At 36.2% G+C, this 115,920-nt stretch overlaps 8 protein-coding genes across 11 annotated transcripts; 3 read left to right on the top strand and 5 right to left on the bottom strand.

The window, feature by feature from the left end:
- Positions 1-1,217: 1,217 nt before the first annotated feature.
- On the bottom strand, positions 1,218-2,017 carry LOC122314456. Its single transcript, XM_043130072.1, has one exon. The coding sequence runs from the start codon at positions 1,677-1,679 to the stop codon at positions 1,410-1,412; it is 270 nt and encodes an 89-aa protein (XP_042986006.1). The 5' UTR covers positions 1,680-2,017; the 3' UTR covers positions 1,218-1,409.
- A 144-nt stretch (positions 2,018-2,161) lies between these two features.
- Positions 2,162-3,073, bottom strand: LOC122314455 (thymocyte nuclear protein 1). The gene has a single exon (XM_043130071.1). It carries the CDS (start codon positions 2,850-2,852, stop codon positions 2,376-2,378), a length of 477 nt encoding a protein of 158 aa, XP_042986005.1. The 5' UTR covers positions 2,853-3,073; the 3' UTR covers positions 2,162-2,375.
- Positions 3,074-9,801: 6,728 nt separating this feature from the next.
- Positions 9,802-11,983, top strand: LOC122314454. Its single transcript, XM_043130070.1, has 3 exons — positions 9,802-10,831; positions 10,954-11,047; positions 11,173-11,983. Exons 1-3 carry the CDS (start codon positions 10,391-10,393, stop codon positions 11,712-11,714), a joined length of 1,077 nt encoding a protein of 358 aa, XP_042986004.1. The 5' UTR covers positions 9,802-10,390; the 3' UTR covers positions 11,715-11,983.
- Positions 11,984-12,827: 844 nt separating this feature from the next.
- Positions 12,828-14,804, top strand: LOC122314452 (F-box protein SKIP22-like). Its single transcript, XM_043130068.1, has one exon. It carries the CDS (start codon positions 12,969-12,971, stop codon positions 14,538-14,540), a length of 1,572 nt encoding a protein of 523 aa, XP_042986002.1. The 5' UTR covers positions 12,828-12,968; the 3' UTR covers positions 14,541-14,804.
- Positions 14,805-15,106: 302 nt separating this feature from the next.
- Positions 15,107-17,981, bottom strand: LOC122314453 (tubulin alpha chain). Its single transcript, XM_043130069.1, has 4 exons — positions 17,758-17,981; positions 16,631-16,865; positions 16,172-16,542; positions 15,107-15,931 (listed from the first exon to the last, which is right to left on the bottom strand). The coding sequence occupies exons 1-4, from the start codon at positions 17,848-17,850 to the stop codon at positions 15,278-15,280; spliced, it is 1,353 nt and encodes a 450-aa protein (XP_042986003.1). The 5' UTR covers positions 17,851-17,981; the 3' UTR covers positions 15,107-15,277.
- A 1,443-nt stretch (positions 17,982-19,424) lies between these two features.
- On the bottom strand, positions 19,425-23,609 carry LOC122314451 (pyruvate kinase isozyme A, chloroplastic-like). The gene is made up of 7 exons (XM_043130067.1): positions 22,665-23,609; positions 22,411-22,498; positions 21,995-22,185; positions 21,724-21,842; positions 20,974-21,217; positions 20,569-20,803; positions 19,425-20,068 (listed from the first exon to the last, which is right to left on the bottom strand). The coding sequence occupies exons 1-7, from the start codon at positions 23,199-23,201 to the stop codon at positions 19,740-19,742; spliced, it is 1,743 nt and encodes a 580-aa protein (XP_042986001.1). The 5' UTR covers positions 23,202-23,609; the 3' UTR covers positions 19,425-19,739.
- Positions 23,610-31,816: 8,207 nt separating this feature from the next.
- Positions 31,817-37,729, top strand: LOC122312842 (inositol-tetrakisphosphate 1-kinase 3-like). 2 transcript variants are annotated; one of them, XM_043127487.1, is made up of 11 exons: positions 31,819-32,552; positions 34,460-34,541; positions 34,793-34,825; positions 35,118-35,238; positions 35,380-35,472; positions 35,770-35,889; positions 35,985-36,161; positions 36,540-36,595; positions 36,695-36,779; positions 37,128-37,270; positions 37,373-37,729. In XM_043127487.1, the coding sequence occupies exons 1-10, from the start codon at positions 32,365-32,367 to the stop codon at positions 37,202-37,204; spliced, it is 1,032 nt and encodes a 343-aa protein (XP_042983421.1). In that variant the 5' UTR covers positions 31,819-32,364; the 3' UTR covers positions 37,205-37,270; positions 37,373-37,729. The 2 variants fall into 2 exon arrangements, with proteins under 2 accessions (XP_042983422.1, XP_042983421.1); XM_043127488.1 differs by lacking the exon at positions 34,793-34,825 and having other exon boundaries at positions 31,817-32,552.
- A 1,461-nt stretch (positions 37,730-39,190) lies between these two features.
- LOC122313575 (serine/threonine-protein kinase TOR-like) lies at positions 39,191-99,718 on the bottom strand. 3 transcript variants are annotated; one of them, XM_043128685.1, is made up of 57 exons: positions 99,352-99,717; positions 97,437-97,775; positions 97,286-97,357; positions 96,186-96,358; positions 90,955-91,053; positions 89,439-89,598; positions 89,144-89,287; positions 88,825-88,994; positions 88,377-88,581; positions 88,106-88,300; positions 86,944-87,096; positions 78,833-78,954; positions 78,612-78,714; positions 78,417-78,512; positions 77,745-77,875; positions 76,989-77,091; positions 76,730-76,909; positions 76,569-76,661; positions 76,442-76,477; positions 75,306-75,404; positions 75,116-75,214; positions 74,849-75,011; positions 64,244-64,368; positions 64,006-64,058; positions 63,142-63,265; positions 62,842-63,027; positions 61,691-61,843; positions 61,459-61,611; positions 60,615-60,686; positions 60,341-60,475; positions 60,151-60,212; positions 59,903-60,000; positions 59,587-59,696; positions 59,333-59,506; positions 59,195-59,260; positions 58,404-58,472; positions 57,798-57,908; positions 56,546-56,686; positions 56,323-56,451; positions 56,047-56,212; positions 55,742-55,956; positions 54,906-55,112; positions 53,738-53,851; positions 53,438-53,641; positions 52,631-52,711; positions 49,840-49,914; positions 49,688-49,754; positions 49,440-49,600; positions 41,810-41,983; positions 41,487-41,615; positions 41,319-41,402; positions 40,969-41,030; positions 40,816-40,888; positions 40,597-40,731; positions 40,020-40,193; positions 39,683-39,939; positions 39,191-39,347 (listed from the first exon to the last, which is right to left on the bottom strand). In XM_043128685.1, the coding sequence occupies exons 1-57, from the start codon at positions 99,481-99,483 to the stop codon at positions 39,329-39,331; spliced, it is 7,425 nt and encodes a 2,474-aa protein (XP_042984619.1). In that variant the 5' UTR covers positions 99,484-99,717; the 3' UTR covers positions 39,191-39,328. The 3 variants fall into 3 exon arrangements, with proteins under 3 accessions (XP_042984619.1, XP_042984620.1, XP_042984621.1); XM_043128686.1 differs by having other exon boundaries at positions 78,612-78,711; XM_043128687.1 differs by lacking the exons at positions 39,191-39,347; positions 39,683-39,939; positions 40,020-40,193 and adding an exon at positions 40,205-40,331 and having other exon boundaries at positions 99,352-99,718.
- Between the last annotated feature and the right edge of the window lie 16,202 nt (positions 99,719-115,920).

The following is a 115,920-nucleotide window of genomic DNA, read 5'->3' as shown; positions in this document are numbered from 1 at the left end:
AAATTAAAACTTGAAATTTAAAATCTAGCTTCAATTGCTGTATGAACATGTGTGATCCATGGGTACTTAAAGCTTGAGCCACCACATCCACAAGCAAACGTTGACCCCATTCCAACACTCTCGAAGATCATTTAAGCATTTATCAAAACCTCTTAATTGGACCATAAACAATGATTTGACAAATTTTTAAAATCTAAACAAATATTCGTACAACTACATTGACTTAGATTTTAGTTAATCATTAAATATATTGTTAAGGTCGTATTCTACCACCCGTAATCGTCAACCTGCAACTCATTATAGGGGTGGTATGTGCTTGTGACAATTTTGATGTTTTTTCTAACAAGTAATATATCACAATTCAAGAATATGTAATCAGATAATTCAAAAGTTACATGTTACTCATGTATATATGCATAGAGGTCAATTGGATAAATGTCATAACTAGATTAGGTTCACACTATACTTAGCCATGAGGAGGTTTATCTTTAAGATACCGAAATTATCCATCGCCATATTCATAGACTGAAGATTTATTCCTCTTAATAATCAGGGTAGGTTTATCTTAAATCACATTACTTTTTTGGATAGCTATCCTTTAAGGATAGTGGGCCCTTGGGCTGAAATTTGGGCCTTGCGATATTGATCCCTCCACATGTTTCTCATGCACAATCAATCAATAATTATAAGTAACAGCATTGCTACTCATAAGTCTCATACACCACACATCTAACTTTTTTTTATTTTATTTTTAAATTTGGATTTATTTTTTTAACTAATTAATTTTTTTCCTTATTATTCATATACTAAACATTTTTCATAATAAAAAAATAAAAAAAAAATATGATATATGGTGTAGAGGCTTATGTTTAGAATTTTTCTATAAGTAAAACTATTCCATAACTTTCGATAGTTTCCTCTATTAATCATCATGTGACGACGACTCCAATATCTTCAAACGATATTTTTCAAACTGATAGGAAGATACCCATACAGCGAAAAGCAAAACAATTAATCAGATGTCGCCATAAGAATAAGAATAATGATGTCATTTATTTTTGCATTTGTTATTTTCAATCACGTCAAAAAGCTTTTAATGTCAACAGCTTAGAATGTAAGAACACTGTTTGATTGTTCCGATACGGATTCAAATCCCTTTTCTTTTCTTTTTTCTTCTTCTTCTTCATCTTTTTTTTTTTTTTTTTGGTGTGGTTCTTTTTTAATGCTTTGAAACCTTAGGACGTAAGAATATAAACCCAGAATCTGTAGGCACAACAGGGAACTCCAACAACCAATTTAAAGCACAGATAAAAAGATCAAAACCCAAGAAACACGGATAGAGAGAGGGCAGATATATCTATCCATTATCCAATACAATATCATATTTTGTCCAAAACAGAATGGCAGAATTATGAAGAAGAAGCAATACTGCCCTTGCCGGGACGGTCGGCTACCTTAAGGGTCTTGTCAATGAGCTTGCGGGCCTTTCTGCTGCGGATCTCGACCTTGACGCTGGAGCTCGTGTCCATCTTCACGTACGGCTTCTTCGACTTCTTCAGCGCCCGCAATTTCGACTTTATCGACTCCACCACGCTCTGGTTCTCCATCATCACTAATGGGCGCAAAGAAAGAGTGAGATATCCGTGAGAAACTGTTTGAGCTTCCCGATATGTGTACATGAAGACGCAGGCCGACTTCCGAGGCTTTTGGGATTCTCAATGGTTGGTTTGGTGTGCAGCAGTGCAATGGCTATTGCTATCGCGTTCACTTGGCCTTGTGAATTGTGACGTTCTTTGGTCACTGGTAGAGGAGGTATACTATTTTATTTATTATTATTATTATTATTATTATTATTATTTATGGATTCTGTTTTCTTTTTTCAAAAAGATTATTTAAGAAATTTTATTGTAATGACAGCATCTAATAAATTTCTCACAGAAGACGGTACTCTATCTAGCGAGACAAAAAGTGGATATTGTATTTGTCCCTTTTTTAGAATATAACTCTTTAGGACAACTTACAAAGAGCTACTGTATTTGCCACTTGTTTTGGACCATTGCAAGAGCCAGTGAGCCACGCTGAATGATTAAACAAACAGCCAATATAGCAACAAATGTAGACAGAAGATTCAAGCAAAAAAACTTGGGTTACTCGCATGATCTGGACTTTCAGAACTTACTTGGCATACTTGCATAACCCCCAATATCATTTTCTCTTTCCACTTACAAACCACGGACTGAAAAGAGTATCAAGCAAAACAAGTTAGATATATACTACTACACTTCTCAGTCCCCCACTACTTTTGTTACAAAAAAGACGGAAGTTAGCATACTGGGGAAAATTTACAAACACCCTTCAAGCAACGATTTCTAGGCCTAATCTCCCCCTCCCTCATCTTGGTCTTGAATACGATCATCTTTACCATCCCCTTCATACCCACCTCCCAAATCACAAACCCTTTCCCACACGTCCTCTGAAACTGGCACAACCGATAGCCTCGGCTGCCTAAACAGAGCAAAACCCTTTAACCCACTATCCCCCTTCATCTCTTTCAAGTCCACCTGCCTCCTCATCTCCCCCACTGCCTTCACATCCACGGCACCACCATTACCGTCACCATCGCCATACCACTCTTTCACAACGGTCACCACGCCGACGACGCGGCGAGACTTGGCGCCGGAGTGGTAGAAGAAGCAGAGGTCGGCGAGCTTCATGGACTTGAGGTATTTCTGGGCTTGTTTGTTCTTGACACCGTCCCACTCGGTCACGCCCCCGTTGGCTGCTTGGTCATCCCACGACCACTCTCCCGGCTCTGTCTTCAGAAGCCAGTACTTCCTTTCTTCTTTGCCCATTGCTAAAACTTCGAAGCCTGTTGTGTGAATAGAATTTTGGTGGCTTTTATGCTGTGCATTCTTTTGGCGGGAGACTACCGAGTTTGGCGCCAAGGGGGTTGTGCTGATCTGTAATCCGTACGGCCCATTGGCTTACTTGTCAGCGTCGGGCCTCAAATGGTTATCAGCGACAGAATCTGGACTAGAAAGTAAAGGCCCTCTCAGTTTTAATTGGCCCGTATAACTTAAACATGGAAAGCTTGAGCGTTTGTTTGGAAAAAAACTCATCTCTTTCACAAACTGTCACCCAATAGAGTTTGGAGGAATGAATGTGAGTGAAGCGGCACGAAAAATTCACGTACGACATAAGCAATACGTGAGTCCGAACTGTAGACCTTTTGATGATGCTTCTAAGTAGGTCTTGCAAATTGGTGGTTAATTGGTAAGCATGATGATGTGGCACGTACAATATTTTGGTAGTTGGAAGATAGTAGACCGAGCATATTGCCATATACTGTGGTCTGGTGGGCCTTTAATGCTTTTTATTTTTATTTTTATTAGTACTATTTGTAAATTAATCAATAAAAAAGCAAAATTGATTTTGTAAATATATTAGATGGTCAGCCAACAGACAACAACCAGTCTGCATTGTCAAATATCAGGGTGTCGTGATCTGCTGGCTGCTGACATAGTCATCCAGTCTCCAGATGCCGCCAAGTGAAGAAAATACAAAATCTAGTACCAATGCCGCTCATTTTCTGGGTCAAAGAGCCGAATGCTATTTATATAGTCCACGTGTATCGATATATAACCAAGCTAGCTGTTGCCTTGTTTCTCTCTAGAGAGATTAACCACCTCCATCACGAGCAGTCCTAGCTGCAGCTCACCCCAATGTCATCGAGTTTTTAAGCTTTTGGCATAATTTTATAGAAAAATTCTATTTATAAATTGAGTTTTACTATATAAAAGTACAGTTACACATTAATCTGTATATTAATATTGATTTATTCATACTTAAAATTTAAATTAACATTGTTTTAAATAAAATTTACTTTTTAACCAATCACATTATATTAGTGCACAGATTAGTGCATAATTATACTTGTAACTATATTTTTCCTTATAAATTTCATACACCACACATTATTATTTTTACTATTTTTTTAATTTTTTTATTAAATATGTGATATATAGATGATTAGTAGAATAATTCAATTATTTTAAAAAGAATAAAACTAAATAAAATTTTTTTAAAAATTTTAAAAAATCAAAAAATAAAAATTTATATAATATATGGTATATAGAACTTATGAATAGTAAAATTTAATCTTATATATGTAATGGGCAAAGGGGAAACAAAAGGAATTACGTATGCTCAAATCTGATGAGGTGTAACAAAACATTAATTGTTTTATTTAGCTGTTGCGCAAAGCTCAAGGCACATGGATGATAATCCTCGGTGACACCATCAAACCTTCACGGCTTTTATGCTGGTTGGTCCCATTTATTTGTTTAAATTGAAAGCAATAATTTTTCAATTTATTAAAAAATGTTTTTTCATTTTGGAATAATAGGAGGGGCTCAATGCGGACAATGAAATTACGGATTATTAGGTAGTTTTGACTATTTTGTAAGACATTAGGTTTGGATTTTTTTGAACAGGTGCTTGGAATCGGAAAGATTTAAAAAAAAAAAAAAAAAAAAGAAAAATTGTAGGTGCCACGTGTCCTTGTAAGTGGTAGATAAGTTGGTCAGACTATGTGGTATGATGAAACTCCTTCATATATGCATAAATCATGCGAAAATGCTTAAGACCCAAAGCTTTTTACACGTATTAAACAAGAACTAAAAAAAACTATAAAATGGAGGGTAAAAGCCTACGTATTATAACGTATATATGCATGGAATGCTTGTTTACAAGATTCCGTACGTTGATCAACTACTTCTCATGTGTAAGGAAATCATACCAAATTATATATATAAATTAATTTTCCACGACAAAAAATAATGTTTCCAACTTGCTAATAATTATATCTTCAGCACAATTGATTCACGCTATGATGTTGTCGTCATGATGGTAAATCCATATGCACTTCTCTCTCCTTCTCTCCACTGATTCGTTCTTTCTGAGTTTTTTCTGCATCCAACCTTTTTCAGTTCTTGGAAAACCAATCATTTTTGCAGTAACATGCACGATGCTTGATTTCAAAGAAGTTTAAAATTGTGGAAATGGAAATTTCAACATGGAAATCATAATATAGAAGAATTGCTCTTTTATTTTCAGCCTTTTCTACCTATTTGCTGCGTTTATAAAACTCTAACACTGAAATATAATGAATAAACTGTACATAATATTATCTCCATCAACACAAACTACTCTTTCCAACAAGAAAAGAAAACTTGGTACGTAATGGATGGTATAATACAATGATTAACTAAAGATCCTGAAACAGAACCTGTGGCAGCTGTGATTTACATAGGAAATTACTGCTACATCCATATAAAATATAACCCAGAAATAATATAAGAATACAGAGCAAAATCTCATGGCTCATTCTTCTGGGTGTAGATGTAATCGATGTGAGCCGCAAGTGTTCTTCTCTCCAAGCAATCTTCTTGCCCAGCTCCTTCACATCTCTCCTCCATAACCTTCTCTAGCTGATCATCCTTCAGAAAAAAGATGTCAAAGACAAGTATTAAGCAAAACCCATGAAATATTGATTGAAAAGCTACTGGTTAAAAAAGTTGCCTTCGATGCTGAGAATTTGTATAAGTTGAGGAGATTTACGTACTCTATGTTGAGTTTTCATTGGAGTGATGTCGGAAAATGTGGGCTCTGGCCGGGCAGTGGCGAAGTTTAGCGAGTAGGAGAGGAGGAGGGTCATCACCCAGAGGGTACCCAATTTGGTCAACATGTTGATCTTGATCTATAGAACTGAGGGACTGTGGTTGGGAAATTTATAGAGATTGAAGAACGAGGGGCGTAGATGGAATTACCAACATGATTTTTACTTTACTTATTTAATGAGAAAAAATGTACGGATACAAGTAATAGGTGGGATCTCCATGTACCAATAAATAAACGAAGGAAGATGGAAAAGTAATAGATGGGTTAAAATTCAAGATTAGAAATTCAAATTAAGAAATAAATACTAATAAAATGGAGCTATCACTCAGTATGTATAATATTGTATGTACATGTAACACTACTCAAAAGTTTATTAACACAAGTTATTTTTTGACAATTGATAGGAGCCAGGCAGATCTATATGAGTAGTGTTTAAAAGAGTATTAAATGATGAGATTGAATTCATTTAATCTGTATTGGAACTCAAACTTATGGTGGAATTTTCAAGAATTTATAAATCGGTTGTACAATGCTTGATTGACCTGGCTGTTTACACTGTTGAATCTCCATACTGTTGAAAAATGCTCCCCTGCATCACATGAAACAGAGGAGGGACCTCCTTTTGGCAATGTCATCTTCTATCAATTGAGATGCAGATAAATGAAGTCTTCAATTAGGAGTTGTCTATGCCTTTGTAACCTTATCTCTTTGATTATTGTAATTGGTTTAGACAGATTACACAGATTGTGTTCATTCCTAGCTACCCATTTTGGAGATAGAATATGAGAATGATATTGATGGCGATTAGAAGAGATTTGAATGAATCATTTGGGTCACAAATTTTAGTTTAATTAAGCGACCATTTATATATTTTAAAGAATTTCAGAATAATAAAAAAAAATACTTAAAAGAATAAAAGGTATGCGATTTATTAAAGGCTTTCACATTATGAATTGGAATTCCCTATAGTTTGTCTACACGAGTTCTAAGAACAGGACATATATTAAATGTTGCAGGACAAACATAATGTTTTTCTTTTTCTTTTTCTTTTTAAATCTCTCTAACACAAGGTTTTAAGATCTTTAGGAAATATTGATCTGTCTCTTTGACTTGGATCCTTCATTTTTATAACAAAAAAGGGGCCTTAGAAACTGGCTAGTTTAATTGCAAGCTCGCAACTTGTCTAGATACTGCTTTTAAATACTAGTTATTGTATTGGAGTAGTGCTACGAATAATGTTATATATAATTGTGGAGTGCGCAAGTACTTTATAGTCACTTTAAAAAAAAGTAGAGTCTATTATTAAAAATTTAATTTTTTTTTATATAAATCTTATATTTATTTTTTTTTCAAAATAATTAAATGGCGCTTGCATAACTGCAACTTTCTAAGTAATTCAACAAAAAATCAGAAGGTGCATCAACTTCAAGGTACTGAATTGTAATGCTCAAAGTAAAACATTTTTTGGGTTAACCCAGATAAAGAATAAAATAAAAGATCTTGAACTCCGGCCTTGATACGGGATTGGTTCCCTTAAGTTGATAGAGTTTTTGCTCATAATTTATGTTCATTCTATTTGAAGGTGTGAAAGGCCCAAAATCAGTAGCTCAAAGCAATGAATTAAGAGCATGAAGGGTTAGATGTTTCTGTATGCTTTAATTAACGGTTGAAAGTTTGGTGGCTCAAAAGTTCAAAGATAAAAGTATGAACCTATTGCCCCAGAATATGAATGACAATTGCCAAATCAAAGAAACTTCCATGCTCTCTCTCTCTCTCTCTCTCTCTCTCTCTCTCTCTCTCTCTCAAACTATGACCCTTTTGCAGTCTTTTAAAAAGAAATAAATGATAGGTCATTATCAGATTAAGCGTGTATGCTAGAAGATTATTGACCCCCAATAGCAAGTTGACAAACTTTACTCTTCTAGATTCAAATTGCTGCAATTACTAAAAACCTTTTTTTTTTTATTTTTTATGTATGAAAACAATACTTGTCTATCCGTTTGTTTGTTGGTTTTCTAGAACATATACAAATAATTTTGTTTTTGTTTTTGTTTTTGACAAAAGCCACAAGATGGATTCAAACGTAAGTGTTCTTTGTCGACATTTCATTATTACGTTCTCATGTTGGAATTTGACAAAACTACGCTTCACACCCCCTAATTATCACCTATTTTTTATATATAGGCCTTCAAATTTCCAGAGTTTTAAGTTTGTTATTCTCGGACGATGTTAGAGTTTCAATTTACACCTTCAAGAGTCTGAATGGATCATTCCCCAAAAGAAAAGAAACTTAAAAACTTTCAAGTCTTATAACACTCTCACCGGACTATTTAAATATAAAAAATTATACTTTTTAACTATTAAATAAACTAATAATTAAAAAAATTAAATTTTTTTAATTTTTAATTATTTATTACTATATAATGAATAAATAAAAAATTTAATGTGAGAATTTGATATGAATATTCAAAACTAAATTCATCTTATATTATTTTTTTATTATATAAAGAAAAAACAGTTATTCCAATGTGAAGATTTATGTGAATGGGAAATAACTAAAGTCAAATTCATCTCATATTTATAAAAAAAATATCCTTTAACTTTAACTTCGGAGATACATATTGTAATTCATTAGTTGTTTGAAGATGACAAATACCAAAATTGAAAATTTGAAGGTAACGTTGCAAATATCTTATAAATTATAATTTACATAGAAACCAATCTCCTGTATGGAGAGTTGACATCAGCAGTTGCGTGTCTTCCCTAAAAATCTTTATAATTTTTGTGTGGTATGAGATGCAATTAGCCTAAAGATTACAAGGAATACAATGACCATTCAGTTTCTAGAAGAAGACAATTCGTTTTTAGACATAGTTTCTGCTTATTCTCTTTGACTATAAATGATGTCTTTGGTAACTTCCTGGAAACCAATCTTACACAAAAATATCTGTTTGGCATGGATTCTTTTCATGGAATTACTGTTATTATTATTATTATTATTTTAAAAAAGAACTGCAAAGGTGGCATAACGGATAATAAAAGAGGGCCCAATATAAAATTTCTAAAAAGGAAGGCCCACGCACTAGTTGCTTCACCAGCCTGGAGAAGAACCGCATGCTTCCAACGGGCTTGAGTAGGCCCACCAAAGGGCGACGTATAAACTTAGTCTTTTAAAAAAAATTAAAAAAAAATTATAATTAACCTATTAAATTAAAATACATCATGAATATGAAGCCTGTCACATAATTGACATAAAAATTATAATTCATTTCACTATTTTATAATTATAATTGGTTTTAAAGTACTTATTGATAGCAAAAATAAAATATAATAAAAATTGAGATGAGAAAGAAAATGAGAGAGAAAAACTTTGAGTGATTGAATAAAAAATATCAATTTTTATTTATAGGAAAATTACATATAGATGAAATAAGATAAATATCTTTGTCATAATAAAAATCAAATGTTTTGATCGGATAATTATGAAAATGTATAAAATCAAATTCTCTAACACTTACTTGTAAATAGAAGAAATCTAATCAAACAATTGCCCACCGTTAAGATAACAATGTAAGAAAAGAGTTAAAAGTCTGATGGCCTGATAGTATATGACTCAGTTCTCTAAATAAAAAATTTGTGTTGAAAACCCCCACTCTTTTAAAAAATAATAATAATAATAATAATAAAAATGGTGGGGAAGAAGAAAACAATGTAGGAAAAGAGTACCGGTCCAAATAAACCGTGGCTTTATCAAAGTCACTAACTTTTGGCGATTCCGAAACAGGGCTAATTGGCTTTTTCCTTCTTATCCAGAAGGTGCTTGATGCTTGATGCTCATAGAAGTCTATCCAATTCCTGGCAGGGTGAGGGTGCTAGTACATAAGGTTTATGGAGAATAATGACCATTTGGGATCCGATGGACCTACATTATGAGACACTTTGCTTGCCTTCAAGGCAAAGTGCTTTCCTTTACAAGTCATGGACACATCAAATTTCATCCCAGAAACATGAGGACTGAGGTCTCTCTCTCATTGTTTCCCAGACTGTTGCATAGTGGGACCCCTCCAACATGATATGTCCTATTAGAATATATCAGTCCAAGAATCTAATGTCCAAGAAAGAGGGACATGGGAAATTGATTTGGGGTCTTATAGACTCGAGTGCTATATATATTTCTTCTACGAAAATGGTCGTGTGTATAAATGATTGATACATGAACTTATAAAGGGTGGTATATTTCAACAACCATCGTGAAGATCAGATACATTCAATTCTTCTCTGCTCCTATTCAATACACGACAACGAACAATATCTTGCAGGAAATAATATTGCACATCTCTCATCATTTGTCATATGAGAGAGAGAGAGAGAGAGAGAGAGAGAGAGAGATGTTAGCAATCATTAGATTCTACAGTTCTAACGTGTTGGTGCCAATAATCAATTACAAGATTGTCTAGTTTTAACTTTTGGGTGTCAACAATCAATTTGCAGGAATGCTGACACTAGTGTAGTGTGGGCCTTTTCCCCCGCTCTTGCCTCCCCCATCATCGTTCTTTGTTCCTCCCACTATATCAGATTCTTCTGTTCAACAAATATCCTGACCTCTAGATCTCTTCTTCATTGTTATGCCACACCTCTCATCTTTACTCAACTTCTTAAAACTTGCACCTTTATTCTCTTCCACTCCCACCCTTCCAAGTTTGCAGGTTTAATGGCTTCCTATGCATCCAAACCAGCACCTGCAAAAAAGCTCAGACAACATCTCCAAGACCAACAAGATCCTTCCAACCTAGACATTTACCTTTCTGAACGAAGCTGGTATATGAAGAGCTGGAGATCACTTGGTTGTGACTGCAACAAGGGAATAAAAGGGATCTCTTATGTTACAAGGATTTTGGCATCTGCAATATACAAGTTCATTCCCACTAACAATAGCCAGGAGCTTTCAAATGAAATCGTTTCTCCCGCTCGCAGAAAGACCCATCTAATCGCAGAAAAAAGGGTCATATTCTCAACAAAATGTTTAAATGCATGTATTTCGGCTGATTATAGCAACATTGAAGAAAATTGTTTACGTTCTAAAAGAAATCGAGGCGGTACTCATGCAAGCCCTGCAACGGCCTTCGAATTTGGGAAATCAAACAGAGTGGAGGTACGAAGCCTTAGAATTATAAACCATGGTTGCAACTTGCAAGGACGCGTTTCAGATTTCAATTTCTTTATCCCAGCATTACTTGGTTATAGTTTCATCGATTTAGGCTCACTAATCAACAGGCTACTGCAGATACAATACTTCAGTGGATAAGCATGGAAGAGAGCATGCAGCTCAGCACTACATCAGTACTGAGGGAAGCACCATCCAACGAAGGTTCATCGATCGGTTTCATAAACACTGTATTTTTTTATTTATTAGAAAAACAAGGAAAACATAACAATGCATCTCCTGGTCTACAATTATTAACATGCATATTTCATTCTTTGTGCAACAAACAGAGGGTGACTTCAAAACCAAAAAAGCCCTATCAAGTTACACATCCATTCCGAGCATAAGAGACGTAGGAGACTCCATTGTCTCCGTTTCTCTATTACAATTATTGAAAAACTCATCGATTGAGAAGAGGAGCCATGTCAGTTTCGCCAAACCCAAGGGGTTAACTTCGAAGGGTTCTTCCGAGTCTTCTCAGTGCCTACGATGCAAAAGGCTCTTGCAGCAAAGGAAGCAGCTTCTATTTGATTCTGAGAAGGAAGCCCTGGAAACCCATGGAAGGAATGAAAAAAAGGAGCATACTCAAGGAATATCAGACACAGAAGATATGGAGATAATGATCTGTGAGCATATCTGCTCATGGGGGAAACAAGCTGGAGGCTTTACAAACAAATTAACCCACCAGATGAATTTTGATTTCTCCAAAACATTAGAAGAATGGTGTGATTTTCATCAACTGAAAAGGGAGATAGGCATGAAGATAGGAGATGCTATCATGGAAGAAATTGTCAGAGAAATGATTGACTTTTTCTATTTTTGCAGTAAATAAGGTGTTCAATTTCCATCCACGGGAACAGATACTTGAGCAAACACCTAGGGCTGGGCTTCTTGAATTCCGGCAAGTGAACAGGCTGGTTCCATGAAAGCCAGGAATGAACATGAAGAAAGCATACCTCGAACAAATCTTGAGGAAGAGAAAATCAATCAAATTATCCTCGATTGATAAGTTACAAGCTACTCATGTTTACTTCTTTCTTTCTCTACAGCTAATAAAAGGAAATGCTATTTCTTCCAAGTTCAAATATATACAAGCTAACAGATCTCCGATTCATGTGTCACACAAATTATATTCATAAAATATAATATAAAAACACTAATACTATTTCAAGTAAGATGATAATGGCAAGTTTTTTTATATGTCATACGTAAGTTTGCAAATATATTCATTTATTCCAGCAACTACGACAAATGAAAATTGAGCCACGTTATTATAAACGAGTAAGGTTAGATATAATTATGGAGTCTGTAAGTATCTCGCAATCTTTTTAAAAAAGAGTAAAATTTATTATTTATGTAAGTCTTATATTTAATTCTTTTCTTAAAAAATAAAGAATTATACAGCACTTACGCATTTTACGATTATAAATATCATTTTTACTTACATATTAGAATGTAGAAATTCACTTAATATGATACCTATCCAATTAAACATGGCTCGAACTTCAAATATATTTTATATTAGCAGGGATATTAGGAACAAAAACTCAACTAATTTCGAAGAAATTACTAATTCTTTATTTTATTTATAATTTGATTGTGGTGCTTTTTATATATAATTATTTTTTTTCAAATGTGGTGCATTTCTTCCGTGCATGCGGGCCATGCGGCCCTGTAGAGGACTCCTTTTTTTTTTTTTTTTTTTTTTATTACTAACATTAACAAATTAGATAAGAAAGAAAAACAGAATATGAAGTGCATTAATTTTCAATATTCTAATATTTATCGACATGCTATTTTATAATATTTTAATTTATGATGCTTTAATATGATTTTGTAATTATAATTGTATTTATTTATAATTCCTACTTGACGAGAAAAAAAAGTTATTAAAAAAAAAAGATATAAATAATAATTTTTTATTTTTTAAATGATTTTACTTCAGTTTGAGACCGCATAAAACGCTTGCTCATCTTCATCCCTTCCAAAGGTTTCGTTCAATCGTTTTCCGAAATCTCAAATTTCCCTTTGGGCTTCGGCAACAAACCCCCGTGAATTTAGACTTAATCCTGATGCAACTGCAACCATGAAACTGAGACTTAGATCCGTCGAATCCAAGCAAACCCTCAGAATCGAAGTTCCCACACCTTCTACTCTCCAACAACTTCAAGAAACCCTCTCTCAATCAATCTCCTCTTCCTCTTCCTCTTCTCTTCATATCTCTCTCAATCGCAAGGACGAGCTCCAGGCCTCCTCACCCGAGGCGTCCCTGCACTCCCTCGGAATTACCTCAGGTGACCTTCTCTACTTCACCTTCGATCCCGCCGGCTTCTCCTCTTCTCCAATCCAAACCCGGGTCCGAGATTCCGTACAAAACTCTCAAGCCCTAGCCCCTAGATTCTCTAATCGAGACACCGGGTCTGAAATTACTCGAGAACCTAAGACCCTAGGAGAAATGTCCTCGAATCCAGAAACTCTAATTCCTGATCCGTCCGTACAAGGGCTGCCAGAATGGCCTGATGTTGCTGACTCCGACATGAGTGATTCAACTATTCTTCAGGAACAGGGCGGGTCCCTGGTGTCGGATTCAGATTACGAAGAAACCCTAGAAATTTCGAGTGCTGAAACCGTGGAAGTGGCTGATGGGTCGGTTTCATCATCGGGGAAGAAGTTTTACGAGCGGTGTTTTCTGAGAAGGATACTGGGGGAGGAATTGGGCGATTACGGCGGGGACCACAAGCTCTTGGTGATTGCGGTTCACGCGGTTCTTTTGGAGTCCGGTTTCGTCGGATTCGATTCCATCTCCGGTATTCGGATCGACCGTTTTCATCTTGCGGATGAGTGGCCTTCGAACGCGTTCACGATGTCGCTTTGTTACACTCTGCCAGAGCTCCTAGGTAATGATGATGGATATGCTGCTAAGGTGCCTGAAAGTGTTGTTTTGAAGTTTCAGAGTTTGGGGCACTTTATCAATATTTACGGGTCTCTGGCTGGGGGCAAGTCGGGGTTGTACAGGGTGTGTTTGAATGAGAATAGGTTTGCGCCGGCGATAGGTTTGGCGAACGGCGATTCTAGTGATAGGACTAACGACGAAGATGGGTACCCAGAAAGTGAGGTTTTTGAGTTTTGGAAGATTGTGAAGGATGGGCTTGCATTGCCACTCTTGATTGATCTCTGTGAAAGGGCTGGGCTAGTGCCTCCCCCGTGCTTCATGCGCCTCCATGCGGAGCTTAAGCTTAAGATTTTGGAGTCTCTTCCCGGAGTCGATCTGGCAAAGGTGGGATGTGTGTGTTCGGAATTGCGATATTTGTCTTCCAACAATGAGCTGTGGAAACGCAAGTTTGAGGAGGCATTCGGAGGGGGAGGAGGAGGGATTGCAGCGCGGGAATCGATTCCATGGAAGGATAAGTTTGTGTCGGAGAGCAACAAGAAGAGGAAGAGGGAAGCTTGGTCATGCCGAGGGGTTTTACTACCAGTAAGAAGGGACCCTAATCCAATCGGGTTTCCTCCTCCAATGGTGGGGGGAGATTATGACCGCCTGCCGGGTCTTGGCGTCCCGCTTCACATTGGACGACATACCGTGGTATTTCCGCGGTTACAACTAAGGCGGAACTTCACACCACGTTGTATTCTGGGACCAGGAGGTACCGATGTCTAGTTTGGTGGCTCATTGTTCGTGTTCTGTTATCATGCATCTATCTCTCTCTCTATAGTCTATATATATAAGTACGATGTTCAGACGTATTACTAGAATGTCAAGCTTAGTTTGCTTTGAGAGTTTATGTGGAGGAACTTGGATTCTTCTCTCTTTTTTTATTTTTTGAATAAGTAATTTTCTTCTAATTGTTAGTAGTGTGGATGACGTTTGCAAGGGAAAATGAATGATGTTCTCTTCTTAATAATGGTATTTCTACTTCACTAAGTCGGTTCTCTTGTTTTCTTACGATTTTTTAGTTCATAAGCATGTTGGTGGTGAGCAGAGGGTGGTGTTTTGCCTTTAGAGAAGGATTGAGAGCACTATGGTTATTAAACTTTCGAAGTAAGATGGGGACGCTGCAGCAGACAAGTTGCTTAAGTAGCGGCAGTCATTTGATCCATCCCGGTCCCTTGTTTCACACGGCTATAACCTGCCAGGCTTTTTCCACGAGGAAATCGATTTTTCCATGGGAGATAAAAGAAAAAGGTCAAGAATTCAAGACCAGTAAGGACAAGAAAAACCAAACGTAAAACGCACCAAATATAGTCTGGCTATAGAAATTAGGAATGGAACTTGGGTTTTGTGACACATGTTACACAACCCTTGAAAAGACAAGAAAAATACTAAAAGCACGCAGGCCAGCCAGCCAAAATATGACATCATTCCGCCGAAATCACACAGGATAAATTTTAGATTTCTTAGTACTCATCGCCTTCATCATCCTCCCCCTCTGCTGACTCAGCACCAACCTCCTCGTAATCCTTCTCCAGGGCAGCAAGATCCTCACGAGCTTCAGAAAATTCTCCTTCTTCCATGCCCTCACCCACATACCAGTGCACAAAGGCACGCTTTGCATACATGAGATCAAACTTGTGGTCAATGCGCGAGAACACCTCGGCCACACTAGTTGAGTTTGAAATCATGCAAACAGCCCTCTGCACCTTGGCCAGGTCCCCTCCTGGAACAACGGTGGGAGGTTGGTAATTAATGCCGCACTTGAATCCTGTGGGGCACCAGTCAACAAACTGAATGGTGCGCTTTGTCTTGATGGTAGCAACAGCTGCATTGACGTCCTTAGGCACAACATCACCACGGTACATGAGGCAGCATGCCATATACTTGCCATGGCGAGGGTCACATTTGGCCATCATAGACGACGGCTCAAAAGCACTGTTGGTGATTTCGGCAACAGAGAGTTGTTCGTGATATGCTTTCTCTGCAGAGATGACTGGTGCATAAGAAGAAAGCATGAAGTGGATTCTTGGGTAAGGGACCAAGTTGGTTTGGAATTCAGTCACATCCACATTCAGGGCACCATCAAACCTTAGAGAGGCAGTCAAAGAGGAGATCACCTGAATTCCAAAAATAAAAAATAAAAATACAAATAAACAAATGTGATACTATATTTTGTGATGCTAGAGAATTTTTCCTCCACTGAGATTCATTTTATACGAGTAAAAAACACGAATATGCCAGTGAGGAAAAAAAGGGGGTACTTCCCCGATTTTTATCACAATTTGAGGTAAAACAATTGACAAATATCAAATACATCAGAATACAGATTCCAACATTATAACCGTGCAGCTGCTTACCTGAGAGACGAGGCGGTTGAGATTGGTGTAAGTAGGTCGCTCAATATCAAGGGAGCGCCTGCAAATATCATAGATGGCCTCATTGTCCAAAAGTACAGCCACATCAGTGTGTTCCAGGAGGGAGTGGGTCGAGAGCACGCTATTGTATGGCTCAACAACAGATGTGGACACCTGAGGAGAAGGGTAGACTGTAAAACCCAGCTTTGACTTCTTGCCGTAGTCGACAGACAATCGCTCCAAGAGAAGGGAGCCAAGCCCAGAACCAGTGCCTCCACCAACGGCATTGAATACCAGGAATCCTTGGAGGCCAGTGCAGTTGTCAGCAAGCTTTCTGATTCGATCCAAGCACAGATCAACAATCTCCTTGCCAACTGAAACCGGAAATTGACTTTTCATACTCTGCAATTGACATACTACAGAAAGAAAAAGAAAACGCAGAGGTAAGTGCGACATGCTTACTGGTATAGTGGCCACGGGCAAAGTTGTTAGCAGCATCTTCCTTGCCACTTATAAGCTGTTCAGGGTGGAAGAGCTGGCGATAAGTTCCGGTCCTCACTTCATCAATGACAGTAGGCTCTAGGTCAACAAACACGGCTCGAGGGACATGCTTCCCAGCACCGGTTTCACTGAAAAAAGTATTGAAGGCATCATCACCTCCACCAACGGTCTTGTCACCAGGCATTTGGCCATCAGGCTGCAAAAATTTTAAAAAGAAGTTAGCAACTTACCAATCAAACCAGATACTTGAACATGGACTAAAAAAGGGCGCATGAAATGTTCATCCCACCTATTTTAATGGCTTCAAAATACCACCAAAAATTGAGGTACAAATTAAATCACCAGTTCTCATGCAGACAAGTATCCACAATTTTCAAAACGATCTATTAGAGATTTCCGTCTCTGATGAGTAAGCTAATTAAATGAGGGAGCATCTTACTCTTTTTCAGATGTAAAAAAGCATATCCCTATAATCTGAGCATAGATTACTTTGAAAAAGAAATTCAAATAAGCTCCAAGTCATGTCAAACCAATACGACAAACATGTGATTCTTAAAAGAAAAGGCAAGTTACACAATCAACAGGTAGCAGCATGCAGCCAAACCAATCAGCGATTAGTAATATTCAACTAACAGAAATTACGTGAGAAGCTTGGAAATGAAACGTATTGGCGAGCGATCGTTAACATTGGTCTCCCTTTCAATTTTATGATAATCATTTTATCAGATCGAAACAGAGCCTTGAAAAATAAAAACGTTCAGTCTTAACATAGGTACATTAGGCAGATCCGATTCCAAAACAGGCAGATCTAACGAACTAAAAACATGCACCAACGAAAGAAAAGGTACTACATATCAAGAATCAAATTAACTAGTCGGTGAGAAAATGATATTGAAGAAACACAGATCTACGAATAAAAATGGTCTAGCGAAAAGAAAACGACCAAAATGAGGTGCGGAACTTGCAGATCTGACCAAACGTAAACGCAGTCAGCGGAGAAAACCACAGATATTACCAAACAAAAGCATCTTAGAGATATTTCTATATCCGTACTAAAACAATGGAAAGAGAAGGAAGAAGAAGAAGACCTGGATGCCATGCTCAAGGCAGTAAAGCTCCCAGCAGGCGTTGCCGACCTGAATACCAGCCTGACCAATGTGGATTGAGATGCACTCTCTCATTTTCTCTAGTAAGTGAAGTACAAACTACGTGAGGATGATTTAGCGAGGGAGGGAAGAGCACAAATAAAGATCGAAGGCGTTTATCAAGACGCCCTCTGGTGAAAACTGGTGGTGATAGATCTGGAAGAGCACGGGGTTGGGTGTGATATATAGCAGGTGGGGAGGAGCGAGAGAGAGATTTAACCATAGGCGTTGGTTGAGCCAGTGCGAATTGAGTTGGCAGTCTGTGAGTGGCGGTTTGCCTAACCAACCTACTAACTATGGTTATTCATTTTTTGGATTTTTGAATTACTAAATTTTGCCGCCCGAGGCTCCGAGCGGCCTAGTGGCCTGCAGGCAGCTGGTGATCAACAACGTTCTGTTTGGCTATGAGGCTGGGCTTTTCCTCAATCCAGTTTTTATATTTTACAATGCACCATTCTACTTCGTTGCTTGGTTGTTTCTTTGGCAACTAGGGTCTAGTCAGCCCCATTCTATCTAATGTTTTTATATTTTTTAAAACAAAGTCGGTATATACTGATTTTAAAATTTTGTGAACCAATACTGAATCAATTTACTATCAAAATCGAAACTTTTAATTTTTTTCAATTTTGATCCGGTCCAGTCTAATTTTTTAGATTTTATGGATTATTTATATTAGTAAGAATATATTTACATATACTAAATTTTGATCCGGTCCAGTCTAATTTTTTGGATTTTATGGATAATTTATGTTAGTAAGAATATATTTACATGTACTAAACTATTAGTATATTTATATTATAGTATAAATACATTATTTTCAAATGATTAACATATAGTAGTATAATATTGAATTTAATTATAGTCTATAAAAGTTCTATACTTTTATACGAGTATATATGATCAAATGTGTAAAAATATATTTATAAAAAATATATATTATAATAATTTATTATGCTAAAAATGTATTTATCCTTAATATATATATCAAAAGTAAGTTTATATTAATAACTTAATATTAATATCTATGTTTAAGATTAAAATTTTATGTTATATTAATTAATAATTTAGTATATAATATAATATAAGAAATTATAAATATATATTGGTCATGTTTGATTTAACCGGTTTTCATATTTTCATAAATATTAAAACCGGTACCACACCGGTCCAACCGGTTTTTTGATTTTTTTTTTTTTTTTTTTTTTTTTCTTTACATCCCTTTTGGCAACTTTTTTTGACAGGGCGAGAGAGAGGGTACCAAAGCCAATTGAAATTATGTGATGGGAAGTTATATTCTTTGTTCTGAAAATTGTATCATTTTCCGTTAATATAATTAATTTAAATACTTTTATATCTTAACCATTTAAATGAACAATTACTAAACTATATTAAGTAAATAAATATAATTGAAAATACAAGAAATTTCAATGAAAATTGACGTGGAAACTTCTTTATTAATTTTAGGGTGGGAAAAAATGAATTAGAGCAAAGACTTAAAGAAGCCTAATAAGATAATGAGAATTTGATCCAAAACACTGACAGAAAAGATGAAGAAACTCAAATTTAGATTCTGTAAAATGCCAAGCATGATGCGTTGTAATGCAATAAGATAATGAGAAGAGGCTTCGGCTTTATTTGAATGTTAACAATATCTCAAATCATATATGAAGTGAGCTGTTTGTAAATAATAATAAAGTAGTCTGAGAATAGCTATGTTTCCAAACATACCCTTCATCTTTTTCTTGCTCTCCTTCATGTGTTCACTAATGGTGGAGTAAGACAAAGGCAGGAAACTGTTCTTAATTCCCTCCCAATTTTTAATAGATAATAAAATCGTCAAAATTGCAATCCCAAGTATGATCCAATACTCACATTGAGGATCGAGTTACACAGCATTGTCCATATGTCCTGGTAAAAATGCCTCCCTAATGGATGGTCTTGACCTGGATTGATTGGAAAGCCATTGGGGTTGCACGGGTTGAGGCGACATCTGAGACGACCAACACAGCATCCCCCTCCCTAAACATCCCTCTCAATTTTATTAGATCAATGCTTTTCGAGATGTTAGCTTCCATGTCATCTGATAGATCAAGGAGGAGGGGAATCACTCCCCACTGCAGATTCAGAGCCATTCGGGTGCTATCCTTATTCGTGAATGCAATTATTGGAGGGTTTGGACGGTTCCGTGATAAGAGTGATGCCATGTGTCCATGCTTTGTGTACACAAAGATTGCATCCACACCAAGTTTGTTAGCTGCAGGCAGAGCACACGGTTGTGAGGTACAAAAAATATGAACACAACTGAAACTTGCATTTAAGCATCACAGGCCAAGTCATTGGTGTGCGGACATAGTTTTTTTTTTGTGCGCGTGCGCACTTGAGATGGTGAGAGCGAGAGACAGATTATTGTTCTCAAAGTGCAATTTACTTTTTTGTGACCGAAGGTAGACTGAAGCCACTTCAGAAAGCAGTTATGTACCGCAGCTTGGAAGTCAGCCTCTCAGAGCAAAAGTTTGTGTATTAACCTATACTTTCATAGAATGACACACCATAAACTAATTCTCACTTTCCTCATACCGTCAGAATCTGAGCAAAACAATTGTGTTTGAACTTTGAACGCAGTGACAAATGAGACAATGACTTGATATATGAACACTTTTTAGTAACAAACTCCAGCAAGAGCTAACAGCTGCTATTTAGATGGTTTTTGAACTCGGAATAGAATGAATTTAGACAGTGGAGAAGTGAGATTACCCATTTCTGCAGCACAATTGCATATCTGTTCAGCAATGCGATCAGGCAATGATGCTCCCAGTTGATACGAATGGACAAGACTTTGTTGATTGTCCTCACGACCCTGAGTTTCCATTCGACTGCTGGACATCCTCAAGACAGAGAGAGCTTTCTGTCCATATAAACCAATGGCTGACTCACCAGACAACATCAATGCATCTGCATACTGCCGAACTGCTTCAGAAACATCAGCAACCTAATGGCACCAAATTATATATATAGTCAAATAATATACATTTGAAACGCCAAGACTTTTTTATACATTATTTCCCAAGCATCCCCCCCCCCCCCCCCCCCCCAAACCAAAAAAAAAAAAACAAAAAACAGAATTCCTCACTACCAAAATAATGATAGTGGTGGAGGTACCTCAGCACGTGTTGGGATTGGATATTCAACCATGGACTCGAGAAGCTGAGAAGCTACAATCACTGGTTTGTTTAGCTTCCTGCAAACATTAATTATCTCTTCTTGCACAGTAGGAATCTGTTCGAGTGGGATTTCGACTCCAAGGTCACCTCGAGCCACCATGATTCCGTCAGACGCCTCTATGATTTCTTCCAACTTCTGAAGAGACTCCAAGCTCTCTATCTTTGCCAATACCCTTGTGGATCTGAAAAGCAAGCAAATTGATTCAAAGCAAAAACAGCAAACTAGAATAAAATCTGCATTCCTACTTATAACAAAAAGTTAAAAAAGGAGCAAACTAGTAAGCCTAAATATCCCAAGTTCCAAGTGCTAAATAAAGCATAATTACTACCTACAATTTTTTTTTTTTTTTTATCAGTAGAGCATACTAACTTCTTAATAACTAGAGCATGATATCTATCAATACTTTTAACACCACATCACAAGCATGACAACCAGTTCATCTTCACCAGGAATAACTAAGACAGAAAACATGGTAAGGAGAGACTTGATGTGAAAGATAAATATTTGGGCTCTGTTTGATACAAGCGAGTATTAAGATTGGTCAGATCCAAGCTCTGAGACACTAGTGTTAATATCATAGTATTTTTGAAGAAATCAGGTTGCTCAAGAGGAGGAAAAATAAGTAATAATATGTAACCACAGGAAAAGGAGATTAAAATAAATTTTTTGTGATAGCCTAATCCTTACTTGGATGATTTGGTGGAGAGGTAGTTCTTAAGATGCCTGACGGGACCAGAATCGTTTACAAATGACATGGCAATGAAATCGACACCTTCAGAAACTCCAAATTCAATGTCAGCCCAATCCTGTGGATATGAATAGTGAATTTAGGAGCATCAAAAGATATTGCTTAAATTACGGGTTTTGCAGTTTCCTCTGCAGACTGAATAGCATGTCAGCATTAATGATGTTTTGATCAGGAAAACAAATTTCAAGAACAAAAGCATGTCAGCTCGACCTTAGTTGATAGAGTAGGAAGCCCATAATTCCTTCCCACAAGCTTCCCATCTCTCCAAAAGCTCAATTTAGCCCGAGGTAGGAATAAACCAGGGTCTCTACACTTACAACGTAAATCACTCCCAATCTTTTCTATTACTTCAAACCCTGCCATTCCACCATCAATAACAAGTTCATCTCCCACCTCGATACCTGGACAAGTAGTAAATTTAATTTTTTTTTATAGGTGCAAGTAGTAAATTTAATTGAGAACATAAATCTCAAAAAATTGAATATCACTGAGGTTATTGAGAGAGAGAGAGAGAGAGAGAGAGAGAGAGAGAGAGGGAGAGAGAGAGAGAGAGAGAGAGATCAGAGATTGGGCAGGTTGGTTGGGGGAGCTGGTTTTTTATTCTATTAACAGCGATATGCGACTACCTTCTGAAAAACCTTCGTAGTTGGCTTGAACCGTGAATGGACGCGAACCGTCAAACTTTTGTGCAGTAAACAGCCAGATTGAACCATCCTGATCATCCAAGTAAAAGAAAAACTCATCAAAATTGCATCTTTCCTATAATAGATCATCATTAGAGAACTAGACATAAAAAGATGCTGTACACATATTTTTCCAAATTGATAGCTATATCTAAGACATAAAAACCAGAAGAAATTAGTGATTTCAATGTAGTTACCTCTGCTTTGACAGAGGAAGGAGCCCCGTGATCCACGACATGAATCTGAGTACCTTCAGTATCAATCATCACCGAAACACAAAACCCCTTTGCATCATTCAACCTCTTAATCTTCCTAATCACATCTCGGTGCCAGGCCCTCGCATTATGACACATATTAAGCCTAGCCACGTTCATCCCTCCCAATGCCAACTTTTCCAATTCCTCCGACGAGCAACACGCGGGCCCAATCGTGCACACGAGCTTGGTCTTCCTCATCCTCGAGAACTCCTTCTCCCTCAAGTCACCCTCCGACACCACATCAAACTCCAAAACCCCACTTGAGCTCTTCAACTCACGCAAACCTTCCGATCCCTCCACGCCCACTTGTACCGCTGCCCGTACTCCAAACCCAACCTTTCCCTTAAACTTCCCCTCGTCACAACGAGATCCGCCACCAAAAAGCGGCGCTCCAAAAACCCGATTCTTCGAATCCAAACACGAGTTTTTAGTGATGATTCGACCGCACATTAGGCTTAAATCCCGGACGATCTCCATGGATCGAAAACCAGTGCTCTCAAAATGAACTCCTCGATGAAAAGATCAAGCTAAAAGATATTACTTGGGATTGAAAGCACTTGGATTGGTAAAGAAACCAGTGCTCTCGATAAGTTTTAGCACCCGGTATCGAAAACTCCGCAGGGTTTTGGGTATTGGAGAATACAAGGCAACTAGAAGGGGGCCCTGGGGATTTTCTGTTAAAAAAGTCAAGGAAGAAACCCTAGTTTAATTGGTATGCAACACCAAAGTGCCTCACTATATTAGGTTGTTTGCATTAAATAATTTGAAAAATTGACGACAAGTGAAAGGGCGGTAGTAGACAGTACTAGCTGGGCAAGGCTGCCAAGGCAGCTGTCCAAGTTTAACGGTCAACTTCTGTTTCAGGGTTTAGATTTTGCTCTGCTTGGTGTCGGCTGTGGTGTCACTTTCCCTGCAGTTTTGCATTAGTGTTGTGGGCTCATTTATAGCGTCTGTTTGGTTGGGTTTCAGACTCGTCAGGCGCACATAGGTTTTTAATTTTGAGTAATGTTAAGTACAGTCATTTTTACATATTTTCTGTGCACTCTATTGATATGATTGGTTGGATTAATTTCTTTTTAATACACAACTAATCATATCACTGGACTGTACAAAGAAGTCCACAAAAATGACAGCACATAAAATTTTCTTTTAATTTTTAAGGTCGTGTTTAGTCGTTGGGATGAATTTTTTTATTTTTTTAAAAATTAAACTCCTCTTACTTTATTATATATATTTAAATATATATTTCGATTTATTTATATTTAAATATATCTTAATAAAATTTATAAAATATTATTATTTATATATCAACTTAAATTATTTAAAATTATCTCAATATCTAAACATATTCTTAAATTTTATTGATCAAACAGACATTTAAGGAAGGGTATAGAAGAGAGATAAACGAGAAGGTGATCAAAAGTTTAGAATTCAATAAATACTCCAAATGAATCTAAATATAATAGTAAAAAAATAGAGTGAGACCATGAGAGGAAAGTGGGGTAAAAGCATTCCTATCCCATTTCCCGTATCTATAATTTGAGGTTCATTTTAAGATTTTGGTTAAAATTCTTCCTACATCTAAATCTTTATTTTAAGAAAAAGATTTAAGAGATAAACAGTGATTCTTTAAATATAGTGAATCACTATTCATCTCCAAAATTATCTTTTATCAATATTTTATTTTAATAAATAGAATAAATTATTCTTCCAATCATCTACACTTTTTCTTATACTCATATTTATTATAGTTTTAAATAATAATTTTAAAAATAATTTAAATAATTACAAAAATCTATAATAAAAAATTAATTTTAAAATTATTATCATGTCCTCAAAAAAAATTAATTTTTGTTTAAAATATTTACTAGAGTAATAATTCAAAATATAAGAAAAAATATTGAGTACTTAGGTTTGTAAATGAAAGTGAGAGAAAAAAGTAATAGATAAATAATAGAGAAAAAATAAGAAATAAGATGTAGGAAGTTTTTAAAAGATAAATAAAATTTAATAAAAAATTTTAAAAATATAATTTTTAACTAAATTATAAATTTTTTTTTATAAAAAATAGAATGGGGAATGCTATCACAAAGTATTCGGCGTTGTGGGCAGGGCATGAGATTGCAATGTAATGGAGGAAAGAGGAATACAACATTGATTTCCACATGAAAAATTTGTACGGAATAGGGACACTGAACAAGTGGGTTGCGTGCTGTCATTGTGTCGCACTCCCTATTTTAATGGAGTGTCAAATCGTATTAACGAATCGTGTCGTGTTAAAGCATGTATATTCTATTATATAGGTCAATTATAACTCAACATGTTAAGTTTATCGTGTCAAAATCTCAAATTTTAACACGACCCGTTAACATAAATGGTCATATCATGTCAACCCGTTTTGACCCATTAGTAAATATTACGAAATAGGTTAACACGGCACAATATGATCCATTTCAAACTGTTTTATATAAATGGATTGAATATACCCGAAATTAATTCGTTTGACCTGATTAAATTTAATAAAATTTTATATAAATGTTAAAATCACAATATAAAAAAAACTATAAAACTAACTAAAAGTCCAAAATTACAATCTAGATAATAAAAATATTGAAATTGAAATTCTAACAATTTTAGTTTTAGGTATAATAGTATAATTGTAACTTTAACTTTCATAATATGTTAAAACTGGTTGATCCGTTATTAACTTGTTAAGCAATCGTATATTAACGAGTCAACTCGTTTTGATCCGAACCCGTTAAGACCAAACTCTAACCCGTTATTATTGTATTGTGTTCGTATTAGGTTAACGGGTCGTGTAACATATTGCCACTCCTATATCTCATCGCTAAGCTTGTCTCTCGTTGAAAGAGAAAAATCATGCAAGTCTTCCGTTTAATGTGCCATATGAATCTCGTGCTGTATTTGTAAAAATTATTATTATTTTTTGAAATAGATTTCAATTCAATTTATGAATAAAGAAAGTTATAGCTGTAATCAATAAATCTAGGTACAAGTTCTCATTACAAGCCAACTACTCATCAGTTATACACTCTCCGCACACAACTTTCATTGTCTTAGACACTATCTAAAAAAATTAAAAAAAACTATCTAATGACACAGTCATTCTGAGATGTAAGACTCTATAAAAATAGAGGTGTCCATCTCAAATTATCAACTTGTCTACGAGAAAAACAAGTCGATGAATTTATTAGCATGTTATTTAATTAAAGTAATATTACATATAGATATTTATTATAAAAGTGTTATATATTTTTTTAAAATAATAATAAAATTTTTATTTGAAAAATGAAATTTTTATATTTACTTACTTTTAAAAGAATAAATATACGATACTTAAGCGTTCTATAAATATAAATATAATTTTTCTCAGCAAAATTTGGGCTTGGACATAAACTTGTTCCTACTTTGTAGGGCTTTTTCTTTTTTCTTTTTTAATTTTTAATTTTGGCTTGTGTACGAATTGCTTTTGCGTCCGAATTGTTTTTCTGTTATTTTTTGTATTACGAAACAAAAAAATAAAAAAGAAAAATATTAGGCTCAAGAAAAGAATTGTAGAAAATTATTTTATAATTTTAAAATAATTAATTTGTATAACTTGATACGATTAAATAGATTATAAAATCTTTTTTTTTTTTTTATAAATATAATGTAAATTTGTATAACTTTCCATTTTACAATTCTCTACAATTTCAGCTCCATTCCTCTGAAATAGAGTATTAAAGAGTTTAGCCAAGAAAAGATAAAGTACGAAAGAATTTGACATTTTGGTTTGGACATACATGCAGCTTCTCTTCCCGGTGCTATCTTGTTTCCAAATTTTATCGTATTTTATACGCAGCAGAGTCGTTCTTCTAAATATTTTAGTTGGATGATGCTTATTTTTTATTTTTATTTTTTAATTTTATTGGTATCCGATGTTCTAGAATTAGGGGTCCACAAGTATTCGGAATTAGGGGTGTACAAAAAACCGAGAAGCCGACCTAAACCGACCGGAACCGACCTCAGGACGCCGGAACCGGCCGAAACCGGCAAAGAACCGGTCGGCGGTCGGTAGAAAAATCTATGAACCGATTTCGGTCGGTTCGGCGTGCGGTTTGGTTCTTCATGAACCGACACGCCGACCGACCGAACCTGATATATTTTTTTTGCTTTTTATATAAATAAAACGACGCCGTTTCACTTAAGTGAGTGAAACGGCATCGTCCCTTGATATATATGTTTCGAATACATAGAGTAAACGGTGCCGTTTGGCCTAATGCCAAACGGCGCCGTTTTGTATTAGGGCAAAACTGAGCCTCTTCCCCTCTCGGCCTCTCCCAGCTCCCTCAGAATTTCAGACTTCACTTTGACACTTCAGAGTTCAGTCCTCTCGGCCTCTCCCAGCTCCCTGTCTCCCAAGTCCCACGCCCGCACTGCCGCACGCCGTCTGACCTCTCGGTCCTCTCTCCCGACCTCCAGACCTCTCGGCTGTCGGTTCTCCAGCCCAGCAGCCGGCCGTCTTCCCCGATTCTCTCCTCCGGACCTCTCGGCTCTCGGTCCTCTCCCTCTCTCTCCGATTCTCTCCTCCGGACATCTCGAGTAAAAATATGTTGCATATTCAGCCAAACCGCTGAACCGACCGGAATCGGTTCCGGCCGGTTGCAGCCCCTTGAACGGTCGGTTCTCGGTCGGCAAAATTAGGTGAGGCAGGCTGGTCGGTCGGCGTCGGTTCGTCCCTTTACCGAACCGAAAGTGTCGGTTTTCAGGCCTCTTCGGAATGGAATTTTTTGCAAATACATGTTGGATAATTTATTGAAAAAATCTCTCAATTCAATGACTTATAGAAATTATTTACACCTAAAAGAATTCCAATCTTAGTTATAAAGAGAGCATACCACCAAAACTAAGGCCCGGTTTAGTTATCCGATATAAATGAAAACATTTCATTTGGAATTGTACAGTATAGTATAGTTTTGACTATCCAAACGTAATATTTTATTTTTTAAAAATATCTACTTAAATAAATAATAAATAAAAAGTATAAAACAGTTAAAATTGACATGAACAGTATATAAACAGTGCAAAACTAACGTGAATATTGCATGAACAGTGTAAAAATTGACATGAATAGTGCACAATTTGGATAATTTATAAAACAATGGGATCCACACATTTTTCAAATATAAAAAATTAAAAAGTACTATCTCATCTCATTTTATTATTTAAACACACTTTTTTCAGAAATTATTTCATCTCATTTTAATTCAAAAATTTCATTACAATTTAAAATATCTCATCTCATTTCATCTCAACTGTATACCACTTGAGATAACCCCTATAGATCAGTAGCATGCCTACCTGTTTGGCAGAGATGCTTGCATTTCTTTGGTCCTACGCCAACCTACATCATACCTTTTGTCAATCTTTTTCCCCAATATTTCCTACCTTATAACTAAAAGCTAGGCCCTGTAAAATTAACAAACACGTTTCAATATCGTTCCTCAAATCGAGTAGATTCACAGGAATCATATTATTTTTCCCATATTCTCTCCCAAATCCAATTTGATCAGTACCCCAAAGCTCTGATGGCATGCAGAGCTCTTCTCGTTCGTACTATTTATTTGGCCCATGAAACCTAATATACTTTTGAGGTTTTGAATTTTGCCCGAAAAGAGAGGAAGTTGGCATCTCCGGAGAAAGGGTCTTGAAATGATCTGAGCATAGGACAAAGGATATTAGGTGAAGGAAAATTGTACATGCAATGCAACTTGGACTGACTAGCTAGCAACAGAATGCAACTTGCCAGGAAAAGAATACCTATATATGCCTTTTTTGGATTTTCAGCTAGAAAATAACGTTAGTCAGACCAATCGTAGATCTAAACCATGCATGCAATGTTCTGAATAATTTGTCCTTTTACTTGGTTGTAAACTTTTTCCAGTACTGCCAAATCTTTGTCATAATTAAGTCGGTTCTTTTTCCTTTGTGTTTGGGCTCATAATCGTCGTTGATTCACTTGAAGTATTCTACATGCAATGCATCATTTTTTTTTTTTTTTGTCGGGGGAATAAGTGTTTTTTAGCCTATCTATTTGTCTCGTGATGAAAGAAAGATATAAAATATATACAAAATTGCTATCGATATAAATAGATTATATAAAATATATAAAATTCATAAATTGATATATATTCATAATCACTTCAATTTATGAATTCGTTAGATTTATTTTATAATAAAAATAAATTTTACAATCTGACGTGTCATATAAAACTATTTTAGTTTATAAATTTATTTTTATGTAATCCTTTTATAGTTAAAATATTTTTCAAATATATATATATACTATTTAATCACTCAACCTATAGTCATAGCTATTTGTCTACCTAGCTATGACTAATTTACGTTAAGAAATATTTAGTCATAAAAAAATTATATAAAAATAAACTCACAGACTAATATATTTTGATATGGTATGTTATATTATAAAATTATTTTTATTATAAAATAATTATTATGAATCACATAAAATCACGTAATCAGTTTATAAATTTATTTTTATGTAATATTTTTGTGTCTCAATGTAATACTTGAAATGTATGTTTATAACAAGGTGTATACGTATTCTATGGATTATATTTAGAGTGGTTCAACAGCTTTGGGTAGCGTGTGCATGCAATATTAATGCAGTTAACTATGGCCATAAACCAAGGATTAATCTTGGCACCTCTCTCAGTATTAGGCATAGCATATTCTCTAGTACTGCTCTTGGCAAAAGGCATATTCTCCAAGCCCAACAACAACATTTTCTGACATGATGCTTCGATAACTTGAATGAGCTGCCTGCACGTACGCCCAAGCTATCGAATTCCAAGTGACAAAGGAAAAGAACGAGAACCTACTTCCTACCGACAGGCTCTTAAAAGATGATGACGTGCTGTATGAATGTTTGTAGAAATATTATTTGTCATCTAACGGGGTTGCATATAATTGAAGTTGTATTTGGGTATAAAAAAAATTTTGGATGTGCTTTATAAATATTTATAGGAGTATCATTTATTTTTTTATTGATATGTTATATGAATGTTTACGAAAATATCGTTTATCTTAATTAGAGTTTACATCCAAGAGGATCTATGCATATTATTATTTTTATATTCTTATCTTAAAATTGTATATAATTTTAATTCACTTATTATTTTAATATTGATGTTTCTGCTTATTTATGACACTAATATTACCACAAATTAAAGATGGGACGTATTTTCATTTTTTTCTTAATCGACTTCTTTAATAAAGAAGAGTTAATACAGGAAGTTAACAGTTAGGGAGGATCGTTCTTGCCATGAAAGTCTAACAAGTAAGGCTAGATTTTTTTGAGAGGATTTTTTTCAAATTTATTTTTGAAAGTGTCCATTGCACAATAAAATGCATGCATTAATTTTAGAATCGATTTATCTTTATTGCTCTCCATTCTTCGAGATCTTTTAGCAAGAATCTGGTGTACGCGCGTCTCTTGCTATTTCTTCTGCTTTCCAATTGTTTATTTTATGTGATTGGTTTATACTATTAATGACATTTGAAGAGTCTCCTTTTATGATGATTTTTTTAATCTGTCTCAAGCATGCTTATTGCACTCCTATGTAAACTGCCATTGTCTCATCTTGATTGGGACGTATTTGGAGGTGCATCATCAATATTAACATTGTCTACTTCCTTTACTTATTTGATGTCTGAGTTTTGTTGACATTTTAGTTTTGTTGGGAATGCACTTTTTTAAGAGAGTTTCGATCGTAGTAAGCATACCAATTAGCTAGGAACCCCATAATTCCAAAGGCTTTCACATGATTTTGGTACGTACTATGTATTCGCTTTTTGGGGTGATTTGGAAGTTGACGACAGAGATGATGTTTTAATTTAGATGCATGCAGATGATGCATAAGTTGCAAGTTTTGCAAATTCAACGCGCAACTTGACGACCTGTATAACATGAATTAGCAGCTAAAAAAAGATAAGAGAATCCGCTCACGGGGATCGATCAAGCTCGTTCGTTTATCAGTTTTTGATTCTACAACCCTAGCTGCATATATACGGCAAATTAGATGCTGCCCGCAGGTTGTCCACTTCCATGCATTTTGATACCGAAACCTTTATACCCATGATCTATAAAAGATGCCTGCCCTGCATGTAGCAGGCAGCTGTCCATTCACCAATTTTGATACCAAAAGGTGTTCACCACGAGGATCATCATGCATGCCGACATGATTTTTAAAGAAATACAGGCCAGGCATGCAGATTAAGTTGAGTAATTAATGGGGGAATGAAATCTTCCTGCCTACATTTAAATAGATAATGGGATTTGATTCGATGAGAATATTATCATGTAAATTCAAGCTTCTTCATGTTAATTTGGTGAATTCGAAGTTCTCAAAATCTCACGTTAATCTATGATATACTTCAATGATTAATTAATGCTGCTTTTGGGTGTTAAAAATATTTCAAATCATTTGTAAATAATAATAACTAGTATTATATTATTTTTATATAATAATAAAATATTTATGAATAACAATAAAATAATTTAAAAATAATTTTATTTCCACAGCAAACTCCATATCGACGTAAACGGGCTTGCATGGGGCCGGCGTTCACTTTCGAAAAAAAACATGCATCTGTGGTTATATATAAACCTCTGCTTGTTAAACCGTCCCAGCTGCCAACTTTTCCGGCCAACACGATAACAATAGTTTTAAAATAAAAATGAGAGGATTCCCATGTGAAATTCATGAAATCCTTGCTAGCGAGAATCTATACGTAACCTACGTACGTATCTTGGACAAGAAAATGTTCTCCATTTCACTTCCTAAACAGTCTATTTCAAAATAAGCCAACGTGTTGGTTATTATTCGATGTGTTATGGGGAATTTAGAATTTTAAAATTTAAAATAAAGGAGAAATAGACATAAACTGAGACATTTTGCATTAAAAATGTTTTTTTAAAAAAAAAAAATTATGATAAGAAATTTCATTGTAATGGCCTGGGGTAGCATGAGAATGAGAAGGGATATATACAAGGAAAATCAATGAAAAATATCCCAGCGAAGCTTCCAAACATTGCTTCCTCATGAATCAAATCATAGTTATCTGTATTATGTATCTGAAGCTTGCCGTATTCAGTGTGCAAGTCTCTTCGGCAACCCAACCCTCCCCAGGGCTCTCTCTCTCTCTGTGCAAACTGAATATTCTGTTTCATATATAAATACCCGCACCTACTTTCTCTCTTTTAAGTACATATACATGGAAAGAGGGTCTCTCTGTAGGTGATTGTCAAGAAGAGGCACTAGGGAGAGAGAGTGAAACCCAGCCGCACCTCTCTAGTCTCTACGCTGAGAGAGAGGGGGTGACAGGAAGAGAACAAGATGAAAAGATTCCATCTTTCCCAGGTTGAGTCGGTTCATTTCATTAACATTCCGCTCCCAACTCCATTCTAAATTTTTCATAACAAACCATCCCAGTCTTTCTGAACAAAACAAACACCAGCGACACGAAAATAACAGGAAAAAAAGAGAGAGCAAGAAAACGAATTCCAATCCCCTGTTTGATCTCTGCAATTAGAGTTCTTTTTTTATTTCCCGTGGGCATGAGGTTGAACGGTGAAATCGAAGAAGATGAGGAAGAGGAGAAGGTGGCCGAGAGCTTGAATTCGCAGACGTATTCAACCGGCATCGGGTTCCCTCAGTTACAGTCGCAAAACCTCCTCGTCGGATACGCCTTGACATCTAAAAAGAAGAAGAGCTTCTTGCAGCCAAAGCTTATAGGCCTCGCTCGGTATTATTCCACTCGTACCAATTCGTTTCCTGACAAATTCTTCCATTGTTTCCATCTATTCCAATTAAATTTCCAAGATTTGTACAATTGATAATTAGCTTTTATCGCATTGAAATTGGCCCTTTTATCATATAGAAATATGTATGTCTTTATTTGTTTGGAGTCGATACTTTTCGGCAGAAGCGGCTTTTGCAACGGTGGTTGTCTTTGTCGATAGTGGCGAGAGACGATCACTCTCGCGAACCAATTTTGGCAACTGTTTGGATTGACTCATCGGTTCCCTTCTGGGTATCTTAAGTCCACCGGTACTGTTTATTGAGTTTATGTTCTTTTTATAAAACGAGAATATTCTACCATATATGCCGTTTGACGGCTGTGTTCCGATATCGAAATTAGCTCCACACTTCTTAATATATTTTACTATTATTTATTATTTTATTATTATTTAATATTTTATTATTATTTTTTACATATTTTTTAATTACTATTCACAATATTAATTCTTCTTTCTCAATACTCAAACCTAACTTAAATTCACAAATGAGGAATCCCAAGCCAAATCCTGTTGCCTTGTCCTGTAGTTTCTATGCTTAGGCCCCATTTAGTGGATAAAAATATTTCATTTTATTTCATTTTATTATTATAATTTTTTTAAAATTTTTATTTAAAATATAATAAATAATATAACTTTTTAAAATATTAAAATAATAATAATATTAAAAAATAATATTTTAATAATATTTTATTCAATTTTTAATTTTTATTTAAAATTATTTTATCTCATCTCAACCACACTTTAATTTATTATAAAATCGATGTTTTACTGTAGAATATTGGGTTTTTCCTGTCTAGCGTGGTTATTTACCAATGTGTCCAAAGATTTCCTGCAATTTGTGTTTTGTGATAGGGAAATGCTTGGGCCACCGACAATGGTGCGTTCCAAAAGTGACGGATTTTTTTGTTTACTTAGGTTAAGAAAGAGATTTTCATGAATTTGCAATTGTTTTTCGAATGTTTAAAGGCTTTATACTTTATATTAATAAAATATCTTCTTATTTATTAAAAAAATGTTTAAAGAAATTTAAAGTTTTAAAATTTAATATATATAATTTGCACTATTGTACAATGGAGGGTTCACTTTTTCGGTGGCTTTAGCATTGTTCTTTGTGGTATATTAACTGCTTGGTCTATCGGCTTGTGCTCCCAGCCAACGGAACTAGTACATCTGTATGAGAACATTTTATATATTTTATCGGGAGGAAGGCTACACGTCATCCCACACCACACACTTTATATATTAAAATATTATTTTTTATATTTTTATTTCATTTTATTCTTATTAAACTAATTGAATTATTCTATTTATCATCCACATACTACATATTTATTATAAAAAAATTAAAAAAATTAAAATAAATATAAACTGTGAGGATGACCAGAAGAATTTTCCTTTTATCATATACTAATTTTTGTACACTGTCCCCGATAACTTTTGTTGTTCACAGTGATATGTGTCAGCAGTTTGGAGCCTCAACTGGCATTATTTGGAACCTTTTATTTTGACATAAATATATTGTTCCTGGTTGTTCCTTTCATACTGCATGGAAATTAGCATTGATATACATCACTTATGAGATCATTGCTATCCATAATGTTTAAGTAGCTTAATTGTAGGTTGTTGCTTTTAAGTTTGGCATAAATAAATGGAAACAGTTTGCTGGCCATTTGACCTGAAATGCTTTGTTGAGTGTTTAGTTGAATGTATTCTCTCTTAGCTGGGAAGAAGCGAAAACTATTATTTAACTTTCTTTGTTGAGTGTGCCATGAATGAAGGAAGCTTTATCCTTCGATGACTGAAGTTCCTGGACTGTTGCCTGACCTACAAAATGTTGGATTTTGTGCTGTAGGAATAAGGGGATATTCTTTGTAGCCATTGATTTAAACAGGCCTCTGTCAGATCAAGGTCCTTTTGATGTTGTTTTGCATAAGGTTAGAGAATATTTCTTCTTTGCAAGCCTCTTATTATTCCACTTGTAGAATGACCATTTTATTGTTAAGCTACTTTTGTGATTGGTCGTGTATGGTGTTTTGACCATAAACTGGTCATCATGCCATTGCTTGACCTTCCTTTTTCTTTCTTTCTTTCTTTGTTTTTTTTTTTCTATATCTTTTCCATTTTATGTTGATAATACATATTTAATACTCAACTAAATGACTCATAAGCCTTATGTTCTTTCCAGTTGTCAGGAAAGGATTGGTGCAACATCATTGAGGTTTATCCATCTATACTCTTCGATACTTGTGTTTTTCCATCTAACATTGTACTAGAAGCCGAACTCGTGATACTGCACTTTCTTGACATACAGCTTGTAGTATGATATATACGGATGCAATCTACTCATGATTTCTTTCAATTCATTGATAGAGCGCAGTAACTTTAGTCATCATTACCACCATAATCATGATGATCATAATAAGTTCATCATGATCGTCATCTTAACATTTGTTGTGCCCTTAGAGTGGTACTTACTTTTCTCTTTTCTGTTTTTCCTTTCCCTTTGGAAGGATTACAGGCAAAAACATCCTGAAGTGACAGTCCTTGATCCTCCAGATGCCATAGAACATCTGCACAATCGTCAGTCCATGCTTCAGGATGTGGCAGATTTAAACTTGTCTGACTGCCATGGTAATCCTCTACTGTTCTAGTGAACTGTGAGAATTATCTATTTTGTTTCCTTTTCATTTTATTTTATTTTTGGAAGTAGTGCTCTAGTGCTCATAGTTAGTAAGGGCTAAGTTTTGCACTGATCGTTAACTGTTCTTTCAGGCAAGGTTGGTGTTCCAAGGCAGCTGGTCATTTCAAAAGATCCATCGTCTATTCCTCATGAAGTTAATAAAGCTGGGTTAAAGTTGCCACTGGGTATGTTTTGCTGTTTTTTTCCTCACTTTGAATTGGGGCTGGGGTGGGGGGAACCACCGGTATCTGATTTAGTGTTTAGATCCTCTAAGCTCAATTTTCTTATTGGGTTTTGTCTTGGTAGCTGGTGGATCTGTCTTGTTTGACCATAAACCACTTAAAATTGAGACAACCAGTTGGTGGGTGGGTAATATATATATATATATATATAGGATTTGTATACTTGCTATAATCATTATGGTATGGGGGTGTCCTAACTTCATATTTTTTTAATGCATCCCGTGTCTAATTATATTTCAGTTGTAAAGCCTTTGGTTGTGGATGGAAGTACCAAGTCACATGAACTGTTTCTTGCTTATGATCAGTTCTCCCTTGCTGAACTTGAACCTCCTCTGGTTCTTCAGGAGTTTGTTAACCATGGTATATGTTTGCATGAATGCCTTCATTTTCAATTAACCCACTATTGAAGTTTTATTTTATTTTATTTATTTATTTTCCATTTGCCTTACTGTTAGGTGGCATTCTCTTCAAAGTTTACATTGTTGGGGAAATCATAAAGGTTGTAAGGCGTTTCTCTCTACCTAATTTCAGTAAGCATGAGCTAGAAAAAGTTGCTGGCGTGTTCCCTTTCCCAAGGGTTTCATCCGCTTCAGCTTCTGCAGATGATGCAGATCTGGAACCTAGTGTTGCTGGTGAGATAATTGTGTCTGATTGTTTCGTTCCCAAATTTCTTGTCATAAAAAACTCAGTTAATACATATTTAGAGTACACTTTGTTATTTTGATATGTGACACATTTCTAAATTCTCTTTTATTAATTATAGCTCAATTAATAGGGTAGTTCTAACATACAAGAAATGAGAATTCAATGGGTAAGTGATACAGTGGTTGATCCACTCTTTTTTTTTTTTTTTTTTTTTGTTCATTTGTAAAGCAGTCTGATATTATTTCATCAATCTTATGATCCAATTAAGTGATTTTTAAGTGTCTGAGGCATGCAATGAGCTCTCTCATAAGTTGGCTGGCCCTAACAGCTCTCATCACTCTACTTCATGTAATATTATAATGCAGAACATCCTCCACGACTTCTGCTGGAGAAGCTTGCAAGGGAGCTCCGTCCCCGATTGGTAATTGTTCCTTGTTCAACCTATTGTTATTTGTGGTGATATATACCATAAATAGGTCATTCTTTGTTCCTATTGACTTTGTTATGCTCTATTTTCTAGGGTCTTCGGTTGTTCAATATGGATATAATTCGAGAGCATGGGACCAGAGATGTATTTTATGTCATTGACATCAACTACTTTCCTGGCAAGTATAACCTATTTGGATTGAAGTCAAATTTACTCTATGTTCTCAATTCAATTTAGGTTGATACCGTTGTTTCATTTCTGGATTCTGCAAGACTGTAACCGTTGAATTGCAATGCTCTCCAACATGTTTACAGTTCATATCTATTGTGGGAGTGGTATTGACATCTTTTGTTTTGCTGTAAAATGGGAATGGGCATAGATTAGGAGGATGCTTGAATGGTAAAACTTGCTTAAGACTAATGCAAAATGACTTCAGAACGGTTTTAAAATCTATGAAAGCATTAGTTTATATGCCAGGATTGCATTCAGACTGTGGTGGTTGAACAACTTTTTGAAACCACTGCAGGGTACGGGAAAATGCCGGACTACGAGCACATATTTACAGATTTCCTTCTGAGCTTTGCTGGAAGCAAAATGTTATGATGCTTCTTGCAGGGGTTGGCCTAACTGGGAAATTGAAGAACAGTCAAATCTAATATTTACTGACTGGTATGAAATGCCCTCTGCTCAAGCCACTACCATGTACACATAGGTTCTCAGCGAAACCATTATGCTATATTTATATTTCTGATACTCCCTTACTGTTTCTAGGCCAAAATGAGCGAGTATGTGGTGTTCGTGTGTCCACATAAACTTCCATTTGAGACAAAAGTTGGGGCAGTCACCGATTCTTTTCTCGTAATGGATTGAATTCTACCTGCCTTCCTTCCCCAACAGAATTTCTTGACATGGTGAATCCAGTAATCAATGAACAGGCGAAGCTTTTCAATATAACTAGTCCTTTGCTTTTTATCTTTTTTTTACCTGTCTTTTGTACTTCTTTCTTTCCTTAGTCTTTTTCGCTTATGTTAGTGTTATTAGCTTTTTTGGGTTATACAATTTCAAATCGTTATATGTCGCATTTATTCTTGATGATATAAACTGTGGGTGGTGCCGATTTCCTGTGTATATTTTTCTCTTGGTATTTCCTAGTATTTATCTGAAGCCTGGCCTTTTTCATAACCTCGAGTTCAAAAACCGGAGCCTGCAATTAGGGCTATAATCGAGTTTAATCAAGCCGTTTTTTGACTTGTCGAGCTTGGCTCGACTCAAAATACTCGACCTCGAGCTCGATCTCGAGCTTGAGATTTTTTTTTTTTAATTCTTTGTTCAAACTCGATTCGATAAGATAAACTCTCAACTCGAGCTCGTCCCATAAATGAGTTTGAGTCGAGTCAAGTTCAAGCTCGAGCTCGAATTATTTTTTTTTTAATAAGATTTAATAATTAATAAATTAAATAAATAAATAAAAAGAACTAATATTAAATTTATATAACTAACAAGTAGAACTTCTATTAAATTATAAAATTTTAAAAAGTTTATAAATAATTAATATCTAACTAGTTGATATTTATCCATAATAATAATATATTATATGCCTACATATATTATTAATACACACACTTAATAATAACATATATCTATTTCATATATAGTTCCCACATACTAGTATATAAAATTATTAAATTTTATCGACTAATTATTATACAAATTATAAAATATACCCATGAAGTATATTTACTATATAGACATAAGTAATTAGAATACATATTATATATTTACATATATAAATATATGTATATATTTATCAATATATGAATGTGTTTTAATCGAGTCGAACTAACAAGTCAACTCAAGTATAAACGAGTGAGCCTAAACAAGCCTTAGTTGAATTAAATTTTGTCAGGTATGTGTCATTTACAAATCGAGATAGTATCTATTTTCACAAATAAGTTTTTTTTTTTTTTACGAGTCAAATTTGATTCGAATTTAACCGAACGAATACCGAATAGGCTATTGAACAGACTGATTCACTTACAGCCCTGCCTACAATTATGAAACCGAGCTGTTGATTACCAGTCATTCAGGATTTCGAATCCTTGGGAAGTTTGAGAAGTGATTTACGAGTCTTCCATGGTCTGCAAAACTCATTATATTGAAGGGGGAACTCATCCTTTAGTCTTCTCAAGTTCTCCCCACAAAGTTCCTTTTTTTTTTTTTTTTTTTCTTAAATGAGTTTCTCTTCTCCCATTCAAAACTATCCCATGGATCATTAGACGGGATTATCTGTACTCAGAATGTTGCATCCACTGCTTACTGTAATTGGTCACTTGAAGGCTCACAAACCTTCAAATGCTGCATGCATGATCATATTTTTCCCACGACCAGGAAAGAGGGGACAAAAATAGTTGACCTTTGGTCGCTAATGAACTTCAATTCTAACTGGGAAATTGATCTAAAGCTTTGCTACGTTTAATTTCCTTCCCAAAAATTGGGAATTTTTGACCATTTTAGCCTCCAACTCGAGCCAGTTTGAATATTTACAAGGAGCATAAACTTCTGGAGCAAATCAAATCTTGAGAGCAAAGATGAGATGAAAAATGATGCAGGTTTTCTTGATTGGAATTGCGTCTATACAATAATAAAATAATTGAGTAGTAGCAAAAGGTTTCATCAAAAGGTCCAGGTCTGTACAAAATATATACAATATTTACAACAGTTTTCCGCTTACCAAAAAGGACACCACCTGAAATAGGCAAATAAGTAGCGATTATTAGATAGCAGAATTTCCTAAATTCATAGTTGATTAAACGCTATTCAACATGTAGTCAGTTGCAGGTAATTCAAGGAGTTTCAATGGACAGAACAACCAGTTCAACATCTTTTGCATCATTAGCCCTGTGAATATTTGAAAAACTAATGGCTGACACAGGTATGATCCCCAACTGCAAATTGGTAACTGTATTTACCTTGCTTCGGCAATAATAGATCAAAGGTTCATGGTGAAGAAATATATTAAAGGGAAAGAGAGCACTGAATGAGTATAAAATAAGAGCAGAGAAAAAAAATGCAACATCATACCCGACATAATTTTGGCACAAATTTTCATGTGATGTAGCTTGGATAATCAACTTTTGAACTTGCAGTTTAACAGACAATCCGTGATCAACTTCACGGGTATCTCCAGAAATTAAGGTGGCCTGGTCAACACCGTGTTGAATAGAACTGGTGGATACTGGAGAAAAGTCACGTCCAGTAAGTTTATTACTCATACGGTCCATTACAACTACAGCACGCTCATTCAAGACTTCATTAGCATCACCGAGTTGATTAACAGCCTGGCACAAGAAACTGATAATTATGAGAACAATTCAGTAAAAGCATTTAACAGTATTTTACAATTAAGATTCAAAATTACCTGAAGGATTTCCCTTTCAAAAGCGCTCCGTTGAGGTTGAGGAAGTTCTTTATTTGCAGCAGAGTCTTCAGCATTCACAACAGTGGGGGCATTAGTGCTCGCAAACACTGCAATTTGTGGGACTTCATTGAAGTTGAAAAGACGCCAATTGATAAGAGGATCGTGAACAAAGGCCTGAATTGTACCTTAGAATCAGCTTCCTTATTCTATCATTTCAAATAAGCAATATTTGCTATTTCTTTGAGGATTCAAACCACACTCAAGCTCCCCCCTCACAAACAGCTAACTGCAGGATGTATAACTCTTTTGTACCTAATTATTATCCATATATCAGCAAATTATTTATACCCCACAACCATTGCTCCTTTAAACTAAATGATATTTACCCATACAATAGTTTATCCTTCTAACTTCTTGTACGTAGATAGGTGTCTCTTGTTTATATCCTGTGTACTTGAGACAAGCCTTTTGCAAATCTGTATTTGGGAGCGCATCCCACACTCCCTTCCAGTAATTTGATTTGGAAAATGAACTTGTTCTAGGAGCAAAGCTTACAGAAGCAAAAACAGGAATCTACCTCCATCATAGCCATGACACTATCTTTATTTGTTCGGAGAACTTGCATCACATTTTCACAAGTTGAACGGAAGTTGCCCTCAATGCCACTAACCTCCATAGCTTTCACAAGCATTCTAGTCAAGCGGAAGGGTACCTATATGGTGAATTCCAAGATATAAGAACTGCAAACTAGAAAAATCCACAAAACTTGAGGCATTATACCAAAAAATGACAATACCTTCTCAGGAAACTTCTCCCGGTTCATTGAAGCTTCAAAGCAGTCTCCAAAATCAATGTGCAAGATCTTGCCACTGCATCAGAGCACTAAAATGTAGGATGCTGGAAAAATTAAATAAAAGCACACCAAATTTTTTTCTTTACTATATGGTACCTAGAGCGGTGTAGCATAAGATTACTTGGATGACGATCACCTAAGCCAAGAAGGTAACCAACCTGAAATAAGAGAAACTATATTTAGCTCACTTCAAAACTTAAAAAAAACGAGCATATACATATATATAAACTTGCTGCCATCCTGGTGAAAAAGTTGTGAAGCCTCAATATATATAAGCACTCTAGAGATGCAAATTTTAAAAAAAAAATGGACTGAGCTTCTCTCTCAGGGGGAGGGGGAAGGTGTTAAGGGAGGATACATAGATTAGGCACAACGCAAAAGCATGGGAAGCATGCAAGAGAGAAGAAGAATCAGAACATGAAAGATGGTACAAGGTAAACACATACCATGCTCATGACTGCTAAACTTCTAGTATAATTTGTCCTCCTCTCAAGCCATACCTCAGAAGTCCGACTTTTCAACCAAAGAACCTGTCAAAAGCCAGTTCTATGCAGCTTGTGGACTATAGTAACAGCAGAACAAAAGATATAAACACAGAGAGGAAGAATAAATACCCTGGCTAAGTCATTTCCTTCAGTAGTTTCGAGGGCATACTCGAACACTTCCACTTTAGCAACGAGTGGCAAATGATCATAATCTGGGGCAAAACTCAACATATTTCTGTGCTCTTGATTCAGAGCAATCTGAAACCATGGAATGTTATTTCAAAAACGACGCAGCAACTCTAAAACCAATGCATTCATGATCCATGCACTAGGACTCAAAATTATAAAGCCAGTTAATAGCACCTGTCCCCAAAGCCCATGCAATCACACTATAACATTGGCAAATACAAATCACACCCAAAGGAAGGGAGGGAGGCAAAGCTTCAACTGACCTTTCTGGCTTCTCTGTACTCTCGAATGAGCTGGTGAAGGGTGTCACAATTTGGGACCCACTCAATCAATCCACTGTTTGGAGATAAGGGAATGACATCATATCGTTGAATAGATAGATCCTTTTCTCCAGTTTTCCAAGAATTCTCCAACAGAGTATTCACCAAACCGAAAAGCTGGCAAGATCAAATATGTCAGGATATGTTTGTGCATGACAAAAGTAGAAAATAGGGATATTTATGTAGACACGGGTTTAGTACTAAATCAGTTGCTGGTTTTACACTGTTATCTTTTTACTTCTTGGGTTTTTGATTTTATCACTTTTCTCCTTGAGTTTTACAGTCTTACCAATTAGGTTGCTTCCTAAGATTTCCATTCAATAAAGAAACGAAAATCTAACAGAGGGGCTTAATTGATAAAATTATAAAACTCAAGGAGTAAAATCATAAAGTTGAAGAATGTAGGAGTAAAATCAACTAATGCCCAAAAGTCGTCTCTCTTCCCTCCTTCTCTATGACCATTCATCTTCTATTCCCGATGCTTCTTGTTGGGAATAATTTCTAATCTCTCCACGCTTGTCTTTCTCATTTCTATTCCTTTCTCTTTTGCTTTATACTGTTTAATCTTTGCTGGAGGATGATGTCGATTGAGAGTAGTTTTTGGATTGAAGCCAAGCTTTTTGTGATCAGAAGAATCGAGGGGAAACTCTTCAGTATTGTCGAAAAATGCAATAAGTTTACGAAGGCCCTTTACCTCAGTAGGGAGGTGGTGATCTGGTTGGCCAAGGTGGTTGAGGGAAGTCTGGAGTTTTCAAGTAATAGGGGCCCTGTATCAGACGAAAAGGGATGGTAATAGAGTCTTTTTGATCCAAGTCTGTCAAAATTCGTTTGGCAGGTTTGTGAAATTGTTGGAGTTCGGCAGTGGTATGGGAAATAAAATTATTGTTATTCCTGAAGGGAGGATTGGAAGTGGGTGGGAAAGGTTTGCTAGGAAAACAATGGAGATTGTCGGTTCAAATTCCTCTGTTTCTGCCCCTGGAAACAGAGATGTTATTAACAAGGGTACTGCTAAGATGGATGCTAAAGGTAAAGAGATGAATACGGTTAATCCTCAAAGAGGAGTTTCTTCCTCGCGAACAGTTCCTAATTTGTCTGCCTTCATGGAAAAGGTTTTAACAATAAAGATGTGGTAGTGTCCAGGGAGAGGATTATGAATGTTGGGTTGAAGGAAGGAAACTGGAGAAATTCTGGTGATGAAGGAGACAGTTGGCATCCCGTGATGTTGCAGAAACTTGGTGAAGTCGAAGGATCTTTTTGGCATGTGCGGGGAGAACTCCTTGGTTGGACGGACAGGCTGGAATCGATGTTGAAGACAACCAATGAGGGACTGGGCCTGGCTTCTTCTAGTATTTCAAATGGGCTTGTTGAGGAAAAGGGGAGGCAGATGGGATCTAAGGTTCCTAAGGATCCGGGCTTGTGCAAGGCCCATCCAAGAAGCCCGTTGCTCGACAGAAGCAGTCTGGAGTTGGGTTTCAATGTTCTTCCAGCCCGGGAAGTGAGCTACGCTAGCCCAAGCCCATGGTGGATCTGCGACCTGGACCAACTTCACAGCATGGGTCACCGGCGGCGTGTGCACCTCTTCACAGAAAACATTGACAGGTTTGGGAGTTTCCCAACAATTTTCCGACAGGTTTGGAGTGTAACATACGAACCTAGAATTTAGGTTAATTCAGTTAGAAATTATTTAGTTATGTTATGATTATATTTATTCTTTTTATTAATTACTTATTTATTAAATTATCTCTATGGTAAGATTTTAAGTAATTAGATTGTTACGACACGTTTTCTAGAAAGATTAGTAACGTCTAGTGCCTCGTATATGTCACGAGCTACGACGTGAGATTTCGGAAGCAGCGCTAAGAGGTAAATAGTATGATTATACAAATGTACGCGTAATGTAAATATTATAATTGGGTATGATAATATGATATGGTTTTGATGGTTATCTACGTTGCGCTAAGAGCCAAGTCAAGGTTAGATCGCTTTCACGAACTTCTATGAATTACGATGATTTACATGAAAGTAAGCCTATATATATGTTATGCTTTTATGGATTGTTGATTGATGGATTGAATGTTACTAAAATCACATGGAAGTCATGATATGATCATATAATAATTTAAGATAGGTATTCTATGAATTAAAATAGCCAGATCATGCATGCTTCATTCATGTAGTACTTAGACCATATATGCCATGTATTGTTCATGCAATAACTTAAGTCAAGTATGCCATGTAATAAATAGCCAGATCATGTATGACATGTTCATTAGTTCTCAGATCATGCATGCCATGAAATGTCATAAAATGATTAAATCATGTTAGACCATGTCATACTATACTATACCATGTACAAGAATATATCATGTTATGCCATGCCATGTACAAGAATATGCCATGCTAGAAAAGTCTAAGAAGTCCAAGAAAATTATCATGCATCAAGAAAGATAAACATTTTAAGGTAACACGGACCCAAGCGTGTTTACCACAGTTATGCTAAGACGGTACCACGGACTCAAGCATAGTTACCACAAGTTAAGTGAAACACGGACTCAAGCGTCTTTCACTCCATGTCATGCAAGTTAAGTGAACATGGACCCAAGCATGTTTCACTCCATGTCAAGCAGGGTAAGTGAAACACGGACCCAAGCGTGTTTCACTCCACGTCAAGTAGGATAAGTGAAATACGGATTTAAGCATATTTCACTTCATGTTATGCAAGTTAAGTGAAACACGGACTCAAGCGTGTTTCACTACATGAAAAGTTATGTGGTGCCATGGACTCAAGTGTGGTTCACCATGAAATAAGTACAATTCAAGATAAACAAGTTACTCATGCATTCACGCTTCATGTTTGCCATGATTATGAATGTTTCCGCACATGTTAATCCATGAATGTTATATGAAAGTTATGATAAGGCTTTAAAAACCAAATTTATGCTAAGCTAGATAGTATTTTACGGTATGATGTATTATTTACTGAGTATTCGACTCATTTTTGTTGTTTGTCTTTTTGTTTTCTTCTATGTTGATTGCCACAGATGGTGATTATGATGATGCAGAGCTAGATGACCAGGAGTAGATTTAGTATAAGGACTTAGAGATGAATAAGTGTCATTTACACAAGGATTAAGTTTTTTTTCCAATAAATGAGGTATTTCAGAGTAATGAGTCTCTTTACCGGGTATTTTATCATGTTTGTTAGTAGCGTCTCTATCCTACGGGAACGGGGTGTTACATGGAGGCTGAGGTGACTAATTCTACAGAGCTGTTAGGTGATCCTATTGTTCAGCAAGTTGCGATGGACGTTGGAGGCTCTTCAGGGAATCCTCTGGAGTCGAGTTTTGCGCTTGATGTGGGGGTTGTAATCTCCTCCTTTGTTCCCGCAGTTGGAGAAGTTGTTGAGGTTGAAGATGAAGGTAGTGAGGGGGCAAAGGGGCCTGAGCAGTCAACCTCACAGGTTCCTTGTACTCAGTTCATTAATTCTGACTTGCAATTGATGATAGGTGGAGGTGAAAGTTCTGAATCATGTGAATCTGGAGAGTTTTTTTTAATCTGACGAAGACCTTGATCCTGTTCCTTAATGCTTTTTTAACCAGGCATCAATTGGTCTAGCAATTCTTCTAACTGGGTATTGAGGAAGGTGGAAGAAATTAGAAACTGTGTTGGCATCTCTTGAGAGGGATTTGAAGAGCAATTTAGAGCTCTACTTGTTGCTATTGAGGTTGGGCATCCTGCTTTGGCTAGATCTGCTGCTAAAAAGGAGAGGGAGCTAAAAAGATTGGAATGAACAATTAATTATAAATCCAAGGATGGGAGCGCCTTTAGAGAAAAAGGCAAAGGGAGAGCTGTCAATGGTTTCTCATGAAGCCTAAGATTATTTCTTGGAATAGTTGGGGGCTGAATGATTATAGAAAGCGTCTCCGAGTGAAAATATGTTAAGGCAGTGGAAGGCTGAAATTATCTGTTTCCAAGAAACTAAATTGAAGGTCGTTAGCCAATCGGTGGTTCATAGTTTATGGAGCTGTAATTACGTGGGTTGGGTTGAGTTATTCTCTAATGGAGCTTTGGGAGGCATTCTTGTTATGTGGAATAGGAGGGCTGTAGAAGTAGTAGATCATTATGTGGGAGAATTCTTGGTGGCTTGCCACTTTAAGAATGTGGTTGATGGCGTCGAATGGGCTTTAGCTGGTGTCTATGGGCCAAATTTAGATTCTAGTAGGAGTTTATTGTGGGAAGAAATCGCGGGTCTTTGCAGTTGGTGGGATCTTCCGTGGTGTTTTGGAGGCGACTTTAATATGAGCGAGTAGGGGACTCGGCAATTACTAAAGCTATGTCTGAATTTTCAGAACTCATTTCTGAGTTGCAGGTGATTGATTTACCTATGGCGGGAGGAGATTACATGTGGTCAAATGGGAGAGTATGGTCACATTTGGACAGATTCTTGGTTTCAGTCTCTTAAGAATAGTTTCTGACCATTATCCTGTTATGTTGTACTGTGGGGGCATTATTAGTGGGAAAAAACCCTTTAAATTTGAAAATAGGTGGTTGGAGGAAGGTTTTGTTGAAAGAGTAAGAAGGTGGTGGGCCTCTTATCATTTTACTGGCGCTACCAGTTTTATCTTGGTTGGAAAATTTAAGGAGCTCAAAAAAGATTTGAAGAGATGGAATGCGGAGACTTTTGGCAATGTTAAAACCAATAGATTACTTCTTATGGAACAGTTGCACAGTTCGGAGGAAAGGGAGTTGATGGATACAATATCCTTTGAAGAAAAGGAGAGGAAGAAAGGAGTGCTGGCAGATGTTGAAAAATTTACGCTTATGGAAGAAATTTCATGGAGGCAAAAGTCCAGAATTCTATGGCTAAAGGAAGGAGATAAATGTCCAAAATTCTTTCATAAAATGGCAAATTCTCATCGAAGAAATAATGCCATTGAAGTTCTTCATGTAGGTGACAATGTGACTTGTGACAAGAAGGAGATTGAAGATCATATTGTGAATTTTTATGATAAGTTTTTTCGGGAAGAATTTTCATGGAGAGCTAAGTTAGATGGGCTGGCTTTTGATACCATTGATCATCTTTCTGCAGTTTGGTTAGAGAGACCCTTTGAGGAAGATGAAGTTCTTGATTTAGTTAGATGAATGTCCAAGGATAAGGCTCCGGGCCCGGATGGTTTTTCCATGGCATTTTTCCAAGCTTGCTGGGATATTGTGAAGGATGATATTATGAAAGTATTTGATGAATTCCATTCCTTCCTGAAATTTGAAAAGAGTTTTAACACAACTTTCATTGCTTTTATTCCTAAGAAGGCGGTGCTGTAGAAATGAAGGATTTTTGCCCTATTAGCTTGGTAAATGGGGTGTATAAGATCATCTCAAAGGTTTTAGCTAACTGCCTAAGTGTGGTTATGGATAAGATTATAACAAAGTCTCAAAATGCATTCGTGAGGGGAAGAAAATTTTTTGACTCGATCTTAAATTGCTCATGAGTGTTTGGAAAGTAGAAAAAGGATGGGGTAATTTGGAATTTTAGTCAAATTGGATATGGAAAAGGCTTTTGACCATGTCAATTGGGATTTTCTTCCTTCCTTGCTTGGGAGATTTAGTTTTGGGGAGAAGTGGTGCTTGTGGATAAGACATTGCATTTCGACGGCCAAATTCTCTATTTTGGTGTATAGTTCTCCGGTTGGATTCTTCAGCAACTCCCATGGTTTAAGGCAAGGAGACCTTTTATCTCCTTTCCTATTTGTCTTAGTTATAGATGCCTTGAGTCGTATGATTGAAGCAGCCATGGAAGGGGGGTTTTGTGTCGGGCTTCAAGGTGGGTGATAGCATCACTATTTCTCATTTACTCTTAGCAGATGATACTTTAATCTTCAGTGATACTAACCAGGATCATCTTCGAGCTTTAAGAGCCTTATTGTAATGTTTTGAAACTGTCTCCGGGCTTAGAATCAATTTAACTAAGTCTAAAATTGTTTCAGTGGGTACAGTCAGAAATATTTTCAATCTGGCCAATATTTTGGGCTGTAAGGTAACTTCTTTACCTATGAAATATCTTGGAAAATCAGTGTCTATTTGGGATGGGGTGATTGAGAAGATTGAGAGGAGACTAGCTGGTTGGAAAAAGGTCTATTTGTCAAAAGGGAGCAGAGTTACATTGATTAAAACCACATTGTCTAATTTACCGACTTATTCCTCTCTTTTTCCTATACCTATGGGGGTAGTAAAAAGAATTGAGAGAATTTTTAGGAATTTCTTATAGGATGGTATTGGGGAGGAAAAAAAATATTACTTGGTGAGCTGGAATAAGGTTTGTACCCTGGTGTCTTGTGGAGGATTGGGCATACGGAATTTAAAGCTTTTTAATAAAGCCCTTCTTGAGAAGTGGCTTTGGAGGTACAACAAAGAGAGTATTGCATTGTGGAAGCAGATTGTGGATGCTAAATATGGAAGGATGTGGGGGAATTGGTGTAAAACGGGTGTTTGGGGTGGAATTATGGAAGTCTATTCGGTTGGGATGGGGGGACTTTGTCAAAAACATTAATTTCAAAGTGGGGAACGGGACAAATATTTTTTTCTGGCATGATGTTTGGTGCTGGGATTTAGCTCTTAAATTTGCATATCCTAACCTTTTCATGATTGCTAGAAACAAAGGGGCTGACTTTTATATGTTTTCTAATAATATGATGCATTGAAATGTGGAATTTACTAGAGAATTACAGGACTGGGAAGTGAATGAAGCTACTGAATTCTTTGTAAAATTATATGATATGAAGATTGATCAGAACAGGGAGGATAGGAAGCTGTGAATACATGATCATAATTCCAGATTCTCATTGAGATCTTTTTACAAGGTGTTAAATAGTCATGGTGATAAAATATACCCCTAGAAATGTATCTGGAGAGCAAGGGTGCCTAGTAAAGTTGCATTTTTTTGCTGGTTGGTGTCGCTTGAGAAAATATTAACCACAGATAATTTGAGGAAAAGAGGTTTATTTGTAATTGATTGGTGTTTTATGTGTAAAAAAGATGACGAATATATTAACCACCTTTTCCTTCTTTGTGAGGTGGTGACGGTCTTGTGGAATGAGATATTTGCAAGGATAGGCATTGCTTGGGTGATGCCTTTGCATGTGGTGGACTTCTTGGCTAGCTGGCAAGGTTCAGTGGGATGTGGAGGCAGTGCAGCAGCGTGGAAGATCATTCCCTTGTGTTTGTTTTGGTGTTTATGGCTAGAGAGAAATGAGAGGTGTTTCGAAGATTGTGAACGTACTATGGAGGAATTCAGGGATTTTTTCTTTAGTACTTTAAATTTTTGGGTGAAAAACCTTGTAAGGGACGGGAATATTTGTAATGCTTTGTCTTAGTTTTGTTTTACTTTAACTTATATTTGGGTGTATTCTCTTGTCTACTTCCTGTGTACTTGGGCTATGCCTATTTACTTGGAATAAAATCTCTTATTACCTATAAAAAAAAAAAAAGTAAAACCAAAGGATTATTTTTATACTCAACTCTGTAGAGTACAGACAACAGAAGCAAGATATGCTTAACCCCAGAAACCTGAACTTACCTGCATGACACGTTCATCTTGCCGTAAATCTTCATGTCCCTTTAGCAAGAAGGCATAATCATCACCATCACTCCCATGAATTGTCAATTTCCGAGGCCGCTGTTTAGATGGTATAATACCGAGCTGAGGTGCGAACGACGCAATTGTCACCACTGGTGAATCTGAAATATAAAAAGGTGTATATATTGGACATTAACTTAAAGGTCTAATACCAATACGTCTTAATGAAAATATACTCTTAAACTTACCAGCTCGATATGTCCCAGGAACAGCTAGCTCCAAATCGCGACATTCTAACAACTCCGGGGAGACAGACTATTTTGCATTTGTTGAAAAAAATTGTAAATGCAATTATAATGGTGGGAAAAAAACAGCTAATGAAAATAGAGATTCCGCTTACCCGCAGGTCCAGGGTGGTAAGACTTTGAAGCTGCTTATCTATCCGTCTGAATACGTGATAATAGAGATCCCATGCCTGACAAAGGCATAACTTACAAATTTTACAACCCAGGTTGTTCATGACATTGAAAAGGAAGAAAACCAGAATGACCCCCTTAAGTTCAGATTGCTGTCCCATAAGTTATGTCTGGGTAAAAGAGCAGAGAACACGTTTTTTTTTTTTTTAGGTGAGAAATCTTTATTAAAAAGCACAAACGACACAACCAAAGTACATCAGAAGTATACAAGAGAAATGCCTATTTAGAAGTGGAAAAGATACAAGAAATCATGTAAGTTTAGCCCATTAAAGGCTATAAGAGCAGTGCAAAGGAAAAGTGGCCCAGAGAACAAGCTTATAACCCATGCAGAAAAGATGATTCAACCTCTAGGTATTTGCAGAATGTCCAAATACAATGACAGTGCTGACTATCAACATTGTGATTGTTAAGGTTGAAAACATATTCAGCCCCTACCAAAGCTGAATATGTTAGGGGCTGAATATTGGGGTCAAAGGAAAATATTATATTGGTGAAGAGAAAAATAAGTCTCTAGAGCTAGGGGTGTACAGGAACCGATCAAACCGGCCGTGAACTAATTAGACCGACCGCCAAAGCACAGAATTGGCAAAGAACCGGTTGATGGGCGAGAGGAATCGAAGGAAAACCGACATTGGCAGTTTGGCACCGGTTTGAACCTCCGGGAAACCGCTGAACCGACCGATCCGGTCTATTTATATTTTTTTGGAATATATGTATATAAAACTGCGTCGTTTCACTTAAATAAGTGAAACGGCGTCATTTAGGGCCTGGATGTTAAAAAAAAAATATAATAGAACGGCACCGTTTCAAAAAGAATTAATAACCCCACCCCTCTTCCCCGCATCGTCTTCTTCCTCTCTGTAACTTTCTTCTTCTTCCATGGCAGACGACGGCACGACGCTTCTTCCTTCTTCCTTAGTTCCTCCTCCTTCACCTAAGACGCTGATGGTAGAACGAAGATCGCACTGACACACGTCAAAACCAATATGATCGGTTTTCTCTCCCCAAACCCTTGGTTTCGGTTGGTTTAATAGACTCATGGCAGATGTTAGTGGTGTCTTGGTTTGGCGCCGAAACTAACGCCGAACCCATCGGTGTACAGCCCTATCTAGAGCATTAAATGAATTTACCGTTGATCACTCACTACTTTACTGTGAGGTTGCCATGATTCTATGGAATGAATTTTTTGCTAGAGTGGGGCTAGTTTGAGTGATGCTCGGAAGGGTGGTTGACTTCCTAGCAAGTTGAAAAGGCCTGCATGGTAATGCTCTGATCATGGCAATATAGAAGATGGTCCCAATTTGCCTATTGTTGTCTTTGGAGGGAGAGGAATGAAAGAAGTTTCGAAGATCATGAGCAATCAATGAATGCTTTTTTTTTTTTTTTTAATGTTGGGGAACCTCTCCAAGCCAAAGCCCTTCGGATCCACCGCTACAGAGTAAACACCAATCTCGTACGCCACACCCTCGAAAGTTTCCCTACACCGAACTAATTAAATTGCTAGCTTTTCACCAGGGAGTGTGGCCCCAAAGGATTGTTTGTACCCATGAAGTATTGTAATTTGAACCTTGAAGGGAGTGATACCTCAAGACCAAGGCTTTCACCACTTGGGCCAACCCCTTGGGGTTAATGAATGAGCTTATAGTTATAACTCTTCTTTTAATACCTTACTCCATCGGTTGATTGTAATCGATTTTAATGGCTTGAATATCCATGATTTTGTTGTATCGCTAGACACTCATGCTTAGTGTCATTCTTGTAAATGTCTCGTGTACTTGGCTATGCCTATCTATATCAATGATAAAATTCTCGTTTACTGATCTAGAAAAAGGAGGCATAAACCCTTTTCCAGGCCATCTCCTTTCTTCTCCCCACTCATGAGTCCTACAACCAAGCTTGTCATGTCTTTGTCTTGTCACAACCATCCCCTTGTCATGAAATTTAAGTCCACTACTTGTTGTCCTCATCCACCTTTTCCCGCTTCTCAGACTCCACACTCCACCCAGTGTCACCAGCCTCGACTCCCCACCCTGCCCCAAAAAAATAAATAAATAAATAAAAAGAAACAAAAAAAGTGCCCCACCTTAATTGAGAATGGGGGTTTGGGACTTGACCGATAATTTTGTGAGTGAACTTAGAATGGTTCCCATGTGATGCCACTTGTGTAGGGTTTCAAAATTGTGACTGCAATGAACATAAGCGCATTGGCTGTGGACCTGATGGATCTAGAAACCACAAGTTCCATCATTTATCTTGTTCTCACGAAGAAAATTTTCCATTCGCGCTATTCACTTATTCAAATTCAGTCAACCCATTCTTTTGCAACGATAAATGCATAAGTCTTAGTCACATATCAAGTGATAAGAAGGTGGCGGAAAGGGTAGGTTTTCATAGGCAATGACCGTTACAGATATGCCAATAAAACAGACACCAAAAAGTTACAAGAAAGGACCAATTCCACAAGCCATCAATGTATTTAGGAAATGGCCTCTCCTTTCAACCCTGTCCAAGGATCCAACATAATGTTTGGAACCATTCTGGTCTGTCTGATTTTTCACACAGACAGGAAGCAATTAACTGTCACTAACTACAGCCCTGTAAAAGCCTATGCAACAAGCTATTATAGTATCCATTACCTTTCATACAAATTCTCATAAATAGACAGGAAACAGCTCAGTAAATAATGAACCAAGTTACTCTGGAAAGATTTTATACCTGAGTTAGCTCAGCATCTTTTCCTGTTCTCTTATATTTCATGCAACATTCATAGGCCTCTTGTAATTCATGACGATATGCCTAAAAATCACATTAGGTAGAAGAACAAACCATTAAAAATAGAAAGTGGATTTTATCTTTATACTTTAGGGGTCCAAAGCAGAAGAATTTAAAGATTTCTGAAAAAATTTTGTAACGCCCCAATGGAAGGCCCAAACCACATGGCCTATACTCCAAAAGGACTAATACAATTGGAGGCCCATTGGAACTTTATAAAAAAGCAAGAACTTCTCCTTCCCAATCAATGTGGGATCTCATATACCACCCACCCTTATCATATGGAGTATCATAATCTACTCCTCTTAAATTCCCGACGTTCTGGTCAGAGGTAGGTGGCGCAGCTCAAGTCCTACATTTCTGGTTAGGATAGGCTCTGATACTATTGTAACGCCCCAATGGAAGGTCCAAACCACATCGCCTATACTCCAAAAGGACTAGTCAATGATACAATTGGAGCCCCATTAGAACCTTATAAAGTACAAGAACTTCTCCTTCCCAAGCAATGAGGGATCCCATACACCACCAACCCTTATCCTTATCATATAAGGTATCACATATTTCCAAGCTATGGTTTGATCTGTTATTCCAGGAAAAAAGTTTAGAAGGTTTAGAAGGTTCGTTTAGCTAAACCTAAGATATATACAGTGAGAGATTATGATAATAATATATACTAAGATGAAACATGAGCAAAACCTATTAATTACGAAAAATAAAGAGGACAAAAGCACCCAGAAATTATGTTAAAACCTCAATGAAAGCTCTCTCTTTTATGGTGGTACTATTCTTCAAAACGCCTTCTTCGAGCATGTCATGCAATGGCTCTAACACCTTTAGCATCCCCTCAATATTATGTTCACCGAAATACAAGCGACTAGCTTCTTCTAATGCCTCATGCCACATTTCGTGCCAAAGTATTGCAACCCGAATTAGTTCTTCTGATACAAGTTTTGCCTGTAGACAAGAACCAACTTATAATTTCTTTATTTTAATAACAAGAAAAGGAAAAAAAAATAGAAAATTTGAAATTAAAGTGATAAATCATTTCACCTGTTCCACGAGTACACCGCTATGCTGTCGAACTTTTTCAACCACTTCTTCGGCTGCAGCTTTACGTAAATTACTTATTGATTTACAAGCTACCAGAAGAGGATACATAAGAGCCTGTGAAAGGAACCCAGATACTGTAATTTTATGTGGAAGAGAAAAAAATAAAATGAAAGGAATCTATACCAATGATATGACCGGAAACACAACAGTTGAGTGCAACCAAAGCCAAACTATAAGAGGTAACTTGAGGAAGGATTTCCCATTTGTGCAAATACAAAAGTTGACAATTCAAACACTGATAACTCAGAGCCAGATGTGCAACTCAACCACATACATTGACAAATAGACATACATACAATCTCCACCAAGACTCAAGGATTTTTCCCAGATATTAAAAATATGTTATTTACTTCAAATGTATTTGTTCATCTCAGGAACTAGATTCCATGACCATCTAATATGTCAATTCTAGGTTCAAACTGACTAACTAATTGAGATTTTTCTTCTTGGAAACAATTATTGTTTCAAATAAAATTAGGATCAAGGCTTAGATGAGTTGAGTTTTCGTAATAGGAAATATTCTGGTTTCATCACTAAATTTGTTAAAATATGAGTAATGAACATGAAAACATGACCAAATAAATGAGAATAACTTTCCTTCTTGTGGGTGAACGGGAGAGGGAGAGAATTGAGAAATAACGAACTGAAACAAGTAAAAGGGTTTCTGAGAAAATGAAACACCAAAAAGGTAGAACCACTCATTGAATTTGCTAGCTTCCTATATCTAATAAAATAAGTGTGACATAGATAAAAAGAATACAAAATTAGCGGGAAGCTTTGGTAGTAGATCTAACGTAGATCATCCTCAACCCTTTATTCTTGAATAATAGCTCATGATACTGTGATTTTTTCTAGCATTTCAGAGTTCCTAAATTGCTGTTTATTTGTATTCTGATTACGGATTCTCTTGTATACTTCCTGCAGAAGCTTTCAACTCTCTGGACTTTTTTCATGAGATTATATTACTTATAAAATAAAAAAATTAAAATGACTAGCATGGACACAATATCAACAACTTCCTAATTATCGATTAACTAATCCAATCACTAACACTTACATTCCAATCTTAGGAAAATTCAAATTTGGATAGAAGCCATGAAAGGCAAACCTGTGGATGACTTTTTCCGATTCGCACCAAAAGGGATTGTATCAGTTCTCTCACAGCATGGTTATATGAATGGATACGAGCAATTATTTGGGGTAAAACCACAAGCCATGTGTTAATATTCACAAGTTCAAACCCTTTCTGTAGTGCCATTTGAACTTCAGCCGTATCTCCATGGTTGAACCACAATGTGAGAAGGCGAAGTATATCCTGAGCAGATAGTACAATCGAAAAAAGCTTTTAATCAGAATCAGAGTATTGAAGCCCCATGGCAAGGCATGTTCCATAAATTGCATGGAGAAAATACTTGAAGCAGGGCACAATTGACAGCTGTGATGTAGAAATGCAGCTCGTGATATGGAAATATATGTACACAAATAAATAGCCGTTCATACATGGATATAGAGATACAAGCAATTTCAGCATTGTTTCAGAATGAAAATAAAAGAAAAAAAATAAACAAGCTCAAGCCTTACCAGCATTCATTAACATTACAACTTCTTTTATAATGGGAAAATAGCTACTGTAAGCTGCATATACACTCACTTAAGCAAATCAGTTTCCACACCTAAGGTGGAGAAATAGGCAAGATGTTTTTTTTTTTCAATCGGTAAACAAAATTTTGTTGACCATAAAATAGACAAAGGCCCAAGTACACAGGACATACACAAGAGCATCGCCTATGCAAGCTACTATAGTGATGCAAGGAATTCATGAAAAGTCATACCATTAAAATCAATTACACTCAACCAATGGAGTAAAGTATTGAAAGTTAGAATACCTCAAGTCAAGGAAAAATCATATTTCAACAATGCCTCAGATCCAGGGATTTGGTTTACCTGTAAACTATCATCAACACCTTTAGCATTTGCGCCACATGCTATTGAATGAAAATATCCGGTGACTGCTGCAACAACAAACCGTGCTGCAAAGTCAGACAAACCTCTTAAGGTATAATGTCTCATTACTGCTGTATTGAACAATGCCCATGTATGCCATGCTTCTGCCCACTTGTTCGCACATCGAGTGGCATTTTCGAATGCCACAAGGATATCTACAAAAATTGAAAATTTATGAATATAGGAGATGAATCAAATATTCAAAGGAGATCTAAAACTACGAAAGTATTACAAGCACTCATTACCTTGAATAGAATCGTCATCCAACCCAGGAGAGAGTGTCCACTGCCAAGTTCCAAGTTCAAGATATACACGGGCAATGAGTGGAACAGTCGGATTTGTACAGCTAATATATCCAGTTGACATAACTGTTTCACTACTTGGAGTACTTGAAAGTTCTACAGCCAAATTCTAGAGAAATAATTTTATGCCAAGAAAAAAATGTGGTAAGAGGACTGCAAAGTAGACTGCCAGAAGAAAGTAGCGATCATGAGGGCCAAAAGTAGAGAAACATGCTATACCTGTAGCCCAGCAAATGCTTCCTTGCGCTTAACCTCGTCCCCAAGTGACCACTGATATTTCAAGTATGCTAGCATTACTTGAGGGGGCCCACGGTACCTTAAATTTTCAGGAGATGTTTCGGGGTCATACTGAAAAGGATTTCATACAAAGTTGAGTAAAACAAACATAATGTGTAAAGTCTCAAACTTAGAATCCTTGTTGGCACATATATGCTAAATAGACCTGTAAAAGTTTAACTAAAGTAGATCTAGCCTGGCTGATCCGCCCACTTTTTAGGCAAAGAGAAGCAAATTTGAGCCAAGTTTCGGTATCTTCTGTAGGAGGTAGAACAAGTGCTCTAACTGCCAGGAGTGCCTGCCAGACCTAAAAATTCAAGGATCAAAAAGGTTAGAAAAAAGAAAATGAATATTAGCAGCAGATATCTTGCACTTCAGAGACGAATAATTCGAAGACCTCTCCCAAACCATTCATACCATTTCTAGTGTTGAATCCCCATATTCTAACTTCTAAAGAACACCAATGCCCTACCCAATGATATGTTTAAACCAACCAATCTACACCAAACACCAACTTCTACTACCATTAACTTCAAAAACCATTAAAGTGGCTTGTCATATATATCCTGAAAATACCATTTTTTTAGATTTTTAACACAAACAAATAGGTAGTTCAAGAGTCATTCCAATTGGGATTTATTTTGTTCCACCTTTTTAAGCAAAATACAAAAAAAAAAAAAAAAAAAAAAAAAAGGGAAGGATAAGCTGCAGCTGGTTAGCATTAACTCAAGCTAAAGGCCATAAAAAAAACTACCGAGGGAGCAACCAAAGCTTAGCTGCTCTGTGACATCCAAAAATTGCATCTTCATCATAGTAAGCATGTTCACATGCAACATAAAGCATGCTAGCTTAGCCAAACATTTTCACTTAAAATTCTTGCTTTTAATCATAATGTAAAACTAACTCTATTGACACATGAATTCCAACCTTTTTTATAAGTAGAATCAGAAACAAAAACACATGAATTTCACCATAAATATCCCTCATTTCTTCAACATTATTATATATTGACCCAAATCCAAAATCCAGAACAAACATTTTCACTTTCATAGTAATACTGTCTCTCTTTTTTTTTTTAATTGGTAAACAAAATTTTATTGAAAATAGAAAAGAGCAAAAGTACACGGGATATAAACAAGAGCGTCACCTATGCATGGTGATCTAGTGATAGAAGAAATTCATGAAAGTTCATGCCATTAAAATCAATTACAAGCTTCTAATCTCTAAGCTCTTCCATTGGCCTCTCATTATCTTCAAAGCTTCTTTTGTTTCTATCCTTTAGAGTATATACTGTTTCTACAGTTACCTACATTGAAAACCAAATTTCTAATCCTCGAACTTATTGCTTTTGCAGTTTTTATTTTTAACAATGTTACCCCACTTCACTACAGAAAGTAAAAGAAGTAATCATAACGTACCTCAACATTATGTTTCACTCCTTGTATGCGCTCATTCCACATATTGAGAATCAGGGCACGCCGTCCTTCAGCAACAGGGTTTTCAGCAGCAAGGGTACAGTAATCAATAACCTTTTGGAGACACAAACAAGGGAATTTTAGATAATATCAGAACAAGGAGGTGACAATGTATGGGCAATGGCAGAACCTTTTTTTTTTTTTTTTTTATTGGCACTAGGTGTCTGGAACAGCGTTCCGAATAATCCCGGGGGTGCATAGGCCCTCGGCAAGGAGTTTCCCGCAAGTGCACCTTGAGTAATTTAAGAGAAAAATCCCCCAATCCGATGACCCCTAGAGATTGTTTGCACCCAAGGGGATTTGAACCTTAGACCTGGGGGGAGCATATACCCACAAGTCCAAGGCCTTTACCACTTGAGCAATGGCAAAATCAAAACATTCTTTTTATATAGATTTTATTATTGGATAGCTGCCCACTCATGTATCTAATGTATGCTCCTTGTGTATTTGGATAGTGCCTTCATGATCATTAACAAATTTATCTTACTTATTATCCTTTTACTTGTTAAAAAAAAATCTTATTTATCAAAAAGATATATCAGGACAAACCTCCTCTAGCTCTGAGAGCTGCTGAACACGGACCATGATGCTATAAGCACGTTCATAGCTCTCCAGAACCTGAAAAGTAAAGATGTTCAATTACCAGTTCATCGGATAAGAAGGAATATTTCGTGAATGTTTGGTGAATATTAATATCATTATTACTGATAAAAAAAAATAATGATATCATTATTATATAATTACCAATTTTATATTATTGGCACTATTGCTATGATTATTGCTATTATTGCTGTTGTTGCATTTTAATACTTATTATAGTTATTTTTAGGGATAAAAGGTCATCATATGAACACAACACAGTGACATAAGAGGTACAAATGACACGTTTTTTCTTTGTTATTGTACTTCCACCGTGTATAATAAAATCAAAGCCAAACCAAGAGAGGATTTTTTTTTTATAAGAAAGAGGAAAATAAATTAGACCTATAACATCTACGAACCCTGACACAAGACAACCCCAAACTAAATTACTGGGTTAAATGCTAAAATTGTCGCTGGATTTTAACATTTTTTCAAAAAGCTCCATAAATTTCATCCTTATGGTCGAATTCATCATTGAAAGGATCCTCTGGACAAAATGTTAATGGAAGCCATGCCATGTGTGCCAAGAACCAATTTAGACAACTTGAAAGAGGACCACATGTCCAACTCTTGAGAGATATTAATGCTAACGTTACAGAAAAAAGTTAGAATAAAATTGAGACTGTGTTTACTGAAGTAGAGCAAGAACATTAACGTAAAAATGGTAAGGTTTCCAAATATAGATAAAAGAAACTCACCAAAGCAGCAAGTTCTGTCGCCAGGCATTTCCTAGCTCTCTCGACATATTCACGTGCTTCATCATACTGGAGGAAAAAATTGTAAGTAATTCTCAGTAATTGCAAAAGTCATAGTTAGGAGAAAACTTGTTTGCGTACCCTTTCTCTTCGAACTAGTAAAACAGCCCTGAAAAATGTTCCATTACTACTTCCATCACCACCAGCAGCTGTGTTACTTAAAACCCGAAGTTTGGTTTCATCACCATCATCTAATCGGGACACGTATTCCGCCATTTGATCCCACTCTCCCATGTTCCAAGCAGCTCTTGCAGCCTGAGACCACCACGTAAGGAACATAAGCATGAGCAATAGCGATATTGACAGCAACCATATTAATTAACATCACAATTAACCATTGGTGCCATTTCTAGTCGAGCAGCTGGCTCGGCTGGGGTCCAATATTCCTTGCACAAGCTATTAAGCTCCTCCCATCGAGCCAATGCGGCAAGGCATCGCATCCGCCCTGCAGAAGATCCACACATGAATCATTCTCACAAACAGGTACAACAAAGAATGGCCCCACAACTAACACATGTTAATAAATTTCTGGCACTATCCCTTTTCCCAGTTAGATGGGTTTCTTATATGCTTCCTGTGTGTTGGGAAACACCCTTAATTTCGTATTTGTATACTCTTATCTTACTTATTAAAAAATAAATCAATACAGACCTAAAATGGCATCCAAAACAAAATGTGGACTAGATGCTTGAGAGACTTTAGCAGTGTAAGCCTTGAGGGCATCATCCCATCGCTGCAGTTTCTCATACCTAGGCCAGAGCAATTTAACGTGAGCACACACTGTATCAACTAAGAGTTTCTTATAGAAATACTTGACAAAGCAGACACACAAAACAGCTCCATTGTCACTAATTTTGTAGATGAGAAAATCAATGGTGTTGATGAATGCTCAACATTACCATGACTCCTCCAGTTGAACACCTAAATTTTGCTGGGCATAGGTCAATATTCCAACTGCAGCCTAGAAAAACCAACCTCCAGCAATCAAAAGAGAGCAGATGTATTCACAAAAATGGTAGATTAAAATTAAATCCAGAAAAAACAGTTAAATGATAAACTTTCTAAAAGTTCATTTTCTTTTAAGTATACCTCATGCTGATGTAATTGATTGTTTATATGTATAAGCTTTTCCACTACAGCAACAGGGTTAGCATCCATCTTCTTGGAGCGTGCTCCTTCAAATTCCATTTCTTTGTAGTGCAGGGCTTTAGCGAATGCACGGCACTGAAGTGTAATATTCAAAAAAATATATATATAAGAAACACATTAGTTGAGAATATGAAAAAAAAAAATTACTTCAAGAGAGGTTGTTGTTGAGAAAGAGACCATAAAATTGCAGCAACTACATTAGGAGAAATCACACCTTTTCCGCAAGGGCACCAAGGAGGCGGATGTCAATGGGAAGAGGTTTCTCATCATGTTCCATGAACTCTGCCTGCATAATCAATTGATAGTTTCAATCAATTTGAAAACATGCTAGTTCTGATGTTGAAAGGCTCCTAACCTACCACCATTGACTTGTTTTTTTCCCCTGACCAGCCTCATCCAGTATTATCTTGCCAACATTCCTACCGACTCTATATCTTCAATAACTTATACTGTGACCTCAGGAATGTAACAGCTAGATTATTCTCAGATTTTAATGAAAACAAATTCATCTAGGAACTTGGTGATGAAAGAAATACCCTTTAAGGGCTGGGATGCCAACATCGCCCTATCAAGGAACAAGCCCCATATTTTCAATCCAAGTTTCTAGGTTATACCATGTGAATGTTAGACAAGGATATACAAGAGATGCTCCCATATAAAACCAAAAATAATAACAAAAAGGAATCCTTGACTCTGAAGTATGGATAAAAAAAAGTCCAAAAGCATTACAGTAGAATCCTATCTCAGATGAACTAACAACCAAGAGTAACAATCTAGGAGCATCATAGGAGTAACATATAAGAAAATCTCTCCTCCCTCAAATACTCTTTTGTTATTGTCATATCAAAGCATCACCTCATAAACAAACCCCCACTCTCCTAAGTACAATACCATCACATTTCAAAACATTAGAAAGCAACTTCACAGCTGCTCTATGACAGCCCAAACAAGATTGTTCAGGAGGCAAACTGTATCAACTAAGCAACCAAACCATCTGTCGATTCACTTCCGTACTTAGATATATGAATAAGTCATATGCTAAAAGAGAAAAGATATACCAAGTTAAGAAGTGTTCCCAAAATTTCAGGAGGAATGTTTGGGGATGAAAAGGCCATCTCTAAGCTGCGAACTAACTGTTTCTGACTACTCTCATTCAATTGTGTCCAACAGCTAACAAAACCAGCTGCAAACAACTCACGCCCCACAAAAGGCTGCAAAAAGCTGTAAAATCAGAACCTAAACCCAAACTCCAGAGGGAAAAACTGTTCAAATGAATAGCATTGGCAATACCTGCAATTGTGCAAGCCTTGCACAGGTTCTTAAGGCTGGAGAAGGAGATTCCTTCAGAAGTTCAATGCTAAAATGCCTCATCCATTCTGCCCAATCTTCCTTCGTACTGCGCTGAGAAGCCTCTCCAGCAGTTCGTAAACGACCATCATTGACCTGGATGAAACTTGTATAACTCAGGTTCTCTTAATTAATAGTGCATTAGAAAAGAATATGCAGGCAAGACAAGCATATATGACCACACCCATGAAACTAGCGTTACAAAAATTTTAAACTCTGAGTCCATTCCAATCAAAATGACGTTTTTGGGGTAGGGAGTTGGCATTCAACTTTTGAATAACATAATTATATATATATATATATATATATTACTATATTACAACATAAATATATTGTTATAACATAAATATTATAAAATTTTGAACACTTCGTTTAATTTGATACAAACATAAATAAGTCAACAATATTGTAATGTGTTAATTAGCATTGGCGAAAAAATACACTTTGTAACCTCCAACTGCCAAATAACTAGTCAATTCTAATAATAAATGTGGTCCAAGCTTAGTTCCTTGCAAAAAAAGAAAAGAATTATTTAGACTTCCAGAAGGAGAGCTATAGAAATTTGTGTTTGATGGAAAGGAAAATTAGGTTAATGCACAAATCTTAGCAGTTTATGAAGTGTTAAGTTATTACATTGTAGATAATTTGAAAACAATGCAAGCTTCATTGAAAATTAAAGGGCATATAACAATTAAGCAAAATGTTTTTTTTTTATCGGTAAACAAATTTTTATTGATCAAAAGAGTACACAAGAGCTCAAGTATATGGGAATTTCTGCATACAAAGGGGGGAAAGGGAATTTCTACAAAACCACTCAGTTAAAAACTAATTCAGGACAGATTTCTTCTATAGCCAGTGCCTTGGATTTCTAAGATATTTGGACAACAATGGTGCACACTACAGCAGCAACATAGACTGCAGAGACTATTGAAAGGCCCAACAAGTATTCAATGAAGAGATGCTTTTTTATTTATAAGTATTCAATGAAGAGATGCTAGGCATTGTCTCTTGTATACATCCTGTGTACTTGGCTACGCCTATTAATATTAATAAAGTTTTATTTATAAAAAAAGGTATTCAAAGAAGAAATGTACTTGATGGCCTCTGAGATTTTTCTGCACATCAGATCCATCTTCATAAGGGTCAATCTCCTTATCATCTAAAGGGTCACTGATAACCTCTGTTGGGAGTCGCCGACTTAATCTTTGGGCAGTCATACTCCCCAAGATCAGTGGTTCACGTCTTTGCAAGCGACCTTGAATTTCCTCGAATTCCTTGTGCTGGGGAAAAAAAAAAAAACCTTTGGCAGTAAATATCTCCAGATGCAAAAGATGTCTTATCAGAAATAAATATTCAATAACAATGAAAACAATGGTTAAGAATAGAAACAAAACCTGAAAGTGATGTTTCAACAAAAGTTTGTGTATTGATGGGATAAAAATGGTGAAGTCCTCCCCAAGAGCATGAGCCAGACAACACAGTGCATCAACAGCATAGTTCCGGAGCTCGTCATTCCTCCTATAAATAAACAGTTTACACTACTGAAGCATCATAGTAAGAAAGGCCAAATGAAAAAAGAAACCCAGACTATCATTGCGGCTCTGATACCAAGGGAAATTTTAGGTATCCACACACACAAGGAAAAACAACAAAAGTGTTAAACTAGCATGGTGTGATTACAACAAACATGTAAACGGCAGGGAAAACAACTGCCAAATCACCCTACATTGGATCCTTCCTAGAGAAGTAAATGAATATATAAGAAATATCTATAATGCTTGAATGACAACCATACAACAGTAAAAAAATTTGGGCAACTAAGACTGTTTGGATGTTGAGCTGAGCTCAATTTTTTATGAATAGTAGTGAGTTGAGATGGGGGAGTGAATGCTGTAAGGCCCATCTAAGATAAGTTTATATATGTTTGGATGTTAAGATGAGTTAGTACTATTTATGGGAAGGTGAAAAAGGTTGTAGGTACCACGTGTAAAGAGGTGTTAAGTTGAAAAAGGTTGTAGGTCCCATGTCTAAAGAGGTTTTGTATTGAGATGAGTTTAGTAATTTGAGAGTCGTGTGTTTGGATGTTAGACTCAGGTTAAAATTAGATTGAACTAAGTTGATCTCAGTGCATTCCAACAACCAAACTAGCCCTAAATATTCAGTAAATAGCTAGAGATGATTGGAATAAGAATTGAATGCACAACTGTACATGTATAACAAGAGAGACTAGAGTAATTTGACATTAAGGGAACACTGACCCATCCAAAATGAGCTTCAAGTGATGCACAATAGAAGATATGTGACCAGTAACCTGACAAAAGAGAATATGACAAAATAGTCCAAATAAAATTGAAAAGGCTAGAATACAATGACTTCTAAAATATAAAGCTTTTTTGATAAGTTTTTCTAATATATAAGTGTAGAATATCATTTCTTCAAATATATAAAACAAAAGTGACCTAGAAGTCTATTGACTTAGAAAGCTTATCTGTCAACCTGCACACGTGGGATCAATCTTGTTAATGTTTTGATAGCAGCACCTCTTATATCCACAGAAGCATCCACTTTAAACAAACGAATAAGTGCAGGAAGAAGTAGATGCATATGTTCATCCAACGTCCCTACATTGCAAATTGGAAACTGGAAGTTCTTTAAGCATTTCGACTTTGAGAAAAGAGAAAAGAGAATTACATTGCAAATTGGAAACTGGAAGTTCTTTAAGCATTTCGACTTTGAGAAAAGATAAATGAGAATCATGTATGCATAGCAAAGCAGTTTGTACAAAACCATTGAGCTCAGAAGGCTAGACCCATCTTTTTCTTTCCCTTTAAAAACATAAAGCTCCACGGAGCAAGCCTTAAAGCCTCTCCAAAAGCACCAAATTAAACTAAAATCTTAACAATTTCTAATCCTAAAAAATTACAAAGATGTCCACTAGAAAGAATAGTCCCAAAACTCTGTGAGTAAGAAATTTATTAAAACCACGTAATTAGGCATAGCCCAAGTACACACGAAGTATACCAGAGAAAACACCTAATTACAAACTAAAGCTGAAAACAGCACGAATGTCATTGGAACTATACCCATCCATTACAATAGCTTAAGCCAAAAGCAACAAAGTATGAAAAAAGAAGGCCCTAATCCCATCCACTGAGCATTCTCTATTGTCAAAACAGGGATCATTCCTCTCATTCCAAATACATCACATAAGACAAAGAGGAATCATCTTCCAAACAGCCACTATTTGACGATTTCCTTGAATCCCTCTCCAACAGGCCAAAAGATTCCCCACACTCTTAGGCATCACCCAAGAAAGGCCAAGCTTGACAAAGACCTCATCCTACAAAATCCTCAACACATCACAATGAAGAAGAAGGTGATCTGCCGATTCTCCACACCTTTTGCACATAAAGCACCAATTCATTGCAACGATACCACGCTTTCTCAGCTTATCAATAGTAAGAATTTTCCCATGAGAAGCCAGCCACCCGAAGAATCGGGCCTTGAAAGGCACTTTGCATCTCCAAATATTTTTCCAAGGGAAAAAATCACTAGAAGGATGTGGCATCAAGACTTTATACAAAGATCTAACCAAAAATTTCTTATTACCAAGCTGATTCCAATTCTCCCTGTAATTTTTTTTTTTTAATAATTAATAAGAGAAATTTTATCCCTGTATAAAGAGAAATTTTTTAACTTCGCTTGATGCATTACTTGGTTCAACACATCCATATTATGAATCTTCTTCTTTTGCATTTTTTCTTCTTAGGGTATCTCTAACAGTCAATTATTTATCTAGTTTGGCGGAGAGCTCCAACAGAGTGAAACTACCTGTGATAGCATGGAAAATATGGACTACCCATAAATCAAGGCCAGGGTTACTGCAAATAATTCTTTTGATGAGTAAAAATTTTATTATTATCAATAGGCATATCCCAAGTACAGGGTTATCTCAAATAACTACTATTTGCACTAAAAATTTTATTATTATCAATAGGCATATCCCAAGTACAGGGTTATCTCAAATAACTACTATTTGCACTCTTTTCTCTCAAAAATTTTTACTTTATGCTGCATCCAATGGGGGACTTGAAACATGACCTCAGCCTCTATTCTGTTCTGTATGAAAGAGAAATTCCATTGACCTGATGCTTGTCTGTACCTTTACATTTTCAAACAATGGTCCTCTTAGCTTGCTGTTTTGTGAAAAAAATCTCAATCCATGCCGACTTTTATACTATCAAAAAAGAAAAGAGCATGTTTCGCCCATCTCACAATTTTCTTGCACTAGTTTTATGGAATGCATTTTTAATTTTTCAATTTAAGGAGTTTTTTCCTGCACTTATTCAAACAATTACAAATGTACCTTTATTAATTCCATGGGACCAAAAAATAGAATTCACAATTTCATTTCCCAAACAATATTCAATAAATAAGCCAGAATTTTTCTGTTCCTTGTCTGCGCTTGCTTACTTAGCCCGTGAATTGTATAAATACTCGGGCAATAATTTCTTAAAGGAAACTTTGGACAGACACCCCATGTGCTATGGCCTATTTTGATCTAGGTATTTGTGTGTTTTTTGAGCAATAACCCCCTATTGTATAGGTTTACTAGAAATAGAGTAATGTTAGATACAAACCTATAAAAAAAAAAGAGTAATGTTAGATGCAAGTCTAAGTGTGCAAGCATTGTGTAAGCCCTTTGTAAAACGGGGGTCCCAATGGAAAAAGTACTTTTTTTTTTTTTTTTACACTTTTTCATGGTGGGGTCATCTTTTTTACAAAGGGACTGCACGATAATTGTATATTTGGGGTTTAAACAAACCATTACTCTTTGAAATATAACCCTCAGTCAATTTTTCCATCCATCAACATTAAAAGAAAGCAGTGGACCTATCAAAGACTGTCACATGGTAAATTCATTTTTTTAAAAGATAAATTAAATAATTTTTTTTAAATAATAATAATATTTTTTAACTAGCCACCTCCTTTTCTTTACTAGTTCATGTGGTTTGAGATAAGGAGATCCGATATCTCCTTTTCTCGGCAGTGGGAGGTAGCTTTTTGTCAGGTTTTGAAGTGGGCCGTGATTCTTGGAGTAGTGTGATTGTTTCTCATCCACTTTTAGCCGACGAAACATTAATTTTCAGTGAAGCCAATCAAGAACAACTTTGGGTCCTTCAGAGCTCTTTTGTTATGTCTTGAAGCTGTGTTGGGATTGAGAATTAACTTAACCAAGTCTGAAATAGTACCGGTGGGCTTAGTGTCAAATATTTCAGATCTGGCTAAAATTTTGGGGTGTAAAATATCGTCGCTGCCTATGACGTATCTTAGTCTTCCCCTGGGTGCCTCGCATAAATTTGTTTCGATTTTGAAAGGAGTGATTGAGAAGATTGAGAGGAGGCTAGCCAGCTGGAAAAAATTATATTTGTCTAAAGGGGGTAGAATCAATTTAATCAAGATGAAGGGAGTTTCGGGTGGAGTATTAATTTTACGGGAAACAAGGAGTTGGAGTTGGGATTGGGGAGATGTGTTCTATTCCAATTTGGGCTTGGTGTATTTTGGGTAGTTCCTCACAGGCTTTTTGGGTCATTAGGAGCTCTCTGGTATGGGCTAGGCATTCTCTTGTATATGTACAGTGTACTTGGTTACTCCTATTGATATATATAATATTTTTACTTATCAAAAAAAAAAAAAATATTCAAGAGTACACTGTCCAATCTCCCAACATATTTCCTTTCTCTCTTTCCTTTATCGGTTTTTCTATGAAAATTGAAAAGATCTGTAGGAATTTCTCAGGGGAGGTAAAGGGGAGGAAAAGAATTATCATTTGATGAGTTGGGATAAGGTATGTCAACCGATTTCAAATGGTGGTTTGGGTGTGCATAACTTGAGGCTTTTTAATAAAGCTCTTTGTGCGAAATGGTTATGGATATATCATTTAGAAAGAGATGCATTATGGAAAAATGTGAGAGATGTTAAATATGGGTGTATGTGGGGTCATTGGGGTAGTTGGGGTTCAAACGAAGTAAAAGGAACTTATGCGATGGGATTATGGAAGTCAATTCAAATGGGTAGGGGGGAGTTTGTTAAACATGTCAAATTTAAGGTGGGGGATGGATCAAGAATTCACTTTTGGCATGATAATTGATGTGAAGAGTTAACTCTCAGGAATGAATTTCCTTCATTTTTTCAGATTGCAAGGCAGCAAGATGCAACTGTGGCCGATTCTCTCTCTTTTTTGAATAATAGCATTCAATGGACTGTTGACTTCATGAGAAATGTAAATGACTGGGAAGTTAATGTAATTTCAGATTTTCTCAGCAGATTATATGAGTTGAAGACTGTCCAAGGAAGTGTAGACAGATTGTTGTGGATTCATGAAAGAAATTTTAGATTCTCAGCACACTCCTATTATGATGCTTTAACCTGCCAAGATGTATGTGATTACGCCTGGAAAGTATTTGGAAAGTTAAAGTGCTGAGTAAGGTAGCTTTCTTCTGTCGGTTGGTGTCTCATGATAAAATTCTGACTACCGGAAATCTAAGAAGGCATGCTCTTTATATTGTTTATTGGTGTTCTATGTGCAAGAAAGACGGCGAATCAGTTAATCACTTGTTTCTCCATTGTGAAGTGGCTAATAGTTTGTGGAATGTCATTTTTGGAAGGATGGGTATTTCTTGGGTGATGCCAAAGCATGTGGTGAATTTACTAGCTTGTTGGAGGTATGCTGGGTGGAGTCTAACTATTGGAGCCATTTGGAAAATGATTCCTTCGTGCTGGATGTGGTATTTATGGCTAGAAATGAATGGGAGATGTTTTGAAGACAGAAAGATCGATGGAAGAAATTAGGGAATTTTTCTTTAAAACTTTGTCTATGGGCTAAGGCTAATGTAATGAACGGTGATGATGTGCTAGAGTTAATCTAGTTTTTTCTATCTTTTTAGTCACTGTGTGTAGGTATTTCCTCTTGTATACTTCCTGTGTATTCAGGCTATGCCTATTCATGGTAATAAAATTCTTATTAATTGTCAAAAAAAAAACTAGCCACCATGGTGGCCTTATTTTTTTTTAAGAATTTTTTAAAATTTCAAAAACCAATTTTTTAAAACATTTAAATCAACATTTAAAAAAAAAAAAAATAGCTTGCCTTGTGGTTGTCTCTAATTGGCCAAGTGGTTTTTGTTAATGTTAATAGATGGAAAAATGGACAAATGATCGTATTCCTAATAAATGTGTACCACAGTGAGTTATTGAAAAAAAAAATACACAATTACCTAGATCAAAGTAGGCCATAGCATTGAGGATGTCTGATCAAAATTTCCTTTTTTTAAACAACATTTTTTTTTTTAATGTCAGAGAACCTCTCCAAGGCAGGACCCTTCAAACCCACCCCTGCATAGTAAACCCCAGTCCCATGCACCGCATCCTCGGATGTTTCCCTACACGGAAGTATCCTTACTATTACCTTGAAAATATTTAACTAATGGCCTATTTTTGCATAAACTTTTCTCTTGATGATGGTTAGTTTGTAGTCAGTTTGCTTGCATTAGTTTGGGTGGTTAGCGACGGTCCTCATGACGGTTGTATTGGTTTTCTGTGAACATTATGTATTCGTGTAAGGAGTTAGTTATAGATTCTAAATGTTTCACTCTGGTTAAGGAGGGGGGCAGAGTGGTGATCACGGAAAGGACATGGAAGATGATGGCTAAGGTAGTCCTGGGACCTTCAGCAGTAAAATGGCTGGCTAAGGCCATGGATGGGTGCACAAAGGAAGATAAAAACGATTTTTACACCACCATAAGGGAAAGCAGCAGTAGCTTTATTGCTCAACGGTGTTCAAATGCGAGAGGCCGATATCTGGCGGTGGTGGAATATGGAGCTGGAGGGAAGAGGAAGTTCATCTTCGTCCCTCAGGAAGTGGGGTATGGTTGGAGTAAGATGGGGGAGGCACTGTGGGGGCTATGTGATGAAAAGAGGAAGGATGGTAGGCTGATGGGGAAGTTATCCAATGCAAACCCACAATCTTACAGGGAGGCTTTGATGGTGGTGCAGCCACAGGTGGCTTGGTCTGAAGGTGAGGGTAGGCTCATACAAGTTGGTGAGGCCACGGGATAGGTCCCTGTTAGAGAGGCATGCCCTGTTTAGGGGCAGTTGGGCAACAGACAAGTAGGAGACGTGATTGACGGGGAGACGCTGAAACTCCTTTGGGAAGCTAAGACGCAGATAAGTGAACTACAGTTGAAAATAGAGCATTTAATAAGGAAGGAATGGGGGCGGGCCTATAATGGATCGGGAATGGGCCGGGAAGGGGGGGAAGAGGGGCCTGCAAAGAGAGGCCTATTGTTGAGGCCTTACCCAACAGAGAGAAGGAACCGGGGCCTTCCCATGGGCCGAACCCAAAGACCTGGAGGATCCGAAATAGGCATATTGACCCTGCGACGTCAGAACCCAAGAAGCCGACGATGACCCAAGTCCAGGTGGAGCAGAGGAGCAGATTTTGCCGTTGAGGATGGAGGAAAACATCGAGTTACAGCCTCCGATGGCTTTTTTTCCAGATTTTGTTGCACAAAACCAACTGAAAATATATGGGGAGATGTTATCATCCCAAGTCGAGGTCCTTGGTGTAGTTAATGAACATCTGGATTCATTTTTAGAGTTTGGAACGGAAAGGTTTCAGGAGCCCGTGATGCTTAATGAAGAAAACATTGTTTCGGGAGCATCCTTACCTGTTGTAAACACACAGAACCCATCGACCAGACAAGTAGAGTTATTGGGGTCTGGTAACATTGATCTGGTGATGGTCCCTGACTCTCAAGAAGAAAATCACGTCTCGGATGGGATGGAAATAATGGAGACAGTGTTGGAATGGGAAGGTACAAATCAGTTTGAGGGGTATGGGGAAAGGAATCTGTTTCCTCTAGACTGTTTGATACCCAATGAAGGTGAGATGTCGGACTGGGTGTTTAGAAAGGTAAAGGATATTCAACATATTGTGGATATGAAGTGTGTGGGGTATGAAGAACAGTTTATGGCTCTCCTCACAGCCATTGAGGTGGATCACTCGCATTCTAAGAATAAGGGAGCTAAGAAACGTAGGGGGCTCAAGAGATTGGATTGGTCATTGAAAGAGGGAACTTCAAGCCGTGAAAGGGCCAAAGGGAAGGGTACTCGTATTTCTTTATGAAGCCAAAAATTGTGTCTTGGAATGTTCGGGGGCTAAACGAGAGTAATAAGCGAGAAAGAATAAAAAACTTGCTTCGAGAGTGGCGGGCGGATATTGTTTGTTTACAAGAAACCAAGTTGAAATTGGTGACTAGAAAAATAGTGAGAAGTGTTTGGCATTGTCCTTATGTAAATTGGGTGTATCTGGCCTCGAATGGGGCTTCGGGTGGTATTCTTGTGATGTGGGACAAAAGGGTAGTGGTGAAGATGGAGGAGTTCGTTAGGGATTACACGGTGGCATGTTCTTTTGAGATGGTAGAAGATAATTTCTTGTGGGCTTTTGCAGGAATTTATGGACCGAATGTCAACAACAGCAGACATCTTTTATGGGAAGAACTTGCTGGTGTACACAACTGGTGGGACCTGCCTATGTGCATAGGAGGGGATTTTAACATTACAAGGTTCCCTAGTGAAAGATCAGGTGACAGTCGCCTACGACCAGCCATGACAGAGTTTTCCGACTGCATTTTTGACTTGAATATGGTGGATCTCCCACTCATGGGGGGTCGTTTTACTTGGTCTAATAGTCAGATGTGGTCCAGGCTGGATAGATTTTTAATATCGCCGGATTGGGAATGCCATTATCCGGAGGTATGTCAGAGGAGATTACCGCACCTATGCTCAGATCATTTTCCAATTTTGTTGGATGGAGGAGGCATTCATAGTGGGCGTAGTTATTTCAAGTTTGAAAACATGTGGCTGAAAAGTGAGGGCTTTGTAGACGGTAAGGAATTGGTGGTCTTCTTATCAGTTTAACGGTACTCCCTCTCATATTCTTGCAGGCAAACTTAAGGTGCTTAAGGAGGATTTAAAACTTTGGAACACACAAAGTTTTGGAGATGTAGGGGAACAAAAGAAAAATAAGATGGAGGAGTTACAGGTTCTAGAAAGGCTTAATGAAGATAGATTGCTTACCACAGAAGAAGTTTCTAGAAAGGCAATGTTGACTGCCGATCTGGAAAGGGTATTATCACTTGAAGAGATCTCTTGGAGACAGAAGTCAAGAGCTTTGTGGCTGAAAGAAGGGGACCGAAATATAAAATTCTTCCATAGAGTGGCAAATTCTCATAGGAGGATTAATACCATTGAAATGCTGAAAATTAATGGTAGTGAATGTATGGAGCTTCCTATGATTAGGGAACACGTGCTGAATTTTTTTGAACAACTTTTTACAGAAAGAGAGGGATGGAGGCCAAAAGTGGATGGACTTGAATTTGATTCGATTGAGCCACATACCGCATCATGGTTGGAAAGAGCTTTTGAGGAAGAGGAGGTGTATGAAGTGATCAGACGAATGGGGAAAGATAAAGCACCAGGACCAGACGGATTTTCGATGGGTTTCTTCCAAACTTGTTGGAAGGTGGTAAAAGAGGATATTTTGAATGTCTTTCAGGAACTATTCTTGTTTGGGAAATTTAAGAAAAGCCTGAATGCAACTTTTATCGCCTTAATCCCGAAGAAGACTGAGGTTTCGGAAGTGAAGGACTTTAGGCCTGTTAGTCTCATTAATGGGATTTATAAAATTATCTCAAAGGTGCTAGCAAATAGGTTGGGTGTAGCCATCGGCAAGATAATTTCAAAGCCACAAAATGCCTTTGTTAGGGGTCGTCAAATTCTAGATTCGGTCTTAATAGCCAATGAATGCCTGGATAGTAGATTAAAGTCTGGTATTGTAGGGATCATTTGTAAACTAGACATAGAAAAGGCATATGACCACGTAAATTGGGACTTCCTCATTTATCTAATGAAGAGGTGTGGCTTTGGGGAACGTTGGTGTAGGTGGATTAGATGGTGTATCTCAACGGCAAAATTTTCAGTGTTGATCAATGGCAGTCCAGAAGGTTTCTTTAACAGTTCGAGGGGGTTAAGACAGGGAGATCCTCTATCCCCATTTCTCTTTGTCATCATCATGGAGGCTCTGAGTAGAATGCTAAGGGCGTTAGTTACCAATGGGCTGCTGGCTGGATTTTTAGTGGGTGATCTGAACAGGGGCCAAATCTCAATATCCCACTTACTTTTTGCAGATGACACTTTAATCTTCTATGAGGCTGAACAAGAACAACTTTGGACACTTAAAGCACTTCTGTTATGCTTCGAAGCAGCGTCATGTTTGAGAGTGAACTTTGATAAATCAGAGTTAGTTCCTGTTGGGAATGTCAGTACCACGAGTCAGTTGGCTAGTACTTTGGGTTGTAAGGTCGCTGCTCTACCTATGACCTATCTGAGACTACCGTTGGGGGCTGCTTCACGAGCTGTTTCTATCTGGGATCCAGTGATTGAAAAGATAGAGCGAAGATTGGCTGGGTGGAAGAGATTGTATTTGTCGAAAGGAGGCCGTCTGACCCTGATAAAGAGTACTCTTTCTAACTTACCTACTTACTTTCTATCTATATTCCCTATTCCAGTTTCCGTGGCAGCACGGATAGAAAGATTGTACCGTAATTTCCTTTGGAGTGGGATGGGAGATGAATTCAAGTTTCACTTAATCAGTTGGGATAAGGTATGCAGACCAATTTCTTCAGGTGGTTTGGGGATAAAGAACTTAAGAAAATTCAATCGGGCATTGCTCGGGAAGTGGTTATGGAGATACAATAGGGAACCGGAAGCATTATGGAAATTAGTAGTTGAGAGCAAACATGGCAGCTTATGGGGGGGATGGTGCACTAGAGAGAGGCCTGGGCCTTATGGGGTGGGGATTTGGAAGCATATAAGAAGGGGGTGGGGGGTGTTTGCCAACCATACGAAACTTTGGCGGGGGAGGGCACACGCATAAAATTTTGGAGAGATATCTGGTGTGGGGAGGAGGCTTTGAAGGATTCCTTCCCGTCGGTTTTCCGAGTGACTTGTGATCCAGAAGCTTCGGTGGCGGATCTTCTGGTTCGTTCAGGGGACCAAGTCCATTGGAACATCACTTTCTGAAGAACAGCACAAGATTGGGAAGTAAATAGCTTCACGGAGTTTTTCAACCTAGTGTACTCTATGAAGATGAATGGAAGACATGAAGATAAGCTGTGGTGGAAACCGGTGGGTAAGGGTATTTTCTCGGTCCGCTCTTTTTATAAGGCCCTTACAACTTTTCCAACTCCTCATTTCCCATGGAAAAGCTTGTGGAGGAATAAGGCGCCTTTTAAGTCACTTTTCTTCACCTGGACAGCAGTGTTGGGAAAGATCTTGACTACCGATAATTTGCGAAAGCGTCGGATCATCATCACAGATTGGTGTTGTATGTTTAAGAAAACTGACGAGATAGTGAACCATCTCCTGCTACATTGTGAGATAGCTAGAGCTTTGTGGTGTGAGGTTTTCAATCGAGTAGGGTTAAGTTGGATAATGCCGGAGTCAGTGGTAGAATTATTGGCCAGTTGGGCGATGCTGGGTGGAAATTCACGAATCAAAGCAGTGTGGAAGATGGTCCCTATTTGTATTATGTGGTGTATTTGGCAAGAGCGCAATGAGAGAACATTCGAAGATAAGGAGCGGACAAACGAGGAGCTTCGTTCTATTTTTTTCAGTACTTTGTTCCTGTGGACTCTAGCTATAGACTTTAATGGACTAAATGTACATGAGTTCCTTGCAACCTCTATAGCGACCTAGATAGGTCTTATCTCTTGTATACCATCTTGTGTACTTGGGCTATGCCTATTATAATTAATACTACCGTTTTACTTATCAAAAAAAAAAATGTTTCCTTACACGGAAATGGTTAAATCGCTGGCTTTTCACCACGGGGTGTGTCCCCAAATGACTGTTTGCACCCATGAGGTGTTGAACCTTGGACCTTGAAGGGAGTGATACCCCAAGACCAAGGCTTCACCAACCCCTTGGGGTTTTTTTAAACAACAATTGACATGAAATCCAAAACTAATTAGTACTAACCACCAAAAACTTCCAGAGTGTGGAGGATATCTGGAACATAGGTGTAGTCATTACACCTCTCTGCATCACTTAGAACTTGGATACAACCTGGAAGAATTACAGGAAGGCGCTCTCTAAACTCATCATTGAGAGCCAAACAAAGCTGTTCCACTAGGTGAAGAACCTGAACAAAAAGTCCAAATATGAATAAAAATGATAATAGGAGATAAGACAAGCAATCAATTACAATAGCATGCAGCTGATTGCACACCAAAATAACAAACTTACAGGATAGCCAACTGAAGGACGGCTAGTAGCTGGAATACTGAAGGATACCCATAATTCTGAAATTAAAGAGAGCAACTCCAGCAGATATTTTCTAATATGCTGCACAGGTGCACCAAATCCAAAACATGACACCAGAAAAACCTAAACAATCATAATATCTGTGAAACTACCACATTAGTTTGAAGTATACCTGACGCACAATAGACACCAAAGTTCCAAGCTTCCATGTAATAAAATCTTTTAAGGTATCTTCACATGTACGAACAGTGTGAAAGAGATCAGGCAAAACCTACACGCGTAAGAGTAAGAAGCACAATTAACTTAAGCATAAAAACCATAGATAGTGTAATGTCACTGAAACTTTTACTACAGAAACATGTAAAATTCAAGAATAATTTTTAAAAAAAAGTTACAAGCACCAGCTGACCTCCCAAAGATGTGTTTGGATCATTGATAGATATAGAGAGAGGAAATATCATAATATTTTCATTTTCATTAGTCTTCTCCATCCATTTAGACATCTAACTTTCTTTTTACTAAACTGAAGCAGCATACCACAATTGGATAGAACGAGAAAACAGATCAGCTGCAATTCCCATCAGTTAACAGAATCAGATTTTGAAAATATTAATACTTTTTCGACCCTCCGGAAAAGCCAACTCAACGAAGAGCAGGATCTGAGAGACCTATAGCTAAAGATCAAAGATATTTTTCCAAACTTCTATTAACATCCATCGACCGTTACCACCTCCTCAGACTCGTGACTCGTATATCGCCACCTATCACACTCTCCTCCCCTTATCTTCTTAACATTTTCATTCCCATGATATATAAAACTTTATTTTTCAGTAAACTGGAGAAGCATATCACAGTTTAATACAAAGGAAAACAGATGAGCTTCACATCAGTGAACGGGATGAACTTCCAAAGGAATGGACCAATTAACAAGTTTTTTTTTTTTTTTTCTTATTGGCACCGGGTGTCCGGGAACAACATCCCGACTAATCCCGGGGATGCACAGGCCCTCGACAAACCAATTAACAAGTATGTTAATATCAAGAAAAGTAGATTAATACTTTTTCTCATTTTCATTAGTATTTTCATTCCCATAATATATATAACCTTATTTTTCAGTAAACAGGGGAAGCATATCACAGTATAATACAAAGGAAAACAGATGAGCTGCAATTCGCATCAGTGAACAGAATGAGCTTCCACAGGAATAGACCAATTAACAAGTACGTTAATATCAAGAAGGGTAGCTGAAACATTTCATCCTCTGCACTAGAATATATGCAATTATGACCCAAAAATTTAAAGACTAACCTTTGGTAAGTATGGAACACAACCGAGACCCATTGACTAATCTCGCAAAACAAAAAAGTCAATACACATGATATTAAAAAAGTACATAAAAAATAAAAATGAAAAAATAATCCTGTGCTACACATACCTTAAATATGAACATTAGAGATCCAACCACCTTTAGGTGGTAACTAGCAAGTGAAGGATCCCTAAGTATTCGCATGAGCGAATTAATTGCAACCTGGAGCAATAGAAATTTATTATAACAAGCAACAATAACTTCAGTCATAGATCAAGTGGATATCCTACTGTGGAATAATAATCTTCAGATGTTGCAAAAGATGGCCAGAGATCCAAAGGCAGATCATCCATAGACTGAATATGACCCGAATCACTGGCAGCACGGGTTGCATCTCCATGTGGCCCTGGCAAACTTGGTTGATTTCGTTTGTATACATGAGGATCCAGAGCACCCATAATACCAAGAACCTGTAGAAGCACCAGAATACTTTTAGCGAAAAAACCAAAGTTAGATTACAAATTAGAAATCTAGTTAATTTGTGGCTACCTTTAGTACTTCACGTCTGGTAGACCATGCTAACTCGCCATTCAACAATTTCAAGAGTAAGACAAGCAGCTGTGGATAATCATTATATGGAGTTATGACGTACCTGTTAAATTTATATAAACAAATTATCAAGATCATATATGTTACCCTCATAAATTTCAATGACACTAGATTAGGTTACATAATTTGTTCCGGTATTAAAAATCCAAAACAAGATACAGTGAACAAAGATTCAGTGTCACAACCCAACCTAAAGCAGAATATAATATGACATGAGATCCCACCCATTCCCATTCACTTCCAACCACTTACCCTATGTGCCCCTTAAAATAGTAGAAGTCCAAATGTGACAACATCATTATCAATGCCGTGTTCTACTTCAAATAAAACTTGGACACCATAAAGATTCATTGTCCACGTTTAAGATTTTGCAGTTGGATGTTCAAGACACCTAGAAACACACCTATACCCAACTCTAGCACCCCCAAGTTGTCATGTGAACTTGCATCACTACTAGCAATAGTAAGTCAGCTGATAGATGAAATACATTCGTAGAAAGAAAAAAGAAAAGAGGCACAAGTTTGAAACAAATAACCAAACAGTTGAAACCTAAACAACACATTTCATCATTGCAATGAATTTCAACATGACAGCTGCACATGGTACATATGCTACACATTACAGATCATTTTTTTTTTATCGGTAAATTAAAACACATTACAGATCATAAAGCAACATAAGAAACATGTCACATACCCAGTGCTTTGCACAACCTGACCAAGAGTAGTAACAGCCACTTCACGTTTGGTGACTGCTGCTCCATCCAATAAAGCTTCAACAATCAAGGGCATAAGCTCGGGAATGTATTGTCTCATAGAATAACCACCCTGTACAAAAAGCATAACCGAAAAACATGTAAAACATTAATATAATATCTACAAAAACAAAAACAAACTGTCATTAATTATGAGGCTATCAGACAAGAAGAAAAATGGTCTCCTGTGTCAAGTTCGCATTATAAGTTTTGCATTTGTGTAACGTGTACTAAAAGCGTGTATATAACGACACAAGTTCTACAAACAAAATGCAGAAGACAATTATATTGATATGGAAACTGATCAACTTACAACTGTTTTACAGCTATTTTACAACTCTAAATGAAATAGAAGGTTCTTGTGTAAAATTGAAATCATTTTTAATGAAGTGCCATGATTGCATTAGTTGGTTGTAAAATGAGTTATAAAATAGTTGTAAAAGAGTTCTAGGTGTATCATTATCCGTAGATATATGCATAATTTTCTTCTGTGTAATGTTTGTAGAACTTGTGTTGTCAGTGTACCAAAGATTTGACAGCATAATGTTAAAAGTTGTAAGGCACTTGAACTTAATGCATAACCAGGCAAACTAGATGATGGAATTGTTACCCACCACTCTGGTAAGATCCCCAACAGTTACAAGAACTCCACTTATAATGCCATGATTCGCATTGACCCCAGTGCCATCATTAAGCCTTGCCACAAGTGCCTGACCAACCAAAGCCATTTATTAAGAGATGGGATAGAAAAGATAAAATATAATAAAAGGCCACAATAAATAGCATAATCGCTACACGAATTATTTAACCTTGTGTATTGGAGCAATGTATGGGAGAATTAGCCGTTCACAATTACGTATTAGACAGCCTAGCAACTTCGCGCTTTCTTCCCTGCATTTACTATCAGCACTGCTACACATGGCAAGAGAAGTCAACATCCGACTCTTGACAGCCTTGACATATTAAAAATAGAGCTTCTTCACTCTAGCATATATAACAGATATAAATAAAAGGAATTCATTCACATCACCTATGCTCCAGATACGTCAATAACTGTATGAGATGGCGGCGAAGTGCTGGAAGTAGGTATGCAGGATTTTTTTCTGATAACCTTCCAGCTAGAGAAATTGTATATTCTCGGACATCAAAATCCTGAAACAAAAATGAAGTTCAGAGATTTGACAGCAGCACATAAATATTTGAGATTATTCCTCCAGCAATATGGATATGCCCTCTACAATGGAAGAGAAACTAAGGCCTCGTTTGATTACATAGACAAGATAAGATGAGACGAGAAATCTGTGAATAGTAGTGAAATGGTTTGAGTTAAAATGTTATATGAGGTTTTGGAAAATGAAAGAGAAAAAGTTGAATAAAAATATTATGAAGTTAAAATATTGTTAGAATATAATTTTTGTTTTGGGATTTTAAAAGGTTAAATTATTTTTTGTGTTTTGTTTGGAAGTTTGGGAAAGTTGTAATGTGTTGAACCCAAGGTTTCAAGTTTCATGTGATTATAAATCTACACATGGATTTTGATGATAACAAATGAATTCAAAGAATAAAGGAGTTTCAAGCTCAAGTTATTCACACAATGGAATCAAGCACATCAAAGAACCAAGCATGAGCAAGAAGGAAACAACTTCACATTAAAGTCATAGAGTAATGTTGTAAATCTCTTAAAATTCGAAATTAGGATTACTGCTCAAAATTAATATTTTATCATAAAGCATTAAAATACATTTTCCACATGTGCATGAATATTTTTGAAAATTAAATTTGAAAATTTTGAAAGATGATTGATTGTCATCTTTTGCATGTGCATGCCTTGATTAAAGGGTTGAACTTTGAAAATATTAAAGATGATTGATTGTCATCTTTCACATGTGCATGTTTTATTTGAATATTTTTAAAAGTGATTGATGCTTTTTTAGACTTATACAAAAGGTAGATGATTTTGTTTGAAAAAATTTGAAAAGTAAAGTGTGTTCATTTTGTCATATGCAAAAAGTAAAAGATTAGGTTTGAATTTTTTGAAAAGGAAAGTGTGCTCATTTTGTCATATGTCAAAAGTAAAAGATTAGGTTTGATTTTTTTGAAAAAGTGAATGATGTTGTCTTTGACAATTGAAAAAGAAGAACCTTTTATTTGAATTTTTTTAAAAAGTGAATAATGTTGTCTTTGACATATGAATCTTTTTAAATTTGAATATGAAATCTCATATGCCTATAAATAGATCATTTGAGAGCTTCACATTTACAACACCAAGAGCATACAACATTCATTCAAACCTTTCATTCTCTCTTCTCTAAGCATTGAGCATTAATCCTTGTTCATTTTGAGAGATATAGTTTGCGTTGTATTGTTCTTATTTCACTCATTAAGGAGTGTTTTCTGATAACCTACCCACTATCAGCTTTTGTATCAGAAAAAGAGTGTGTATAACCCTTGTGCGTGTAGAAAGTATTCTACACGGGGAATAGTTGAATCACCACGTGTAAAGTGATTGCAAGTGTAGAGGGTGTTCTACACGGATCCTTTGTAGAGGTGTTGTTTAAAGGTGTAATAGGTTTCTATCTCCACCTGAAGGAGGTTGAATAGTAAATTTGGAAATTCTCAAGGGGTAGCTTGAGGCGAGGACGTAGGCAGTGGGGCCGAACCTCGTTAACATACTGAGTTTGCTTATCTCTTACCCTTACTCTTTATATTTATTGTTATTTCATATTTTGTTTATATTTTATATTATATATTTGATTTATAATTGTTATTTTTTTAATACAACTCAATTCACCCCCCTCTTGTGTTAGTCATCTGGGCAACATAATGATTAGATGAAAAAGTTAAAAATTTGAAATTGAAAAGTTTCTGTGTTTAAATAATGTTTGGATATTGAAATGAGATGAGATGGGTTGAGACCATCTATGAAACCAAACGAGGCCTAAGGATATACAAACACATTCACCAAGAAAAGCAACTCAATTAGTGACGAGTCGTATAGAGAACACAAAATCATATTAATGGATGGAAGAAAGGAAAGATGTAAAGCAAGTTCATTCATTGATAGACATTACTTCACCAGCAAAACTAAAGATCATAAAGTATTACTATCATTTGCATCATAAAGATCATTTGCATTAATAGAAATGATCCTTCGGGCTATGACTGAGATGCAGATTCAGCTGGGGGATCTGCAACTTAATTGAAACTGGCTAAATCGGTGCATTAAGGAGGATAGGGGGGTGGGGGTGAGCTTGGGTCTGGGTGATGGGCCTTTTAAAGGAAAAGGAGCCTCTTCATCAATGGGCAAGAAGAACAACAACGGTACATTTAATGGGATAGGCGTTCGGCCACAACCCAATGGGCATAATGGGCTGTCTAATAAAGGCAAGGAACCCTTGGGTTCAAATCTGTCCCATTCAAAGGGGCCTTCTAAGGGGTTAGGTGTTGGGCCACTATCCTTGGGCAAGTAGAACAATAACGGGCCCAGGCCCTTCAACAAGATGAGTGGAGACCTTACCCATCGGGTTCAAGCAAGCAGACCCAACTGGCCCATTTAGAGGAAATGCAACCCACACGCCTCAGGCACCGTCAAAGGCGGTGGGTTTCAGCCACCTGTGCCAGCAAAGAGCCAGGGGGCCCCAGCGAAGGTTGTGGAACCACTGACTGGGGCTACGCAGTCAGTGTGTCCAAAGCCATGTGGTGCGGATTTTCGCGCCATTCTTGCCTTCGACGTGCTGGGTCCAGCACAGATCAGTTCAAGGGAGGAAGCCGGTGCTTCGACGGCAACAACAGCTCTGTTTCAATCGCCGGCGATCGTATTTCCATCAGAGGGGGTCCGGATCGAAGCTTTGCTCGTGATGGGTGGTTAGCCATTGATAGGGGAGATCCCATGGGAAAAGGATGAGTTGGGCCCTCCGGCCAATCCCGCGGAGATGGGCAAGGGAGACCTTGAGTTGGTCTTCAATCAAGGCCCTGTTTCAAACTTGAGTAGGAGGGACTCAGCAACATTAGTGGCTATTTGCGACAACAAGCACTCTAGTGGGGGTGATGCTGAACCAACTCCTTTATGCTCACTTCACCCTAGCCCTAACCCAGAAATGTTTGTATCGGATTGGGTGTTAAAGAAGGTAGAGGAGATACAAACAGAACAGTTTAGAGCCCTCCTTGTAGCCATTGAAGATGGTCGCTCGAAGTCAGCCACAAAGTGAGATAGGAAACTCAAAAGGCTCACATGTTCTATTAATTATGAAGCAAAGGCCGGGGGGCGGAAGGGATAGATTGAAAAGGAGGGGCACTCTTTATACTTATGAAGCCTAAGATCCTTTCTTGGAATGTGCAAGGGCTTAACGATCGCAATAAGCGTCTTCGCATAAAATCATTATTGCAGTCATGGAAGATTGATGTGGTGGTTTTCAAGAAACAAAATTGTGGGTTATCGATAGAAGAATCATCTGTAGTTTGTGGGGGTGTTCGTATGTGGGTTGGTCCTACTAGGCCTCTTTGGGTGCTTCCGCTGGTGTTTTTTTAATGTGAGATAAAAGAGTGGTGGAGGCAATTAAGGAAAGTGTTGGGAATTTTTCGGTCGCTAGTTTATTTAAAAATACTATAGATGGATGGGAGTGGGCTTTTGCGAGCACATATGGGCCAAACTTGGATAGAGATAGGAGAAGATTATGGGAGAAGTTGGCGGGTTTATATTATTTATGGGAGGTGCCGTGGTGTATGGATGGAGATTTCAATATTATTCGCTTTCCCAGTGAGCGTTCTAGGAATTATCGCAACTTGGTATCATGGAAGAGTTCTCTGAGTTCATATTTGACTTGGACTTTATGGATCTCCGCCTTTTTGGGGGCAAGTTCACTTGGTCAAATAGCCGTGGATGGTTGAGATTGGATAGGTTCCTCATCTCTATGTCGTGGGAGGACTACTTTCCGATCATCTCTCCGTCATGGGAGGCCTACTTTGCGGAGTTGTCTCAAAAGTGGTTGCCCCAAGTGTGCTCAGATCATTTTCCTATTGTGTTAAGTGTGTGGAGGTATCCATGAGGGACGGCATTTCAAGTTTGAATATATGTGGTTAGCAACTGATGATTTTGTAGAGAAGGTGCGTTCTTGGTGGTCTTCTTATTAGTTCACAGGTACTCCCAGCTTCGTTCTTGCATGTAAGCTTGAGGATTTAAAGCAAGATATTAAGAAGAGGAATTTGGAAGTGTTTGGTAGCATTGACAATCAGGAGACTACTCTCATGGAGGAATTACAGGAGTTAAGAGGAAAGGGAATTGATGAGAGACACCTCAGAGAAGGCCTTATTGAGGAAGAGTTTGATATTGACTGAACTAGAGAGGGTGTTATTCATAGAAGAGACTTGTGGCGACAAAAATCCAAGGCCCTTTGGTTAAAAAAAGGTGATAAATGCACGAAATTCTTTCATAAAGTGGCTAATTCACATAGATGCAGCAATGTTATCGAGACACTTCAATCAAGTACTCAAGTGCTCTCTTCCCCTGCTAAATTAGAAAATCATATTGTGCATTATTACGATAACCTCCTCACGAAACTGGCCTGTTGGAGGCCAAAGCTTGATGATTTGTTGTTTGAATATTGATTCACAGAGTGCAAGTTGGTTGGAAAGACCTTTTGACGAAGATGAGATTTATAAGGTCATTTGTGGTATGGCTAAGGACAAAGCGCAGGGCCCGGATGGCTTTTAGATGGGATTCTTTCAAGCTTGTTGGGATATTGTGAAATGTGATGTTACGCAGGTTTTCATGGAATTCCACTCTTTCAAAAAGTTTAAGAAAAGCCTCAATGCGACGTTCATCGCTCTTATACTGAAGAAACATAGGGCTATGACAGTTGAGGATTTCCGCCCCATAAGCCTTATGAGCGGAGTATACAAGATCATCTCGAAGGTCCTTGCTAATCGGCTTAGCCCGGTTTTGGAATAAATTATTTCTAAGAGTCAAAATGCATTTGTTCGGGGGAGACAAATCTTTGATGAGGTTCTTATTGCCAATGAGTGCTTGGATCATAGGTTGCAAGAAGGAGTTCCATTTATTCTTTGCAAGCTTGACATGGAAAAAGGCATATGACTATGGGAATTGGGATTTTCTTTTATACTTGCTCGGGAGGTGTGGCTTTGGTGATAGGCGGATTTCCTGGATTCAACATTGTGTCTCTATCACTCGCTTTTCAATGCTAGTTAATGGCACTCATACTGGATTTTTTAACAGTTCACGTGAATTGAAACAAAAGAATCCATTGTCTCCTCTTCTTTTTATTATTATTATGGAGGCACTTGGCCATATGGTGAAAGCTGTTGTTGGAGGAGGGTTTCTTTCCGTATTTTCGGTGGGTAATGGCACTAATGGCTCTATCATACTCTCACATCTCTTATTTGCATACGATACTATCCTCTTTTGTTAAGCGGATCGTGGCCAGATTCAAACATTGTGAGCGCTTTTGTTATGTTTTGAAGTAGTCTCGGGGCTTAATGTGAACCTTGGTAAGTCTGAGATGGTTGCGTTAAGTGTGGTGCCCAATATCAACAGCCTGGCGCGTCTCCTGGATTGTAAAGTGTCTTCTTTGCCTATGAAATTCTTGGGACTCCTGTTGGGGGCGACCTTTAAGGCTCGATCTATCTGGGATGGGGTTGTGAAGAAAGTAGAAAAAAGGCTTGATGGTTGGAAACAGTTGTACTTATCGAAAGGGGGCGACTCACTTTAATTAAGAGCACTTTAACGAACCTCCGCACCTATTTTCTATCTCTATTCCGTTGCCGGCAAGGGTGACGACTAGGATTGAGAAATTATTTTGGGCTTTTTTGTGGGAGGGAGTGGGAGAGGAAACGAAATTCCATCTTGTTAATTGGAACAAAGTTTGTTCCCCAATTTCGAACGATGGCTTGGGAGTATACAATTTGAGGACTTTTAATAAAGTTTTGTTGGGGAAATGGCTATGGAGATACCATTTAGATGGGGATTCACCATGGAAGGAGATTATTGACTCCAAACATGGGTCTTTTTTTTTTTTTTTTTTTTGAGGGGGGGTGGCAGGGCGTGCTCCAATGTAATGAGGGGTATGGCATGGGCTTATGAAAATTTCTTTGGAGGGGATGGCAGAGCTTTGAAAATCATACCCGATTTGTGGTTGGAGAGGGTTCCAGAATCAGATTTTGACATGATGTTTGATGTGAAGATTGCACTCTTCATAGGGCATTTCCAGCATAGCACTCTATCGTATTGTAGCTAACAGTGAGGCTTTTGTGGTTGATATGCGGGTATTTTCTCATGGTTCTTACCAGTGGAATGTCCTTTTTAATAGGGATATTCATGATTGGGAATTGCACACCGTTTCAAAATTTTTCAGGTTGTTATACTCCATGGGAAACACTATGGCACAGGAGGATAAGATGCAGTGGAGGGCCAATAGTAGCAAAAAATGTACAGTTAGGGTGTACTACAAGATCTTGACAGCACAAGACAGTGCAATAATAAGTGATCCACAAATTCTCCATGCTTTTTACACAAATAGCACCAATCCATCACAATGAATCCCATCTTCCTAGGGGTGGCAATATGTTACACGACCCGTTAACCCAACACGAACACGACACGATAATAGCGGGTTAGGGTTTAGTCTTAACGGGTTCGGGTCAAAACGGGTTGATCTGTTAAGACACAATTGCTTAATGGGTTGATAACGGGTCAACACGTTATAACGCGTTAAGAAAGTTAAAGTTACAATTATACCCTTCTACCCAAAAGTAAAATTGTTAAAATTTTAATTTCGATATTTTTATTGTTTAGATTGTAATTTTAGACTTGTAGCTAGTTTTATAATTTTTATAAATATTGTGATTTTAACATTTATAGAAAATTATGTTAAATTTAATCAAGTCAAATAGGTTAATTTCAGGCATATTCAACCCATTTACATAAACAGTTTGAAATGGGTCATATTATTTCATGTCAACCTATTTAGTAATATTCACTAATGGGTCAAACGGGTTGACACGACACGACACGTTATGTTAATAGGTCGTGTTAGGATTTGAGATTTTGACACGATAAGTTTAACGGGTCAGATTAGGGTTTGCCTATATAGTATAATATACATGCTTTGACACAACCCGTTAACACGATTCGACACCCCTACCTCTTCCTCAAGTTATCCGTGATCAAAATCTTCTCAAGAGCAGCAGTCCATGCGAAGAAAACTACTTTAGCAGGCACATGAGACTTCCAAATCCTCTTCCAAGGAAATGAAACATGTCCTTGTACTACAAGATCTTGACAACAAAAGGACATGTTTCATTTCCTTGGAAGAGGATTTGGAGGTCTCATGTGCCTGCTAAAGTCGCTTTCTTCGTATGGACTGCTGCTCTTGGAAAGATTTTGACCACGGACAACTTGAGGAAGAGGGGATTCATTATGATGGATTGGTGCTATTTGTGTAAAAAGCATGGAAAATTTGTGGATCACTTATTATTGCACTGTGAGGTGATAAGGGGGTTGTGGAATGAGATCTTTAGAAGAGTTCATGTTGCTTGGGTAATGCCATCGAGGTGGTGGATTTATTGGCTTGTTGGAAGGAAATTCAAGGCTATCCTCAAGTGGCAGCAGTGTGGAAGATGATTCCATTGTATATCATCTGGTGTATGTGGTTGGAAAGGAATGAGCGGTACTTTGAACATTGGGAGAGCACAATGGCGGAGCTTCAGAATTTTTTTATGCACACCTTAATGCTTTGGTTCTCAACCATTGTACTTGCTGGAAACAATGCTCGTGACTTTTTGTCCCTAATCTAGAATGTATTTAGGTATTCTTTTGTATACTTCCTGTGTATATGAATTATGCCTATTTCATTCATATCAATAAAATTTACTTCTTGCATATAAAAAAAAAATGCATCGACCACAAAATACCATACTCGGTATCAATTAAGCCATACATTTAAGAAGAGAAATGCTTTTCATAAGCATTTTAATCCTCGTCCTTGTGGCATCAAATGATAGCAAAATTATATATTATTTTTCACTTATCTGCCAATCATTTTATTCCACATCAGGAAGTGATGATCAAATGCTGGTTAAAAATTCACAAATATCATTTTTCATATAAAAAAATAGCAGAAAACATACCTCATCATTTAGAGCAGCAAAAACTGCACTCAGACTATCCGCCTGCGCCAAAAAATCATCAAAACCTCTATTCCCATGAAGAGAGGAAAATATAGAATGCCGAACAGTGACATCAGCATCTGCAACAGCTGCAATGAGAAGCTTTTCCACAAGCTGCAGAGAGTCCAATAGCAATTAGCTAACAAGAATATTTGAATAAAAGGCAATGCTAAAAATGCAAGAGAAAGGCCCAAAAGGACATCAACAAGGCTATTAAATGAGATCTGAATCCCAGCACCATGGAATTAGATATAATGATAAATATTCATAATTTTACTCATAGCAGCTGAGATTCCCTTTAAAAACCCCAACCCCACCCCCCACCAAAAAAATAATAATAATAAAATAATAAAAAAATAAAAAAGCTTGTATGATTGCAAGTACCAGAAGAAGTCTATGAACAGGTCTTTCAATTTCTGAAGAACAATATATCAATATATCCAAAAGAAGAACTAAAGAAACCGATAGTATTTTTGTAAAACCAACTAAAGAAACCGATAGTGACAATACTTTCCAATAAATAATAGTATGCGGACAATACTTTTCAATTGGGTGGTTGCTCTAGGGAAAGCACTGACTATAGATAATCTTAGAAAAAGTCGATTGTGTATAGCAGATTAGTGTGTCATGTGCAAGAAGGATGGAGAATCTGTTAATCATCTGTTTTTACATTGTGAGGTGGCTAACTCTTTGTGGTATGAGGTTATTGGTCGGACTGGTTTATTTTGGGTGATGCCTAAGGAAGTAGTGGAACTTCTTGCATGTTGGTATGGTTGTGAGGTGTGAGGAAAGATGTTGCTGCTAGGTGGAGAATGATTCCTTTGTGTTTAATATGATGTCTATGGCTGGAAAGAAATGGGAGATGTTTTGAAGACAATGAGTGCTCTTTTGAAGATCTTCAAAACTTTTCTTTTATACTTTGAGCTTGTTGGCTAAGATATTTGTAAGGAATGATAAGAATGTTATGAATCCGTTTCTTTATTAGTTTTCCTGTTTTCTTGTTGTCTAGAGTGTAGTAGGTACTTCCTTTGTATACTTCTTGTGTACTTGGGCTATACCAATTCGTGATGATAAAATTCTTCTTACTTATCATAAAAAAGAAAAAGAAAGTTAAAAGCCAAACCTCCTCAACAAGACGCCGTCGCTTTCCTCCAGTTCGATTCAGCCTACTAGGACCAAATTGTGCACATGCTATACCAGAAAAAGAATTTGTAACTAATCTGCAACAACAAAGGGCGGCATCTTTTCGCGTGCCTCCATCCTCATCATCCAAATATACAGCAACCGAATCCCTCGCAAACTCGAGGAGATCATGGCCCTAAAAATTATATCAGCTTCTTAGTGAAACTAAAGTGCAACTGGGATCGACGCCAGACAATAATTTGCTAACCTACCTTGAAATTAAAACGAGCGAGGGTCTGCAAAGCAAGTGGCACTAAGGCTGAACCAGTAAGGTCTGAAGCCAGCTGAGGAATATTCATCATATTTCCTCTTACCGTACCAACAACATGCCTCCCCTGAGGATAATGGGATTTTGAAAGAACCATCGAAATGCAACCAAGCAACAGATCTTGAATAGTAGGCAGCAAAGATGGAATACTGTAACAACAACCAATAATAAGGAAATTTTAAAATCCTGTGACAGATTTTTACCCAAAACTTTTTTTTGATAGGTAAAAGCAAAATTTTATTGTAAGTAAAAGTGAACACGAAGTACACCGAAAGTATACAAAGAGCAGATTTATACCCAAAACTTATGAGAATAAAGACCCAAAACTTTTTTTTTTGATAAGTAGAATAAAGACCCAAAACTTCTGAGAAAAGGTTAATGAAATGGCATACCTGACAGTTATTTGCTCAAGGGCTTCTACAAGTGTTGAGGAAAGACCAGCAGAAAACATAACATCCAACAGACCACGAACATGAGGTTCCATCGCCGGGCCCATTGCTTTGGCGATGCTTCCAACACAAGCCAAAGCCTCAAGTGAAGGTTTCCCTCTACGTGGAGCAATCTACATGCAAAAAAATTGGCCACTGTTAAATAACAAGTTTAATCATAGATTGATATTGCAGCATTCAGCAAAATCACAGATGCACAGGAAATGTGAACAAAAGAAAATTAGATATATGTTGCAATTAGAAGACAGGCCGCAGGGCATACTGCATCACGTAAGTGAGATGTAATTGTCGGCAAATAGTGGACAAGATCCCCATCCAAAGCACCAGCCATCTCCCCAAGGGCAATGAATCCACTGGCACGTTCAGCTGGTATTCGCAGAACTGCAAGAATATGATTCATGCATATCTGCAAAAAATTACAGCCTCTCATACACATCCTTTGGATAACAATGCTAAACAGAAATCTGAAAGGAGGCAAGGGGGGCACTAACACCTATACCACTTTTCCTACCAGCTAAGGGTTGGTTAGACAAAGAAATGAATCAAAGTAAACAAACCGTCAAATAGTTTGTGACAAATCGATCACGCAGGAAATGAGCAATGCGAGGTAGCAGCTGAGTTATGCTCAGGCGAACAAGCCGATCCCGATGCTCTAGGTATCTGAGGACAATTTCAGCAACTTCTCTATATCTTGACATCATAAATTCACCCGTATTCCTGCCCAAATGAAGCTCGATTGTATCTAAGCCAGAAACTAAAACCAGCTAAACGATGACAATAAGCCAAAGGATAAACAGCCATATACAGAAGAGACAAATCTCATAATATTCTTTTATCTATTTACAAATTTTGATGTTTGGTATTTTTTTTTATTCGGAAAATAAGGATTTTATTGATGAGAAATAGGCATAGCCCAAGTACAAGGGACATATACAAGAGCAACACCAAGGCATGATTGACTAGGGATACAAGGAATTCAAGGATATTCAGACCATTGAAGTTTAACACAATCAATCAACGGAATAAAGTGTGAAAAAAGAAAACACTAAGCCTGTCCATTGACCACTCGACCATTGGGAAAATTATTACCATTGAAAATTCTTTTTTGATAAGCAATCAAAATTTATTAAAACCAAAGGGTGTACCCAAGCACACAAGAAATACACAAGAGAAACACCTAAAGTGAATGGGAAAAAAATCCACCAAAGTAAGCCCTAACCCAACCAGTCCTACACCTCAAAACAAAGTTACTCCTCCAAAGATTATACAACACTAAATGCCATACACACCTCGTTTGGTTACACAATTCAGATGAGATGTTCTGTTAAAAGTTGAATAAAATATTGTTATAATATAATTTTTGTAGTATTAGTTTTGTTTGGAGATTTAAAAATGTTGAATTATTTATTATAATTTGTGTGATAATTTGTGAAAGTTGTAATGATTATATGAGATGAGATAGTTTGGGCTTGGGTATCCAAACCAGCCATAGGTATTGAGCTTCCCACTAAGCCCAAGGAAACAATACAAAATCCCCACATTTGAAAATTCTAAATAGATTTGTTTCTTTTAACAAGTGAAATCAACCATTATTGTTATATGACCAATACTAATGGGGCACACAGATCCAATACAATATAGATGCATGATAATTCTTGAAAAACTAGAATACAATATGAAAACATATGCAAATTAGTTAGTATATATACAAACATACATATATACAGATACATATATGCTTGAGGATGTCTTCATATATTAAGTTGATTTTTGGTTTAAATAATAAATAAAAAGCACTACCCAATCAAAACCACACCCTAAGCTATCTAAATTGAAGTTGTGGCTCCAACCACATCCAAAAGTTGCTTTCATAAAACACACGAAAAGATGTCCACACTTGAAGCCATCGAGAGTATAAATTCATTTAAATTGCATAAGCATAACATCAAGAATACTCAAAGAGTTATAATAATAGAATAACTAGAAAATTGATGTGCATCTCCAAATTATTGTCTACTACAGCTAGAAAACCATACTGCCCATAGAAAATGCGAATTCAACTATTTTCCCAACCTCAAAAGCTCCCCAACTGCAAGTAAAGAACCATGTATGCTGTGTACAGGAGCATTTCTAACCAATCCATCCTGTGTAGCCTCAAACATACGATAATACCTGCCAACAGCATGAGACAAGTAACACAATTTCTGAATAGGGATCAAAAGGGTGATAAAGAAAAAGAATGGAAGAAAGGCAAGCACATAATGAGTGTAAAAAGACTACGCAAGTCGAAATTTTGTAGTCAACCAAAGTGAAGATAAATAAAGGAGCAACTTAAAGTCAATTAAACCATCACAAACAAGAACTAGTAAAAATTAGACATTCAACTCCAAGAACTATATGACTTGATTGGGCTTTGTTTGGTATGTTGAAATTTTCAATTTTCTTTTAAAAGAAAAAAACAACTTCAATCCACACATCTTCAATACCAAAAAAAATTTTATTTCAACTTTTCATCCAATAATTTGTCTAAATTTCAGCAAAAATTCAAAAACACAAAAACCAAAACAAAAATACTCTAGAAAAACTACTCAAACAACCTTTCAACTCTTCCTATCCACTTTTAAAATACAACTACAAAACATATTTCAAAGAAAATTTTATTTAAATTTTCCTATCCACTCTCATAATATGCAATAAAAACACGTCAAAATTTTTCAAAAAAATTCTCAAACATTCTCAAATTTTTTCCTAACCAAACACTTAGGCCATGTTAGTTACCAAAAATATTAGAAATATTTGAGCATTTGTTTGAGATTAGGTTTTGGGAAAGGAGAAAGAAAAATTTGAATAAAAATCGTTTTTAAAATAAGTATTTTATTAGAGTTTGTGAAAGTGGATAGGAAGAGTTAAAAAGTTGTTTGAATATAATTTTTAAGATTATTTTTTTTTTTAAGTTTGTAAAAATTTGTTGATTTTTGTGTTTTGAGTAATGATTAGATGAAAAGTTCTAAATTTGAAATAGAAGACTTTTTTGAGATTTTTTTTTTATAGGTAAACGATAATATTATTAATGAGAATAGGCTTAGCCTAGGCACATAGGGTGTATACAAGAGTTAAACCTATCTAAAAAGAAGGGAGGAAAACAAGAAAATCATGAAAATCCAAGCCATTAAAATCTACAGCATTGGCCCAAAGAAACAGAGTTCTAACAAAAAACAATCTAATCTCCTCCAGTGATCTCTCTCTATCTTTGAAGTCCCGGTCATTGCGCTCCTGCCAAATGCACCAAAGAATACAAATAGAAATCATCTTCCACACAGCTGAGATTTGTGGAATCATCTTCAACATGCAAGAAGTTCGACCACTGTTGCAGGTATAACCCAGGCCAAATCTACCCTTCTGAATAATCAATCCATAATGCTCTAAAAAATCTTACAGTATAGTAGAAGATGGTCCACTGTCTCACCACTTTGTTTACACATGCAGCAACATTCCACCACTATCACCCCCCGCCTCCGTAGGTTATTTGTCATCAAAATCTTTCCTAAAGACACTGTCCATGCAAAGAAAGCTGCTCGAGGAGGGGCCTTGTTTATCCAAATTCTTCTCCATGGGAAGTGATTATTCTATGTTTGTGTGAGGGCCTTATAAAATGAACAAACTGAAAATGTACCTTTCCTGGCTGGTTTCCACCACAACGCATCAGCTCGTTGTGTGCTTGGACTCATGGAGTATAAGAGTTGGAAGAAGTTCACAAAACTGTTGACTTCCCAATCTTGTGCTGCCCTGATGAAGTTCACATTCCATTGAAATACATCACCATCCATTTCCATGAGATCCGCTACTGAAGCTTCTTTCTCATGTGCAAGTGTGAACACCATAGGGAATGAGTGTTTGAGAGCACTATCTCCACACCATATATCATGCTAGAATTTAATTCTTGAGCCATCTCCAATCACGATTCTGGTATGACAAGCAAGTACTTCCAACCCTCGTCTGATGTGCTTCCACATACCCGTGCCATACACCCCACTTACCTCTCTAGAGCACCAACCCGGCCCCCCCCCCTCCCCAAAAAAAAAAAAAAAACACCTCCATATTTCTATTCTATTACCAACTTCCATAGAGCTTCCTATGTATTATATCGCCATAACCATTTCCCAAGTAAGACCTTGTTGAACATCCTCAGGTTTCTAATACCCAAACCGCCAAAAGAGATTGAGAAGCTCAGAAGCATACCTTATTCCACTTTACCAGGTAAAATTTGAATTCATCCCCAAGTCCACTCCAAAGGAAATCATGCTGAAGTTTCTCAATACATGTCGCCACACTTGCAAGAATTGGAAACAATGATAGGAAGTATGTAGGTAGATTAGAAAGAGTACTTTTGGTTAGAGTAATCCCTCCACCCTTCGAAAGATACAATCTCTTCCATCCCGCCAATCTTCATTCTATCTTCTCAATAACTACATCCCAAATAATTTTAGCCCTGGAAGCGGCCCCCAAGTGAAGGCCAAGATAGTTCATAGGGAGAAAGGAGACCTTACAACCAAGGACATTAGTCAACATCCGGATATTACAAATGTTGCCAACTCGAACTAGCTCTGACTTGGATAAGTTCACTTTCAATCCCGATACCGCCTCAAAGCAAAGTATAGTGCCCTTAATGCTTAAATCTGGTTTAGATCTGCCCCGCAGAAAATAAGGGTGTCATCTGCAAACAACAAATGAGAGATGTGGAAGGTACCTCTACATGTATCGCCAACCGAAAATCCAGCCAAAAACCCCCCTACTAACCAATGCTGAAATCATTTTGCTACACGCCTCCATCACTAAGACAAAAAGAAGTAGGGACAAAGGGTCTCCTTGTCCTAGACCGCGGGAGCTGTTAAAAAAACACACTGGGCAGCCATTCACTAAAACTAAAAAATGTGCCGTTGATATGCACCACCTAATCCACATGCACCATCTCTCCCCAAACCCACATCTCCCAAGCAAATACAAGAAGAAACTCCTATTGACATGATCATAAGTTTTCTCCATGTCCAACTTATACAAGAGACCAATATTGCCAAATTTTAATCTACTCTCTAAGCTTCATTAGCAATGAGTACTGAGTCCAAGATCTATCTTCCCCGTACAAAAGCATTTTGAGGTTTTGTAATGATCCGCCCCAACACACCTCCCATTCTATTTGCAAGCACCTTGAAAAGAATCTTATACACTCCATTCACAAGGCTAATAGGCCGGTAATCCCGAACCCCCGATGCCCCCACTTTTTTGGGAATAAGTGCAATAAAAGTAGCATTAAAACTTTTTTCAAATTTACCAACTGAAAAAATTCATAAAATACCTTCATTAAGTCTTCCTTCACCACTTCCCAACAAGATTGGAAGAAGCCCATAGAAAATCCATCGGGACCTAGAGCTTTCTCTTTTACCATCTTTCTCACTACTTCATGGACCTTGGCCTCCTCAAACTAGGGTTGTACAAAAACCGGTCAAACCAACTGTGACCGACTCAGACCGGCCCCCAGAGCTCAAAATTGGCCAAAACCAGTGTAGAACCGGTCAACCAGCGGTAGAATTATGTCAAAGCCGTCATAGGCCAGTTCGGTCCCGGTTTAATGTTGGACCGAACCATTGAATCAACTGATGCCTTAATTATATTTTTTTTAATTATAAATATATGAAATGATGCTGTTTCACTCACTTAACAGCGTCATTTTGGGACTCATGTTCGAAAAATAAAAAATAAAAATAAATGAAACAGCGTCGTTTCAAGCCAAACAACGCCATTTCGCCCTAGGGTTTAAACACCCCCCCATCATCCCTCTTCTTCTCTCCTTCGACTTCCTCTTAGTGTGTGTGTGTGTGTGTGTGTGTGTGTCTCTCTGTCTCTCTCTCTCTCTCTGTGCGCAGCATCCTCGCATGCAGGGCCACCTCTGTCGCCACAGAAGACACCTGCAAACTGACCGGATTTACACTGAGACCGATGTCGACAATTTTCTCCCCCTTCACCTACCGATTTCAGTCGAGATTTACATCATTTCAAGGTATCAGTGTGGTTTCGGTTTTGGACCAAAACCGCACCAATACCTTTAGTTTTCACCCCTACCTCAAACGGCCTCTCTAGCCAAGTAGCATTATGCTACTCAAAGGACTCAAAAGCTAACCCGTCAATCTTCGGCCTCCACCCCATAGGCTTGGTAAGCAACTACTCAAAATAACCAGCGACATGTTCTTGGATCTCAAGGATATTCGTGGAAACAAAACTGCCAATAGTCATCATCTCAATGGCATTAGCTCTCCTGCGAGACTTTGTCATTCTATTAAAAAATAAAAATTTCGTGCTACGGTCTCCTCCCTTCAACCACAACACTCGAGATTTTTGCCACCAAGAGATCTCCTCCAATAGGGTAACCCTCTCTAGCTCTTCAACTAGTTATGTCCGTCGAGCAAATTCCTCCATTGAAAGGGCATGCCCCTCCTGCGCCCTGTCTAGTTGATGGAGCTCCTCCAACAGTGACTTCTTGCGGTTGCCTACATCTCCAAAGGACTGGGCATTCCAAAGCTTAAAATCTTTTTTTAAAGCTTTCAATTTGCCTGGAAGAATGAAACTAGGGGTACCTTGGATCTCATAAGAAGACCACCATTGCCTTACCCATTCCATGAAGCCTTATGTTTTTAACCACATATTCTCGAACTTAAAGTACCTCATCCCTCCTTGTATACCTCCACAATCCAACAAAATTGGAAAATGATCAGCATATAGGCGAGGCAGTCTTTTTTTAGATTTAAAGATGTTTGGTTTGATTTGGAAAAGATTTTGAAATTTTTTGGAAAATTCTTTTTTTTTTTTTATAAGTAAGAAGAAATATATTAGAAAAGAAAAGGGCAAGGCCCAAGTACACAGGGAGTATACAAAGAGCCTTGCTACAGGCTAAGAGCTGCAAAGAGCAGCATAAAGTTCAAAAAAAGAAGTGTCATTCAGTACAATAGAGGATGCCCATAAAACTAAAGTGTGGTAAAAGAAAGCCCTAAAGCCTTCCGGAGATCGCTCCTTATCCTCGAAACAGCGACTATTCCTCTCAGTCCATGTGCACCACATTAGGCAAAGTGGCACCATTTTCCAAATGTCTGCGATCTGCCCCTTGCCCCGGTAAACCAAACATGGCCTAATTGACCTAGTTGTTCTTGGGCATGTAAAACTAGACTCAATTTAAATCCCACCCCAACCCTAAGACAAGAAGAAAAATAAAAACACCAAGATTCACAATGCGTCATAAAAAAATATGGACTAACCACTGCACACGCCAACGTGTCTCACGCTTTTCAATAACTTTAAGGCAAGCCCGCAAAGCCTCCACAGCTCTCTCTCGAACAGCCAATGTTGGATCCCTTAAGGCAACCCAGATAGCATCAACAAACACAGGTACATGAACATTGAACACAGTTGAAGCATTTTCAGCCATTTCCTGCAACGAAAAGAAATATCAAGCATAATTTCAATGAGAAGAAACTTAATTAAAATCAAAACAAGGATATCCATAGCAATCAGCATGGGTAATTCAAACGAAATTTTCACCAAAACAAAATCTTCTTGGAGTAATGCAAGAGTAGGAACTAGAATCCTTGGCTTGTTATATTTTAGTGGGACATCTATTTGTCTAATGGTGAAGGCAAAATGATTCGAACTCTTGCTAAAATGATGATTGAACCGTTCACATATGGGAAAAAACAGTTGGAAAAATATTTTGGTGTTGGAATTTAAAAGGACCTTTGTATAATGGTTTTGGGGAGAGAGTGTTGCCCATACTTTTAAGGGGTTTGCTTAACCATTGGTTAGACCAAAGCTTTTGTGCAGGTCTTGGTGTTCTCTGATCCTAAAAATTTTAGATGTTGTCTTTAATTTTTGGAAGATAGTTCCTCTTTGCCTCATGTGGTGTATTTGGAATGAGAGGAATAGTCATTGTTTTGACAATAGAGAACACTCAGTGGATGGGATTAGGGCCTTTTTTTTTCATTCTTTGTTGCTTTGGGCTTCTGTTTTTGTAATGGATGGGTTTAGTCTCAATGACTTCCGTGCTGTTTAGTGTTTTTCAGTTTTAGCTTGTAATTAGGTGTTTTCTTGTGTATAGTTCATGTGTCCTTGGGCTATACCTAATTATGTGGTTTCAATAAATTTCTTACTTATAAAAATAATTATAAAAAAAAAAAATTGCCCCAGAGAATATTATGCGGCCTTCTAAGGTTTAAATAAGAAAATCTATCACCTCATGGCACCAGAAAATCTCACGAATCAAAAGTTCCATTTATTTTTCTTTATCAACAACAAATCTCCATCTAATCTAATATCATGTGCTAGCCAAAACTCAGCTTAGAAAAAATGATGCTGCACTTACTTTCAAGATTAACACAGCAGCAAAACGGCGATCTACTCTGTCCCCACGAAGCCAATCCAGAGCAATTTTTACCTAAGAGAACAAATTATATCAGACACTGAGTGATCCACAGCCAGCATCACTACAAAGTACAGAGAAAAAACCAAGAAACCTGGTGTTCCACTTCATCTGCAGTCATTGCTCCACCAGCCCTGGCTAGATGGCCCAGGACTCTACTAGCAAGCACAAGAATTTCAGGATCCCGCTTTACCTCAAACACTGTCCGCATGTAATTAGAAAACTTCGAAACCTTGGAGGCATTCTCACCAAGTGCCACATCTATCAACTCATCAATAGCTCTTAAAGCTCCCAAATTTTCAGCAGCATCATTACTGTCTAAAAGACTAGATATTCGATCGTACAACTGATCCATGAAACGAGAAAAAGCTTCTCCACTAAGGTCACGAGCTTCTTCTTCCAGATGTTTTCTTAAAGCTAATGAAGTCCCTTCCTGCAAATAACAAATTTTTTTCGATAATTAAAGCATAATATGAGCAAGAATGTCAACAAATAACAAAATTTCCAGTAAATCAAGCAAACCTGCCAGGTGGTACTAAAGTAACAAGCTAAAATGAGGAAGGTAAAGCAGAAAAATTAGAACTAATTATCTTAAGGCACACTAGAAATTATTCAGATAAGGCATTTCAAAGAGCTCAACAATCTATAAAGGACACTGATTCTCACCATTGGTTTTTTTTTATAGGTAAAATGGAATTTTTATTGATAGAGAAGTAGGCGTAGCTTAAGCACACATGAAGTATACAAAGAAAACACCTAACAGCAATTAGCAACTAGGCATTGATACAAGCATGTCATGAAAAAAATATATTTTTTGATGTTGGGGAACCTCTTCAAGGCAGGGCCCTTCAAACCCACCCATGCAGAGTAAACTCTGGTCCCATGCACCACACCCTCGGAAGTTTCCCTATACAGAACTGGTTAAATTGTTGGCTTTTCACCAGAGGGCGTGGCCCCAAAAGATTGTTTGCATCCATGAGGTGTTGAGCCTTGGACCTTGGAGGGAGGGATACCCCAAGACCAAGGCATATCATGAAAACTAGTCCTGTTACAATCAATATCAGAAACCAGACATAATAGCGTGTTGAAAATGAATCTCTTAAGCTCATCCAAGGAACGCTCCTGGTCTTCAAAACACCTACCATTTCTCTCCATCCAAGACACCACATAATATAAAGAGGAATAATTTTCCACACAGCAACTGTATAGATGTTACCCCTAAGACCTCTCCGGTACTAAAAATATCCACCACCCTCCCAGGCATAACCCATGCTACACCCATCAGGCTGAAGATGTCATCCCACAAAAACCTGGCCACTTCTTGATGAATAACAAGTGATCCACAGTTTCCTCATTCTTCTAAAGTTTCTGGCTAATTTTTGCATGTTAAGAGGGGGAAAAAAAAATCATAACTTCATAGGAAAGGGGAAAAGGTGTCGTAAGAAAAGCCCTACTCCAGAAAGAAGATGATACATGAAAATAGAATTCCCAGAGCAAAATGAGAACCAACAGGAACCTATCAATTGCCTCTACCTGAGCTGAACAAAAGAAATCTATCTTCTTTATCAAGAATGGAATTGACATTGAACACGGTTGAAGAATTTTCAGCCATTCCCCTTTTCCTTTAACTTTCTAAACAGTCAAACAGAATCGGAAGATTTTCAAATTGGCCTTCGACCAACAGATCCTAGTCCACCTTTTAGCTGTACTTCACTGATCAAATTAACTGAAAACCAAAACTACACAAAGGAAGGGACTCAGAATTCAACCTGCAGCCTAATTTCCCTTATTTTGTCGACAATCAATAATAAAGTGAGAGAAAACCTTTGACGATTATCAAAAGTTCATCAAATTAGTCGTCATTAATCTTAGACAAACTGTTAAACATAAAAATACAATAAACTTCCGTTTTTTTTTTTTTTTATAAGTAAACTTCCGTATATTTGGTTTCTTTCGATTCAGTCTTTTCCTCAGCAACCGAATGGAGAGGGAGAGAGAAAATTCAGCACCTTGGGCTTGTCACGTGTGCAGAGATCAGCGAGGATTCGGTTGAGCGCGTCAAAGTTACCGCCTCCAGCCCCGGCAGCGGCAGATGCAGCACCGACGGAGAATCGGAGCGTCTGCGGAGTGGAAGAGGCCATGTGGCTCCCACAAATGAGGAAACCCTAGAACCTTACCCCCCTACCTATCTTTCTCCGTTATCTTCCACTCAGATCTTCGATTACCCAAGGCATCCAAGTAGTGGGAACAAACCCACAGCTTGTGTCCGGTTTTTTGGTTAAAGGCGTTACTTCAGGGTAAGAATCATGGAAAATAGAGACAACTGAGCACCAAATATGTATAGTCGCTGTTTTCTGTCTCTTTGGACCGATGGTACTAGAAAGCCAAAGGTTCGGTTTTATACAAAATTCTCGTCCATTTAAAATTTGTATTTCATCATTATAATTTATTTAAATTTTTATATAAAAATAATAAAAAAATTAACTATTTCTTAAAATTTTTAAATTTTTAAATAATAATAATATTAATAAATAATAATATTTTAATATTTTATTTTAAAATTCAAAATTCTCTTCTCAAAATTTTTAAGTGACTAAATTTGATGTTTTACTTCAATTTATGGCAAATATGTTAAGGTGAAATGAGAAATTTTACATCCAAATAAATATTCTAAATTGAGTAATGAGAAAAAAAAAAAATTGTAACCCAAAAATAAAATTTCACTCGAAATATGTAAATAAAAATATTCAAGGAAAAATAGTCAACAGATTTACCTTTGTAAACTTTTCAAGAAAACAATACTTTGCAGTAGCCTACAGCTGCTTAAGTTAAAAGCTTTTATCCACTCTAAAAAGGATGGACAGAGCACCCAAACAGCCAAAGGTGGCAAAAATGGCTGTGTATCGAACATTTTACATGGAATCAACTGGATTGATGTCAACTGTGTGACCTTTCTTTTTTTCCTTTCTTTTTGGAGTATGCCAAGTGTGCTGACTCGTAGAAGCAAGCAAAAGGGTGAACTTGAGGCCCTGGGGGCGAGTCCAACATGAAATATGAACATATCAAACGCATGCCAGCTCGCAATGTAATGTTGCTTAAATTATATAGTCTATATTCTAAAATGACTAATTAATAATATCATTATAAACATATTAAAATTTTATAAAAAGCAATAACTTCTCATTCATAAATAATGTAGGATCTCATATACCAAATACATGTATCCTCTTATCATATAGGAGTATTACAATCTTTTTCCCATAAATTTCCGTCATTCTCGTCGAGCTAGTGCATCGTAGATGGCATAGCTCAAATATCACATTTATAGTTAGGATGGACACTAATATATTTGTAACGTCCCAATAGAAAATCCAAACCACATGATCTATACTTTAAAAAAACTAGTCAATGATACAATTGAAGCTACATTAGAACATTATAAAAAGCAATAACTTTTTATTCTCAAGCAATATGGAATCTCATACACTATTTACCTTTATCCTTATCATATGAGATATCACAATTTTTGTAACGCCCCAATAAAATATTCAAATCACATTTTATACTTTAAAATAACCAGTCAATAATACAATTGAAATTCTATTGAAACCTTATAAAAAGTAATGTGGGATTTTATACATTACCTACCATTATCCTTATCATATAGGGTATCATAATTTTTGTAACGTCTCTGTTGAACTCAAGGTTTCAAGTTTCATGTGATTATAAATCTACACATGGATTTTGATGATAACAAATGAATTCAAAAAATAAAGGAGTTTCAAGCTCAAGTTGTTCACACAATGGAATCAAGCACATCAAAGAACCAAGCATGAGCAAGAAGGAAACAAGTTCACATTAAAGTCATAGAGTAATGTTGTAAATCTCCTAAAATTCGAAATTAGGATTAATGCTCAAAATTAATATTTTATCATAAAGCATTAAAATATATTTTCCACATGTGCATGAATATTTTTGAAAATTAACTTTGAAAATATTAAAGATGATTGATTGTCATCTTTCACATGTGCATGTTTTATTTGAATATTCTCAAAAGTGATTGATGTTTTTTTAGACTTATACAAAAGGTAGATGATTTTGTTTGAAAAATTTGAAAAGTAGAGTGTGCTCATTTTGTCATATACAAAAAGTAAAATATTAGGTTTGAATTTTTTGAAAAAGAAAGTGTGTTCATTTTGTTATATGCCAAAAGTAAAAGATTAGGTTTGATTTTTTTGAAAAAGTGAATGATGTTGTCTTTGACAATTGAAAAAGAATAACTTTTTATTTGAATTTTTTGAAAAAATGAATGATGTTATCTTTGACATGTGAATCTTTTTAAATTTGAATATGAAGTCTCATATGCCTAAAAATAGATCATTCGAGAGCTTCACATTCACAACACCAAGAGCATACAACATTGATTCAAAGCTTTCATTCTCTATTCTCTAAGCATTGAGCATTAATCCTTGTTCATTTTGAGAGATATAGTTTGCGCTGTATTATTCTTATTTCACTCATTGAGGAGTGTTTTCTGATAACCTACCCACTATCAGCTTTTGTATCAGAAAAAGGGTGTGTATAACCATTGTGCGTGTAGAAAATATTCTACACGGAGAATAGTTGAATCACCACGTGAAAGGTGATTACAAGTGTAGAGCGTGTTCTACACGGATCATTTGTAGCGGTGTTGTTCAAAAGTGTAATAGGTTTCTATCTCCACCTGAAGGAGGTTGAATAGTGAATTTAGGAATCCTCAAGGGGTAGCTTGAGGCGAGGACGTAGGCAGTGGGGCCGAACCTCGTTAACATACTGAGTTTGTTTCTCTCTTACCCTTACTCTTTATATTTATTATTATTTCATATTTTGTTTATATTTTATATTATATATTTGATTTAAATTGTTATTTGTTTTTAAATACAACTCAATTCACCCCCCTCTTGTGTTAGTCACCTGGCCAACAATTGGTATCAGAGCTAAAAGCTCTATTATAAAATTAAATATTTTTTGAGTTAAGATCTTATGGCTAACATTGCAGCTTCATTTGGTGAAGGTCAATCTAGCAGTCAGCCTCCACTCTTTTGTGCAAATAATTACTCATTCTGGAAAGTTAGAATGAGAATATTTTTCAGGCTCAAGGTAGAGAAATCTGGAAAATGGACCTTATATTCCAACAAAAGTGGTTGATGGAGTAAAGGTCAAAAAGGAAGAAGAAGAGTTTGATCGCGAAGACGATAGACTTTATACTTTAAATTTAACTGCTATGAATTTATTATATAATGCTCTTAATGGAAATGAGTTTAATAGAATAATGAATTGCGCTACGGCAAAGAAAATTTGGGATAACTTGGAAGTAACTTATGAAGGAATTTCGCAAGTCAAGGAATCAAAAATTTATATTCTTACTCATGAATATGAAATGTTTAATATGAATGATGATGAATCTATTTCTAATATGCACACTCGTTTTACTAACATCATAAACAGCTTGACAGCTCTTGGCAAAGTTTATTCAAAGGTGGAGATAGTAAGAAAAATTCTCAACTCTTTACCAAAACGTTGGGAATCAAAAGTTACAGCGATTCTTGAAGCTAGAGACCTCAAAAAACTCGAAGTCAATGAACTCATCGGATCACTTATCACCCATGAGTACACATTGAAAAGAGGAGAAGAAGAAGGAAAGCCAAAGAAAAACTTAGCACTTAAAGTTGTTCCTCATGAAAGTGAAAGTGATGAAAATGAGGAAAATGACGATAAAGATGAAGAAGTTGCGATGATAACAAGAAGAATTCAGAGATTCTTGAAGAAAAATAGAACTCCTTCGAGGAAATCCTTCAAAAAGTTTTCCAAGAAAGATTCAGGTAAAAATGACACTTTAATTTGTTATAAATGCAATAAGTCTGGTCATATCAAGCCAGATTGTCCTCTGCTAAAGAAAGATCGAAATAAGGGCAAGAAAGCAATGAAAGCTACATGGGATGATGATTCAAGTTGCTCAGATAGTGAAGCAAGTAATGAAGAATCAGCAAATCTTTGTCTTATGGCTAAAGATGACATTGAGGTAACAAATCTTGATAATATTGAAAATCCTTCATATGAAAAATTGAAAATGTTTTAGAAGAGATTTATGAGGAATTTGAAAAATTGGGTATCAAGCATATTGCTTTGAAAAAGAAAAATTCTTCTTTAACAAACAAAATTGAAATTTTAAGAAAAGAAAGTATCATTTTGAAAGATGAAAATCTTGAATTGAATAAGAAGAAAACAGATTTAGAAAATATTGTTGAAAACTTTACGAATGGAAAAAGAAATTTTGAAAAACTTTTTGGTAGTCAAAGATGTGTTTTTGACAAGGCAGGTTTGGGATATATGCCAAAACAAAAATACAAACCTTATAAAAATTTCTTTGATAATCATTCTACATCAAAAACTAATATTCAAAATTCTTTTCATAAAAATAATTTTGTCAAAAAATGATATTATTATAATCATTCAAGTTTTTCATATATGTCACATGCTATTTGTAATTTTTGTAATAGAAATGGTCAAAATTATCATACTTGTCCTATTAGAATAAATCATACAATGACTATTAGGGCCATATGGGTACCTAAAAATCTTGTTTCTTCTAATACTAATAAATAAAGGACCCAAAGAACTTGGGTACCAAGAAAAATCATTTTAATTGTTTTTATAGGTATGCATGAAGTCATCCACAAGCAAAAATAAGTGGTTTTTAGATAGTGGATGTTCAAGACACATGACGGGAGACAAGACTAAGTTCTTTGATCTTAGATCTAAAGAAGAAGGACACGTAACATTTGGAGACAATTCGAAAGGGAAGATCGTGGGAATAGGTAAAATTGGTAATGAATCTTCTCTCATAATTGAAGATGTTCTACTTGTTGAAGGTTTAAAACATAATTTTTTGAGCATAAGTCAATTATGTGATAAAGGATTTACAGTTACTTTCAAAATGGATAAATGCATTATTTTGAATGATCATGATTGTAATATTTGTTTTATTGCTTTTAGAAACAATAATGTTTATACAATCGATTTTGAAGAAATTACCTCACGAGATGCTATTTGCTTTTCAGCTCAAAATGAAACTAGTTGGCTATGGCATAGAAGATTAAGTCATGCCAATATGGAACTTATTTCCAAACTTTGAAAAAATGATCTTGTGAGAGGTTTACCAAAAACAAATTTTCTTAAAGACAAAATTTGTGATGCATGTCAATTTGGTAAACAAACAAAAACTTCTTTTAAAACTAAGAAATATATTTTCACTACTAGACCATTGCAACTGATACACATGGATCTTTTTGGACCAAATAGAGTTGCAAGTGTAGGAGGAAAATATTATGCATTTGTTATTGTTGATGATTTCTCTAGATATACTTGGGTCATCTTTCTTGCTCATAAAAATGAGGCACATAATGTTTTTACCAAGTTATGCAAGAGAATTCAAAATGAAAAGGGCTATACTATTTCAAGTATCCGAAGTGATAAAGGAAAAGAGTTTGTTAATAAAAATATTGAAACATTTTGTGATGAAAACGGTTTTATGCATAATTTTTCTGCTCCTCGAAGTTCTCAACAAAATGGGGTAGTAGAAAGGAAAAATAGATCTCTTCAATAGATGGCAAGAACAATGCTCAATGAGAACAACTTGCCTAATTATTTTTGGGCCGAAACAGTAAGTACTGCATGTTATGTTATAAATAGAGTTATGCTGTAACAGCCCGCTTGAAATTCAATTGTGAAATTTCTATTAACTTTAAGAACCTCGTGAAAACCCCATAAGTTTTCACGAATCCATTAATTATATAGGTTTTTGTCTAACTACATAATTAGTGTTATTATTTACTATGGTATCAGAAGTGTGTTTTGATTATTGGAGATAGTTAGAAGTGTCAAAATGTATTATGGTTTGTGCCATTAGACTCGGAGGGTTATTTAAAGTCTTATGGCGCAATAACATTTTTTCATATTTTCGGTCAAAACGTCTGTTTAAAACTGTAGATATTATTGGATAAAAAGAAATATCTTGAGGTAATTTTCATAAATATTATTGGGTAAAAATATTTTGAGTTGATTTTTATAGATATTATTAGATAAAATATTATGAGATAATCTTTTATAGATATTTTGGGTAGGAGAAAACTACACTCAACTCTCAACTCCAGCCTCATCTCTTCCATATCTCATCCATAATTATCTCCAGCCACCTCTCCCCACGAAATTATCTAATTACACCTTCCAATAAAAGATTATCAAACACTCTCTCTCGGACAGCTTTTAGGAGGTCTTTTGTACACCCATTTCGAAGCTTTTGTAAGTGTTTTATCATAAAGTCTCCTTCATATAAGTTGTTTCTTTTTGAGTCTAGTTTACATGGATATCTTATTTGCCCCATTTGAAGATCATTTGGTCAGTCAAATATTGTGTAAACTATAGAAAGGTCATTCTGGGAGATAAACTGGAGAATATGTTATAGTTTGGAGTTTTTGACCAAGCTAATGGATAGATATTGGTCCGAAATTTTTATGGAGTATTGTTAACATGTATATATGACTATTGGTTGAGGATTTTTGCATGATTAAAGGTTTTGATGAAAGATTTTCTTAGATTTAGAAACTTAGAAACTGGAAGAGGAAAAACAGTTTCTGTTTTGAGAAAGTTTAACTCTTTGGTGGTCTAAACCTATTCTAATGACTTTGATAATTTTATTGGAGGATCCTAAACATCTTATATACATGTTATATTATTATTTTGAAGATATTTGATGTTAGTTTCAAAGATATGAAATTTTATGCAAAGAGATATTCAAATAAGCCAAAGTGTGGATATTCTTGGCTAAATTTATGTTTTGGTTAATTTCTAACCATGTGATCTTGAATTAGAAACTTATATATGTTTTAGGACATCTTTTTAAACCATGTGATGGTTTGGTTTGAAGATCATATATTTATAAGTCATAGATCAAGAGATTTATCAAAACTAGTTGAGGAAAAAGTTTCTGTTTTTGGACTAAGTGTAAAACCAAAAACTCTAAATGTTATTTTGTGATTTTGGTGACTTTAGTTTGATGATTTAAAGCATGGTTGATGTTAGGATGATATTATGAATATGTTAGAAGTAAGATTTTATTTTTGAAATTCTTGGAGATGTTTTGATTTAAGGTCAAAACTTGTGATTCAAGTGCTTGGATCTTTTTACAAAAAAAGTTTGGTGTTGATTATTAGCTTTTTCTAAATGGATGTTTTAAGTATGGTTTTGAACTTAGGATTGGAAGATGTTTGTTGCAAAATTTTGGTTTAAGCATGAGTTTTGAAGTTGGAAGGAATTGCAACAAAAATAAAGGGAAATGACCTATGGATGTTTCAACCATAGTGTGTTCTTCATAGTTGTGTTTTGTTTTAAATTTTTCTGAGTTGATATTTAAGTTTAGGATAAAATTTACATGAGGAATGTAAATTTTAGAAACTTTTAGAGTTAGTATGCAAAATCCTTAAGTTATGGGTAAACCGGTCATTTTCCCACATGTAGAGAGTAAAATGAAAATTTTACTCTTTAAGTTAGTATTTTCCATATTTCAAATTATTAGTGATTTAGTTCTAACTTTTAGAATCACTAATTACAGTTCCTCGTGATCGCACTTGAAGTTTTATAAGAAACGCGGAGATCGAGGTAAGTTAGCTTTTAACTTACTAGCAGTCTACTGTGTATGTGTGCTAAGTAAAAGAACTACAGTGTATGTATGTATGTTATCATATGTGTCATGCCATGTCAAGTTATCATGTAATTGTCTATTATACAGAATTTATTCTGTCATCAATTTTTATCTGTTACATAATATATTCTGTTATGTATTACTGTACATTACAAGTACGTCATGCTAAGTATGTCATCTATTACATGTGAGTCAAGTCATGTAATATTCACTGTTGCAAGTATGTCATATTAAATATGTTGTCTATTATATGTTATGCCATGTTACGAAATGTTTCTATCTCAAGTTGGTCATGTATTCTAAGTTATGTTCAAGTCACATTATGTTACCTCAGGACTTCATTCCTTTCGTATTCCAGTCACATTTCATCTTGAGTACATTATGATGTGTAAAATACATGGGGCCACAACAACTGTGGAGTATGTATTTTTCATGTTAAGTCAAGTTTTTGTAGAATACATGGGGCCACAACAACTGTGGAGTATATATTTTTAATGTTAAGTCAAGTTTGTGTAGAATACATGGGGCCACAACAACTGTGGAGTATGTATTTAACTACAATTGTGATGCGTAAAATACATGGGGCCACAACAACTGTGGAGTATGTATTTTTCATGTTAAGTCAAGTTTTTGTAGAATACATGGGGCCACAACAACTGTGGAGTATGTATTTTTAATGTTAAGTCAAGTTTGTGTAGAATACATGGGGCCACAACAACTGTGGAGTATGTATTTAACTACAATTGTGATGCGTAAAATACATGGGGCCACAACAACTGTGGAGTATGTATTTTTCATGTTAAGTCAAGTTTGTGTAGAATACATGGGGCCACAACAACTGTGGAGTGTGTATTTTTAATGTTAAGTCAAGTTTGTATGGAATACATGGGGCCACAACAACTGTGGAGTATGTATTTACACGTAGAATACATGGGGCCACAACAACTGTGGAGTATGTATTTTTTATGTTAATTCAAGTTTCAGAGCAAGTTCATGCTAAGTCAAGTTCAGTTCATGATTCAATTTAAGCTATGTCAATTATGTTATGTTGTACGCTAAGTTATGCTTTAATTACTTATGAATTTGATTATGCATTTATGCTTTTACTGTCATACATGCATCATTAGTCTGTATGGAAGTTTTTTGTTAACTTGCTGAGATTTGTAATCAAATCTCACTGTGGTAGTCCCAACTACCATTCCCCCCGAATGGTAGATCTTGTTACAGGACCTGAAGGAGGATCAGGAGCTGACCAACTAGACACAGTCGACTGAACGACGGTGCGTCGTTAATGTTAATATAGTAGTTAAATTACTACTTGTACGATGGAGTTGCATCTCCAGTACTATTGGATCATAACTATTTTGGAATAGTGCTGTGATCTTAGTTATTCAATGGATCTTTATGTATGAAGTATGTTTCAAGTATTGGGATATTTTCAGTTTGGTGCATAGTATTGCTAAAGAAAAAAATTATCCGCTGCGAATATTGCATAATGTTAGATGCATGTTAGGATTATTGCATCTTATATGTCATGAACGGGGGCAGGTAACCTTGTGTTGCATGTCTCGACGCTTCAAATGTCCGTCCGATCCCAAACGGAATTTGGGGGCGTCACATATGCTAAGGTCTAAATTAGATAAAACCCCCTATGAGCTTTGGAATGAGAAAAAGCCCAACATTGGTTACTTTCATATATTTAGATGCAAATGTTTTATTTTGAATGACAGGGATAATTTAGACAAGTTTGATGCAAAATCTGATGAAGGTATCTTTCTCGGGTATTCTACTAATAGTAAAGCTTATAGAGTATTCAATAAAAAGACTTCGACTGTACAAGAATCTATGCATGTAATATTTGATGAATCTAATTCTCCACTCTCCAAGAAATCTATTGATGAAGAAACAGGAGGTATAAATAACACAGAAAGTCTCAATCTCAACAAAGAGAAAACAATAGAGGAAGTTCAACATGGAGCCATCAGGAAATATCATCAAAATTTAATACAAGATGCAACTAAACAGTGGAAATTTGTGAAAGATCATCCAGTGGAACAAATTTTGGGAGAACCTTCACAAGGTGTAAGTACTCGATCATCTCTTAGAAATATTTGCAATCATACTGCTTTTCTATCTCAAATTGAACCCAAAAATATTGATGACGCACTTCTTGATGAATCTTGGATTCTAGCTATGCAAGAAGAGTTGAATCAATTTGAAAGAAATGATGTTTGGACACTTGTTCCTAGACCCAAAAATCATACTATTATTGGAACAAAATGGGTTTTTAGAAATAAGAAAGATGAGTCCGGAGTCATTACTAGAAATAAGGCTCGACTTGTAGCCCAAGGTTTTAATCAAGAAGAAGGAATCGATTATGATAAGACATATGCACATGTCGCAAAATTAGAAGCTATTCGAATGCTACTTGCATATGCTTGTTATAAAAATTTCAAACTTTTTCAAATGGATGTTAAAAGTGCTTTCTTAAATGGTTTTATAAATGAAGAGGTATATGTTGAGCAATCTCCAGATTTTGAAAATCATATTTCCCCAAATCGTGTTTTCAAACTCACAAAAGCACTATATGGACTTAAACAAGCTCCTAGAGCTTGGTACGAAAGACTTAGTGGTTTCTTGATTGAAAAAGGTTTTTCAAGAGGAAAAATCGACACAACTCTTTTTATTAAATATGAAAATGATGATATTCTTTTGATTCAGATTTATGTTGATGATATAATATTCGGTGCTACTAATGAAAATATGTGTCAAGTTTTTGCTAAGATTATGCAGGAAGAATTTGAGATGAGTATGATAGGAGAACTTACATTATTTCTCGGATTGCAAATTAAGCAAGTAAAAAGTGGGACTTTCATCAATCAATCAAAATATATTAAGGAATTACTGAAGAAGTTTGTGATGAAAAATGCTAAGGAAATTGGAACACCAATAAACCCATCAACTAAACTTGATAAAGATGAATCCAGTAAGCCAGTTGACTCGAAGATATATCGAGGTATGATTGGTAGCTTATTATATTTAATAGCCAGTAGTGATTAGTTTCCTGGTTTAGTAAAAAATAAAATTCTATTGCACTATCTACTGCTGAGGCAGAATATGTTACTGCGGGTAGTTGTTGTGCTCAAGTTCTCTATGTAAAGCAACAACTTGAAGATTTTAAACTCAAGTAAAATCACATTCCAATCAAATGTGATAATATAAGTGCTATAAATCTTTCAAAAAACCCAATATAACATTCTAGAACTAAGTATATTAAAATAAGGTATCATTTTCTTCGAGATCATGTGCAAAAAGGCGATATAATAGTAGAGTTCACAAACACACACGATCAGTTAGCAGATATTTTCACAAAACCTTTACCAGAAGATAGATTATGTATGATCAGAAGAGAAATATGTATGATGCATGATATGAATATCTCTTAAAAGATAGACTAGAGTCAATAAAAATAGAGATAGATTTTTTAAATACTTTTACATAAACTTGAGATTCTTAGCCTCATGTTTGAGACGCTCATTCTCTTCATACAATATCATGTCATTCTTATCCATGGGAACCGGCAAGCGGAATGAAGAATCTAATAAAGATTTCAACTGTTTATTCTTCTGCCGAATGATTCCTTCCCTTGTGTGAGACTCTCGAACAATTCGTTGAAGTACAACAATTTGTTCTTTGAGCTTTTCAACTTCATGATTTTTGGCTTGTAGCCGCTGAGAAAAAGCAACAATAGAGGAAGAGTAGCGAGTCCCAAGACTCACCAAGTCATAAATAGCATCAGAATCTGACTTATTAGTCATATTATTATTTTTTTGCTGCAACATGGCACCAATGGCAGCTGCAGAAAGGACAGGAGGTTGAGATGCAGAATGCCTCATGGATGGATCTAGAGAAATGTTAGAAGAATGAGCCATTGAGAAAAGAATAGAAGGCTTGAAATGAGAATGCTGAATGAATGCAGATGAGTTATAGAGATGAGATGAAAACTTGATGCGAATTGGATGAACTTCAGGACTGATTTTATAGAGATTGCATAAAGAATAAGACAAACTATTGTCTCTTCAAATCTTATTTAGTCAAAAGAAATACAAGATATTCTGGACACACATTGTCAAAAGTTTTCTTACTAAGCCAGCGAGATTAATAGTAGATTGTCCCTATTTTTCTAGTAAATGATGAACCTCTGCTGTTATCTGCCGATGTTGACCTTGTATCTGAACCCTTTCTCGTTCCAGCTCCTCTATTCGTGGTTACAGATCATGAGCATACCAATCTACAAATTTTTTCAACTCTTGGTTTTCTTGTTTTAACATTTTATTCTCACTATCCTTATTAGGAAGCTTCTATCGTAACTCAAATATTTGTATGTTAAGATGATCAATCTCACTCACCCTCGCCATTAACCTCCGAGACATGATCGTAACAGAGGCAGCATATTGACTACTGAGCATTCTTGATTATGCAATAATCTCAGAATCAGCCTTACTAGAAAAACGGTTCACTGCTCCTATCATGGTATTGACGGCCTCAGGAGAGAAAATTGATGATTGATGCGTCAAGGGTTCCTGATTCAAGTATGGAACATTAGTGGAAGAGAATTGCTCAGCCATTCTATCGTTGTGGAAAAACAGAACTCAGATCAAGAAGCGATTATTTTTTTGGCATCCGATAGATGAAAATGATCATTTTTTTATAGCAACTCAGAGCCTTCAATCACGTTTGTCAATAACATCAGACGATTGTTTAAATCTCCAGCCGCACTAAATTCATAGAGTTAGGCCTCGAGACTTTGCAGCATTTGTCGAGTCACAGACAGCTCCTTTTTTCAACTATCTACAGTGACTATTAAATGCATTGTTTTCTTCAGTCCATTTACTTGCTGCCGATCCTTTTTAATGATGCCAAAAGGGGGATAAGTTTTAGACTAGAACATTAACATTGTTTAAATTACTAAACTTATTATATATGCTTGGAATTATATTTATACTTTTGCTTGAAAAACTAACGCATATTTTCAGGGGGAGTTTAAGTATTAATACAGGTTTCAAGTTCTATCAAGTATTTGTCATCATCAAAAAGGGGGAGATTGTTGAACTCAAGATTTCAAGTTTCATGTGATTATAAATCTACACATGGATTTTGATGATAACAAATGAATTCAAAGAATAAAGGAGTTTCAAGCTCAAGTTGTTCACACAATGGAATCAAGCACATCAAAGAACCAAGCATGAGCAAGAAGGAAACAAGTTCACATTAAAGTCATAGAGTAATGTTGTAAATCTCCTAAAATTTGAAATTAGGATTAATGCTCAAAATTAATATTTTATCATAAAGCATTAAAATACATTTTCCACATGTGCATGAATATTTTTGAAAATTAACTTTGAAAATATTAAAGATGATTGATTGTCATCTTTCACATGTGCATGTTTTATTTGAATATTCTCAAAAGTGATTGATGCTTTTTTAGACTTATACAAAAAGTAGATGATTTTGTTTGAAAAATTTGAAAAGTAAAGTGTGCTCATTTTGTCATATACAAAAAGTAAAATATTAGGTTTGAATTTTTTGAAAAAGAAAGTGTGTTCATTTTGTCATATGCCAAAAGTAAAAGATTAGATTTGATTTTTTTGAAAAAATGAATGATGTTGTCTTTGACAATTTAAAAATAAGAACCTTTTATTTGAATTTTTTGAAAAAGTGAATGATGTTGTCTTTGACATATGAATCTTTTTAAATTTGAATATGAAGTCTCATATGCCTATAAATAGATCATTCGAGAGCTTCACATTCACAACACTAAGAGCATACAACATTCATTCAAAGCTTTCATTCTCTATTCTCTAAGCATTGAACATTAATCCTTGTTCATTTTGAGAGATATAGTTTGCGCTGTATTATTCTTATTTCACTCATTGAGGAGTGTTTTCTGATAACCTACCCACTATTAGCTTTGTATCAGAAAAAGAGTGTGTATAACCCTTATGCGTGTAGAAAGTATTCTACACGGGGAATAGTTGAATCACCACGTGAAAGGTGATTACAAGTGTAGAGGGTGTTCTACACGGATCCTTTATAGCGGTGTTGTTCAAAGGTGTAACAGGTTTCTATCTCCACCTGAAGGAGGTTGAATAGTGAATTTGAGAATCCTCAAGGGGTAGCTTGAGGCGAGGATGTAGGCAGTAGGGCCGAACCTCGTTAACATACTGAGTTTGCTTCTCTCTTACCCTTACTCTTTATATTTATTATTATTTCATATTTTATTTATATTTTATATTATATATTTGATTTAAATTGTTATTTTTTTAAATACAACTCAATTCACCTCCCCTCTTGTGTTAGTCATCTGGGCAACAGTCTCAATAAAAGATCCAAACCACATGACCTAACTCTAAAATGACCAGTCAATAATATAATTGAAGCTCCATTGGAAACTTCTAAAGAGAAAGAACTTCTCATTCTTAAGTAATGTGGGATTTCATGCACTACTTACCATTATCCTCTTATTATATGGAATGTCACACTTATAGTAATATTAGATTGGTTATATAAGTGTTGTGCACTCATTTTGAAAAAGAATTGAATCCACTACTAAAAAATTATTATTTTTATATGTATTTACTTTTTTAAATAAAAAGAGTATGTGACGTTTACAAACTCTATAACTATAAATATCATTTATCTCTTACAATATTTATATTATATTATATTATATTGACGTGGCAACATTCATATAAGTCTATGAATTTGTTATTAAAATGATAAAAATTAATCTAATGAATAATGTCATCATATATAGCACATCCTTCTTTTTATATTAACTCATCCAAAAGGAAGGCCAGATAACACGATGAAGGAACCCAAATATTAACTTACCCCAAGAGATTTAGGGTGGAATCCGGAGATAAAGAGGTTAGAGGCAGTATTCACGTACAGTTGCTGTTTTCTGTCTCTTTGGACCGACGATACTAGAAAGCCGAAGGTTCGGTTTTATACAAAAATTTTGACTATTTAAAATTTTTATCTTATCATTATAATTTATTTAAATTTATATATAAAATATAATAATTAATTAACTATTTCTTAATTTTTTTCAAATATTAAAATAATAATAATATTATAATATAATATTTTAATATTTTATTTTAAAATTCAAAATTCTCATCTCAAAATTTTCAAATAACTAAATTTTATGTTTTACTTTATTTAAATTTTTATATAAAATATAATAAATAATTATATATTTCTTAATTTTTTCAAATCTTAAAATAATAATATTATTATAATATTTCATTTTAAAATTCAAAATTCTCATCTCAAAATTTTTAAGTGACTAAATTTTATGTTTTACTTCAATTCATGGAAAATATGTTAAGGTCAAATGAGAAATTCACGCCCAAATAAATAGTCAAAATTGAGTAATGATAAAAACAAAATTGTAACCAAAAAATAAAATTTCACTCGAAATATGTAAATAAAAATATTCAAGTAAAAGTAGTCAACAGATTTATCTTTGTAAGCTTTTCAAGAAAACAATACTTTGCAGTAGCCTAAAGCTGGTTAAGTTAAAAGCTTTTCTCCACTCTAAAAAAGATGCACAGAGCACTCAAACAGCCAAAGGTGGCAAAAATGGCTGTGTATCTTTTACATGGAATCAACTGGATTGATGTCAACTGTATGACCTTTCTTTTTTTCCTTTATTTTTGGAGTATGCCAAGTGTGGTGACTCGTAGAAGCAAGCAACAGGGTGAACTTGAGGCCCTGAGGGCGAGTCCAACATGAAATATGGACATATCAAACGCATGCTAGCTCGCAATTTAATGTGGGTTAAATTATATAATCTATATTCTAAAATGAATAGTTAATGATATAATTAGACATTAAAATCTTATAAAAAGTTAATAACTTCTCATTCATAAATAACATGGGATCTCATACACTACTTATCCATATCCTCTTATCATATAGGAGCATTATAATTTTCCTCTCATAAATTTTTGATATCCTCGTCAGACCAGTCCATAGTAGGGGACATAACTCAAATCCCACATTTCTAATTGGGATGGACTCTGATATCAGTTATAACGTCTCAATAGAAGATCCAAACCATCAGAGCCACATTATAACTTTATAAAAAGCAATAACTTTTTATTTTCATGCAACGTGGAATCTCATACATTGCCTACTCTTATTCTTATCATATGGAGTATCACAATTTTTATAACGCCCCAATGAAAGATCAAAACCACATGGTATATACTCTAAAATGACCGGTCAATAATATAATTGAAACTCCATTGGAACTTTAGAAAAAACAATGTGAGATCTCATATACTACCTACCATTATCCTTATCATATGGAGTATCACAATTTTGTAAATTTTCAATAGAAGGTCCAAACCACATATCTTATACTCTAAAATGACCGATTAATAATATAATTGAAACTCTATTGAAACCTTATAAAGAGTAAGACCTTCTCATTCTCAAATAATGTTAGATCTCATGCACCACTTACCCTTATCATCTTATTATATAAAGTGTCACATACAGTAATATTAGATTGGTTGTATAAATGTCGTACACTTATTTTGAAAAATAATTGAGTTTATTACTAAAAAATTATTATTTTATATGTATTTATTTTTTAAAAAAGCGCGACATTTGTAGACTCTATAATTGTAAATATTATTTATCTTTTACAAATTTTTTTGCATTCTTATTATATATTATATTGACATGGCAACATTCATATAAGTATTTTTTTTATTAAAATGATAAAAATTAATCTAATGAATAATGTCATTAATAGCGCATCCTT

This window comes from Carya illinoinensis, chromosome 6 (assembly GCF_018687715.1).
Source record: "Carya illinoinensis cultivar Pawnee chromosome 6, C.illinoinensisPawnee_v1, whole genome shotgun sequence".
NCBI classification, from domain to species: Eukaryota; Viridiplantae; Streptophyta; class Magnoliopsida; order Fagales; family Juglandaceae; genus Carya; species Carya illinoinensis.
Note: the sequence above shows the minus strand (reverse complement) of the source record. Positions and strands in the feature narration are given on the sequence as shown.

Excerpts from the sequence above, each read along its gene's own strand:
- LOC122314456 (XM_043130072.1), bottom strand. The coding sequence starts at position 1,679 with ATGTACACATATCGGGAAGCTCAAACAGTTTCTCACGGATATCTCACT.
- LOC122314455 (XM_043130071.1), bottom strand. The coding sequence starts at position 2,852 with ATGGGCAAAGAAGAAAGGAAGTACTGGCTTCTGAAGACAGAGCCGGGA.
- LOC122314454 (XM_043130070.1), top strand. The coding sequence starts at position 10,391 with ATGGCTTCCTATGCATCCAAACCAGCACCTGCAAAAAAGCTCAGACAA. Across the intron at positions 10,832-10,953 it reads GGAAATCAAACAGAGTGGAG|GCTACTGCAGATACAATACT; the intron begins GTACGAAGCCTT and ends ACTAATCAACAG. Across the intron at positions 11,048-11,172 it reads GGAAGCACCATCCAACGAAG|AGGGTGACTTCAAAACCAAA; the intron begins GTTCATCGATCG and ends TGCAACAAACAG.
- LOC122314452 (XM_043130068.1), top strand. The coding sequence starts at position 12,969 with ATGAAACTGAGACTTAGATCCGTCGAATCCAAGCAAACCCTCAGAATC.
- LOC122314453 (XM_043130069.1), bottom strand. The coding sequence starts at position 17,850 with ATGAGAGAGTGCATCTCAATCCACATTGGTCAGGCTGGTATTCAGGTC. Across the intron at positions 16,866-17,757 it reads GCCTTGAGCATGGCATCCAG|CCTGATGGCCAAATGCCTGG; the intron begins GTCTTCTTCTTC and ends AAATTTTTGCAG. Across the intron at positions 16,543-16,630 it reads TGCCCGTGGCCACTATACCA|TTGGCAAGGAGATTGTTGAT; the intron begins GTAAGCATGTCG and ends TTCCGGTTTCAG.
- LOC122314451 (XM_043130067.1), bottom strand. The coding sequence starts at position 23,201 with ATGGAGATCGTCCGGGATTTAAGCCTAATGTGCGGTCGAATCATCACT. Across the intron at positions 21,843-21,994 it reads TTCCTACTCTATCAACTAAG|GATTGGGCTGACATTGAATT; the intron begins GTCGAGCTGACA and ends TCATATCCACAG. Across the intron at positions 20,069-20,568 it reads CAATTGTGCTGCAGAAATGG|CTAACAAACTTGGTGTGGAT; the intron begins GTAATCTCACTT and ends CTCTGCCTGCAG.
- LOC122312842 (XM_043127487.1), top strand. The coding sequence starts at position 32,365 with ATGAGGTTGAACGGTGAAATCGAAGAAGATGAGGAAGAGGAGAAGGTG. Across the intron at positions 32,553-34,459 it reads AAGCTTATAGGCCTCGCTCG|GAATAAGGGGATATTCTTTG; the intron begins GTATTATTCCAC and ends TTTGTGCTGTAG. Across the intron at positions 35,473-35,769 it reads TGGGTTAAAGTTGCCACTGG|TTGTAAAGCCTTTGGTTGTG; the intron begins GTATGTTTTGCT and ends ATTATATTTCAG.
- LOC122313575 (XM_043128685.1), bottom strand. The coding sequence starts at position 99,483 with ATGGCCTCTTCCACTCCGCAGACGCTCCGATTCTCCGTCGGTGCTGCA. Across the intron at positions 76,910-76,988 it reads CCAGACGTGAAGTACTAAAG|GTTCTTGGTATTATGGGTGC; the intron begins GTAGCCACAAAT and ends GTGCTTCTACAG. Across the intron at positions 63,266-64,005 it reads TTGAAGCTCATTTTGGATGG|GAGGAATGACGAGCTCCGGA; the intron begins GTCAGTGTTCCC and ends GTTTATTTATAG.